The sequence below is a fragment of the Ranitomeya variabilis genome, chromosome 1 (assembly GCF_051348905.1).
Source record: "Ranitomeya variabilis isolate aRanVar5 chromosome 1, aRanVar5.hap1, whole genome shotgun sequence".
In the NCBI taxonomy this organism is placed as follows: Eukaryota; Metazoa; Chordata; class Amphibia; order Anura; family Dendrobatidae; genus Ranitomeya; species Ranitomeya variabilis.
The window spans coordinates 418,050,494-418,172,135 of record NC_135232.1 but is presented as its reverse complement, the minus strand read 5'-3'; the positions used below and the strand labels follow the sequence as shown (position 1 = coordinate 418,172,135).

The 121,642-nt window shown below is 43.7% G+C and overlaps 1 protein-coding gene across 2 annotated transcripts; it reads left to right on the top strand.

Moving 5' to 3' along the window:
- The first annotated feature begins 16,748 nt into the window (after window positions 1-16,748).
- Window positions 16,749-95,284, top strand: ZDHHC21 (zDHHC palmitoyltransferase 21). Of its 2 annotated transcripts, XR_013212291.1 has the most exons (9): window positions 16,749-17,186; window positions 54,336-54,540; window positions 56,997-57,095; window positions 57,517-57,628; window positions 78,626-78,764; window positions 81,452-81,568; window positions 91,567-91,610; window positions 92,272-93,374; window positions 93,560-95,284. XR_013212291.1 is itself a non-coding variant. In XM_077249239.1 (8 exons), the coding sequence occupies exons 2-8, from the start codon at window positions 54,387-54,389 to the stop codon at window positions 92,402-92,404; spliced, it is 798 nt and encodes a 265-aa protein (XP_077105354.1). In that variant the 5' UTR covers window positions 16,749-17,186; window positions 54,336-54,386; the 3' UTR covers window positions 92,405-93,474. The 2 variants fall into 2 exon arrangements, 1 of the variants encoding a protein (XP_077105354.1); XM_077249239.1 differs by lacking the exon at window positions 93,560-95,284 and having other exon boundaries at window positions 92,272-93,474.
- The last annotated feature ends 26,358 nt before the right edge of the window (window positions 95,285-121,642 follow it).

Sequence of the window (121,642 nt, the reverse complement as noted above, 5' to 3'; positions counted from 1 at the left end):
GGATATGCGAGCAAAGTCTGCGCACTTTTAGGAGCAGGTCTGGTAACCCCGGGTAACTTTTCAGGAAGCACTGCACCACCAGGTTTAAGGTGTTAGCCAGGCAAGGAATGTGTTTCAGTTGGGAAAGGGCTATGGCAGCCATGAAATTCCTTCCGTTATCACTCACAACCTTGCCTGCCTCAAGATGTACAGTGCCCAGCCATGACTGAGTTTCAATCAGCAAGAACTCGGACAGAACTTCCGCGGTGTGTCTGTTGTCGCCCAAACACTTCATTGCCAATACAGCCTGCTGAAGCTTGCCACTAGATGTCCCATAATGGCACACCTGGTGTGCAACAGTGGCAGCTGCGGATGGAGTGGATGTGCGACTGCGGTGTGTGGACGAGCTCTCGCTTCTGCATGAGGAGGAGGAAGAGGAGGAGGGGGGCTAACGCCTACAGCCAACTCTTTCCTTGACCGTGGACTAGGCAAAACTGTCCCAATATTGCTGTCCCCTGTGGACCCTGCATCCACCACATTCACCCAGTGTGCCGTGATGGACACGTAACGTCCCTGGCCATGCCTACTGGTCCATGCATCTGTTGTCAGGTGCACCTTTGTAGTCACAGACTGCCTGAGTGCATGGACGATGCGGTCTTTAACATGCTATTGGAGGGCTGGGATGGCTTTTCTAGAAAAGAAGTGTCGACTGGGTAGCTCGTAGCGTGGTACAGCGTAGTCCATCAGCGCTTTGAAAGCTTCGCTTTCGACTAACCGGTAGGGCATCATCTCTAATGAGATTAGTCTAGCAATGTGGGCGTTCAAACCCTGTGTACGCGGATGCGAGGATGAGTACTTCCTTTTCCTAACAAGAGTCTCATGTAGGGTGAGCTGGACTGGAGAGCTGGAGATCGTGGAACTAGCAGTGGTGCCGGTGGACATGGCAGACTGAGAGAGGGTTGGAGATGGTATTCTTGCCGGTGCCCTACATGCAGTGTTTCCTACTGCAAACCTGGTGATTCCCTGACTGCTTTGGCCTGGCGACGAAAGCTGCACAGATACTGCCGGTGGTGCGGGAAATGGTGGGTTTACAGTGAGGGAAGGGATGTAGCGTTGCTGACTAGCTTCATTGGCCGAGGGTGCTGCAACCTTTAGGGACATTTGGTAGTTATTCCAGGCTTGCAAATGCATGGTGGATAAATGTCTATGCATGCAACTTGTATTTAGACTTTTAAGATTCTGACCTCTGCTTAAGGTAGTTGAACATTTTTGACAGATGACTTTGCGCTGATCATTTGGATGTTGTTTAAAAAAATGCCAGACTGCACTCTTTCTACTATCGGATAACTTTTCTGGCTTTGCAGACTGAGCTTCTTTAACCGGATGGCCACGCTGTCCTCCAACAGGTTTTGGTTTTGCCACGCGTTTTTGGCCAGATACGGGCCCGGTAGATGGAACCTGTTGTGATGTTGATGCCTGCTGCGGCTCCTCCTCCTCCGCTTCTGAACTACTGCCGCCTGCACCCTGTTCCCCCAATGGCTGCCAATCGGGGTCAACAACTGGGTCATCTATGACCTCCTCTTCTATGTCATGTGCAACTTCGTCTGTGTCACCGTGTAAGCCGGTGGTATAGCGTTCATGACGGGGCACCATAGTCTCCGCTGGGTTTGATTCTGCCTTAGTACACTGCGAGGGCAATGTTCTTGTCTGAGTCAAAGGAACAGCATAGTAATCTGGCTGTGGCTGTGCATCTGTGCACTCCATGTCCGATTCAACTTCTAATGGGCATGGCCTGTTAACTGTTTCACTGTCTAACCCAGGAACGGTATGTGTAAAGAGCTCCATGGAGTAACCTGTTGTGTCGACTGACGCATCCTTCTCTCTTGTTCTGGGTGAAGGACACAAGGAAGCGACTTGTTCCTGACCGGGAGCATCCACTGAGGATGCACTGCTCTGACATTTGGCACTTTCCGAGGAGGAGGCGAAAGAGCTAGAGGCAGAGTGAGCAATGAAAGCCAATACTTGTTCCTCCTGCTCCGGCTTCAAAAGTGGTTTTCCTACTCCCAGAAAAGAGAGCGTTCGAGGCCCTGTGTAGGCAGACGACGTTTTTGGCTCAACAACTCGAGACTTAGGTGCTGTACTGCTTTTACCACGACCACCTGATGCTCCACCACCACTACCATCATTAACAGCTGACAATGACCGCCCACGGCCACGACCTCTTCTACTAGACTTCCTCATTGTTTGCAAAACGTAACCAAAGTAACGCTATTTGTTACTGTAAAACAACTTATAAGGTGAACTCAAACTTCTGTAGAATTTATATATACCTTTATAGGTGCCTGACACTGAAAGGAAAATCAGCCCCAATGTTACACACTCGGTTTTCTGTGCCCCAATAATTTGAGACAGATGGCACACACAGGAGCAGCACTCAAGCAGACTTGCCAATATTTATCTCCCACTAATTTTTTTTTTTTTTTGAAAAGGGAGAATTTACCCAAAAAAAACAAAAAGGCCCAGTATTACACACACACTGCTTTTCGGTGGGACACAATGAGAAACAGATGCCACACACAGGACTGGCACGGAGGCAGACTTGCCAATATTTATCTCCCACTAACTATTTTTTTTTTTGAAAAGGGAGAATTTACCCTCCCCCCAAAAAAATGGCCAAGTATCACACAGTGGTTTTTTCGGTGCCACACAATGAGAGTGAGATGCCACCCACAGCAATGGCGCGGAGGTAGACTTGCCAATATTTATCTCCCACTAACTATTTTTTTTTTTTGAAAAGGGAGAATTTACCCCCAAAAAACAAAAAGGACCAGTATTACACACACACTGCTTTTCGGTGGGACACAATGAGAGACAGAAGCCACACACAGGACTGGCACGGAGGCAGACTTGCCAAGATTTATCTCCCACTAACTATATTTTTTTTGAAAAGGGAGAATTTACCCCCCCCCAAAAAAAAGGCCCAGTATTACACACACACTGCTTTTCGGTGGGACACAATGAGAAACAGATGCCACACACAGGACTGGCACGGAGGCAGACTTGCCAATATTTATCTCCCACTATTTTTTTTTTGAAAAGGGAGAATTTACCCCCCCCCCAAAAAAAAATGGCCAAGTATCACACAGTGGTTTTTTCGGTGCCACACAATGAGAGTGAGATGCCACCCATAGCAATGGCGCGGAGGCAGACTTGCCAATATTTATCTCCCACTATTTTTTTTTTTTGAAAAGGGAGAATTTACCCCCAAAAAACAAAAAGGACCAGTATTACACACACACTGCTTTTCGGTGGGACACAATGAGAGACAGATGCCACACACAGGACTGGCACGGAGGCAGACTTGCCAAGATTTATCTCCCACTAACTATTTTTTTTTTGAAAAGGGAGAATTTACCCAAAAAAAACAAAAAGGCCCAGTATTACACACACACTGCTTTTCGGTGGGACACAATGAGAAACAGATGCCACACACAGGACTGGCACGGAGGCAGACTTGTCAATATTTATCTCCCACTAACTATTTTTTTTTTGAAAAGGGAGAATTTACCCCCCCCCCCCCCAAAAAAAAGGCCAAGTATCACACAGTGGTTTTTTCGGTGCCACACAATGAGAGTGAGATGCCACCCACAGCAATGGCGCGGAGGCAGACTTGCCAATATTTATCTCCCACTATTTTTTTTTTTGAAAAGGGAGAATTTACCCCAAAAAAACAAAAAGGACCAGTATTACACACACACTGCTTTTCGGTGGGACACAATGAGAGACAGAAGCCACACACAGGACTGGCATGGAGGCAGACTTGCCAAGATTTATCTCCCACTAACTATTTTTTTTTTGAAACGGGAGAATTTACCCCAAAAAAACAAAAAAGCCCAGTATTACACACACACTGCTTTTCGGTGGGACACAATGAGAAACAGATGCCACACACAGGACTGGCACGGAGGCAGACTTGCCAATATTTATCTCCCACTAACTATTTTTTTTTTTAAAAGGGAGAATTTACCCCCCCCCAAAAAAATGGCCAAGTATCACACAGTGGTTTTTTCGGTGCCACACAATGAGAGTGAGATGCCACCCACAGCAATGGCACGGAGGCAGACTTGCCAATATTTATCTCCCACTAACTATTTTTTTTTTTGAAAAGGGAGAATTTACCCTAAAAAAACAAAAAGGACCAGTATTACACACTGCTTTTCGGTGGGACACAATGAGAGACAGATGCCACACACAGGACTGGCACGGAGGCAGACTTGCCAATATTTATCTCCCACTAACTATTTTTTTTTTTGAAAAGGGGGAATTTACCCCCAAAAAACAAAAAGGAACAGTATTACACACTGCTTTTCGGTGGGACACAATGAGAGACAGATGCCACACACAGGACTGGCACGGAGGCAGACTTGCCAATATTTATCTCCCACTAACTATTTTTTTTTTTAAAAGTGAGAATTTACCCCCCCCAAAAAAAAAATGGCCAAGTATCACACAGTGGTTTTTTCGGTGCCACACAATGAGAGTGAGATGCCACCCACAGCAATGGCGCGGAGGCAGACTTGCCAATATTTATCTCCCACTAACTATTTTTTTTTTTTGAAAAGGGAGAATTTACCCCAAAAAAACAAAAAGGACTAGTATTACACACTGCTTTTCGGTGGGACACAATGAGAGACAGATGCCACACACAGGACTGGCACGGAGGCAGACTTGCCAATATTTATCTCCCACTAACTATTTTTTTTTTTTGAAAAGGGAGAATCTAACCCAAAAAAACAAAAAGGACCAGTATTACACACTGCTTTTCAGTGGGACACAATGAGAGACAGATGCCACACACAGGACTGGCACGGAGGCAGACTTGCCAATATTTATCTCCCGCTAACTATTTTTTTTTTTGAAAAGTGAGAATTTACCCCAAAAAAAAAAAAAAATGGCCAAGTATCACACAGTGGTTTTTTCGGTGCCACACAATGAGAGTGAGATGCCACCCACAGCAATGGCACGGAGGCAGACTTGCCAAGATTTATCTCCCACTAACTTTTTTTTTTTGAAAAGGGAGAATTTAGACAAAAAAAAAAAAAATGGCCAAGTATCACACAGTGGTTTTTTCGGTGCCACACAATGAGAGTGAGATGCCACCCACAGCAATGGCACGGAGGCAGACTTGCCAAGATTTATCTCCCTGCAGTTATCTCAGAAAAGTATGGCAGGCAGCTAGAAAAAGGACTGCTGCACACAAAAGTGTGGACAAACACACAAGATAGCTGTGCAGAAAGGAAGGAAATACAGGATTTGTGCTTTGAAAAAAGCAGTTGGTTTGCACAGCGTCGTACACACACAGGCACAGCAACACAGCTATCAGGGTCAGGGAGCCTTCTAGGGCAGCCCAATGAGCGACAGCGCTGAGGAAAAAAAAATGTAGCTTCCACTGTCCCTGCAAACAAAAGGTGGTGTTGGACAGTGGAAATCGCTACAGCACAAGCGGTTTGCAGCTTAATGTACCCTGCCTATCACTATCCCTGCTTCTGAAGAAGCGGCAGCAACCTCTCCCTACGCTCACATCAGCAGCAGTAAGATGGCGGTCGGCGGGAACGCCCCTTTATAGCCCCTGTGACGCCGCAGAAAGCAAGCCAATCACTGCAATGCCCTTCTCTAAGATGGTGGGGACTGAGATCTATGTCATCACGCTGCCCACACTCTGCGTCCACCTTCATTGGCTGAGAAATGGCGCTTTTAGCGTCATTGAAACGCGACTTTGGCGCGAAAGTCGCGTACCGCATGGCCGACCCCACACAGGGATCGGCTCGGTTTCATGAGACGCCGACTTTGCCAAAAGTCGGCGACTTATGAAAATGAACGATCCATTTCGCTCAACCCTACACAAAAGATGTTGCACAATTTGTCCTGAGTACCCCGATACCCCATATGTGGGGGTAAACCACTGTTTGGGTGCATGGCAGAGCTCGGAAGGGAAGGAGCGCCGTTTGACTTTTCAATGCAAAATTGACTGGAATTGAGATGGGATGCCATGTTGCGTTTGGAGAGCCACTGATGTGCCTAAACATTGAAACCCCCCACAAGTGACACCATTTTGTAAAGTAGACCCCCTAAGGAACATATCTAGATGTGTGGTAAGCACTTTGACACACCAAGTGCTTCACAGAAGTTTATAATGTAGAGCCGTAAAAATAAAAAATAATATTTTTTCACAAAAATGAAGTTTCACCCCCAATTTTTTATTTTCCCAAGGGTACCAGAAGAAATTGTACCCCAAAAGTTGTTGTGCAATTTGTCCTGAGTATGCTGACACCCCATATGTGGGGGTAAACCACTGTTTGGGCGCATGGCAGAGCTCGGAAGGGAAGTAGCGCCGTTTGACTTTTCAATGCAAAATTGACTGGAATTGAGATGGGACACCATGTTGCGTTTGGAGAGCCCCTGATGTGCCTAAACATTGAAACCCCTCACAAGTGACACCAGTTTGGAAAGTAGACCCCCTAAGGAACTTATCTAGATGTGTTGTGAGAGCTTTGAACCCCCAAGTGTTTCACTACAGTTTATAACGCAGAGCCGTGAAAATAAAAATTCCTTTTTTTTTCCACAAAAATTATATTTTAGCCCCCAGTTTTGTATTTTCCCAAGGGTAACAGGAGAAATTGGACCCCAAAAGTTGTTTTCCAATTTGTCCTGAGTACACGGATACCCTATATGTGGGGGGGAAACACCGTTTGGGCGCATGGCAGAGCTCGGAAGGGAAGGAGCGCCATTTGGAATGCAGACTTAGATGGATTGGTCTGCAGGCGTCACGTTGCATTTGCAGAGCCCCTGATGTACCTAAACAGTAGAAACCGCCAACAAGTGACCCCATACTGGAAACTAGACCCCCCTAGGAACTTATCTAGATGTGTTGTGAGTAGTGTTGAGCATTCCGATACTGCAAGTATCGGGTATCGGCCGATACTTGCTGTATCGGAATTTCCGATACCGAGATCCGATATTTTTGTGATATCGGGTATCGGGTATCGCAACAACATTAATGTAATAATGTGTAAAAAAGAGAATTAAAATAAAAAATATCGCTATACTCACCTGTCCGACGCAGCCGGGACCTCAGCGAGGGAACCGGCAGCGTTGTTTGTTTAAATTTCGCGCTTTTACTTGGTTACGTGAAGTCCCGGCTTGTGATTGGTCAGGGCGGCCATGTTGCCGGGACGCGGACCAATCACAGCAAGCCGTGACGAAATTACGTCACGGCTTGCTGTGATTGGTCCGCGTCCCGGCAACATGGCCGCCATTAACCAATCACAAGCCGTGACGTCACGGGAGGCTGGACATGCGCGTATTTTGAAAAGCGCGCGTGTCCAGCCTCCAGTGACGTCCCGGCAACATGGCCGCCATTAACCAATCACAAGCCGGGACGTCACGGGAGGCTGGACATGCGCGTATTTTGAAAAGCGCGCGTGTCCAGCCTCCAGTGACGTCCCGGCAACATGGCCGCCATTAACCAATCACAAGCCGGGACGTCACGGGAGGCTGGACATGCGCGTATTTTGAAAAGCGCGCGTGTCCAGCCTCCCGTGACGTCACGGCTTGTGATTGGTTAATGGCGGCCATGTTGCCGGGACGCGGACCAATCACAGCAAGCCGTGACGTAATTTCGTCACGGCTTGCTGTGATTGGTCCGCGTCCCGGCAACATGGCGCCGTGACCAATCATAAGCCGGGACGTCACTGGAGGCTGGACACGCGCGCTTTTCAAAATACGCGCATGTCCAGCCTCCCGTGACGTCACGGCTTGTGATTGGTTAATGGCGGCCATGTTGCCGGGACTCGGACCAATCACAGCAAGCCGTGACGTAATTTCGTCACGGCTTGCTGTGATTGGTCCGCGTCCCGGCAACATGGCCGCCCTGACCAATCACAAGCCGGGACCTCACGTAACCAAGTAAAAGCGCGAATTTTAAACAAACAACGCTGCCGGTTCCCTCGCTGAGGTCCCGGCTGCGTCGGACAGGTGAGTATAGCAATATTTTTTATTTTAATTCTTTCTTTTACACATTAATATGGTTCCCAGGGCCTGAAGGAGAGTTTCCTCTCCTTCAGACCCTGGGAACCATCAGGAATACCGTCCGATACCTGAGTCCCATTGACTTGTATTGGTATCGGGTATCGGTATCGGATTGGATCCGATACTTTGCCGGTATCGGCCGATACTTTCCGATACCGATACTTTCAAGTATCGGACGGTATCGCTCAACACTAGTTGTGAGAACTTTGAACCCCAAGTGTTTCACTACAGTTTATAACGCAGAGCCGTGAAAATAAAAAAATCATTTTTTTTCCACAAAAATTATTTTTTAGCATCCAGTTTTGTAGTTTCCCAAGGGTAACAGGAGAAATTGGACCCCAAAAGTTGTTGTCGAATTTGTCCTGAGTATGCTGATACCCCATATCTGGGGGGGAACCACCGTTTGGGCGCATGGCAGAGCTCGAAAGGGAAGGAGCGCCATTTTGAATGCAGACTTAGATGGATTGGTCTGCAGGCGTCACGTTGCATTTGCAGAGCCCCTGATGTACCTAAAGAGTAGAAACCCCCCACAAGTGACCCCATATTGGAAACTAGACCCCCCAAGGAACTTATCAAGATGTGTTGTGTGAACTTTGAACCCCCAAGTGTTTCACTACAGTTTATAACGCAGAGCCGTGAAAATAAAAAAATCATTTTTTCCCACAAAAATGTTTTTTTAGCCCCCCAAATTTTTATTTTCCCGAGGGTAACAAGAGAAATTGGACCCCAAAAGTTGTTGTCCAATTTGTCCTGAGTACGCTGATACCCCATATGTTGGGGTAAACCCGTTTGGGCGCACGGGAGAGCTCGGAAGGGAAGGAGCACTGTTTTACTTTTTTAATGCAGCATTGGCTGGAATTGAGATCAGACGCCAATTCGTGTTTGGAGAGCACAGATGTGCCTACACAGTGGAAACCCCCAATTATAACTGAAACCCTAACCCAAACACACCCCTAACCCTAATCCCAACCACATTCCTAACCCCAACCACACCCCTAACCCCAACACACCCCTAACCCTAATCCCAACCTTAACCACACCCCTAACTCCAACACACCCCCAACCCTAACCCTAATTTTAGCCCCAGCTCTAACTTTAGCCCCAACCTTAACTGTAGCCCTAATCCTAGCCCCAACCCTAACCCGAACCCCAACCCTAACCCCAGCCCTAACCCTAGCCCTAACCCTATCCTTAGCCCTAAACCTAGCCCTAACCCTACCCCTAACCCTAATGGGAAAATGGAAATAAATAAATTTTTTTAATTTTATTATTTTTCCCTAACTAAGGGGGTGATGAACGGGGGTTTGATTTACTTTTATAGCGGGTTTTTTACCGAAGTTTTATGATTGGCTGTCACACACTAAAAGACGCTTTTTATTGCAAATTTTATTTTTTTTGCGTCTCCACATATTGCATATTTTGGTCCACAGAGTCATGTGAGGTCTTGTTTTTTGTGGGACGAGTTGACGTTTTTATTGGTAACATTTTTGGGCACGTGACATTTTTTGATCGCTTTTTATTCTGATTTTTTTGAGGCAGAATGACCAAAAACCAGCTATTTATGAATTTCTTTTGTGGGGGGCGTTTATACCGTTCCATGTTTGGTAAAATTTATAAAGCAGTTTTATTCTTCGGGTCAGTACGATTACAGCAATACCTCATTTATATCATTTTTTTATGTTTTGGCGCTTTTATACGATAAAAACTATTTTATAGAAAAAATAATTATTTTTGCATCGCTTTATTCTGAGAACTTTAACTTTTTTATTTTTTCGCTAATGATGCTGTATGGTAGCTCGTTTTTTGCGGGACAAGATTACGTTTTCAGCGGTACCATGGTTATTTATATCCGTCTTTTTGATCATGTGTTATTTCACTTTTTGTTTGGCGGTATGATAAAGCGTTTTATGCCTCGTTTTTTTTTTTACGGTGTTCACTGAAGGGGTTAACTAGTGGGACAGTTTTATAGGTCGGGTCGTTACGGACGCGGCGATACTAAATATGTGTACTTTTATTGTTTTTTTTATTTAGATAAAGAAATGTATTTATGGGAACAATATATTTTTTTTTCTTTATTTAGGAATTATTATTTTTTTTTTTACACATCTATTTTTTTTTTACATTATCACATTGTCCCAGGGGGGACATCACTATATAGTGACAGATCGCTGATCTGACACTTTGCAGAGCACTGTGTCAGATCAGCGATCTGACGTGCGCTGCTCCAGGCTTACAGGTGCCTGCTCAGAGCAGGCGCTTGTAAGCCACCTCCCTGCAGGACCCGGAAGTAGCCCCGCGGCCATTTTGGATCCGGGGCCTGCAGGGAGGAGACGTTCGGTACAAGGTGAGCACATCGCCTTGCACCGAGTGTCTCAGGGAAGCCCGCAGGAAGCCCCCTCCCTGTGCGATGCTTCCCTATGCCCCCGGAACGCTGCGATCATGTTTGATCGCAGTGTGCCGGGGGTTAATGTGCCGGGGGTGGTCCGTGACCGCTCCTGGCACATAGTGCCGGATGTCAGCTGCGGCCGATTGCATATGACGTACTATCCCGTCACTGGGAATTAAGTCCCAGGTCACCTCGACGGGAGAGTACGTCATATGGGATTAAGGGGTAAAAATATTTTTACAATTATTTTATTTTTTTTTACTTTTTCTAACTTTTTTATTTAGTCCCACTATGGTACAATCATTTTTTGCAGGCTGATCGCTCTTATAGCATGGGGATGAAGCACCATCGCAATGCCATAGAAGCCGTCAGCTCAGCACTGACAGAGAGACTTGCTGATCATGCACTGTGCATGATCAGGAAGTTTCCTTGCTCTGGTGACACAGATGCCGTCATGACTGTCAGTGACCGCTCCTGGCACCTAGTGCCGGGTGTCAGCTGTCAGAATTAGCTGACACCCAGCGGCGATCACCAGCGCAGTGTGCGCGCGGCCAATTGCAATGACATAATATTCCATCCATGGTCACATAGGCCCAGGTCACATGGACGGAATATTACGTCTGATGTCAGAAAGGGGTTAATAAAATTTGTTTTTTGATTATCACTATTCGTAATATAAAACATTACACAGATCTCTGATTGTTCAATTTTGATAGAATTCAAATTTTCTTGTATGTGCACAAGTCTCAGCCAGTGATGGAGTGCAGCCAACAGAATAACCAGAATCTACATCACAAAAGTAGCAAAAATTACCCCACAAATGTTCTCTGGTGACCCTGGACATTCCTGTAATAATTCATATCAGCTCTGTGTTGTATATTATCATGACTGTCGGTTGCGTTCTTTTATCATAACTGTCAGTGATGCTCTGTTATGATGACGGTTGCGCTCTCTTTTCTGATGATTGTCAGGCAGCCGTCACACTAGCAGTATTTGGTCAGTATTTTACATCAGTATTTGAAAACAAAACCAGGAGTGGGTGATAAATGCAGAAGTGGTGCATTTGTTTCTATTATACTTTTCCTCTAATTGTTCCACTCCTGGTTTTGGCTTACAAATATTGATGTAAAATACTGACCAAATACTGCTAGTGTGACGGCAGCCTCAGGGGCATTCTGTCATGATGACTGTCGAATGCGTTCTGTTATGATGACTTTCGGTGGCGCTGTTATGATGACTGTCGGTTGTTCTCTTTTATGATCACTGTCAGCTGCACACTTTTATGATGACTGTCAGTTGCTCTCTGTTATGATGACTGTCAGTTGCAATCTGTTATGATGACTGTCAGTTGCGCTCTGTTATGATGACTGTCGGTTGCGCTCTGTCATGAGGACTGTCGGTTGCGCTCTGTTATGAGGAATGTCAGTTGCGCTCTGTTATGATGGTCGGTTGCGCTGTTATGAGGACTGTCTGTTGCGCTGTTATGATGACTGTCGGTTGCACTGTTATGATGACTGTCAGTTGCGCTCTGTTATGACTGTCGGTGGCACTCTGTTGTGATGATTGTCGGTTGCGCTCAGTTATGAGGACTGTTGGTTGCGCTCTGTTATGATGACTCTCAGTTGCGCTCTGTCATGAGGACTGTCGGTTGCGCTCTGTTATGAGCAATGTCGGTTGCGCTCTGTTATGAGCAATGTCGGTTGCACTCTGTTAGGACTGTCGGCTGCGCTCTGTTATGAGGACTGTCGGTTGCGCTCTGTTATGACTGTCGGTTGCGCTCTGTTATGATGACTGTCGGTTGAGTTCTGTTATAATGACTGTCGGTTGCGCTCTGTTATGAGGTCTGTTGCGCTGTTATGATGACTGTCGGTTGCACTCTGTTATGATGACTGCCAGTTGCACTCTGTTATGACTGTCAGTTGCGCTCTGTTATGACTGTCGGTGGCGCTCTGTTGTGATTGTCGGTTGCGCTGTTATGAGCACTGTCGGTTGCGCTGTTGTGATGATTGTTGGTTGCGCTGTTATGAGGACTGTCGGTTGCGCTCTGTTATGAGGACTGTCGGTTGCACTCTGTTATGATGACTGTCGGTTGCACTCTGTTATGGTGACTTTCGGTTGCGCTCTGTTATGACTGTCAGTTGCGCTGTTATGATGACTGTCGGTTGCGCTCTGTTATGATGACTGTCAGTTGCGCTGTTATGATGAGTCAGTTGCGCTGTTATGACTTTCGGTTGCACTCTGTTATGATGACTGTCGGTTGCGCTCTGTTATGACTGTTGGTTGCGCTGTTACGAGGACTTTCGGTTGCGCTGTTATGAGGACTGTCGGTTGCGCTGTTATGAGGACTGTCGGTTGCGCTGTGTTATGAGGACTGTTGCTGTGCTCTGTTATGATGACCGTCGGTGGCACTCTGTTGACATGACTGTCAGTTGTGCTATGTTATGAGGACTGTCGGTTGCGCTCTGTTATGGTGACTGTCGGTTGCACTATTATGATGGCTGTCGGTTGAGCTCTGTTATGATGACTAAACAAAAAAAGTTGTTAAACTGCACCCTTAAATGTCCAAGTCTTTAAAGACCAAGAGGCGCACGTTAAAACCAGGGAGTCCATCCCAGAGCGTGTTCCATATCCGGATAAATAAAAAAAACAGCGCCTCAAATGTAGTGAAGATTAAATCTTACATTTTATTCTGCCTCCTGTGGCAACGTTTCGGTCCAGAGACAATTCGGGGCTTGAAAAAGGTCTCTGGACCGAAACGTCGCCACAGGAGGCAGAATAAAATGTAAGATTTAATCTTCACTACATTTTGAGGCGTTTTTTTTTATTTATCTGTTATGATGACTGTCGGTTGCGCTCTGTTATGATGACTGTCGGTTGTGCTCTGTTATGAGGACTGTCGGTTGTGCTCTGTTATGACTCTCGGTTGCGCTCTGTCATGATGACTGTCGGTTGCACTCTGTTATGAGGAGTCGTTTGCGCTCTGTTATGATGACTGTCGGTTACGCTCTGTTATGAGGTCTGTCGGTTGCGCTATTATGACTGTCGGTTGCGCTCTGTTATGTTGACTGTTGGTTGCGCTCTGTTATGACTGTCGGTTGCGCTCTGTTATTATGACTGTCAGTTGCACTGTTATGATGACTGTCGGTTGTGCTGTTATGAGGACTGTCGGTTGCGCTCTGTTATGACGACTGTCGGTTGCGCTCTGTTATGATGACTGTCGGTTGCGCTCTGTTATGATGACTGTCGGTTGCGCTCTGTTATGATGCCTGTCGGTTGCGCTCTGTTATGATGACTGTCGGTTACGCTCTGTTATGATGACTGTCGGTTGCGCTCTGGTATGATCACTGTCAGTTGCGCTTTGTTATGATGACTGTGGTTGCGCTCTGTTATGATGACTGTGGGTTGCGGTCTGTTATGATGACTGTCGGTTGCGCTCTGGTATGATCACTGTCAGTTGCGCTCTGTTATGATGACTGTCAGTTGCGCTGTTATGATGACTGTCGGTTGCGCTCTGTTATGATGACTGTCGGTTGCGCTCTGTTATGATGACTGTCGGTTGCGCTCTGGTATGATCACTGTCGGTTGCGTTCTGTTATGATGACTGTCAGTTGCGCTGTTATGATGACTGTCGGTTGCGCTCTGTTACGATGACTGTCGGTTGCACTCTGTTATGACTGTCGGTTGCGCTCTGTTATGACGACTTGTCGGTTGCGCTGTTATGATTGTGGGTTGCGCTGTTATGATGACTGTGGGTTGCGCTCTGTTATGACTGTGGGTTGCAGTCTGTTATGATGACTGTCGGTTGCGCTCTGTTATGACTGTCGGTTGCGCTCTGGTATGATCACTGTCAGTTGCGCTCTGTTATGATGACTGTCGGCTGCGCTCTGTTATGACTATCGTTTGCGCTGTTATGATGACTGTCGATTGCGCTCTGGTATGATCACTGTCAGTTGTGCTCTGTTATGATGACTGTCGGTTACGCTCTGTTATGATGACTGTCGGTTGCGCTCTGTTATGATGACTGTGGGTTGCGCTCTGTTATGATGACTGTCGGTTGCGCTGTTCTTATGACTGTCAGTTGCGCTGTTATGATGACTGTCGGTTGCGCTTTGTTATGAGGACTGTCGGTTGCGCTGTTATGACTGAGTTGCGCTCTGTTAAGATGACTGTCAGTTGCGCTGTTGTGACGACTGTCGGTTGCGCTCTGTTATGATGACTGTCGGTTGCGCACTGTTGTGATGACTGTCGGTTGCGCTCTGTTATGATGACTGTCGGTTGCTCTCTGTTATGATGACTGTCGGTTGCGCTGTTATGATGACTGTCGGTGGTGCTCTGTTATGGTGACTGTCGGTTGCGCTGTTGTTATGAGGACTGTCGGTGGCACTCTGTTATGAGGACTGTCGGTGGCGCTCTGTTATGATGACTGTCGGTTGCGCTCTGTTATGATGACTGTCGGTTGCGCTCTGTTATGATGACTGTCGGTTGCGCTGTTATGATGACTGTCGGTTGTGCTCTGTTATGACGACTGTCGGTGGTGCTCTGTTATGGTGACTGTCGGTTGCGCAGTTGTTATGAGGACTGTCGGTTGCGCTGTTGTTATGAGGACTGTTGGTGGCGCTCTGTTATGAGGACTGTCGGTGGCGCTCTGTTATGATGACTGTCGGTTGCGCTGTTATGATGACTGTCGGTTGCGCTGTTATGATGACTGTCGGTTGTGCTCTGTTATGACGACTGTCGGTTGCGCAGTTGTTATGATGACTGTCGGTTGCGCTCTGTTATGAGGACTGTCGGTTGCGCTGTTATGAGGACTGTCGGTTGCGCTGTTATGATGACTGTCGGTTGTGCTCTGTTATGACGACTGTCGGTTGCGCTCTGTTATGAGGACTGTCGGTTGCGCTGTTATGATGACTGTCGGTTGTGCTCTGTTATGACAACTGTCGGTTGCGCTCTGTTATGAGGACTGTCGGTTGCGCTGTTATGATGACTGTCGGTTGTGCTCTGTTATGACGACTGTCGGTTGCGCTCTGTTATGAGGACTGTCGGTTGCGCAGTTGTTATGATGACTGTCGGTTGTGCTCTGTTATGACGACTGTCGGTTGCGCTCTGTTATGAGGACTGTCGGTTGCGCTGTTATGATGACTGTCGGTTGTGCTCTGTTATGACGACTGTCGGTTGCGCTCTGTTATGAGGACTGTCGGTTGCGCAGTTGTTATGATGACTGTCGGTTGTGCTCTGTTATGACGACTGTCGGTTGCGCTCTGTTATGACGACTGTCGGTTGCGCTCTGTTATGAGGACTGTTGGTGGCGCTCTGTTATGATGACTGTCGGTTGCGCTCTGTTATGACGACTGTCGGTTGCGCTCTGTTATGAGGACTGTCGGTTGCGCTGTTATGATGACTGTCGGTTGTGCTCTGTTATGAGGACTGTCGGTTGCGCTCTGTTATGAGGACTGTTGGTGGCGCTCTGTTATGACGACTGTCGGTTGCGCAGTTGTTATGATGACTGTCGGTTGCGCTCTGTTATGATGACTGTCGGTTGCGCTGTTATGATGACTGTCGGTTGTGCTCTGTTATGACGACTGTCGGTTGCGCAGTTGTTATGATGACTGTCGGTTGCGCTCTGTTATGATGACTGTCGGTTGCGCTCTGTTATGATGACTGTCGGTTGTGCTCTGTTATGATGACTGTCGGTTGCGCTCTGTTATGAGGACTGTCGGTTGCGCTGTTATGATGACTGTCGGTTGTGCTCTGTTATGACGACTGTCGGTTGCGCAGTTGTTATGAGGACTGTCGGTTGCGCTCTGTTATGATGACTGTCGGTTGCGCTCTGTTATGAGGACTGTCGGTTGCGCTCTGTTATGAGGACTGTCGGTTGCGCTCTGTTATGATGACTGTCGGTTGCGCTCTGTTATGATGACTGTCGGTTGTGCTCTGTTATGATGACTGTCGGTTGCGCTCTGTTATGACGACTGTCGGTTGCGCAGTTGTTATGAGGACTGTCGGTGGCGCTCTTACATCTCTCCCCGTGAAGCTCCGCCCACTTCTCACAATGTCACAGCTGCAGACGAGCGGTGACAGATGGGATAAGTGACATTTTGGTGACACTGAACAATCAGCAATGTGTGCAATTATTTACATTACAAAAAGTGACAATAAAAATGTAAGTTTTACAAATCAGGAAAAAAAAGAATTTTGCCCAAATCCATAAAATATAAAACTGTGTAAAAAAATCTTCCTGCTGTCTGACATGTGATGTCGGCGCCATTAACACCTTGAGAAATTCCATAAAAAGCCTAATAGCCAGAAGAGCGGACTAGGATGGCTCTGCATGAGGAGCTCCAGGTATCAGCTCCTATAGACGCCTCAGTGCTGAGCTGTGTAGCATTATCCGATGTAGTCTCTTCACTACTGAGCCGCCGAGAACGGAGGGGCTATGGAGGTCCTCCCAAAATACACGCAACCGCTCAGACTGTGTGTGGCGGCGTCCAGTCAGGGTGACAGTCTCCATAGTGAAGCGTGCGTCCTGAGTCCTGGAGCAGGAAGAGGAAGCCATGCTGCCTGGCCCTGCGTTGTTGTGGTCGGTGTGGGGCGGTGCACGCTGTGTGCAGCAGGAACAGGAAGCTGAGGGCGGAAGAACATACCGAGCAGCCGAGCCGGTGACTGCAGGCGGGAGCGTACAGCGGGCAGATGTGAGGCAGCCGATACACGGGGTCTCCTGGTCCCTGCTGGCTGGGTGAGTGTGCACTGTGGAGACGTGTGGGACAGCTCTGCAGGGAGGCTGCCATACTTTGCCTTGGCTTTACTCCCTGCATCGTGTAGGGCAGCTGAAGGGCTCAGGTAGCAGTGTCTTCACCCTGTATTGGTCTATTGCCCACATCCCCACACTGACTATATACAGTGGGCAACTAAAGTGTAGAGTGCAGCTCCTTGTGTAAGGTCAGTGGGTAAATGTGTCTACCTCTCTTACACTGGTGTGGCCCAAATGTGAGCTGAGGTAAAACATTGCCAGAAGCTAAGGGAGACCGTGGTTTCTTCTGTCTAGCCTCTGACACGTCCATACACAGGCACTAATGCCCTCACCCTTCCGCCAGTATACACAGGCACTAATGCCCGGCCCCTCACCCTTCCGCCAGTATACACAGGCACTAATGCCCTCACCCTTCCACCAGTATACACAGGCACTAATGCCCTCACCCTTCCCCCAGTATACACAGGCACTAATGCCCTCACCCTTCCCCCCAGTATACACAGGCACTAATGCCCTCACCCTTCCACCAGTATCACAGGCCCTAATGCCCTCACCCTTCCCCCCAGTATACACAGGCACTAATGCCCTCACCCTTCCCCCCAGTATACACAGGCACTAATGCCCTCACCCTTCCACCAGTATACACAGGCACTAATGCCCTCACCCTTCCACCAGTATGTACAGCCGTGTGTGTGTCTTATCACTCCTGTCCGCCATACTTCCTTGAGGCGGGACGGGAACCTTAGTTGACGTGTTCTAGTACTGAATTCCATTTCTCAGCTCTCGAAATGCACACCTTATGGTTGGAGAATTGGCAGCATTACTGGTCAGGATGTGACTTTCCTCACCAGGTGAGGCACACTTCCATTTATAACGGGTCGTTCCTGTCAGGCTGGGTTTACAGGAGCGTATTTCACACACTGACCACAATGCCATAGACATGAGGGTGTGAGTTTGGATCGGGATACCGTCCGCGAGACGAAGGTTGCGACCCATATACAGACCGTCAACTCACTCTTTTGAACCTGGCCTACAACTATTTCTGTAACGAGGCATGTATTACGCAGATGACTTTTGCCCATGTCGCCTTTTTAGTGGCACGTCCTTGTAATTCAGTAAAAATGTACAGTGACTCTCCATATGTTTGATTCTACAATGACGGAAAGCATGTGAAGCCTGTCAGACCAGCTCTTGCTGAAACAATGTATACCGTACAAATATACGCAGGTCGGAGCCCAAGCACTCTTGTTACCAAGCTACATGTACGTGAAAGGAAAGTGTGACATTTGATACATTGCTGAAGAGGGCAAGTATGTGTTATATAATCAGAATTAAGCTTTGTTAATAGTGCATCAGCTTCTGCTATAAGCCACAACACAGTAGCGGATCTGTTGCAAGACCGATAACCGCTCCACAGGATGGACTTCATTGTCAACCTCCCTACCAATTTCTGGTTTTGATGAGAAAAAAGGAGCTGTATGCACCCCCATTTTATCCCATCCAAATGCGGTCTATAATTTGTGACATCTAGTCGCAGGTACATTATTATTCTACTTAAAAGGACTGTCCCTTAGTGACCTGCCCAGTTTAAGACCTGCAATTACAAGCACTACAGGAAACGATGTGTCCTTGCCTAGGAGACTGACCACCGATGATAAGCTGTATGGGTATCTGGTAACTTAGGCAACAAGAAATGGACAATAAAAATCCTTCCATTGTAGACACCGGTGAGGATTTTTAACCCCTTAACGACTGCCGATACGCCTTTTAACGGCGGCAGTTAAGGGTACTTAAACCACAGCGCCGTTAATTTGAAAAAGTGAATAGCGCCCCCCAGAGTCGGATTTTTTCTGGGGTCTCGGTTACCGGGGGTAGCCGAGACCCCAGAGAACATGATTCGGGTTTTTTTTACCGACCCCCCGGGTTGCGATCGCCGGTAATTAACCGTTTACCGGCGGTTGCAAAAAAAACCAAAAACAAAAAAAAAAAACCCGCGATTTCCCATTTAATTTTTCTGTCCTCCGATTTGATCGCACATCAGAGGACAGAGAAATGGGGTCCCGATCGCTCCCGATACTCACCTGTCTCCCCTGGTGCTCCTCGTGGCTCCCGATGGGCGCCACCATCTTGTTCCGGCCCAAAAATGGCGGCCGGCACCCGGGACATCTTTGGGGTCTCAGCTGCTGGGGGTAGCCGAGACCCCAAAGAACATGATTGGGGTCGGTTTTTACCGACCCCTGTTTTGCGATCGCCGGTAATTTTTAACTGTTTACCGCAAAAAAAAAAAAAGCGATGTGTAATTCTCTGTCCTCTGATGTGATCGCACATCAGAGGACAGAGAAATAGGGGGATTCGGGGACCCTGTTATACTTACCAATTTCCCTGGGTCCTCCTGTGTCCCCTCCTGCTCGCTGGCTTCTTCATCCAGGAAGAAAAAGGCGGGCACATGCGCAGTCCGCCCGCCATGATCTGCCGGCCGGCAGCTAGAGGAGTTGGGGCTAAAATTAGGGTTAGGGTTGGGGCTAAATTTAGGGTTGGGGTTTAATTTAGGGTTAGAGTTGGGGTTAAAGTTAGGGTTGGGGCTAAATGTAGGGCTAGGGTTGGGGCTAAAGTTAGGGCTAGGGTTGCGGTTAAAGTTAGGGTTAGAGTTAGGGTTAGGGTTTGGATTAGGGTTGGCATTAGGGTTACGTTTGGGATTAGGGTTAAGGTTAGGGTTGGGGTTAGGGGTGTATTGGGATTAGGGTTAGGTTTGAGGTTAGGGTTGTGATTAGGATTAGGGGTGTGTTGGATTTAGGGTTCTGATTAGGGTTATGGTTAGGGTTGGGATTAGGGTTGCTATTGTCGTTAGGGTTGTGATTAGGATTATGGATCGGGTTGGGATTAGGGTTAGAGGTGTGTTGGGGTTAGGGTTGGAGTTAAAATTGGGGGGTTTCCACTGTTTAGGTACATCAGGGGGTCTCTAAACGCCACAGCTAATTTTGCTCCCTCCCTTCAAATGGTGCTCCCTCCCTTCTGAGCTCTGCCGTGCGTCCAAACAGTGGTTTACCCCCGCATATGGGGCATCAGCGTACTTGGGATAAATTGGACAACAACTTTTGGGGTCCAATTTCTCCTGTTACCCTTGTGAAAGTAAAAATTTGGGGGTGAAAAGACCATTTTTGTGGAAAAAATATGATTTTTTTTATTTTCATGGCTCTACATTATAAACTTCTGTGAAGCAGTTGGGGGTTCATAGTGCTCACCACACATCTAGATAAGCTCTTTGGGTGGTCTAGTTTCCAAAATGGGGTCACTTGTGGGGGGTTTCTACTGTTTAGGTACATCAGGAGCTCTGCAAATGCAACATGACGCCCGCAGACCATCCCATCAAAGTCTGCATTCCAAGCGGCGCTTCTTCCCTTCCGAGCCCCGATGAGTGCCCAAACATTGCCCCCCCCCCCCACATATGGGGTATCAGCGTACTCAGGACAAACTGGTCAACAGATTTTTTGGTCCAATGTCTCCTGTTACCCTGGAGAAAGTAAAAAATTGCAGGCTAAAAAATCATTTTTGAGGGAAAAAAAAGGATTTTTTATTTTCACGGCTCTACTTTATACATTTCTGTGAAGCACTTGGGGGTATAAAGTGCTCACCACACATCTAGATAAGTTCCTTAAGGGGTCTAGTTTCCAAAATGGGGTCACTTGTGGGGGGTTTCTACTGTTTAGGCACATCAGGGGCTCTCCAAACGCAACATGGTGTCCGATCTCAATTCCAGCCAATTCTACATTGAAAAAGTAAAACGGCACTCCTTCTCTTCCAAGCTCTGCGGTGCGCCCAAACAGTGGTTTACCCCCACATATGGGGTATCTGCGTATTCAGGAGAAATTGCACAAGAAAATTTATGGTTAAATTTCTGTTTTTACACTGGTGAAAATAAAAAAAAAAATGGTTCTGAAGTAAAATGTTTGCAAAAAAAAAGTTAAATGTTCATTTTCTCCTTCCACATTGTTTCAGTTCTTGTGAAGCACGTAAAGGGTTAATACACTTCTTGAATGTGGTTTTGAGCACCTTGAGGGGTGCAGTTTTTAGAATGGTGTCACACTTGGGTATTTTCTATCATATAGACCCCTCAAAATGACTTCAAATGTGATGTGGTCACTAAAAAAAAAAAAAACGGTGTTGTAAAAATGAGAAATTGCTGGTCAACTTTTAACCCTTGTAACTCCCTAACAAAACCAAAAAAAAATTTGTTTCCAAAATTGTGCTGATGTAAAGTAGACATGTGGAAAATGTTATTTATTAATTTTTTTTTGTGACATATCTTTCTGATTTGAGGGCATAAAAATACAAAGTTTGAAAATTGCAAAATTTTAAAATTTTTTGCCATATTTCCATTTTTTCATAAATAATCGCAAGTAATATCGAAGAAATGTTACCACTAACATGAAGTACAATATGTCACGATAAAACAGACTCAGAAGCAGCAGGATCCGTTAAAGCGTTCCAGAGTTATAAAGTGACAGTGGTCAGAATTCTAAAAATTGGCTCGGTCATTAAATGCCAAATTGGCTCTGTCACTAAGGGGTTAATAACATGAGTTTCTTTGTTTTGGTTCTTTACATTCTCTTTCTGTTTTAACTATTTATGATACTGTGAAAAACACTTTCACACATTCAAAACATCTGCCAGAAATGTAGGTCACTTATCAGGTGCGGCCAACGGTATACTCACAGATGCTGGCTGTGTTACACTGGTATCTGTCTTTAAGGGAAGTCTGTCGGCTAGCTTGAATCAGACATTGGCTGTATGATCTCAGCCAGGTATGCTTGACTCTGAAACGCTACAGCACTTTAAAACCCTCCGAGACCAAGCTGCATGGGTAACAAGTAGAGATGAGCCACCTCCCTAGTGTTCGGGTTCGGTTCGTCGAACAGGGAGATGTTTGCCGAACTGTTCGACGAACAGCGTCGAACCCCCATTGAAACCAATGGCAGGCAAACACAAACACATACAAACACATGGAAAACACATAGAAAACACCTTAAAAGGTGTCCAAAAGCTGACAAACTGCTCAGAAGACACAACAAACACATGGAAAAGTCACAACTACACATAGTCATGCGAAAAGAAAAGAGGTGGAGGAGTAAAAGGAGGAGGAGACACAGATATAGGCATGTCATGCCCTTCTAAAGTTAAGAAAGGCTGGAGTAAAAATCTAAACTCACTCTACCAACACCCAGACGTCTTGACAAAAAAAAAAAAGAAATATCTTTAGGTAGAATGGCGGCAGGTCCATTCAGAACACTTTCCTTAGAAGATGTTGTGGTACCCCCGTTGGGAGTTGTGCCAAAAAATGAACCCAATACATTCAGACAAATCCACCATTTGTCATATCCAAGGGGCAAGTCAGTAAACGACAACATCAACGCGGAACCAAGTACAGTACTATGTACTGTACCTCCTTTGACGAGGCAATCAGGTGGGTCAAGAAGTTGGGAAGGGGCACCCTAATGGCCAAAACAGACATTGAGGTGGCGTTCCGGTTACTACCTGTGCCTCCGAATACTGTCCTCCCATTGGGCTGCTTCTGTGAAGGAGCATACTACATAGATCGCTGTTTGCCCATGGGGTGCTCCATATCCTGCTCACTATTTGAGGCGTTTAGTTGCTTCCTCGAATGTGTCGTCATGGATGTTTGTAAGGCGGCACATATTATCCATTACCTCAACGACTTATGCCTGGGCCCAAAAGATTCGCCACAGTGTGATAACACGCGGTAGTCCACCTGTGAGAAGGAGAGAGCTGGAGGGAGGATGGACACCCCAGAGCCGAGGGGTTAGATTGAGAAAGAAATAAGGCGGTGTAGCTTGCTTCATGGGTGGGGTACTCTGCTGAGTAGCAGAAATTGCTACTAGGCCCAAAAGGATTTCCTTGGCCAAATGCCATTAAAAAATAGTAGTTAGGTAAACAGGCGGTGTAGCTTGCTTCATAGGTGGGGTACTCTGCTGAGTAGCACAAAATGCTATTAGGTACAAAACGATTTCCTGGGCTAGATCTGTTAAAAATTAGTAATTAGATCAACAGGCGATGTAGCTTGCTTCATGGGTGGGTTACGCTGCTGAGTAGTACTAAATTCTACTAGGCCCAAAAGGATTTCCTGGGCTAGATGCCGTTACAAAATAGTAGTTAGGTAAACAGGCGGTGTAGCTTGCTTCATGGGTGGGGTACGCTGCTGAGTTGCACCAAATTCTACTAGGCCCAAAAGGATTTCCTGGGCTAGATGCCATTACAAAATAGTAGTTAGGTAAACAGGCGGTGTAGCTTGCTTCATGGGTGGGGTACGCTGCTGAGTAGCACTAAATTCTACTAGGCCCAAAAGGATTTCCTGGGCTAGATGCTGTTACAAAATAGTAGTTAGGTAAACAGGCGGTGTAGCTTGCTTCATGGGTGAAGTACGCTGCAGAGTAGCGCCAAATTCTACTAGGCCCCAAAGGATTTCCTGGGCCAGATGCTGTTAAAAATAGTACTTAGGTAAACAGGCGGTGGGTAGCTGGGCTACTCTGCTGACTAGCAGACACTGAAGCTTTGGAGCAGACCTCTGAATCCCAGGCCATAGTATGAGTAAACAACTCCTTCTTGACCTTGGCGATATGATCCCTTCCGCATACGACTCCTCCTGTTCCTCCTCCTCCTCTTGTTCCACCACCACCTGACTCCGAACACTGTGTAAGGTGTGCTCCAGCATGTAAATCACCGGAATGGTCATGCTGATAATAGCATCGTCAGCACTAAACATCTTCGTTGCTATTTCAAAACTGTGCAGAAGGGTGCATAGGTCCCTGATCTGAGACCACTCCTGCAGCGTGATTTTCCCCACCTCTTGATCTCGGCCCAGGCTATACGTCATAACGTATTTCACCAGGGCTCGTCGGTGCTGCAACATGTGCAGAGTTGAATTCCACCGTGTGGGCACATCGCATTTCAGCCGGTGAACTGGCAGGCCCAATGACTTCTGTAGAGATGCAAGTCGTCGAGCTGCGGGATGCGAACGGCGGAAGTGAGCACACAGCGACCGTGCCCTCTGCAGAACCCCATCTAGTCCGGGATGGTGGGTTCAAAATGTGAGCCATACAAGGCACGTGTGTGACATTGCCCCGGCGAAGGGCCGCACCCAGGTTTGCAGCATTGTCGCACACGGCCTTCCCTGGCTGCAGGTTGAGTGGAGACAACCATTGATGGAACTCGGTCTCCAGAGCTGACCACAACTCCTCAGCTGTGTGACTCACATTTCCCAGACATTTCAATGTAAACACTGCCTGATGCCGTTGAGCCCTGGTGACAGCATAGTGAGGAGGTGTGCAGGATTCCTTCTGCGCAGTTACAACGCGGGTGGCATTACCAGACAGGCTTTGGGTGCAGGTGGAGGACCGAGAGGAGGTTGAGGAGGCAGAAGCAGTGGAGGAACTTCTAGATACAGAGGATCGACGAGCAACTCGTGGGGACGGCAAGACTTGGACAGCAGCCCCTTCTCCTGATGTCGCCATAGTTACCCAGTGCCCAGTCACCGACATGTAACGCCCCTGTCCATGTCTACTCGTCCAAGTGTCTGTGGTGAAATGCACCCTGTCACACACACAGTTTCTCAAAAAAGCGGTGATGTTGTGTGCGACATGCTGGTGTAGCGCAGGCACAGCTTTCTTTGAGAAGTAGTGGCGACTGGGCATCTGGTACTGGGGCACTGCGACGGACATAAGGTCTTGAAAATCCTCTGTGTCCACCAGGCGGAAAGGCAGCATTTCTGTAGCCAACAGCTTGCAGATGGAGAAATTCAACCTCTTAGCTTTTTCATGGCTAGGAGGAAATGGTCTTTTACTTGTCCACATCTGAGGGACTGAGGGCTGGCTGCCGTGCTTAGACGGAGTTGAGTAGGGTGTCCCCGGCAAACTGCTGGTCTGTGAGGAAGGTGCCGGCGGAGATGTTATGTTGCCTTGATCAAAATGTGGTGTCGATGTCGGAGAGCGCTGAACACCAGCAGGTGTTTCCACTTGCAAATGTCCTGACGACCTGCCAATCACACTGGCTGTTGCGGGTAAAGAGGTGGAAGGTCTGCTTCCAAAACCATGTGCGACTGCTGTCCCCACAGTCAGGATGAAGAGGACGCGGATGCACTTGATGGGGCAGACGGTGGTTGACCCGGCCCACTAGGCCGCATTGTGGCACAGTGAGCTTCCCACTGCAACTTATGCCTCATCCATGTGACGGTTCATGTATGAAGTACTCAAGATAGTGATTTTTTGGCCTCTACTGAGATTTTGTTGACAAATCTTACAGACAACATGAGTTGGGTCATCCTTTGCGATGTCAAAAAATGCCCAGGCTATGCAAGGCTTAGAGCCCGTGCGACCTGAAGAGCCACCACGACTTCTGGTCTGAGGCACAATTGGGGTTGAGGATGCAGTTGCTGACGTGCTTCCAGTACTCGGTCTCTGTCCAGGAAGGCGCACCGTTACCTCATCGTCAGACTCGTCACTAGCATCCTCCTCTGCTGACCTCATGGACTGGCGGACTAGGGGTTGACAGTAAGTGGGGTCTACAACCTCGTCATCATCATCCTGTGTGTTCTCACACCCGTCGTCCTCAGAGCCAACCTCTTCCTGCCCCGACCGAAAAGTCAAGTTTTCGTTCCAATCAGGTATCTCAGTCTCATCATCTTCCTCATTGTCTCCACCAACAGGAGTTACAGTTTGGGAACGAGGGTCTACATTATGCTCAGAACCTTCTTCATCTGGGCCTGGATCCGACTCACAAAGATTCTGGGCATCAGTGCAGATAATTTCCTCGTCTGGATTCACAGAAGCTCTGGAGCAGACCTCTGATTCCCAGGCTATAGTATGCGTAAACAGCTCTACAGACTCACCATGTGTGCTACCCCATGCTCAGACGGGCAGCTGGAGACTTGGGAGCTGTGAGGAAGCAAGTGCGATTGGGGTGACAACTCTGAGGACTGGAGTAGTTGTGATGTTGAAGTTGACATGGAGGAGAGCCCACTTGAACGAGCACTTGATATCCGTTCAAGCACCTGCTGTTTTTGTGCCTCATCTGGAATTTTTGGCGATGCTTGTAGCGATGGTCGTAAGAAAGTGATCATATCAGATTGTCCACGAAAAGAAGTAGACATCTTACTTTGGCTGGAAGATGGTCCTTCTTCTGCAGATGTTACTGTTGCTTTACCACCTACCCCACGGACACAACCTTTTTTTCCCTTTCCAACACGCCTATTCCCCTTTCCACCAGCAGCAGGCCTTTTGCCACTCATTTTAGTGCTTAATTGGCAACTCTGTATCTGAAGTTGTTGGCACAACAACCGATGGATGAAAACCGAGCAGAACTGAGTGGCCAAACTGTGGTACTAGGCCCAAAACTATCAACTGGATTAGATGCAGTGAAAATAGAGATACACAGGCGGTATAGTTTGTTTCACAGGCGGGCTACTCTGCTGACGTGCAGACAATGCTACTAGGCCCAAAACTATCAACTGGATTAGATGCAGTGAAAATAGATACACAGGCGGTATAGTTTGTTTCACAGGCGGGCTACTCTGCTGACGTGCAGACACTGCTACTAAACCCAAAACCCCAAAACGATTTACTGGGTTAGATGCCGTAAAAATTGAGATACACAGGCGGTGTAGCTAGCTTCACAGGCGGGCTACTCAGATGACTATCAGACAATGCTACTAGCCCAAAGGGATTGGCTGAGCTAGATTACACCAAATGCTGTGACTAACACTTGCACAGCACTGGCTCAGACCTGCCTGGCAAACAGTGCTATGAACTGCTGTAACCTACCCTGAAAAGTTATGATATTACAACTAGTCCCAACTCCTGACTCCCTAAACCTATCTCTCAGAAAATTCGCTGGCAAAAAAAGACTCTTTGACTGTATAGCGCCCACAGCAGCAGCGGTGCCGTCTAACACTAAGCTGCAGCAGTGAGGAAATGGTGATGACAGGGCAAATGGCTGGTTCTCATTGGGCAAGGAGTGACATACACAGCCAATGACACATGCCCTTGCTTGTCTGCATCACATGCACATTGCTGTGTGTGTGCGCACTGCTGATAGGCTGAGAGACTGCACCGCCCCTCTGTAAATGCGGGAAAGAAAAAAAAAATGGAGATCGGCGTTATTTCAGCACAGATATTTTCCCCGCCCACTATACACTGAAACAGTCTATTAACAATGATAAACAGCTCGAATTTGAAATTGGCGAACAGTTCGACTCGAACACCGCTCATCTCTAGTAACAAGTTGGACAGGCAGGTTGCCCGGAGGCTTCTCACTGCTCATTCCAGTGGAGTGCCACATCTTTCCCTATTCATGCACTTAGGGGAAAGAGACCTGTCACTCAAAGGCAGCGGGTGGGGATAAGCCACCGGGGAATTCGCTTGTCCAATGCTAAGTTCCCATCACTGTTAACCCCTTAAAAGCTGTCATTCTCTGGCAGTGGCATTTAAGGTGCACATGCCAACCTCCACTCACCCCCCCCCCACACCTTTCCTGCGATTATACTAGCACTAGACAATGTGAGGGTCATAGTACAGGTGATGACGGGGTTGTATGCAGTATTGGCAAAAGAATTCTATTCACTATGTCCCTGATTCACCATGACTGACGTTCAAATCTGTCTTGATGAGGGAGCGTGCTGGAGTCAAATGTTTCTGATTCATAAAGGGGTGCACGCCTCTTCATGAATCTTTAGCATATGATGAGTAGTGTGCGCCTTCTTGTGCTGGGGCAGAGATCTTCCGTCAGTTAAATTTCTGCTGTAGGGAAAGACACAGCTTGTCATGAATTGGGCCTTTTTCACACATCAGTGGTATGTGTGATGACAGGTTTCACACGTACTGGAGACACGTACACACATGTCACATGTGCACATGTCAGTGTGTTTCCAGGGACCGTGGGTCCGTGTGCTCCACATGTAGACACGTCCCATTTTTTACCGTCAGCACGGACTGCAAAACGTCCCGCACATGGAGAACACACATGGATGTCCTCCGTGTAACACACATCGGCAAAGAAGTTCTACAGTAAGAACTGTTCCTCAGTAGCTGGTGCTGAAGCTGGCTCTCATCATTCTCCCCTGTTCTGCCAGTGATCGGCGCTAGCAGAGGAGAGTTATAATAAAGTCCGAACGCTGACAGCAGATGGGGGCTTTTGGGACTCTTACTCCCATCATCCGACACCTGCTGCTGCTGATAACAGTGACAGCAGGAGCGGATGATCGAGGTATTCCACATCCACCACCTGCTATCTTATGAAATAAATGAATGAAAAACCCGACGTGGGTTCCCCCCTATTTTCTTGAACCAACCAGACAAAACTCACAGCTGGGGGCTGCAACCCTCAGGGTATGTTCCCATGGTCAGGAATGGCTCAGTATTTGCTCAGGATTTGACTCAGGTGAAATCTGCACCAAATCTGCATCTGAGGTCACTAGCAGGTCACCTGCATTTTAATGCATTTTTTACAAGCGTTTTTAAGGGTGCGTGTCCACGAGCCGGATTGTCAGCGCTTTGGACGGAGCGGAATACCTGCTCTGCCCAAAGCGCCGCCCCCTTCTGTACGTACGGTGATTCCGGATGTGTTCATTGAACACATCCGGCATCGACGCACCCTATGCATAGGACTGTGCTATTTAGCTTGCGGCAACGGAGCATCGCCGCAAGGTAAACAGACATGCTGCATTTTAAAAAGACGTGCCACATGTCCGTAAACGCAAGGGCCGCCGGATGCGTGTTCGCACGCATAGTTTAGACGGAATTTCATAAAATCCCCTCCACTATGCTGTAACATCTGGATGCTGTGGCTGTACGCAGCATTCAATCCGCAGTTAATAAGGATATAATACGGCTAGTGAATACCATACCCTAATGCGTTTTTTACATGCATTTTTTATGCGTTTTTTCCACATGCGTTTTTTTGTCACTTGAAATAAAGCTAACTGAAAGTTGGCTTCTGGGAAGGAAAAAAAGTGATTTCCTGTCTATAGATATATTGGTGTATGTTCCCGCGGTCAGTAAATTCTGTGGGTTGGACGCTGCGTACATCTGCAGCATCCAACCCACAGCATCCAGATGTTACAGCATAGTGGATGGGATTTCAAGCAGGGCTGTGGAGTCGGAGTCGTGGAGTCGGAGTTAGTTTTGGTCGGAGTCGGTAGAAATGTACTGACTCCGACTCCAGCTTTAAAAAAAAGTATTAATATTTCACAATTGAACTTTCATCTGAATTTTATAAATGTTACCCAAATATATATGTTCTATCAAACTATGAACAACAGTGATAAGCAGTTCTGCTGGAGATAGAGATATTTTTTACTTCTTGTGTGTCACTGTTCTCCACTGCCCTTATCTAATCTTATACTTGGTTAACCTCATGCTGCCCCAACCCCCCTACTTACAATGTATGAAACTGAAAGTGAAAATGTGTTGCAAATTCTTAGTAGTAAAGCTCCTCCTCTAGACTAGATGTCTAGATGCCGCCGTGATCTCCATCTGTGCACGCGTGGAATCCCGCTGCCATTTTCCTGAAGCCCCGGGCAGCAGAGCGCTCCATCTGCGCACGCGCGGCCACAGAAAGATGGCTGCGCCCACCGGTAAACGGCTGAATAGCGCAGATCGCGCTCTTTTTCATCTCCTGGGCAGTGGATATTCTCTGTTGGACATGCGCACACCACTACGCCACCAACGGAATGATGAGCCTGATCTGGGGGAGAAACAGCGCTGTCACCACGCCCATAGGACCAGACCAGCGTGAGTGACAGCAGAAAACGGCGACTTTACAAAGGTATTTCAGCAGCATAGGTGGGTAATAAACGCACACAAAAGACACTAATGTAACGCCCAGCTCTGCCCCTATTTAACGCTATTTTTAGCTCATCTTCAAAAAACAGGGTGACAGGTTCCCTTTAATGATTCAGCGCTTGGTTGAACTGAAAACCTTTCTTGTAGACATGGCTAACCCTCAACTGACGCTAAATGAAAGTCAGTGGAATCAGGTGACTGAGCTGGAAAAATTGCTAGAGCACCCATTTACAGTGACTAAAAAATTACAAGCAGAGGACTTAACTCCAGGTATTTTCTTAAAGGAGTGGAAGAACCTGATGTTTCGCCTGTCCCAAAGAGGAGGGTTAATTGCAAGTGGCATTGCTACATCAATGAAACGGAGAGAGGAGCTACTATTACAAAATAACATTTTTTTGGCAGCTGTTTATGTAGACCCAATGCATCGGATTCTTCTAGATGATCAACAGCTCACTAAAGGAAAATAAGCTCTGTTTGAAAAAGCAGTAAGGATGAAAGGGTTGCAGAACAGTCAGGAGGAACAAGAAGAATTTGGTCGTCCTGCCACATCTTCACCCTCATCAACTGATGAAGAATTTAATTTATAAAAATATTTGGATCACAAGGACCGTGCAAAGCGTTCCCACATAGAAGAAGTCATCCCCATCAAAGAACACAGCCAGTACATTTCAGCAGAATTTTTCATGTGCACTAAAAGAAATTGAGAAATTTGACCGTTCATCAAAAATAACAGTGCAACAAGCGATTCCTCTGTATCCTGACATTGTCAGAGATGTTGCCCAAGTGGTTACTGCTTTGCCACCAACCTAAGTTGGTGTAGAGAGGTTGTTCTCTGCTCTCAAAATAATTACCGTAGATCAGATTTGAGGGCATCCATGAAGGAGGATCTGACAGAGGCAATACTTTTTCTGAGAACAAATTTATAGATTTCGTCTTATTAACTGCATAACAGTGTTTATTGTATATCTACTTACAAGAGTTTAATAAAGTTCATAAAAGTTATTTGCTATGTTCTAATTGTATTCTAATAAATATAGTTTTTGCTCTAAGTGGTGTGATTACTTATATGATGGTGAGAAACTGAATAAGCACGATGTTAATATTTTACAACAGTAAATTTATTGTTACGAATTGGCCATTTATGAAGGAGTCGGAACCTGATAAAATCCAGGAGTTGGAGTTGCAACTGTGGCTTACCGACTCCACAGCCCTGATTTCAAGAAATCTCATGCCCACTATGGGTGCACGGATGCCCGCAGTTCACCCGCAGAGACAGACATGCGGTGCGTCTTTCCAGACTGCAGCATGTCAATTTATGTAATGGAGATGCTCAGTCTCCGCTGGGTAAATGACATTTTCATTAGATGCGGTAAAACCGCATTATCTTCCTAATCACATGGGTATTAAGTGTGGGAATGCAGCTTACTATGCATGTAAACTAATTTACATTATGGTGAATCTTGTGACACAGGAAGTGGAGGCCCACTCTTTAATAAATAATATATATTTAATTATATTTTTATAGTGCTTTGGAACAAAGCACTATATTGTAATCCGAACGTGGTTAACTTCTTATTATTATTAGGCTTTTTTCCGCAATTGATGCGGCCCGAACCGCTGCACGCACAGATTCCAGTGAGGCGTCATTTTTAAGCCAGCGTCCACGAGAGGTGTGCTAGTTTTTTTAAAAATCGCATTTAAAAAAAAAAAATTTCCCATAGGAAATAATGGCGAACTTTCCATTACCCCCAACTTGACCTTCCAAAGATGGCAGCTATGCAAATGTACGGTGTCCATTTTAGGACATGATCATTTATCAAAGTCAAACATCAGAATAAAGTGACTGACACCCTCTCGTCCCGTGTGTGAAAAGTAAGTGCACCCCTGTTCCCGTGGGTGAAAAGTAAGTGCGCCCCCTCCCCCCAAATCGGACCCCCGAGTGGCCCCGCCCCCCAAATCGGACCCCCGAGGGGCCCCGCCCCCCCAAATCGGACCCAGAGGGGCCCCGCCCCCCAAATCCTCAACCCTGAGGGGCTACAACTACCAAACCAGCGCCTGAGGGGCACCCAAGTGTGAAAGTCTTGCAGGGGCAGCCCGGGCACCATTCCAAAGCACTATCTGTAGTTCCTTCAGGAAATACCCATCTAGTTTAAAATGGCGTTGGGTCCCCCTATATTTGTTAACCAGCCAGAGGAAAGCAGACTACTGGGACTGGTATTTCAGGCTGGTAAGGATCCAATATCCATGAACCCTACCAGCCTGATAATACCAGGCCGCAGCAGTCTTCTTACTTTGGATGGTTAGCAAAAATAGTGGGATCCCCTCCAAAAAAAACAGCGTGGGGTCCCCCTATATTTGTTAAACCGCCAAGAAAAAGCAGACAGCTGCAGCCCGGTATTCTCAGGCTGGCGAGGCCCATAGATTTTGGCCCTCACCAGCCTAAAAATAGCAGCCCGCAGCCTCCCCACAATTGGCACATCAAAAGATGCACAAATTGTGGCACTTTACCCAGCTCTTCCCACTTGCCCTGTAGCGGTGGCAAGCAGGGTAATATTTGTGGGGTTGATGTCACCTTTGTATTGTCTGGTGACATCAAGCTTATGGCTTAGTAAAGGAGAGACATATAAGACATCTATATACATTACTAATCCTATAGTTACATGGTAAATAACGACACACACGGCCAGAATAAAGTCCTTTAATTGAAATAATGACACAGACTCCTTAAATATTCAAAATTAAACCATACTTACGGCCTCGCCTAATTTCCTGAAGCCCTCGATCTCCTGTTAAAATAAAGTAAAATAAAAAAGCAACAATATACCATACCTGTCCGCAGAGAAGGTAATCCATAATGTCCCACGACGGGTCCAGCTCTGTTACATCTGGATGTCTTTGGCTGAACAGTGGCATTATGCCACCATCCAGCCTGACATCCAGACACCGTTGAGATTGTAGATGACCACCGGAGATAACTCAGTCTCGGTGGTCACCTGCCCGACAGTTCTCACGATCAGCTGACTGTGAGAACTTGGCAAGTGACCGGAGATAACCCCGGTGGTCACGTGAACGCCAGTTCTCGCAGTTAGCTAAGCTCATCGCGAGAACTGCAGTGGATGCGAAGTTCCTGCTGTCACAAGGTAAGACATTATTTAAATTGGTTCACATGCGTAGTAAGCCGTGTTTTCGCACTTAATACGCATGTGACTATAAAGATAATGCGGTTTTACCTCATGTAATGAGTCTATGGGTAATTTACGCTGTGGAGACTGAGCGTCTCCCCAACATAAAATGACATGCTGCGGTCTGGAAAGACGCGCTGCATGTTCGTTTACACAGTGATGCCACTGGCGTCTCTGAACGCATAGTGGAGATGGGATTTCTTGAAATCCCATCCACTATGCTGTAACATCTAGCTGCTGCGGATGTACGCAGCGTCCAACCCGCAGCATATACTGACCGTGGGAGCATACACTCAGCGTCAGCAAGGTTGGTTATCAAGAATAGAGGGGTCCCCATGCAGTTTTTTAAATGATCTAAATAAATAATTAAAAACTGCGTGGGGTCCCCCATTTTTGACAACCATTGATATAGGCCCCCACAAAATAACAGCAGCCCGCAGCTGCCCAATAAAGGCACATCTATTAGATGCGCCTATTCTGGCGCTTTGCCCGGCTCTTCCCACTTGCCCTGTAGTGGTGGTAAGTGGGGTCATATTTGTGGGGTTGAGGTCACCTGTGTATTGTCAGGTGACAGCAAGACCACGGCTTAATAATGGATAGGTGTCTATAAGACACCTATAAAATACTAGTGCTATAGGTGTATGTTAATGACACATCCAGAATAAAATCCTTTATTTGAAAAAATTGCACAGACTCCTTCAATATTCTAAATAAACCCCTTTACCCCCAAGGGTAAACATATCATTCATTCCCTGAACTGAACTATCCTGCATGTCTATTGCTCCATTCCCTGACAGCAAGCGGCTTGGATGGTAAACATATCATTCATTCCCTGAACTGAACTATCCTGCTTGTCTATTGCTCCATTCCCTGACAGCAAGCGGCTTGGATGGTAAACATATCATTCATTCCCTGAACTGAACTATCCTGCATGTCTATTGCTCCATTCCCTGACAGCAAGCGGCTTGGATGGTAAACATATCATTCATTCCCTGAACTGAACTATCCTGCATGTCTATTGCTCCATTCCCTGACAGCAAGCGGCTTGGATGGTAAACATATCATTCATTCCCTGAACTGAACTATCCTGCATGTCTATTGCTCCATTCCCTGACAGCAAGCGGTTTGGATGGTATCTGATTCATTCTATCTTCGGCAATGAATCCTGCATATAGCTATATATGTTAGTCATCTTATTATGCATTTGTTTGTGTTTATAGATATTTAACTCACTTTTGCTTGTCCCTATGTAGAGAGATCACATAACTTTTTCCAAGGGGTTTATGATCCATGCAGACCTGGACATTTGTTTATCTGATCACTACATTTATTGTGTCCTGCTGTCTCAACTGAGTTAGATTGATTGGTAACAAGAGGGGGAGTATTCGGCAGTTATAACATGGCAGTTAGACAGGGCAGGAGACAGGTAAGACAATCTAAACCTAATCCCTATTCACTTGAAACAGAACAAATACACACCATATGTATCTGTATAATCTATATCCTGGCTGCTGCATTCACTCACCGCCCTTGCATAAACTCTTTAAACTCCATCCATATCGGCCCCTCTGTTCTTGCCTCTCCTATGTATAGCACTCATGCTCTGTTCACATTGCTTAACAGCGCAGATCCATTCAGTCCCACCATCCAACACAAAAGACGCTCTCACAAATCACTTAACCATCTGCTCAATCTTTCTATCCTCCTTCTCCTAGTCGCTGGAGACATCTCTCCAAACCCCGGCCCCCCATGTTATAGCCAGTCAAACCTCCCAACTGCTACACCCAGAAACCCCTCTAACCTTATTAATATTCCATGCATGCCTTCTGTCTCTTTCAATTGTGCTCTTTGGAATTCTCGCTCTGTGTGTAATAAACTCTCCTTCACCCATGATTACTTCCTTTCTAAGGCTCTTAATCTCCTGGCTCTTACTGAAACCTGGATCCAGCAGTCAGACACAACCGCTGCTGCTGCTCTCTCCTATGGTGGACTACACTTTTCTCATACCCCAAGATCAGACAACAGAGCAGGTGGAGGCCTTGGGCTGCTCCTTTCACCCAAATGTACCTTCCAAGTTATCCCCCAAGTACCCTCACTTGTATTCCCTTCTTTTGAGGTCCATGCTGTCAGACTCTACGTCCCCTTCTCCATGCGAGTGGCGGTGGTGTATCGTCCTCCTGGCCCCTCTCATCAGTTCCTGGATCACTTTGCCACCTGGCTTCCACACTTTCTCTCCTGTGACACCCCCACCCTTATCATGGGTGATTTCAACATCCCCATTGCTTCTCCCCTTTCCCCGTCTGCTTCTCACCTTTTATCTCTAACCTCCTCTTTCGGCCTCGCAGCATACTAACTCTCCAACGCATGAAGATGGAAACTCCCTTGACTTGGTCTTCTCCCGACTTTGCTCAGTGGATGATTTCACAAACACCCCTCTCCCGCTCTCTGACCACAACCTTCTTTCATTCTCTATCAAGAACTGCCATCCCGCTCAGGTCACCCCCACTTTCCACACTTATAGAAACATACAGGCCATTAACACCCAGAAACTTATGAAGAACTTGCAGTCCTCATTGGCCCCAATCTCCTCCATCTCATGTCCTGATTCTGCTCTGAACCATTACAATGAAACCCTGCTAAGTGCCCTGGATGAAGCTGCTCCTCCTATACATAGAGCAACTCGACACAGACGGCGACAACCGTGGCACACGCTGCAAACATGCTTCCTGCAGCGATGCTCCAGGTGCGCCGAACATCTGTGGAGAAAATCTAATCTACCCGAAGATTTCATCCATTATAAGTTCATGCTAAAAACATACAACTCTGCCCTTCACCTCTCCAAACAAACCTATTTCAACACCCTCATCACCTCACTGTCCAATAACCCTAAACGTCTCTTCGACACTTTCCAGTCCCTACTCAACCCAAGAGAGCAGGCCCCAACCACAGATCTCCGCGCTGACGATCTGGCCAATTACTTCAAAGAAAAAATTGACCACATTCGACAGGAAATCATCTCCCAATCTCTTCATACCAGGCACTGTCCTCCCTCCCCCACTGCATCTAGTTCACTCTCTGACTTTGAACCAGTTACTGAAGAAGAAGTAAGCAGGCTCCTTGCATCTTCTCGCCCGACCACTTGCACCAGTGACCCCATTCCGTCACATCTCCTCCAGTCCCTTTCCCCGGCTGTCACCTCTCACATAACAAAAATATTCAACCTTTCCCTCACTTCTGGTATTTTTCCCTCCTCATTTAAGCATGCCATCATACATCCATTACGTAAAAAACCCTCCCTCGACCAAAACTGTGCCGCTAATTATAGACCTGTCTCTAATCTTCCCTTCATCTCTAAACTCCTGGAATGCCTGGTCCACTCCCGTCTTACCCGCTATCTCTCAGATAACTCTCTTCTCGACCCTCTTCAATCTGGCTTCCGCTCTTTACACTCTACTGAAACTGCCCTCACTAAAGTCTCTAATGACCTACTAACAGCTAAATCTAATGTTCACTACTCCATGTTAATTCTATTGGATCTTTCCGCAGTATTCGACACTGTGGATCATCAGCTCCTCCTCACTATGCTCCACTCCATCGGCATCAAGGACACCGTTCTCTCTTGGTTCTCCTATCTCTCTGACCGATCCTTCACTGTATGTTTTGCTGGTTCCTCCTCCTCTCACCTTCCCCTTACTGTTGGGGTTCCTCAAGGATCAGTCCTAGGCCCCCTCCTCTTCTCTTTGTATACTGCCCCTATTGGACAAACAATCAGTAGATTTGGGTTCCAGTACCATCTCTATGCTGATGACACCCAATTATACACCTCTTCTCCTGCTTTCACTCCGACCTTCTTAGAAAACACCAGTGATTGTCTTACCGCTGTCTCTAACATCATGTCCTCCCTCTATCTGAAACTGAACCTGTCAAAAACTGAACTCCTCGTGTTCGCTCCCTCTACTAACCTACCTTTGCCTGACATTGCCATCTCCGTGTGCGGTTCAATCATTACTCCAAAGCAACATGCCCGCTGCCTTGGGGTCATCCTTGATTCCGAGCTTTCATTCACCCCCCACATCCGATCACTGGCTCGCTCTTCTTATCTGCATCTCAAAAACATTTCTAGAATTCGCCCTTTTCTTACTTTCGACTCTGCAAAAACTCTTACTGTTTCTCTTATTCATTCCCGTCTGGACTATTGTAACTCTCTACTAATCGGCCTCCCTCTTACCAAACTCTCCCCGCTCCAATCTGTCCTGAATGCTGCTGCCAGGATCATATTCCTCACCAACCGTTACACCGATGCCTCTACCTTGTGCCAGTCATTACACTGGCTACCCATCCACTCCAGAATCCAGTACAAAACTACTACCCTCATCCACAAAGCACTCCATGGCTCAGCACCACCCTACATCTCCTCTCTGGTCTCAGTCTACCACCCTACCCGTGCCCTCCGCTCCGCTAATGACCTCAGGTTAGCATCCTCAATAATCAGAACCTCCCACTCCCGTCTCCAAGACTTTACACGTGCTGCGCCGATTCTTTGGAATGCACTACCCAGGTTAATACGATTAATCCCCAATCCCCACAGTTTTAAGCGTGCCCTAAAAACGCATTTGTTCAGACTGGCCTACCGCCTCAAGGCATTAACCTAACTATCCCTGTGTGGCCTATTAAAAATAGAAAAAACAAAACACATAATCAGGTTCCTTGCATCGTGTTCTCATACACTTTATGCAGTTAATAGCCCTCTGTGTCTGTACTGCTACATACTTAGGCTGTTAACTGGTTCATGCAGCTTTACATGAACACCCGAGCCTTACACTATGGCTGGTCCAAATAACTAAAGCAATTGTTACCATCCACCTCTCGTGTCTCCCCTTTTCCTCATAGTTTGTAAGATTTGCGAGCAGGGCCCTCATTCCTCCTGGTATCTATTTTGAACTGTGATTTCTGTTATGCTGTAATGTCTATTGTCTGTACAAGTCCCCTCTATAAGTTGTAAAGCGCTGCGGAATATGTTGGCGCTATATAAATAAAAATTATTATTATTATTATAAGGGTGGTTTGCATGTTAATGACCGGGCCAATTTTTACAATTCTGACCACTGTCCCTTTATGAGGTAATAAATCTGGAACGCTTCCATGGATCCTGGTGGTTCTGACATTGTTTTCTTGTGACATATTGTACTTAATGATAGTGGTAAAATTTCTTTGATATGACTTGCATTTATTTGTGAAAAGAATAGAAATTTTGCGAAAATTTTGCAATTTTCCAACTTTGAATTTTCATGCCCTTAAATCACACAGATAAATCCCACAAAATACTTAATAAGTGACATTTCCCTTATGTCTATTTTACATCAGCACAATTTTGGAACAAAAATTTTTTTTGTTAGGAAGTTATAACGGTGATAAGTTGACCAGCGATTTCTCATTTTTACAACACTTTTTTTTTTTTTTTTTTTAGGGACCACATCACATTGGAAGTTACTTTGAGGGGTCTATATGATAGAAAATGCCAAAAAGTGTAACCATTCTAAAAACTGCACCCCTCAAGGTGCACAAAACCACATTCATGAAGTTTATTAACCCTTCAGGTGCTTCACAGGAATTTCTGGAATGTTTAAAAAAAAAAAAAAAACATTTAACTTTTTTTCACAAAAAATGTACTTCAGATCCAACTTTTTTATTTTACCAAGGGTAACAGGAGAGAAATTGGACCCCATAAGTTGTTGTCCAATTTGTCCTGAGTACGCTGATACCCCATATGTGGGGGTAAACCACTGTTTGGGCGCATGGCAGAGCTTGGAAGGGAAGGAGCGCTGTTTGACTTTTTCAAACTAAAATTGTCTGGATTTGAGATTGGATGCCATGTTGCGTTTGGAGAGCGCCCACAAGTGACTCCAATTTGGAAACTAAGGAACTTATCTGGATGTGTGGTGAGCACTTTGAACCCCCAAATGCTTCACAGAAGTTTATAAAGTAGAGCCGTAAAAATAAAAAATTACCGTATTTTCTGGTGTATAAGACGACTGGGCGTATAAGACGACCCCCAACTTTTCCATATAAAATATGGAATTTGGGATATGCCCGCTGTATAAGACGGGGGTCATCTTATACGCCCAGTCATCTTATACGGCGTGTGGTTCACAGGGTCTGAAGGAGAGGAGACTCTCCTTCAGGCCCTGGGATCCATATTCATGTTAAAAATAAAGAATAAAAATAAAAAATATGTATATACTCACCCCTCCGAGAAGCCTGGCTCTCACCGGTGTAAGCGTCTGCCTCCGTTCCTAAGAATTGCAGAGCATGAAGGACCCTCGATGACGTCACGGTCAGGTGACTGGCCTGTGATTGGTCCGTGACCGCTCATGTGACCAGTCACCTGACCGTGACGTCATCGAAGGTCCTTCATGCTCTGCAATTCTTAGGAACGGAGGCAGACGCTTGCAGTGGTGACAGCCAGGCTTCTCGGAGGGGTGAGTATATACATATTTTTTATTTTTATTCTTTATTTTTAACAAGAATATGGATCCCAGGGCCTGAAGGAGAGTCTCCTCTCCTTCAGACCCTGGGAACATCCAGGATCGCTCCCTGCACATGCCGTACCTGGCGTATAAGACGACCCCTGACTTTTGGGACAATTTTTAGGGGTTAAAAAGTCGTCTTATACGCCGGAAAATACGGTATATTTTTTTTCACAAAAATGATCTTTTCGCCCCCAATTTTTTATTTTCACAATGGTAACAGAAGAAATTGGACCCCAAAAGTTGTCCAATTTGTCCCAAGTATGCCGACCCCCTATATGTGGGGGTAAACCACTGTTTGGGCGCACAGTAGAGCTCGGAAGGGAAGGAGCATCGTTTGACTTTTTCAATGCAGAACTGGCTGGAATTGAGATCGGACATCATGTTGCATTTGGAGAGCCCCTGATGTGCCTAAACAGAGGAAGCCCCCAATTCTAACTCCATCCCTAACCCCAACACACCCCTAACCCTAATCCCAGCTCTATCCATAACCCTAACCACAAGCCTAACTCTAACACACCCCAACCCTAATCCCAAACCATAACCCTATCTTAAAAGGCTGCCGTCACACTAGTAGTATTTAGTCAGTATTTTAAATCAGTATCTGTAAGCCAAAACCAGGAGTGGAACAATTAGAGGAAAAGTATAACAGAAACATATGCACCACTTCTGCATTTATCACCCACTCCTTATTTTGGCTTGCAAATACTGATGTAAAATACTGACCAAATACTGCTAGTGTGACGGCACCCTTACCCTTACTTTAGCCCTAACCCTAATGGGAAAATGGAAATAAATGCATTTTTTTTATTTTATTTTTCCCTAACTGAGAGGGTGATAAAGGGGGTTTGAGTTACTATTTATAGTGGGTTTTTAGATCGGGTTTTTATGTTTGGCAGCTGTCACACGCTAAGAGACGCTTTTTATTGCAAAAATAGTTTTTGCATCACCACATTTTGAGAGCTATAATTTTTCCATATTTTGGCCCACAGAGTCATGTGAGGCTTTGTTTTTTGAGGACGAGTTGACATTTTTACTGGTACCATTTTCAGGCACATGACATTTTTTGATTGCTTTTTATTACGATTAAGGGAAGGCAGAATGAACAAAAACCAGCAATTCATGAATTTCTTTTGGGTGGGGCTTTTATACCATTCTGGGTGTGGTAAAATTGATAAAGCAGTTTTATTCTTCGGGTCAGTACGTTTACAGTAATATCTCATTTATATCATTTTTTTAATGTTTTGGCGCTTTTATACAATAAAAACGATTTTACATAAAAAATTGTTTTTGTATCGCTTTATTGTGAGAACTCTAACTTTTTTACTTTTTCGCTGATGACGCTGTATGGCAGCTCATTTTTTGTGGGACAAAGATGACATTTTCAGCGGTGCCATGTTTATTTATATCCATCTTGATCGCGTGTCATTCCACTTTTTGTTCGGCGGTATGATGATAAAGCATTGTTTTTTGCATTGTGTGTTTTTTTTTTTTGTTTTTTTTTTACGGTGCTCACTGAAGGGGTTGTTAACTAGTGGGACAGTTTTATTGGTCAGGTCGTTAGATGTGGCGATACTAAATATGTGTACTTTTATTTTTATTTTTTATTTACATAATGAAATGTATTTTTATTGGAACTATATTTATTTTTTTTCTTTATTTAGGAATTTTTTTAAAAATATTTTTACACAGTATAATATATTTTTTTAAACTTTTTTTACATTGTCCCAGGGTGGGACATCACTGTATAAAGTCAGATCCCTGATCTGCCACTTTGCACAGCACTGTATCAGATCAGCGATCTGACAGGCAGTGAAGGAGGCTTCTCAGGTCCTACTCTCAGCAGGCACTGAGAAGCCACCTCCCTGCAGGACCCTGAAGGACCTACGGCCATCTTGGATCCGGGGGTCTGCAGGCAGGGAGAGCCTCAAAACAATGTAATCAAATCGCGTTGTTCTGAGGGTCTGAAGGAAGCATGCAGGGAGCCCCCTCCCTGCACGATGCTTCCCTATGCCTCCCTAATGCTGCGATCACGTTTGTCTGCTCCTGGCACTTAGTACCGGGTGTCAGCTGTGATAATCAGCTGACACCCGGCCGAGGTCAGCCGCCCTCCCCCCATGAGCACGGCTGATCGCATGTGACGTACTATTCCGTCCATGGGAATTAGGTCCCAGGTCACATGGACGGAATAGTACATCGGATGGCAGAAAGGGGTTAAACCATACTTACTGCAACGCCTAATTCCAGCAAAGCCCTCGATCTCCTGTAATAAAAATAAGATAAAAAGGCAACAATATACCATACCTGTCCATCTTTCTGTCCCACGCCGTAATCCATGTCTGGGGGCTAAATAGTTTTCAACCTGGATGGCGCCAAGATGCGATCTTCCCGGCTGAAAACCACTGGCCAGTGAGGTGCTGAGAGCGCAGCATCATTCACCAGCGGTGACATCATCGAGGCCGGGCTGAACTGCCATGACCTCAGGACCGTGGGAAAATGTCAGTGGAAAAACCAGTACCGGAAATATCAGGACGTGTGTAACCGGCCTTAGGCCTGTTTCACACGTCAGTGGCTCCGGTACGTGTGGTGACAGTTTTCTCACGTACCGGAGACACTGACTCACGTACACACATTAAAATAAATGTTATTACTATTAGTCCATAGGGGAATAAATTGCCCAAAAAAACACTCACTTAGAATGAATCAACTATATCCATATGGGTGCAATTGCCAAGGATAATGAGTGATATAGGCTAGAGCATAGTTATTTTAAAAATAATTTTTATTATTACAAGAAAATCATGACTAAAAACCTAGTTATTAAACAGGGCTAAAAAACCTCCTAAGGGAGGGACAAGGATGCAGACACAGGTGGTAGATGTAGAGAAATATAGATATGTGCTAATTACTAATAGCATATATAACCAAATGGTGAAACATAACAATGGTGTTAACAAGTTAGGCACATGAGGATACTGCTGTTATAAAATAGCCACTATAACAAGACAAAAGTTACTGTCTAAAATATATATAGAAGAACAGCAATGTGCTCATATATGCAAAAACACTATCATGAACTGGCACTAAATATGCTGTGGAATTAGCACAAATACATAACTAATAACTAGTGCAATACAAGGGTAACAATCCTATCTAAATAGGTGGCTGAACCTACCGAAAAATAATTAGGTTTTTAGTCATGATTTTCTTGTAATAATAAAAATTATTTTTAAAATAACTATGCTCTAGCCTATATCACTCATTATCCTTGGCAATTGCACCCATATGGATATAGTTGATTAATTAAAATAAATGTGTCTCTGCACATGTCAGCGTGTTTTCACGGACCGTGTGTCCGTTTGCAAAACACGGAGACATGTCAGTGTTCGTGGGAGCGCACAGATCACACGGATCCATTAAAGTCAATGGGTCCTTGTAAACACGTACCGCACATGGACGCTGTCCGTGTGCCATCCGTGTGCGTTTTTCCTGTCATAGGGTTAAAATTGTAAAAATTGTTGCAATACACGGACACACGTACAGCACACGGACCCTAAAAACGTACTCGCGGACATCACACGGATCCCACACGGATGGCCTACGTGAGCACACGGATAACTCCGGTACCGTTTTCTCCGGTACCGGAATTATCTGGACGTGTGAGACTGGCCATAGACGAACTGTGGTATTATGGCCGTTTTGTTGGAGGTGGGAGAAACTCCTGAAAACAAGAAACGAGTTGCGGCTAAATTTAGCGACTTTTCATAGCTTGTAAACCAGAATTCTAGAGTGGAAGCTTTAGTGAATCTGGTCCTATACATTGCAAAAGATTTAAAGTTAAACGTTAAAGGTGTTCTCTTAGTCAGGAAAAAAATACATGGCTTTAATGTACTGTAGTGATTACAAAACAAGTGTGAAATGCTAATTACAATTGCTTTGGAATTTATTCATAATGACATTTCCTATTTTCTATTATTTTTGTATTCCTGGAAAACCCCTTTAATTATAAAGGTGAAATATATTGGTTATTTAGCCATTCAGAAAGGAGAAATTTGCATATACCCTGGTCACATTGGTAATGGGAAGTTCATTTTCATTTCCTCGTACTTGGTGTCACTTGAATACCTAGATTTTTGTTTCTAGATATTTAAAGGGAACCTGTCTTCATGAAACTGCATTCTAATCTGCATATAGAGCAGGAATAGCAGAGGAGATTCATATATAGTTTTCTGAGAAAAGAAACATGATCGCAGTGTTCCGGCGGTACAGGGAAACATCGCGCAGGGAGGGGGCTCCCTGCGTGCTTCCCTGAGACGGTCTATACAAGGCGATGTGTCACCTTGTACCGAGCGTCTCCTCCCTGCAGGCCCCGGATCCAAAATGGCCGCGGGGCTACTTCCGGGTCCTGCAGGGAGGTGGCTTACCAAGTGCCTGCTCAGAGCAGGCGCTGGTAAGCCAGGAGCAGGGCATGTCAGATCGCTGATCTGACTCAGTGCTCTGCAAAGTGTCAGATCAGCGATCTGTCACTATACACTGATGTCCCCCCTGGGACAACGTAAAAAAGTTTAAAAAAAATGTTTTTTAAATGTGTAAAAAAAAAAAAAAAAAAATCCTAAATAAAGAAAAAGTATATATTGTTCCCATAAATACATTTATCTAAATAAAAAAAAAACAATAGTACACATATTTAGTATCGCCGCGTCCGTAACGACCCGACCTATAAAACTGTCCCACTAGTTAACCCCTTCAGTGAACACCGCAAAAGGAAAAAAAAAAAAAAACGAGGCAAAAAACAACGCTTTATTATCACACCGCCAAACAAAAAAAAGTGGAATAACACGCTATCAAAAAGACGGATATAAATATCCATGGTACCGCTGAAAACGTCATCTTGTCCCGCAAAAAAACGAGCCGCCATACAGCATCATCAGCAAAAAAATAAAAAAGTTATAGTCCTCAGAATAAAGTGATGCAAAAATAATTTTTTCTATAAAATAGTTTTTATCGTAAAAAAGCGCCAAAACATAAAAAAATTATGTAAATGAGGTATCGCTGTAATCATACTGACCCGAAGAATAAAACTGCTTTATCCATTTTACCAAACATGGAACGGTATAAACGCCCCCCCCCCCGAAAGAAATTCATGAATAGCTGGTTTTTGGTCATTCTGCCTCACAAAAATCGGAATACAAAGCGTTCAAAAAATGTCACATGCCCAAAAATGGTATCAATAAAAACGTCAACTCGTCCCTCAAAAAACAAGACCTCAAATGACTCTGTGGACCAAAATATGGAAAAATTATAGGCCTCAAAATGTAACGCAAAAAATATTTTTTGCAATAAAAAGCGTCTTTTAGTGTGTGACAGCTGCCAATCATAAAAATCCGCTAAAAAACCCGCTATAAAAGTAAAACAAACCCCCCTTCATCACCCCCTTAGTTAGGGAAACATAAAAAAATTAAAAAAAAGTATTTATTTTCATTTTCCCATTAGGGTTAGGGCTAGGGTTAGGGCTAGGGTTGAGGCTAGGGTTAGGGTTGGGGCTAGGATTAGGGCTACAGTTAGGGTTAGGGCTGAGGCTAAAGTTAGGGTTGGGGCTAAAGTTAAGGTTAGGGCTACAGTTGGGGTTGGGGCAAAAGTTAGGGTTAGGGTTGGGGCTAATGTTAGGGTTAGGGTTGGGGCTAAAGTTAGGGTTGGGGCTAAAGTTAGGGTTGGGGCTAAAGTTAAGGTTGGGGCTAAAGTTAGGGTTAGGATTTGGATTATATTTACGGTTGGGATTAGGGTTAGGGATGTGTTTGGGATAGGGTTTCAGTTAGAATTGGGGGTTTCCACTGTTTAGGCACATCAGGGCTCTCGAAACGTGACATGGCGTCCAATCTCAATTCCAGCCAATTCTGCGTTGAAAAAGTAAAACAGTGCTCCTTCCCTTCTGAGCTCTCCCGTGCGCCAAACCAGGGGTTTACCCCAACATATGGGGTATCAGCATACTCAGGACAAATTGGACAACAACAATTGGGGTATAATTTCTCTTGTTACCCTTGGGAAAATAAAAATTTGGGGGGCTAAAAAAACATTTTTGTGGGAAAAAAATTAATTTTTATTTTCACGACTGTTATAAACTGTAGTGAAACACTTAGGGGTTCAAAGTTCTCACAACACATCTAGATAAGTTCCTTGGGGGGGTCTAGTTTTCAAAATGGTGTCACTTATGGGGGGTTTCTACTGTTTAGGTGCATCAGGGGCTCTGCAAATGCAACGTGACGCCTGCAGACCAATCCATCTAAGTCTGCATTCCCAATGGCTCTCCTTCCCTTGCGAGCTCTGCCATGTGCCCAAACGGTGGTTCCCCCCCACATATGGGGTAACGGCGTACTCAGGACAAATTGGATAACAACTTTTGGGGTCGAATTTCTCCTTTTACCCTTAAGAAAATACAAAACTGAGGGCTAAAAAATAATTTTTGTGGAAGAAAAAAAAAAAAAAGAATTTTTATTTTCATGGCTCTGCGTTATAAACTGTAGTGAATAACTTGGAGGTTCAAAGCTCTCACAACACATCTAGATAAGTTCCTTAGGGGGTCTACTTTCCAAAATGGTGTAACTTGTGGGGGGGTTTCAATGTTTAGGCACATCGGGGGCTCTCCAAACGTGACATAGCGTCCCATCTCAATTCCAGTCAATTTTGCATTGAAAAGTCAAATGGCGCTCCTTTCATTCCGAGCTCTGCCATGCGCCCAAACAGTGGTTTACCCCCACATATGGGGTATCTACGTACTCAGAACAAATGGCACAACCACTTTTGGAGTCCAATTTCTTCTCTTACCCTTGGGAAAATAAAAAATTTGGGGGGAAAAAATCATATTTGTAAAAAAATATGATTTTTTTATTTTTACGGCTCTGCATTATAAACTTCTGTCAAGCACTTGGTGGGTTAAAGTGCTCACCACACATCTAGGTAAGTTCCTTAGGGGGTCTACTTTCCAAAATGGTGTCACTTGTGGGGGGTTTCAATGTTTAGGCATATCAAGGGGCTCTCCAAACGCAACATGGCGTCCCATCTCAATTCCAGTCAATTTTGCATTGAAAAGTCAAACGGTGCTCCTTCCCTTCCGAGCTCTGCCATGCGCCCAAACAGTGGTTTACCCCACATATGGGGTATCGGCGTACTCAGAACAAATTGTACAACAACTTTTGGGGTCCATTTTCTCCTGTTACCCTTGGTAAAATAAAACAAATTGGAGCTGAAGTAAATTTTTTGTGACAAAAAAAAGCTAAATGTTCTTTTTTTTTTTTTAAACATTCCAAAAATTCCTGTAAAACACCTGAAGGGTTAATAAGCTTCTTGAATGTGGTTTTGAGCACCTTGAGGGGTGCAGTTTTTAGAATGATGTCATACTTGGTTATTTTCTATCATATAGACCCCTCAAAATGACTTCAAATGTGATGTGGTCCTTAAAAAATATTGGTGTTGTAAAAATGAGAAATTGCTGGTCAACTTTTAACCCTTATAACTCCCTAACAAAAAAAAATGTTGGTTCCAAAATTGTGCTGATGTAAAGTAGACATGTGGGAAATGTTACTTATTAAGTATTTTGTGTGACATATCTCTGTGATTTAAGGGCATAAAAACTCAAAGTTGGAAAATTGCAAAATTTTCGCCAAATTTCCGTTTTTTTCACAAATAAACGCAAGTTATATCGAAGAAATTTTACCACTATCATGAAGTACAATATGTCATGAGAAAATAATGTCAGAATCACTGGGATCCGTTGAAGCGTTCCAGAGTTATAACCTCATAAAGGGACAGTGGTCAGAATTGTAAAAATTGGCCTGGTCATTAACGTGCAAACCACCCTTGGGGCTTAAGGGGTTAAAGGGAATCTGTCAGCTTGTTTTTTTTTACTATGTAATCTAAAGACAGCAAGAGGTAAGGGTTAAAACACAGATTTCTGCAATACTTCTATTATCAAACTTCTTAGCGCAAGTATCTTATCATTGCTGTGACTAGCTGGTCCCCAGCCCTTTTCCAGCAGAGCCTTTTTCTGTGATGAACAGCTCATTGTTTATGGACATTATATATACATATATTGAGAGAGAGACTGGTGTGGGCGGGGTTAGTTTCCACAGCTCTGCTGCATTGCTAAATCTAAGGCTGGAGTCACACCAGCCTGTGGCATCTGACGCGAGATATCGCACCGCACTCGGATGATAAACGAATGTTGTGCGTTGTCACTCGCACTCATAGACTTATATGGTTGCGAGTGAGCCGAGACTCGTCTGAGTCATATTTTTTTTTTCACAAAACTTAATTTTGATCTGCTGCCCTCGATTATGTATCAACTAGATGGTGGCCCGATTCTAACGCATCGGGTATTTTAGCCCCTTCACGACCCATGACGCCTATGTGGCGTCATGGAATGATCGCGTCCCTGCAGATCGGGTGAAGGGGTTAACTCCTATTTTACCCGATCTGCAGGGAGAGGGGGAGTGGTACTTCAGCCCAGGGGGGGTGGCTTCACCCCCCCGTGGCTACGATCGCTCTGATTGGCTGTTGAAAGTGAAACTGCCAATCAGAGCGATTTGTAATATTTCACCTAAAAAACTGGTGAAATATTACAATCCAGCCATGGCCGATGCTGCAATACCATCGGCCATGGCTGGAAAACCTGAAGTGAACCCCCCCACCCCACCGATCGCCCCCCCAGTGCTCCGTTATGGGGTCCGGTTCCCTCCGTCCTGTGCTCCGCTCCCCCGTCCTCCTGCCCGCTCCCCCCCTGCTCCTATGTCACCCCCCGGTGCTCCGACGCCCCCCCCGTGCCCCGATCTCCCCCCCTTATACTTACCGAGGCTCCCGGTGTCGGTCCGTCTCCTCGCTGGGCGCCGCCATCTTCCAAAATGGCGGGCGCATGCCCAGTGCGCCCGCCGAATCGGCCGGCCGGCAGATTCATTACAAGTACATTTTGATCGCTGTGGTAGGTTCTATCACAGCGATCAAAATAAAAAAATAATAAATAAACCCCCCCCCCTTTATCACCCCCATAGGTAGGGACAATAATAAAATAAAGAAAATATTTTTTTTTCTTTTTCCACTAGGGTTAGGGTTAGAACTAGGGGTAGGGTTAGGGGTAGGGTTAGGGTTACGGGTAGGGTTAGGGGTAGGGTTATGGCATGTGCACACAGAGCGGATCGGCCGCGGATCGGCAGCGGATCGGCCGCAGATCCGCAGCGGATCAGCCGCGGATCCGCAGCGGATCGGCAGCGGATCCGCAGCGGATCGGCAGCGGATCGGCAGTGGATTGGCCGCGGATCCGCAGCGGATTGGCCGCGGATCGGCAGCGGATTGGCCGCGGATCCGCAGCGGATTGGCCGCTGCGAATTCAAAGCAGTTTTCCATCAGGTTTACAGTACCATGTACACCTAAGGAAAACCAAATCCGCTGTGCCCATGGTGCAGAAAATTCCGTGCAGAAACGCTGCATTGTATTTTCCGCAGCATGTCAATTCTTTGTGCGGATTCCGCAGCGTTTTTCCACCTGTTCCTCAATAGGAATCCGCAGGTGAAATCCGCACAAAAAAACACTGGAAATCTGCTGTAAATCCGCAGGTAAAACGCAGTGCCTTTTACCTGCAGATTTTTCAAAAATCGTGCGGAAAAATCTCACACGAATCCGCAACGTGGGCACATAGCCTTAGGGTTGGAATTAGAGTTAGGGTTGGAATTAGGGCTAGGGTTTGAAATAGGGTTAAGATTAGGCTTGTGGTTAGGGTTACGGATAGGGTTAGGGGTGTGTTGGGGTTACAGTTGTGGTTAGGGTTGGGATTAGGGTTACGGTTGGGATTAGGGTTAGGATTAGGGTTGGAATTAGGGTTACGGGTGTGTTGCGGTTAGGGTTGTGGTTAGGTGTGTGTTGGGGTTAGGGTTGTGATTAGGGTTATGGCTACAGTTGGGATTAGGATTAGGGGTGTGTTGGGGTTAGTGTTGAAGTTAGAATTGAGGGGTTTCCACTGTTTAGGCACATCAGGGGTCTCCAAACGCAACATGGCGCCACCATTGATTCCAGCCAATCTTGCGTTCAAAAAGTCAAATGGTGCTCCCGCCCTTCCAAGCCCCGACGTGCGCCCAAACAGTGGTTTACCCCCACATTTGGGGTACCAGCGTACTCAGGACAAACTGGGCAACAACTGTTGGGGTCCAATTTCTCCTGTTACCCTTGCAAAAATAAAAAATTACTTGCTAAAACATAATTTTTGAGGAAAGAACAATTATTTTTTATTTTCACGGCTCTGCGTTATAAACTTCTGTGAAGCACTTGGGGGTTGAAAGTGCTCACCACACATCTAGATAAGTTCCTTGGGGGGTCTAGTTTCCAAAATGGGGTCACTTGTGGGGTGTTTCTACTGTTTAGGCATATCAGGGGCTCTGCAAATGCAACGTGACGCCCGCAGACCATTCCATCAAAGTCTGCATTTCAAATGTCACTACTTCCCTTCCGAGCCCTGACGTGTGCCCAAACAGTGGTTTACCCCCACATATGGGGTATCAGCGTACTCACAACAAACTGGGCAACAAATATTGGGGTCCAAATTCTCCTGTTACCCTTGTGAAAATAAGAAATTGCTTGCTAAAACATCTTTTTTGAGGAAAGAAAAATGATTTTTTATTTTCACGGCTCTGCGTTGTAAACTTCTGTGAAGCACTTGGGGGTTGAACGTGCTCACCACACATCTAGATAAGTTCCTTGGGGGGTCTAGTTTCCAAAATGGGGTCACTTGTGGGGAGTTCCTACTGTTTAGGCACATCAGGGACTCTGCAAACGCAACCTGATGCCCGCAGAGCATTCCATCAAAGTCTGCATTTCAAAACGTCACTACTTCCCTTCCGAACCCCGACGTGTGCCAAAACAGTGGTTTACCCCCACATATGGGGTATCAGCGTACTCAGGAGAAACTGGACAACAACTTTTGGGGTCCAATTTCTCCTGTTACTCTTGCAAAAATAAAAAAATTCTGGGCTGAAAAAATATTTTTGAAGAAAGGAAACACATTTTTTATTTTCACGGCTCTGCGTTATAAACTTCTGTGAAGCACTTGGGGGTTCAAAGTGCTCACCACACATCTAGATTAGTTCCTTGGGAGGTCTAGTTTCCAAAATGGGGTCACTTGTGCGGGAGCTCCAATGTTTAGGCACACAGGGGCTCTCCAAACGCGACATGGTGTCCACTAATGATTGGAGCTAATTTTCCATTCAAAAAGCCAAATGGCGTGCCTTCCCTTCCGAGCCCTGCCGTGCGCCCAAACAGTGGTTTACCCCCACATATGGGGTATCATCGTACTCAGGACAAACTGGACAACAACATTTGGGGTCCAATTTCTCCTATTACCCTTGGGAAAATAAAAAATTCTGGGCTAAAAATCATTTTTGAGGAAAGAAAAATTATTTTTTTATTTTCACGGCTCTGCGTTATAAACTTCTGTGAAGCACCTGGGGGTTATAAGTGCTCACTATGCATCTAGATAAGTTCCTTGGGGGGTCTAGTTTCCAAAATGGGGTCACTTGTAGGGGAGCTCCAATGTTTAGGCACACAGGGGCTCTCCAAACGCGACATGGTGTCCGCTAATGATTGGAGCTAATTTTCCATTCAAAAAGTCAAATGGCACGCCTCCCCTTTCCGAGCCTTGCCGTGCACCCAAACAGTGGTTTACCCCCACATATGAGGTATCGGCATACTCAGGAGAAATTGCCCAACAAATTTTAGGATCCATTTTATCCTGTTGCCCATGTGAAAATGAAAGAATTGAGGCTAAAAAAAATTTTGTGTGAAAAAAAAGTACTTTTTCATTTTTGCGGATCAATTTGTGAAGCACCTGGGGGTTTAAAGTGCTCACTATGCCTCTAGATGAGTTCCTTGGGGGGTCTAGTTTCCAAAATGGGGTCACTTGTGGAGGAGCTCCAATGTTTAGGCACACAGGGGCTTTCCAAACGCGACATGGTGTCCGCTAACGATGGAGATAATTTTTCATTGAAAAAGTCAAATGGCGCTCCTTCCCTTCCGAGCCTTACCATGTGCCCAAACAGTGGTTTACCCCCACATGTGAGGTATTGGTGTACTCAGGAGAAATTGCCCAACAAAATTTAGGATCCATTTTATCCTGTTGCCCATGTGAAAATGAAAAAATTGAGGCTAAAATAATTTTTTTGTGAAAAAAAAGTACTTTTTCATTTTTACGGATCAATTTGTGAAGCACCTGGGGGTTTAAAGTGCTCACTATGCTTCTAGATAAGTTCCTTGGGGGGTCTAGTTTCCAAAATGTGGTCACTTGTAGGGGAGCTCCAATGTTTAGGCACACGGGGGCTCTCCAAACGCGACATGGTGTCCGCTAAAGATTGGAGCCAATTTTTCATTCAAAAAGTCAAATGGCGCTCCTTCCCTTCCGAGCCCTGCCGTGCGCCCAAACAGTGGTTTACCCCCACATATGAGGTATCAGCGTACTCAGTACAAATTGGACAACAACGTCCGTGGTCCAGTTTCTCCTTTTACCCTTGGGAAAATAAAAAATTGTTGCTAAAAGATCATTTTTGTGACTAAAAAGTTAAATGTTCATTTTTTCCTTCCATGTTGCTTCTGCTGCTGTGAAACACCTGAAGGGTTAATAAACTTCTTGAATGTGGTTTTGAGCACCTTGAGGGGTGCAGTTTTTAGAATGGTGTCACTTTTGGGTATTTTCAGCCATATAGAACCCTCAAACTGACTTCAAATGTGAGGTGGTCCCTAAAAAAAATGGTTTTGTAAATTTTGTTGTAAAAATGAGAAATCACTGGTCAAATTTTAACCCTTATAACTTCCTAGCAAAAAAAAAATTTGTTTCCAAAATTGTGCTGATGTAAAGTAGACATGTGGGAAATGTTATTTATTAACTATTTTGTGTCACATAACTCTCTGGTTTAACAGAATAAAAATTCAAAATGTGAAAATTGCAAAATTTTCAACATTTATGCCAAATTTCCGTTTTTTTCACAAATAAACTCAGAAATTATCGACCTAAACTAACCACTAGTTTACCACTAACATGAATCCCAATATGTCACGAAAAAACAATCTCAGAATCACTAGGATCCGTTGAAGCGTTCCTGAGTTATTACCTCATAAAGGGACACTGGTCAGAATTGCAAAAAACGGCAAGGTCATGAAGGGGTTAGAATATGTTTTGTAGTATATTGCCCAGCCCACGTAGTATATTGCCCAGCCCACTCCGTATATTGCCCAGCCCACGCCGTATATTGGCCAGCCCACACCATATATTGCCCAGCCCACGCCGTATATTGCCCAGCCCACGCAGTATATTGCCCAGCCCACGCAGTATATTGCCCAGCCAACGTAGTATATTGCCCAGCCCACGTATTTGCTATTTTGCTAGTTTTCCTCCTCTCAAATCCATGCTGGTTCACCTAACTTTAAATTCCTGGTGGGGTTACAAAATCCTTTAAGGCATGGGTGTGTAATTAATTTTCTCAAGGGCCCCGTGAAAGCATGTGACTATTATGATGAGGTTATAGAGTGACTAACTCTGCCCAATATGTTATCGCTAAATAATGAAGGGAATAAAGGGAACATGTCGTGTACAGACATGCTCTTTACCTGCAGTAATCTGAGTACATTGCTCTTAAAGGTGTGGTCCAAAACTATTTATTTTAATCTTAAATGTCTAATGTAATAATGTAATCTTTTATAATATACTTTAATTAAAAAATCCCTATCGTACCCCCACTACACTGTCTAACTGCTTTACTTTTATTTTTTGATTATGCTTAGTTTGATAACCCCCAGTGCATGCTGGGATACTCAAAAAAGACTCTATTATGGCTCTGAAGTGCCAGTAACTGCCGCAGCCTCTGCCCTCATCATGAAATGAAGCATCGTTTCAGGGACTGGGCTAGTCACTGCTCTACTGAGCATGCGTCAGTTGTCAATTCCGACATATGCTCATATTCTTTTTAATGCACAGTGACAATGCACTCCGTCACTGACTCTGATGAGAAATGACGAGCCAGCAAATATGCATTGTAAGGAGAAAAACCTGCTAAGCAGAGACTAGCCTCGCCCCTGCAAGTAACATCACTTTCTTTTTTTTTTCAAATTTCCTTTTGTGCACTTGGCTGTAGTTTTTCAGATTCAACGATCTTATATTCACTTTACAGTAGTACGTACTAGATTCTAGTAGATGGAGCACAGTATAAATCCTACTACATCAACATCTACAGATTGGCTTTTATCTACTGGTTTTGGTTACTGGAGTTCTCAAAGCCTTAGAATGTCAGAGCCCTGGGGCAGAGGACAGCCACTGTTTGACAGTGGATAAATGCACCCCTATAATTGGGTATTGGTGCTGTTGAGGAAGTTTCACACTCAGTATAGCTACTATAATGTCCAGTTCCACAATTCCCCACAGCTGGTCTCCAGTGTGTCTGGTAAGCCATTAACCTTTTCGGAACATTTTAACTAAATTTCCATAATTCACTTTTCGCCATTTTTTTGTTTCTCACAGCACACTGTGTATAATTTTAAAATTATGTTTTACAGATTGGTGCTGTGACACAGATTTTCTCCAAGAAAAAAATCATACTATGAACAATGGGGCTGCCTATACATTTTGTTGCTGACCCGCAGGGATGGTGCTGTGTTGGGATTATATTTTTCATATGGCTCTACAACACACTGTTTATTCCAAAACTCATCCTCTTCCCGCGCTTTGAAGAAGGACATGTTACTGCTGCTGCTATTTGTGGTAGGTTGCTTTTTCTATATTTTTGCCCCCTAGAACTGTAAGCTTAGTGTGAAAACACACTATATGGGCAAAATGATTGAGAAATGCCTATTAATCCTTGAATTCAGGTTTTTAACTTGGATTGATTACCACAGGTAAATAAAAAAAAAAAAAACACTATTAGTCATTCAGTCTGCCATCATAAACATTCTTTTCAAAGAGCTTGCTGAATGCAGGCATGGTACTATAGCAGAATTCCACTGTTGTTACAAGCCAGTTCGCGAAATTTCTTCCCTCCTAAAATATTCTACAATCAACTTTGACTTGGATAATGGAAAAATGGAAGCGTTTAGGAACCACATCAACTCAGCCACAGCGTAACTCAGATCTTGTAAAGGTATAAAGTGGGGTCGCATAGTGCATAAGTCACCATCGCTCTCTTGACTCCACTGCAGAGTTACAAACATTCTCTAGCGTTAAAGGGAACCTGTAACACCCCCCCCCCCAGGCGTTTGTAACTAAAAGAGCCATCTTGTGCAGCACTAATGCTGCATTCTGACAAGGTGGCTCTTTTAGTTATTATTCGTTGCACTGCAGAAATGATCGCTTTTTAAATTTGTCCCTCATACCTTCAAATCGTCCAGGGGTCAGGTCTTTCCCCCCTAATCCAGACGCACCACATCCGTCACTCTGCGGGCCGGGCGCCGCCTCCTCGGTGTTATTCAATTCTCCAGGCGCCTGCGCTGTCATATTCTGCCTTCGTCATGCGCAGTTCGCGCTGCCCGACCACTGAGATCACTTGATGTCTTGCTTACTGCACCTGCGCGCATGCGCGGCCCGAGATCCCGCCCCGCAGTCACTTATGATTTATTCACACTGCGGGGCTGGGATCTATGGGATAAAAGATAACTTGCTGATGCTGACTGCTGAGTTGCCCAGTGATCCTAAGAACAGGGCTGTGCAGCCTAGCCTTTAATGGATTGGAGGTGCACATGCTTGACTTCCGCTCAGGGTTCTAAAACCCATGTAGGCCGATCACGTGGTCGATATGGGGCCCAGTGCACTGGTACTATTGAACTGAATGATGTAACAGTGAGCTGTCTGCTCCCTGCTGTACCATTCAGACTGAACATTTGTTTCCAGGCAGCAGGTGACATTAATAACTCACATTGGGTGCCCACTTCCCAGATCTGAGCAGCGCATTGATATGAGAAGGTTTTATTTATTTGTTTTTTAATGTCTTTAATTGTTGGGGGCTATAGAGGCCATTATAGTATGTGTGGGTGGAAGGAGAGTGGCTTTAGGGGGGATCTGTGGATACTGTGTGTGGGGACATCATGCTGTGGGGCATATTATACTGTTGAGGGTCTGTGGCCGAAAAATATTTTCTGGGAGCACTGTGGCAGCACAATACTTTGCATGGGTTTGGGGGATTGATTAGGGGAATATATTGTCTATGGGGGTGCATAACACTTTACTGGGGTCATGAAAGGGGTATTGTAGTGGGTGATAACACTAAGGTGTTTCATTAAGGGCATAATTACTTGTGCATGTGTCGCAATGCATATCCCTCTCCCTGTTTTTAAATGATTTTTTTTTGCTTCAAGGTATGGAGAAAGGGGTGGAGGGTCTAGGACTTTTGCTATATGGCTATGTGATGTATGCCCCTGCTTCTGCGCCAATCAACCTTTTACGGGGCTGCTGGGGAAAGCTAAGCGCTGTACTCATGTCATTTGCAGCATCTAAAGTGTCCCCAGTGGGGTGTTAATGATGCAAGGCACATGACTAACATGTTTTTTCCATTAAAATCGACCCTGAAATTCTTATAAAAAAGCACTTTTAATAGTTTTATCTTACCTGCTCGTTTAGTCATAGGGGTGTGCTTCATTGCGTTGAGTCTGGCTTGTCCGCGCCCACCCAATTTTGATTTATGTTCCCGGAGTTGCGCTGCTCGTCACAGCACATGCGCGGATCACCGATAAACAATGTGCAAGTGCGACTCCTCCAATAGACACTGCGCAAGCGCTGCAAAACAACGCTGCTCAAGTGCGGGATTTACAGTGACATCAGCGCAACCCTGAGAACATAATTCAAATTGCGTGGTTGGGAACAACCCTGACTAATCGCAATGAAGCACATCCCCAAGACTAAACGAGCAGGTAAGATATAACTATCAAAAGTTTTTTTTGTTTTTTTTTTTATGGGAAAATGTGACACACATTACATCATTAACACCGCACTGGGGACACTTTAGATGCTACAAATTACATGATTGGTTTGTCTTTTAATATGCAAATGCAGAGCCCTGATCTTTGAATCATTGGGGGACCCGGTAGTCCAACTCTCCATGATCAGCAAGTAATCCTGTATCCTGTGGATGGCAGATAACCTGTGATTTTGGGAAAAGCCAAAATAATCATACAGTAATTTGGTAAATATATTAGTTTTGGTAATGTGTGCTATATTTTGTCTTTCAGCTTATTATGTAACTTCCATCTTTTGTGTGATTTCGCTTTTAAGAGCATCAACTGCAGATCCTGGTAAACTGCAAGATAGTCCAAAAATCCCCATTACAGGTAATGGTTGTAACAGTCATAGTTTACTACTATATTAGGCTACTTCTTAGTAATGCTTGTAACCTCCAAATATTGCCGTTATTTGATCACTGAAGTGGAGTAACTTACTCCGGCTAGCCCACATTCACTATCAGACAGGCCTGATTCACTAAGCAGTGTATGCCATTTAAGGAATCCGATAAGTGAACTCCAGCAAGCGATTTTGTGAACATCCGTGTGCGCTGCACCAGTCTTAATGAATCGTTCCTTTTGTCTCCATGTGTGAGTGGTGTGCAGCATGGACAATGGCCAATCCCAACTTTGGGATGTTTAATGGAACATGTCTGAACACCATTTAGAAGTAATCCAGGAAAAATAAACCAATAACTTCTGAATGACCGCAGTATTTGTTTTACTTTTTTATTTTTTCTACCTTGACTAGAGAAAGAATTTTGGGAGCTATGCAACAAATGTAATCTGATGAGACCAAAACGTTCTCACCACTGCAGTCGATGTGGGCACTGTGTCAGAAAGATGGATCACCACTGTCCTTGGTAAATGCCATACCATTTGTTACCCATATTTCCACTTGGTACTACTTGGATAACATTAAACGTGCATTACAAAACATTAACCCCTTGGTGACTAAGGCCCCTTTCACACATCAGTTTTTGCCATCAAGCACAATCCGTCGAATTTTGAAAAAAAACGGATCCGGCGACAGATGCCGCCGGATCTGTTTTTTTCTCATAGACTTGTATTAGCGTCGGATGGCCTCACGCTTCATCCGTCATTCACCGGATCCGTCGAAAATTGTTTGTCCGGTGGCCAGAGACAACAGACGTTGTAACATTTTTTTATGTCAGTCGCCTTCCGTAGTTTGCTAGAATTAAAGCCTGTGGCGACGGATTCCAATTTTTTAACTGAGCATGCTCTGATTTATTTATTTTTTTAGGATCCAATTAGCCGGATCAGCTAGTCAGATCCAGCGAAAAAACGGATCCGTCGCATCAGTTTTTCACAATCTGCGACGGATCTGTTTTTTTTTTTTTTTTTTTTTTTTTTTCAAAATTCGAAAGGGATTGCGACCGATGGCAAAAAACTGATGTGTGAAAGGGGCCTAAGCCAAATTTTTCAAATCTGACATGTAACTTTGTGGCAATAACTCTGGAATGTTTAAACATATGCCAGTGATTTGATAGTCTTTTTTCTTTTCATGACTCATTGTACTTTATGATAGTGTTTAATTTATTTTGATATGTTTTACGTTTATTTATGAAAATATCAGAAACATGACAATTTATAAAAAATAACGCCATTTTCAAATGTTAAATGTTTATACATATAATCCAAATAGTCATACCATACAAAATACTTAGACATAAAATAAATGTCATTTTTATCTCACATCAACACCATTTCCCAATTGTCCTTTTATTTTGTTATGATGTTAAAAGGTTTGAAAATTTAGCAGCAGTTTTTTTTGTTTTTTTTGCAGGATATTCACAAAACTTATTTGTTTACCACTATAAAATGTTGCTGATATCTGAACAGGGCACTATAGCAGGCAGACTCTCAGACTATTACTTGACCTTGGATTGCCAAGACAAACCTCATGACTATATAATCACAATATCAGGGTGCTAATGGGGTTAAAGAGGGGAGACCCCACGCTCTGTTAACCATCTAGATGCCACTGTCACTATTGACATTGGCATGTACAGTAGAGGGCTACCAACACCGACCTTGCTGATGCAGGAGAATGTCAGCCATAGTGTACGTCTGACAACTGCTGTGTTTTTGCCCACTGAGGATGCTGTTTTCTTATCTCAGGTCAGTAAAAAACTTTATGGTCATTAAGGGGTTAAAAATAACGTTGCCTCTTGTTTTAACCACTTCGTGACCACCCACTATAGATAAACGTTGGCGCTTGGCTTTGTGCAGCGCCAACTTTTATCAGTGGTCGGCGGTCTCGCAGCGCTCTGGACCCCCATGGTCCTGCAAGCACTGTGATTATGGTCCAGAGCAATAGCTCTGACTGGTGACATTGGATAAGGTCCCCATGATGTTAACCCTTTGCTATTTTTTGAGATGCCACAATCGCAGCATTTAAAAGAGGGAGAGGGCTCCGTGTCTCACCTCTCCGGTGCCCTCTGATCACGGGGGAGCCAAGGGTTGTCATGGCAAATGGAGGTCACATGATGACCTCCTAGTCTGCTAAGTATGATGGCCTGTTACTCAGCCAACATCTGAGTCTCCTTCATTACATGTGTATTGCAATGCATGAGACCAGTAATCAGACATAAAGGTTGAAGTCCCATACAAGGGCTAAGTATAAAAAAAAAAAAAAGTTCAAAATGTTTTTAACCCCCTTCCGACATGCTCCATATATATACGGTGCTGGGGAAGCTGCATCCCCATACTGTACAATCGATCAGCCTGCAAAAAATGATAGTTCCATAAAGACCAAAGTAAGAAAGTTAAAAGTGAAAAAAAATGTTTTAAAATGTAAAAATATAAAAAAATAGAAAAATCAAGATATTGTACCCATAAATATTTGTATAAAAAATATAAACAATAAAAGTACACATATTTGGTATCGCCACGTCCGGAACGACCCGCCCTATAAAATTGTCCCACTAGTTAACCCCTTTATTAAACACCATAAAAAAATAAATAAAAAGGTAAAAAGCAATGCTTCATTATCATACCCCTGAACAACAAGTGGAATAAAGCGCGAACAAAGACTAATATAAATGAACATGGTACTGCTGAAAACATCATCTTGTCCCGCAAAAAAGCAAACCCGCCATACAGCTCCATCAGTGGAAAAATAAAAAAAATGATAGCTCTTAGAATAATGCGAGAAACTCACATCAAGTCTCGGCACTGCCGCCGGCACTCGGTAATGGAACGTGCGGCTGCATAGAAATACATGTAGCCGCACGCTCCGGTCCTGAGTGCCAGTGGCAGTGCTGGGACTTGATGTGAGAGACTCTTGCGAGTCTCTCGCATTGAACTCGCAAGTGTGATTCCGGCCTAAAATAAAAAATCTGAATAGAAAGCAATCAAAAAATGTCTGTCTGAATGGTACCAATAAAAACGTCAACTCGTCGCAAAACACAAGCCCTCACAGTGGGCCAAAATATGTAAAAATTATAGCTCTCAAAATATGGAGATGCAAAAACTAGGTTTTGCAATAAAAAGCGTCTTTTACCGCTGATCAGAAGCATACCAGCCCCCAGCTGTCTGATTTAGCAAGGCTGGTTGTCAAAAATGGGGTAGGGGACCCCCACATAGTGTTTTTTTGGTTTTTTTTTACAAAAAAAAAAGGTTGGGACCCCTCTATTCTTGATAACCAAACTTGCTGAGGGTTGCAGCCCCCAGCTGTCAGTTGTCTGGCTGGTTATCAAAAATACAGGGGAACCTATGCCTTTTTTTTAAATTTATTTATAGCCCAGGCGCTTGCTGAATACTTCCATCAGCGGCTCCTTCTCTCACTGTTATTAGCGGCAGCAGGAGTAGGCTGATGGGAGCAGTAGTTCCATCAGCCCACGCCAGCAACCATAGGTAAACTTGATACCTCCGATCACAGCTGCGGGCTTTTGCTGTCATTTGACAGCATGGAAACAGCGGCTGTCTGACCGGCAGTAATGATTTTTACCACCGATCAGAGGCAGTGTTTGCTGTGCTGTCATGCACATGACATCGCGACAAACAAACGGTGTTCAGGGGGCCGAACCCAAACATTGTCACAGACTTTCCTGGTGAAGTCAGTATTCGGAGTCCGTGCCCGAACAGTAGGTGTTCGATACGGACGCCGAACTTTACTGTTCTGGTTCGCCCATCTCTACTCATGTCAGCCGAAATATGGAAAAATTATAGCTGTAAAAATATGGTGATGCAAAACCTAGTTTTTGCAATAAAAAGCGTCTGTTAGTGTGAGAGAGCAGCCAAATGTAAAAAAGCTATATATCTGGTATCACTAATCGCACCAACTCTAAGAATAAAGTCGTCTAATTGCTCATACCGCACGAGGAATTGCATAAAAAATAAAACCAATTCTTCACCTGCTGTTGATTTTTTTTATTTATTAATATTCTGCCTCCCAAAGATCGCTGTAAGGCACGGCGCACATTTATCCTGATCTCTACGCTGAGCACTTACACCGGGGTTTCCTTTTAAATCTCTGAAATTTGTGATTCAGACGGAACCCCCAGCGGAAGATTCCCTATAATAAGGCAGATGAAAGCACTGCTTATGGTACGACGTTGTCAATGTTTTTGTTTCTTGCTGCGGTTTTGGCATATTAGATTTGTCTCTTGTGCATGCTGACAAAGTTTATTGTTGAAAAAAAATTCCTTTTCTATAGAATCAGGTTTTGGCACAAAAAAACACAGCAATACCTGATGCTACGTTTTTTTCACCATCCATTCATTTCAATGGGTAAAATATGCTGAAAAGTAACATGCTCCATTGTGCAAAAAAACATGCAAAGCACAAGATCCTGATGACAAAAAATCAAGCTGTGTGCATGAGATCTCTGAAATCTCATAGGCTTTGCTGGTACTGTAAAACGCAGCTGAAAATTTGCATAAAAAAGCTGCAAAAATGTCTAATGTGAACTAAAAGCGCAGCCAACCACAGTTTTGTGCACCTCTGAAAAGGACATTGCTGAACAGAGGCTAGACGGAGTCCAGAGTAAGGGTATGTGCACACATTGCAGTTTTTACTGCGGATCCGCAGCAGTTTTCCATGCGGTGTACAGTACCATGTTAACCTATGGAAAATAAAAACCGCTGTGCACATGCTGCGGAAAAAAACGCGCAGAAACTCTGCGGTTTATTTTCCGCAGCATGTCAATTCTTTGTGCAGAATCCGCAGCGGTTTTACACCTGCTCCATATTAAAAAACCGCAGGTGTAGAACCGCAGTAGAATCCGCACAAAAACCGCGGAAAATCCACAGTAAATCCGCCATAAATCCGCAGGAAAAATGCAGCGTTTTTGCCCTGCGGATTTATCAAAATCAGTACGGAAAAATCCGCACACCAGTCCGCAGCGTGTGCACATAGCCTAATGCTGCTGCCGCATTCAGAGTAGTGATGAGCTAATGTGCTCGAATGCTATCCAAGTGTCTTTGGCACGCTCCAATAATACAGTTGAAACTACAAGTTTACATACACTATATAAAAAGACACTTATGCATGTTTTTCTCAATATCTGACATGAAATCCGAATTAAACATTTCCCGTTTTATTTCAGTTAGGATTACCATGATTATTAATATTTGCTAAATGCCAGAATGAGAGAGAGAGACAATGTTTTAAGGCATTTTTACTACTTACTGCAAAGTCAAAAGTTAACATACACTAAGATTATTATGCCTTTAACCCCTTCACCCCCGGAGCTTTTTCCGTTTTGTTTTTTTTTCGTTTTTCGCTCCCCTCTTCCCAGAGCCATAACTTTTTTATTTTTCCGTCAATATGGCCATGTGAGGGCTTATTTTTTTGCGGGACGAGATGTACTTTTGAACGATACCATTGGTTTTACCAATCCGTGTAACAGAAAACGGGAAAAAAATTCCAAGTGCGATGAAATTGCAAAAAAAGTGCAATCTCACACTTGTTTTTTGTTTGGCTTTTTTACTAGGTTCACCAAATGCTAAAACTAACCTGCCATTATGATTCCCCAGGCCATTACGAGTTCATAGACACAAAATATGTCTAGGTTCTCTTTTATCTAAGTGGTAAAAAAAAATTACAAAGTTTGCTAGAAAAAAAAAAAAATTGCGCCATTTTCCTATACCCATAGCGTCTTTTGTGATCTGTGGTCAGGTGAGGGCTTATTTTTTGCGCGCCGAGCTGGAGTTTTTAATGATACCATTTTGGTGCAGATACGTTCTTTTGATCGCCTGTTATTGCATTTTAATGCACAACTCGATCGCCTCTGCTACATAGAGGTGAAGCGCAGATCACCTCTATGTAGCAGAAATGCAGGGTTGCTTTGAACGCCGACCACAGGGTGGCGCTCAAAGCAATCGGCCATCAACAACCATAGAGGTCTCAAGGAGACCTGTGGTTGTTATGACAATGCACCGATGACCCCCGATCATGTGACGGGGGCCAGTGGTGCAAGTATTTCCGGCCGCGCGGCCAGGAGCGCTAGTTAAATGCCGCTGTCAGCACTTGACAGCGGCATTTAACTAGTTAATGGGCGCGGGCGGATCGCGATTCCGCTCGCGCTCATTGCGCGCACATGTCAGCTGTACAAAACAGCTGACATGTCTCGGCTTTGAGGTGGGCTCACCGCCGGAGCCCACCTCAAAGCGGGGGTTCTGCCATCTGACGTACTATTCCGTCAGCTGGCAGAAAGGGGTTAAACAATTCTGGACTGCCCATATGAGTGTCATGTGTTTGGAAGCTTCTGTTTTTTGGCAACATCTGAGTTAATTAGAGACACACTTGTGATGTATTTTCATGGACACCTGAAACACACTACTTCTTTGTGTAGCATCATTGTAAAGTCTAAAGAAATCAACCAAGATATCAGAAAGAGAATTGTGGACTTGTACAAGTCTGGCTCATCCTTGGGTACAATTTAAAGATGGGAATGTCCAGCCATCATATCACTTTTACCCCTTCCCGACCTTTGACGCCACGTAGGCGTCATGAAAGTCGGTGCCAATCCGACCTGTGACGCCTATGTGGCGTCATGGAATGATCGCGTCCCTGCAGATCGGGTGAAAGGGTTAACTCCAATTTCACCCGATCTGCAGGGACAGGGGGAGTGGTACTTCACCCCCCCGTAGCTACGATCGCTATGATTGGCTGTTTCACTTTCAACAGCCAATCAGAGCGATTTGTAATATTTCACCTATGAAAATGTTGAAATATTACAATCCAGCCATGGCCGATGCTGCAATATCATCGGCCATGGCTGGAAAACCTAATCTGCCCGCCACCGATCGCCTCCCCGGTCCTCCTTTCTGCCCCGTACTGTGGTCTGCTCCCCTCCGTCCTCCTGTCCACTCCCCCGTGCTTCGATCCACCCCCCCCCCCCCCCCCCCGGTACTCCGATCTCCCCCCCCCCCCCCCCCATACTTACTGAGCCTCGCGGTGTCCGTCCGTCTTCTTCATGGGCGCCGCCATCTTCCAAAATGTCTTCAGATTCGTTCCAGGTACGTTTTGATCACTGTGATAGGTTTTATCACAGTGATCAAAATAAAAAAAAAATTGTAAATGAACCCCCCCTTTATCACCCCCATAGGTAGGGACAATAATAAAAATAAAGAAAATATATATATTTTTTTTTCTTCCCCCACTAGGGTTAGGGCTAGGGTTAGGGTAAGAATTAGGGTTAGAACTAAAGTTAGGGTTAGATTAGACTATGTGCACACATGGTGCGGATTTGGCTGTGGATCCGCAGCGGATTGGCCGGTGCGGATTCGTAGCAGTTTTCCATCAGGTTTACAATACCATGTAAACCTACTGAAAACCAAATCCGCTGTGCCCATGGTGCGGAAAATAGCACGCGGAAACGCTGTGTTGTATTTTCCGCCGCATGTCAATTCTTTGTGCGGATTCCGTTTTACACCTGCTCCTCAATAGGAATCCGCAGGTGAAATCCGCACAAAAAACACTGGAAATCCGAGGTAAATGCGCAAGTAAAACGCAGTGCCTTTTACCTGCGGATTTTTCAAAAATGGTGCGGAAAAATCTCACACGAATCCGCAATGTGGGCACATAGCCTTAGGGTTAGGGTTGGAATTAGGGCTAGGGTTGGAAATAGGGTTAAGATTAGGCTTGTGGTTAGGGTTAGGGGTGTGTTGGGGTTAGGGTTGTGGTTAGGGTTGGGATTAGGGTTAGGGTTGGGATTAGGGTTAGGGGTGTGTTGGGTTAGGGTTGTGGTTAGGAGTGTGTTGGGGTTAGTGTTATATCTAGAGTTGGGATTAGGGTTTGGGGTGTGTTGGAGTTAGAATTGAGGGGCGTCCACTGTTTAGGCACATCAGGAGTCTCCAAACGCAACATGGCGCCACCATTGATTCCAGCCAATCTTGCGTTCAAAAAGTCAAATGGTGCTCCCTCCCTTCCGAGCCCCGCCGTGCGCCCAAACAGTGGTTTACCCTCACATATGGGGTACCAGCATACTCAGGACAAACTGGGCAACAATTATTGGGGTCCAATTTCTCCTGTTACCCTTGCGAAAATAAAAAATTGCTTGCTAAAACATAATTTTAGAGGAATGAAAAATTTATTTTTTATTTTCACGGCTCTGCGTTATAAACTTCTGTGAAGCACTTGGTGGTTCAAAGTGCTCACCACACATCTAGATAAGTTCATTGGGGGGGTCTAGTTTCCAAAATGGGGTCACTTGTGGGGGGGTTTCTACTCTTTAGGCACATCAGGGGCTCTGCAAATGCAACGTGACACCCGCAGACCATTCCATCAAAATCTGCATTTCAAAACGTCACTGCCTCCCTTCCGAGCCCCGACGTGTGCCCAAACAGTGGTTTACCCCCACATATGGGGTACCAGCGTACTAAGGAGAAACTGTTGCTCCTTTTACCATTGGGAAAATAAAAAAATTGTTGCTAAAAGATCATTTTTGTGACTAAAAAGTTAAATGTTCATTTTTTCCTTCCATGTTGCTTCTGCTGCTGTGAAGAACCTGAAGGGTTAATAAACTTCTTGAATGTGGTTTTGAGCACCTTGAGGGGTGCAGTTTTTAGAATGGTGTCACTTTTGGGTATTTTCAGCCATATAGAACCCTCAAACTGACTTCAAATGTGAGGTGGTCCCTAAAAAAATGGTTTTGTAAATTTTGTTGTAAAAATGAGAAATCACTGGTCAAATTTTAACCCTTATAACTTCCTAGCAAAAAAAAATTTTGTTTCCAAAATTGAGTTGATGTAAAGTAGACATGCGGGAAATGTTATTTATTAACTATTTTGTGTCACATAACACTCTGGTTTAACAGAATAAAAATTAAAAATGTGAAATTGCGAAATTTTCAAAATTTTTGCCAAATTTCCGTTTTTTTCACAAATAAACTCAGAAATTATCGACCTAAATTTACCACTAACATGAAGCCCAATATGTCACGAAAAAACTATCTCGGAATTGCTAGGATCCGTTGAAGCGTTCCTGAGTTATTACCTCATAAAGGGACACTGGTCAGAATTGCAAAAAACGGCCAGGTCATTAAGGTCAAAATAGGCTGGGTCATGAAGGGGTTAGGAAGGAGTCGGGTTCTGTGTCCCAGAGATGAATGTGCTTTGGTCTGACATGTGCATTTCAACCCCAGGACAAAACCAAAAATCCTTGTGAAGATGATAGCAGAAGCTGGTAAGATTGTGTCAATTTCTACAGTGAAACGAGTACTGTATCAACATGGGATGAAAGGCCACTCTGACATGAAGAAGCCATTACTCCAAAAGAAACACAAAAAGCCATATTAATGTTTGCAAATGCACACAGGAATAAAGACCTTAATTTTTGGAGACATGTCTTGTGGTCTGATGAAACTAAAATTGAACTTTTTGGGCATAATGACCATCGTTACGTTCGGAGGAAAGAGGGAGAAGCTTGAAGCCTAAGAACACCATCCCAGTTGTGAAACACGGGGGTGGCAGCATCATGTGGGGTTGTTTTGCTGCAGGAGGGACTGCTGCACTACACAAAATAGATGGCATCATGAGAAAAGAAGATTATGGGGCAATACTGAAAGGGAACCTGTCACCCCCCTCAGGCATTTGTAACTAAAAGAGCCACCTTGTGCAGCACTAATGCTGAATTCTGACAAGGTGGCTCTTTTAGTTCTTGTCCCTGCCAATGCTGAAATAATCGGTTTTAGAATTTGTCCCTCATACCTTGAATTTGTCGGGGGGGCAGATCTTTCCCCCCTAACACAGACTCACCACAGCCATCGGTTACTTCCTCATGTCTCCCTGGCGCCGCCTCCTCAGCGTTAGGCATTTTCCCGGCGCCTGCGCTGTAATCTTAGTCCTTGCACATGCGCACTTAGCGATGCCCGTCCACTGACATCACATGATGTCTTCCTGCTTGCGCCAGCGTTAACGTGCGGCCCGAGATCCCGCCCCGCAGTCTCTTCTGATTTATTCACTCTGCGGGGCTGGGAATCTTGGGCATGCGCAGTACTTATCTGCGGCTCTGCCTCATCTCCCTCCTCCTCTTTCCTACTGTGCAGCGACATAGGAATTGTCAGATATCGTCAGATTCCTTTGTCGCTGCACAGTAGGAAAGAGGAGGAGGGAGATGAGGGAGAGCCGCAGATAAGTACTGCGCATGCCCTAGATTCCCAGCCCCGCAGTGTGAATAAGTCATTCATTTTAAGGGCAATCGTACCGAATACTAATGAAATGTATGTAAACTTTTTACTTTGCAGTAGAAATGCCTTAAAAGATTCTCTCATTATTCTGGCATTTGGCAAATATTAATAATTATTGTAATCCTATTTTACCTAAAACGGGAAAGGTTTATTCTGATATCATGTCAGATATTGAGAAAAACATGCAGATGTGTCTTTTTATATAAAGTATGTAAACTTCTAGTTTCAACTGTATGTTTGCGTCCCTGCAGCTGCATTTCATGCATGAATTGCCTAACAGGCAGGGAAATGTTTTGACACAAAAAAAATTGGCTGTGATCTCGTGCTGTAATATCTGTATACTCTTTTGCTTCCTCCCCTGCCCAGGAGATATATGATCAGATCATGTCCCTGTACAGTCAGAAATAGCCATTACACAGTGCACACCATGGGCACATTTATAAGATTATCTCAGCCCAGGAACATTTTATTTAACCCCTTCATGTTGCGGCCCTTTTTCGTTTTTGCGTTTTCGTTTTTCACTTCCCTCCTTCCCAGAGCCATAACTTTTTTATTTTTCCGTCAATATGGTCATGTGAGGGCTTATTTTTTGCGGGACGAGTTGTACTTTTGAACGACACTATTGGTTTTACCATGTCTTTTACTAGAAAACGGGAAAAAAATTCCAAGTGCGATAAAATTGCAAAAAAAGTGCAATCCCACACTTGTTTTTTGTTTGGCTTTTTTGCTAGGTTCACTAAACGCTAAAACTAACCTGCCATTGTGATTCTCTAGGTCATTACAAGTTCATAGACACCTAACATGTCTAGGTTATTTTTTATCCAAGTGGTGAAAAAAAATTCAAAACTTTGCTTAAAAAAAAAAAAAAGTGCCATTTTCCGATACCTGAAGCGTCTCCATTTTTCGTGATCTGGGGTCGGGTGAGGGCTTACTTTTTGCGTGCCGACCAAAAAAACTTAATTCTGGCGTTTCAAATTTTTTTTTCGCTATGCTGTTTAGCGATCAGGTTAATGCTTTTTTTTTTATTGATAGATCGGGCAATTCTGAACGCGGCGATACCAAAAACGTGTAGGTTTGATTTTTTTTTTTTTATTGTTTTATTTAGGATGGGGCGAAAGGGGGGGTGATTTAAACTTTTTATATTTTTTATATTTTTTTTCATATTTTTAAAAACATTTTTTTTTTACTTGTGCCATGCTTCAATAGCCTCCATGGGAGGCTAGAAGCTGGCACCACTCGATTGGCTCAGCTACATAGCAGCGATTATGAGATCGCTGCTATGTAGCTGAATTGCAGGTGTGCTGTGAGCGCCGACCACAGGGGGGCGCTCACAGCAAGCCGGCATTAGTAACCATAGAGGTCTCAAGGACCTCTATGGTTACCATCCTGATGCATCGCCGACCCCCGATCATGTGACAGGGGTCGGCGATGACGTCAATTCCGGCCGCCCGGCCGGAAGCGCCGGTTGAATGCCGCTGTCTGCGTTTGACAGCGGCATTTAACAGGTTAATAGCAGCGGGTGAATAGCGATTTCACCCGCCGCTATTGCGCGCACATGTCAGTTGTACAAAACAGCTGACATGTCGCGACTTTGATGTGGGCTCAGCGCCGGAGCCCACATCAAAGGGGGAGACAAGACATGCGCAGTACATGTACGGCGCATGTCGTGAAAGGGTTAAACACTTCCAACTGTGGAACTGTGATCCATTGATTAAAATGAACTTTAGTTCTTGTGGAACACCCCTTTTAACCCCTTCACTCCGAAGCCTGTTTTCACCTTCCTGACAGGCCAGGTTTTTTTTTCAGTTCTGACCACTGTCACTTTATGATGTCAAACTCTGTAACGCATCAATGGATCAAACTGATTCTGAGTGTTTTTTTCTGTGACATATTGTACTTCATGATAGTGGTAAAATTTATTCAACATGACTTACGTTTATTTGTGAAAATTTTGAAAATTTTTGCATTTTTCAAACTTTTCATTTTTATGTCTTTAAATCAGAAAGTCCTGTCACACAAAATATCTAATACATAACATTTCCCACATGTCTACTTAACATCAGCACAATTTTTTAAACCTATTTTTTTGTTAGGAAAAACTTGACCAGTGATGTCTCATTTTTAGAACACAATTTATAAAACCATTTTTTTAACGACCACATCACATTTGAAGTTACTTTGAGGGGTCTGTATCACAGAAATACCGAAATGTGACACCCTTCAGGTGCTTCACAGGAATTAATGGAATGTGGAAGGAAAAAATAAACATTTAATTTTTTTTCACAAAAAGTTTCCTTTAGACACAATCTTTTTTTTACTTTCATAAGGGTAGCAGAAGAAAATGGACCATGTAATTGTTGTGCAAGTTCTCCTGAGCATGACAATACCCCATATGTGGGGAAAACCACTGTTCTGGTTCACGGCAGGGCTTGGAAGGGAAGGAGCGCCATTTGACTTTTTGAATGTAAAATTTGGCATAATTAGAGGACACCATGTCGCATTTGGAGAGCCTCTGAAGTGCCTAAACAGTGGCAACCCCCCACAAGTGACACCATTTTGGAAACTAGACCCTTCAGGGAACTTATCTAGATGTGTATTGAGCATCTTGAAACCGCAAGTGCTTCACAGAAGTTTATAACGTTGAGCCGTGAAAATGAAAGTGGAGTTCACCGATGCCCCATATGTGGTCGAAAACTACTTTTAAGGCACAGTGCAAAGCTCAGAAGGGAAGTAGCGCCATATTACAGTGCACATTTTGCTGCACTGATTTGGGGGTCACATTGGCAGAGCCCCTGAGATGGCAGAACAGCAGAACCCCTCCTCCCCCCCCATAAGTGACCTTATTTTACATACTAAACCTCTCAATGAATTCATCTAGGGGTGCAGTGATCATATTGACACCACAGGTGGGTCACCAAATTTTATACCATTGGGCAGTGAAGAAAAAATTAATTTTTACCATCAAAATTGTGTGTTAGCCCCAAACTTTACATTTTCATACTGGGAAATGGGTAAAAATGGCACCAAAATCTGTCCCACAATTTCTGCTGAATGTGGAAATCCCCCTTATGTGGCTGTACAATGCTGTTTAGCCGTATAGAGAGACTCGGGAGGGACGGAGGCTATTTGCCTCCTGGAGCTCAGATTTTCCTAGAATAGTTTGTGGACTCCATGTGCAAAGCAAATTCCTCCCTCAAGCGACCCCATTTTGGAAATTATCTACAGGTGTAGTGATTATTTTGACTCCCATGTGTGTTTTCCAGAAACAAGCAGCTGTGGATGTTGCTGAGTGAAAATTGCAAACTGCCATTGTAGTGACCACTATGTTAAAGTGAGCAGTACGTTATGCACAGCTTATGTTTCTGGAGACACGCACTCATAAATTAGGCAGGCTCTCAACACTACAGAAATGCCAAACGTGGGTGCTATATGTGGTTTAGACACACTGGGGCTTAGAAAGGAGGGGAGGGTATTTGGAATTGGGACCTCAGAATTTGCTGAATTTCTTTTGGGTGGGGTGAAGCCATTTAGGTTTCTCAGAGCCTTTGTGCTACCAGTAACATGAAAGCCCCCTATATTTCTGTTAACAGATGACAGACCTGAGTGGGGACTTGCTTTTTTTTTGTGTGGATTTGAGCCCGTGCCTTTGCGACGTCATACATATACTACTTTGCGTGAACGCAGCTCCTGCAGAGCAGTATATGTACAACGCATGTCAGGAAAGGGTGTTTTTCTCTTCCCCCCCCCCCCCCAATATTCACAAGCCAACATTTTGCTGCAGAGATTTTTGCCACAAAAAAGTGTCACTTTAGCAAGACCCTATAGGCCTGATTCATCAAGATCGTCGTTGTTTATATGCTAGAGTCAGACGATCCTGATTCATGTAGAGGCTTCATGAATCAGGAGCGTCGACAAGCAGTGTACACCTGTGCCTCGCCACAAATCCTACTCTAGGCCAAGCTGGAGTAAGATTTGTGGGTAGAAAACGCCGATGCTCGGCCTGAATTTAACAAGCGGCGGTCACCACGCCCCATCCTGTCTCAGCTTCAGCCATTTCAGCAGAGGTAGGAGAAACTGGCATAAATATACTAATAGTCGTAAAATGTAGGCATAACTCTGGCTTACGCCAAAATTTTGAGACTTTACACCACATTTCTCACGTGAAAGCTTTGATGAATCTGGCCTTATGGGTCCTATTCATTATTGCATTTGCGTCATTTTTTTTTTTTTTTCTTTGTCTAGTTTTTCGCCAACTCTGCACCTTTCTTTTTTTCTTTAAATTTGCTCCTTTTTTAAAGTCTATTTTAGGTGTTTGATTGTTTTTAAATGTTAACCATTGTAGGTGGAGTTTATCTTCTTCAGAAGTTTTCGGCTAATTTGGCTGATTTTTAAAAAGTTGCAAAATTCATGGACAGTTGTACTCAAGTGCCCATTTGCAGTGATTTTATGTACTTTTGATTTTTTTTTTCCTGCATATTTTGACATTTTACCAGAATATGCAGTTCTTTGTGGTAAACAATCACTAAAAATTTTTTTTACAAAAATGGGCATTTTCATGAACATTAAAAATGGTTAAAGAATTTGGAACAAAATAAATCAGCGAATACCACTAAACCAAATGAGTGCCAATGATGAATCTGGCCCTTTGTATACCATATTACAAAATAAGGTGGAACCCAGTTAAGGTTTTGAGATGATTCAGGGCTTTAACCCCTTAACCACCACCGAAAGGCCTTTTAATGGTGGCAGACATTCCTCACTGCAGCTTTTTAACGGCGCGGAGAAATAAGGGTATAGCGCCCCAGCATCAGAAAAATTTCCAGAAGTAGTAGTACCAGGAGTAGCTGAGATCCCGGAGAACATGACTAGGGCAGGATTTTACAGTCTCTTGTCATGTGATTGCCCTTATTCACCGAATAACTGCGATCACATAAAAAAAAGTCCAATTTAAAATCCATTTCTCTCCCCTCTGATATCACCTAACATATCAGTGAAGAGAGAAATGGGATCCGACAAGCCTCCCACGGTACCTTAGGTACTGGATCAGTGATCCCCCGGCCCAGTTCCTTCCTTCTGTGGAAATAAAATGACGGGTGCATTCACAGTGCTCCTGCCATGATCTGCCTGCCTGCACCAGGCAACCTCTGGGATTTTTCTTATTGGCTGCTGCCTTTTGATTACTGTGATTGACCCTATCACAGTGATCAAAAGCCCCCAATATTCGTAAATATGGCAGCATTTGGGCTGTTCTCTCCTTGTAGTTGTTCTGGGAGAGAATAGAGATACACTACATCCAAGTGCTTCCATGTCAAATAAAAAAAGTGACAAAGTGACCACATTTCTACGTCCGCGTCTGCAAACCCCCTTTAACCTTATTGATTACCCCTCCCCCCCTCCTCTGTCATGTCCCTTATCAGATTAGATTTTTTTTTTATTTTCCTCATTATTTTGCAGTTAGGGTTATGATTATCAGGGTTAGGCAGTAAAAAAAAATAGTAGTTTAGGGTTAGTTTTTGTTAGGCAGGCGAATAAAGCAATGGCCCACAGAACATTTAGCGCAGAGCAAGCGTACACCCATACTGCCTCTGAAGTAAAGCAATTTACAGTGAGTGACAACGACCCTTCCTCCACAAGATCCCACAGCCCGATGGTAGAGGAGTCAGTCATCACTGCTAAAGCTTTAGAGGCAGGACCAAGTACCGCAGTCCCCCCACCACTGTGGTATCATGACAGTTCATTTTCCCCTTAAATTCCCCCTTTTTTAGCAGCCCCTGGAATAAAATTAGATGTCACCAATTTTACCCCCTTAGATTTTTTCAAAATTTTCATTAACCAAGAAGTCCTACAATTGATTGCCCGCCAAACCAATTTATATGTCCCAAAAACACACTGCCTTTCATGGTTCCTGGATCCCCACAAATGTCCCCGAAATAAAAACATTTTTGGGCCTTACTCTGAACACGGGTTTGGTTGAAAAAAAGAAAAAACCTCCACACTCCGCTCCTACTGGGCAACAAAATCTGTCCACCGCACCCCTGTATTTGCAGCCGTCATGTCCCGAGCCGGTTATGAAGCCCTAATGAGATCCCTCCATTTTAATGATAATTCCCAAGCCCCCTTAAGAGCTGACCCAAACTGTGATCAGTTAAACAAATTGAGACACCTAATTTCCCTTCCTACGACATTCATTTCTTAATTCCTATACTCCAGAGCAAAATGTGGCAGTGGACGAGTCCTTGATGAATTTCAAGGGCCGTCTTTCATTCCGCCAATTCGTCCCTTCCAAGCAAGCCAAATACAGCGTCAAACTGTACAAAATGTGTGAGAGCACGTCGGGGTACACATCCATTTTACTATTATATGAAGGTAGGAACCGCCAAATCAGCCCCCCAAACTGCCTTGGCATCCCAGGCAAAATTGTCTGGGAGCTAATGACACCCTTTCTCCATCAAGGGTGCTACGTCTACACAGACAATTACTACATGAGCATCCCCCTATACAAATCCCTCCATGCTCCAAATACAGGGGCCTGTGGGACAGTCAGGAAAAACCGAGTGGGGTTTCCGTCACAGTTGGTGTCCAGACGTTTGGAGAAGGAGCGTCATTCTCACTCGCAAGTGACTAACTTCTTGCAGTGAAGTGGTATGACAGGATGTCTACTTGCTAATCACTCTGCATGTGGATACCACTGTGACGGTCAGAGACAGGGGTGCAACCAGGGACAAGCAAAAAGCAATCTACATCACAGATTACAATAAATTATCGCCCTCCTACCCACGTCTGTACACTCCAGAGTGTGGACCCCACAAAGGTTCTAGAAAAAGTCAGGTCATCTGACAATTCTAGGACTTGATTACTCACAAACTTTTTTGACCATTTATCTTAGTTTGACTGTTTTTACAACTGTCTTGCTATACAAAACTTTTGTTTCCATTTATATTGTATATTAACATGGATGATACAGGCATGATCATTTTATTGGAGCATCTCTAACAATGAGGATGTTCTGTACTTATACATTATGGGCTTTACTGCATGATTCTTGCCGAAACTCCTGTACTAGACAATGCTTTGCATTCTGTAGGGGATTGGTTGTTTTGTTCATATATCGGTTCCTACCTTGGCAGATGGGAGCTTGCTATTATGTGCCACGTCTGTTGGCATATTCATCTCTCATATAGGGATTGATGGAGCTAAATGGATGTTGTACGACCAGTCTTTGAAAGCCTCTGTCATTCTAGTCCTGCTGATGCTCTTTCATCTTTGGAACAAACTCCACTTTGCCACATAGTTGGCTGCATTTTCCTCCACATTTTGCCCTTATCTCCATTACAGTTTATTCTTCCTGCCATAATATATGCAAATGCAGGACAACTGTTTTGTTTATATATAGCATAAAGAGAGAATTGAAGCATTAAACATTAAAATATAACTTTTAATATACCTATTAAGAATAAACAAAAAGGTGTCACCTCTGAACTGAGGAGGGGGGTGTGACTCCTGGCCGAATCAGCTCAAAATATCAACCAAGGGTCAAAACCTCCCTAGGATATAAAACTGGTTCTTCCTGCAACGGCAGGAGCAGAATCCATAAAAATACAAGACCTTCTGTCATGTGATGAAATTTTGAACTCAAATAAATCTAAGCCCAGTCACCAATGCATGGCAGTATGACCCTGTTTGCATATAGACAGCGGTATACCATCTTTGGCAACAATGTGTCACCACTAGTAGTTAATGGACACATAATAGTCAAGTGTGAGAGTATAAGAAAAGGAATGTTCTCACCAAATCAGATGTATGCTTTCAGAGGGGAGTGAATCTTGTGTGCGGATGGATCATTAGAAGATTCTTGAGACGGACAATACCCTGTCTGTCCCTATGGGGCTAGAAGTAACCTATCCCCAAAACTCCCGCCCTGACAAGGGCAGTCCACAACTACTCCTGTGCTAAAGAAAAGCCCTGCACTCTCCCTTAGACGGTGCCCCAATGCGTTTCATTCAAGCCTAATCATCAGGGGATTCAAATGGCTGCAATGAGACAGAGTGAAAAATTTAAAGGGGTCTGAATACTTTCCATACCCACTGTATGACGCTTCCGGTTCCTGGAACGCACGCCAAGGCGGTTTCTGAGTTTTTGACCCTAAATGATACTGCCCCTCCTGTGAAATGACAGCGTGTCTGCACCTCTGTACCAGACACCCAACTGGAACTTCCGGTCGCTGGAGTTCACGCTGAGCAGCTTCTAGGCTATTGGAATGCAGCTAGCAAATCCATTTCCTCCTTTAACATGATAACGCCTCTGTCTCTATGCGACCGCTGGCGCTTCTGGTTGCTGGACCGCAAACCAGGTAACTGATGGGCCCTTGGTACCCAGCTGGTAACACCTCTTTTTAATATCATTACTTAAGGGCGGAAGAGCCCAAGGATGACTAATGTCTCCCAATAGTGTGCGTACCAAGCCCTATTGCACGGAGCAATCAGTGGTATGTTTAGAAAAGGAATCAAATTAAAGTAACAGGAGCGGATACAATGTGTGTCACTTGCTGTTTTGTTAGCAAGACCAAGTTTTAGATCAGCCAATTTTACCCTAAAGACCAAACGGTGTGTCCAGAACTCACATTGGAGCCATATTGGATGTACTTTTGAACACTGAAAAACTAGTGCAATAAAATTTGAGGTGTGTTCCTCAGAATGTACAAAAAAATAATGAAAGAAACCGTGCAATAAAATGCAAATTGTAAATTTTCAAACTTGTGTTGCATCAACTGCATATAAAAAATAGTGACACCAAACTACTCACTACCTTGCTGGTTAAATACATTACAGGGTGTAATTTAAAAAAATACATATATAGGGGATTTCTGTTGCTCTTGAACCACACAGGCTCTGCAAATATGTCCACCTATTTCAAATCAAGCCAAATTTGTGTCCCAAAATTCATATTATGCCCCTTCTTTTCCAGGCCCTGCCGTTTGTCCACACAGAACTTTTTGGCTACAATTGTCTCTGGCAAAATTGAGAAATTTGGGGCTACAACAAGATTTCTGTAAAAAGAAAAAAAAAAATTATATATATACTTTTCCAATATGACGATCTAATATTATCAAATTCTGTGTCGTACCCGTGGATTCAAAATGCTCAATATATGCCTGGATAAAATCCTTGACTGGTGTAGTTTTCAAAATGGGGTCAGTTGTGGCGGTTTCTGTTTTTTAGGCACATCAGGGGCTCTCCAAACATGACATGATGTCCGCTCTCAGTTCAGCCAATTGTACAATCAAAAAGTCACTTCCCTTCCGAGCTCTGCCGTGTGCCCAAAACAAGTGTTTGTTTCTTTTTCCCCTCATATGGGGTATCTGCATACTCAGGAGAAATTGCACAACAAATATTGTGGTTCATTTTCTCTTTTTAGCCTTGTTAAAATAAAAAAAATTGGTTCTGAAGTAAAATTTTTGTGAAAAAAAAGTTAAATGTTCATTTTTTTCTTCCACATTGCTTCAGTTCCTGTGAAGCACGTGAAGAGTTAATAAACTTCTTGAATGTGGTTTTGAGCACCTTGAGGGGTGCAGTTTTTACAATGATGTCACTTTTAGGTATTGGTTTTGTAAATTTTTTTTGGGAAAAATGAGAAATCGCTGGTCGACTTTTAACCCTTATAAAAAAAAAAAAAAAGTTTCAAAAATTGTGCAGATGTAAAGTAGACGTCACATATCTCTCTGATTTAAAGGGAACCTGTCACTCCCAAAATCGAAGGTGAGCTAAGGCTAGGTTCCCATTGCGTTTTAGTGTGAGCGCTAACGGACAGCGTTGCACGGCGAAATTAACGCCGTGCAACGCGTCCGTTAGCGCTCCCATTGCCGGCAATGTTAAAGCGCATTGCTAGCGCGTGTCATTTTCGGCACGCGCTAGCGATGTGCCGTTCTTTTGTAGCGCGCCTTGGACGCTGCTTGCAGCGTCCGTGGCGCGCCCGAGGTCCATTCCCCGCTCTCGCAGATCGGGGATCTGCGCTAGCGGGGACGTTTAACGCGACCCCTTAAAAGACATTGCGTTAGCACAATCCGCTAGCGCTTAGCGCTAAACGGATTGCCCTAACGCAATGGGAACCTAGCCTAAGGCCATGTTCACACTTTGCGGGTGACCTCTGCGGGTTCTCCTGCAGCGGATTTGATAAATCTGCAGGGCAAAACCGCTGCGGTTATCCCTGCAGATTTATCTCGGTTTGTTTTGCGGTTTCCGCTGCAGGTTTACTCCTATACTATTGATGCTGCATATGCAGCAATATGCAGCATCAATAGTAATGTTAAAATTAAAAAAAAAGTTTATATACTCACCCTCTGACGTCCCGATCTCCTTGGCGCTGCACCCGGCGGTCCGGTTCCAAAGATGATGTGCGAGAAGGACCCTTCGTGACGTCCCGGTCATGTGACCGCGACGTCACGGTCATGTGACCGCGTTGTCACCGCAGGTCCTGTTCGCACAGCAACTCTGACTGGCCGCGTGCAGCGCTGAGAGGTGAGTATAACATGATTTTTTATTTTAATTATTTTTTTTACACACAAATATGGTTCCCAGGGCCTGGAGGAGAGTCTCCTCTCCTCCACCCCGGGTACCATATGCACATGATCCGCTTACTTCCCGCAACGTGGGCACAGCCCCATGTGGGAAGTAAGCGGATCAATGCATTCCTATGGGTGCAGAATCGCAGCGATTCTGCACAAAGAAGTGACATGCTGCAGAATGTAAACCGCTGCGTTTCTGCGCGGTTTTTCCCGCAGCATGTGCACAGCGGTTTGCGGTTTCCATAGGTTTACATGTAAATGTAAACGCAATGGAAACTGCAGCGGACCCGCAGCGGCAAAATTGCGGCGGTTCCGCGGTAAAAACCGCAAAGTGTGAACATGGCCTAAGGCCACCGGCATCAGGGGCTTATCTACAGCATTCTGGAAAGCTGTAGATAAGCCCCGATGTATCCTGAAAGATCCGTTGAGGCGTTCTTCAGTTGTTACCTCATAAAGGGACACTGGTCAGAATTCCAAAAAATGGCCAGGTCATTAAGGTCAAAATAGGCTGGGTCATGAAGGGGTTAATCAATGGATGTGCATAAAAATTAAAATGGAGATGAAAAGGAGGTTTTGCTAAAACGATGATGAGATGATGCTTTTGTTTTTTTTCATGTTACTAATTGTTAACTTTTCCTGCAGGATAAACAATTGTGTCGGAGAAGATAACCACTGGCTGTTCCTGCAGCTTTGTTTTTATACACAGCTCCTTAGTGGCTATACTCTCATTCTGGATTTCTGCCACTACTATTACTTTTTGCCACTAAAAGCCATCAACTGGGTATGTGTTTTATTTTTAATTTCATATGTCTGAATACACTTAAAAAAAGTTTTGAAATTTAGAAAACAAGACATAAGTGTGTATAAAGGCCATTCCAAAAATCTGACAAGTCTATTAACCCCTTCACTACCTGACGATTTTTCTTTTTTTTCCCTCCCCTTGTTCTAAGAGCCATCACTATTTTTATTTTTTTTTTTATCCTTTCTGGCCATATAGCCATATGAGGCCCTTTTTTTTGCGGGACAAGTTGTACTTTTGAATGACACCATTCATTTTACCATATAATTTACTGGAAAACGGGGGGAAAAAATTTCCAAGTGCAAAAAAGTTTGATTCCAATGTTTTGCCATGTTTACTATATGTTAAAACTAACTTGGCAATAGGAGTCCGCAATTCACTAAGAGTATGCAGATACTAACCATGTATAGTGTGTTTTTTGTTTTTTAAATTTAGGTGGTGACATTTTTTTAAAAAAATTTGTGCAACTATTTTTCATTTTTGTCGCCATTTTCCAAGATTCATAAAGTTTTTATTTTTTTATTTTTCGTTATCTGGGGCGTATCTTTTGTGCCCTGAGCTTATGGTTTTATTGATACCATTTTTGGGTAGATACAATATTTTGATTTCTCCTTATTGCATTTTATTGCGATGTCTTGATGGCCCAAAAAAATAATTCTGGCAATCCCAATTTTTTTATTTCTTTTTCTCATTACGCTATTTACCGATTAGATTAATTTTATTTTATATTGTGATCTGAAACTTCTGAACACAGCGATACCAAATGTGTTTTGTTTGTTTGTTTTTTTAATGTGGCAAAAGGGGTGATTTGACTTTTTTCATTTTTTTTTTTAACTTTTTTTTACGGTGTTCAATAGTTTCCTCAGGAGACTTGAAGCTGCGATCGTCCACTCGCTCGTGCTATACGCAGCAAGGCATCAGCACTGCTATGTATACCAGAAATTGCGATCTCCTATAAGGATCGTAATGACAGGTACGGGGGTTGTCATAACAACCCATTGTCGCCCTGCGGTCACATGACAGGTATCCATGTTGGCGCATGTTAAATCCTGCTGTCAGTCATTCACAATGGGATTTAACTGGTTAAGTTGTGGGTGGAGCACCACTCCACCTATTATCGGCTATTACAGGCACTTGATGGCTGATTACGTAAGCCATCAAGTGCTGACAAAGATTTGGGCTTGGCGTGCAAGCCCACAGCATAGGCAGGGACACTGCATTTGACGTACATGTACATCAAAGGTAGTGACAGGGTTAATGGGATTGCATCAGCATAGAGTAACTGTTCAAACTAAGTACCGCCGCACGGTGTGATAAATTAGTTAAAGGGAACCTGTCACCAGTTTTTTGGCTTATAAACTATTCCCATCACTTTTTAAGATCATAAAAATGGTGTTTCTGCAACCCCTTTTATGTTCTTAGATATGCCCCTGCATACCTCAGAAAGTGTTTTCTACTTGCCCTGTACTGCATGTAAATTGCGCCATCCTGTCCGATGGGTGTTTATAAATTGTGATCAATGTCACCTCGGTCCCTTCAAACGTCACCTCTTTTAACTGCATGTACGTGGATGACGTCTCTGTCATCCACGTAGTGCTGAAGTCTCATGCCTGTACAATAGAATCACTGGCTGTTCAATAGGTCACAGTGAGACGCGCTTGCTCAGTGCTCTGATTCCATTGCGAGGGCGCAAGCCTACAGCACTACGTGGATAACGGAGAGACGTCACACACTTACATGCAGTTAAGAGTTGGCACTTGAAGGTGCTGTGGCGGCGCAGATTACAATCTGGAAATGCAATTGGACTCTGCTGCACTATTTACACCTGCTTGTTTTCCCTCAGTCTCTACCTCCTTCCTTCTACTTTGAATGTTTTGGCTTCATAGAGCCAGACAAATGTGGAGACAGATGGAAACCAAGCAGGTACATAGCTGCCTTTTATTATTTTTGGTTTGAACAGTCAGTCTTTGCTGACTGTTCCATCCTGCTATATGTGGCCACCATCCCCATCCTGCTATATGTGGCCCCCATCCACCATCCTGCTTTATGTGGCCCCCATCCACCATCCTGCTATATGTGGCCCCCATCCACCATTATTCTATATGTGGCGCCCATCGACCATTATGATATATGTGGCCCCATCCACCATCCTGGTATACGTGGCCCCCATCCACCATCCTGGTATGCGTGGCCCCCATCCACCATCCTGGTATACGTGGCCCCCATCCACCATCCTGGAATACGTGACCTCCATCCACCATCCTGTTATAGCACCCCTCATGTTTGGCTGTGGCTCTAAATCTTTATCTGTTCTATACAACGAAGCTGCACTCATGAGATTTAATCTCTATAGCTTGTCTGTAGTTCTCAGTCATACAAAGTCACATGTGAATTGTAATAAACTTTGTTTCTATTATTTTCTAAAGAAGACTAAAATGACAGTTGCCACGCCACTTGTAGCCTTTCTCCTAATGGGGAACAATTGAAGTTTCCAACATCTATTTTTGCTGCTCATTGACTACTTGGGTTTCATTGAAGTGTACTCCCAGGTAAAACCAGGACTGAATCATGAAACTAAGTGAGATAAGAAACCAACATTTCAACAGGCGTAATGCTCCCACAGCATTATTATGCATTTGCTTTAATTTCATCTTATTTGGTCCTTGCAGGATTTATTTGTATTTAGACATGAACTGGCACTTCTTCGAATATCAACGTTTATGGGCATTGTCATGTTTGGAGGAATGTGTAGTTTGTTCTACACCCAGGTTGTTGGCATACTAACGGTAAGGACCTGTGTGTTTTCTACTCTATTTTATCACATCCCTGCTTTCACGTTACTTATTTATAGTGTAAGACTAAGACTATACAGTAACATCTTTCACTACCTTTCCTTTTGACTTGGGACATCCTGAGATGAGTGACACAAGATATCCTAAAATTGGTGTATATGTACAAGATGGCAAACGTTAATAAACAAAAGTACAATTAAAAAAAAAAGAAAAATATTTTGTCTATCATTCTATTGGGTGTTATGACTGTTTTTTTAAATTTATTTCTGGAAGCAGGAAAAAAATAATGCAAAACACATATAGTTTGATACATTTGCTATTTTTTTTCCTTTTCAAATACTGCCAGTTTCCACATCTGTCTGCAATTGTGCTCCTAATTTACCGTATTTTGCAGACCATAAGATGCACCGCAAATTTTGGGAAGGAAAGTAAGAAAACATTTTTTTAACAAAAAAATTCTGGTGCATCTTATAGTCAACTTTTACGCTATCCTACAAGGTGGAGCAGGGGCCCCAAGAGGCAGGGTCGCAGCTGCAGGAAGCTGGTGGCTGGAGTGGCGAGATGCTGCGGGCCCTGGGCTGGGAGGAGGGGGTATTTGGTTGTCCAAGGTTTTGGCGGGCTCCGAGCTTTCAGAAAATGTCGGGAGTTCCCATCACTTCCCATCCTTTTCACTGCAGAGGCGGTGCATGCACACGATGAGATCTCGGGAGCCAACACCTTAATCTGCGCATGCACCATCTCCAACAGCCATTTTCCCGAAGTCCAGTGCAGTGAAAAAGATGAATGCGAGTGTTATTTTCTGAAAGTCCGGAGCCCGCTCGAGCACAATCTCCGGCCAGCACCATCACCCCACTCCTTCCTGCAGCAGCAACCATTGGACTCCGCAGCTGCCCCCCCCCCATTCCCCGGTAAGCTACATTCGGATAAGACACACCACCATTTTCCCCCAAAATTTGGAGAGGGGTGGGGGGGTGGAGTGCATTTTATAATCCGAAAAATGCAGTACTTGCTTGTTAAAGGCAAGATTATTTGTGGTAAAAAAAAAAGTGTAGAGTCTGGGTAATTCGATCATGATTTGAGTGATGATCCTTCCCCTTCTCCTCAAAAGCTGGTGTATGCAGTTTGCCTAAGCAGATTATCCACGACCCAGATAAAGTAATTAGACTTTACCCAGATACTTATATAGGATGGATTTGGAAATCCTATTTCCTAAGGTTTAAAAATGTCTCTTTTTCATCTTAATGTGACCAGATGTTTCAGCTGGGCTACATCCTTCACCCAGACTAATGTAGGGCCTAATTTTCAAGGCTTATCCTGATTTGTTATACAGGCATGTAGAGAAGGAATATATGGCACTCCTGGTGAGTGATTCAGGTGCCCAAGTACGGTTCCAACCTGTAATTCAGTAGTAGCAATAAATCTGTTTAAAAGTTTATAAATTTCTGAGTGCCAAGTTTATTGTTATACAGATAGCATTATTTTATTAACCATTAACAAACTTCAAGAGGAAAAACCTATATCTGTTTGTCTATACAGTATATTTTTTTCCTGCAAAAAATCAGGTTCAGGAATTAGGCTGTGTTTTTGTTTTGGTCGTTAAATCTATAAAATGTAAAGCTTCATTCTCTAAAATAGTATGTGTTTTAAACATCCCTTACCTCATCATAAATTGTTTAATTTAAGGTTGGAACTTCAGAGAGATTTTCGGGCACACCAATTAAAAAAAAAAAAAACAATTTGGTTTTTGATTGAATTGATTCCCAAACCCCATTTTTTAAAATTTTTACATCTTGCATATCCTGCTAATTCTCCCTCTATACCTCTAGACCACATTTCCCAAGAGACGAGTTGTATCTGTCTGACAGCTCACACACTCTGTGCTCGCCCACTCCACCAGCAAAACCCAGTCTACAGACTCCTATACTGTCTTAGACCTCCTTCACAAAAAAAAACTGTGCTGGTGAGATCCATGTCTGTGTGCCATCCGTATGTATGTATTTGACATCCGTGTGTCCGTTAGCTGTCTTCACATCAGTGTGACATCCATGTGCAGTCTGTGTGTCCGTATGACACTTACTTATCATGAACTGTACTGCTTTTCCCAGCCGTCGCCTGCTGAAGGCAGCTCTCTTTATCGTCGCTTGGTCTCCCTGAGATCAGTGCAACCAGGCCACAGTGATGGGAATTGTATTCAGGTGCAGCTATGGATCCTGTGTAAAATAAAGAATTAAATTAAAAACATTGCGTGGGCTCCCGCGCAATTTTCGTAACCAGCAGAGGGAAAGCCCACGGCTGGGAGCTGATGTTAATAATCTGAGAAAAGGGGCAATATCCCAAAAGGTTCCCAGGTGATTATCAGCTCACAGCTGTTTTCTTAGCCTTTCCTGGTAAATTTACGGGGACCTAAAAAACAAAACAAAAAAACGTAGAGTCCCCCTATAAATTCAAACCAGCAAAGGCTAAACAGACAGTGGGATGATATTAATAGCCTGGGAGGAAGCCAGATATTGCCACCCCTTCCAAGGCTACTAACATCAGCCCTCAGCCTCCCCAGAAATGGCGCATCAATAAGATGCTCCAAATCTGGCCCTTAGCCTCTCTCTTCCCACTTGCCCTGCGACGGTGGCAAGTGGGGTAATAGGGTTGGGGTTACCTTTGTATTGTCAGGTGATATCAAGCCCAGCGGTTGGTAATAGAGATGCGTCTATAACACGCCCACATTACTATCCCCATAGTATTGAAATAAACACACAGCAAACATTTAATCCTTTATTTTAAATTAAACAAAACACCTAGTTTTACACATTTAAAAATTAAAAAAGTTATACTCCCCTTATGCCTAATCCATTGAAGCCCTTGTCCCCGTAAAAAAAAACTTAAAATAAATAATAAACCACCATATCCTTCACCTTTCAGACGTGAAGATAATCCTCTGAAGCCCATGTCCCCTGTAAAAAAACAAAAATAATCATATTTCTCACTGTTCGATGTGAAGATAATCCATACTGTCCCACGCCGTAATCCATCTCTCTGATATTCAACATGAACGATGCCATGATGCGACAGTCCACGCTGAAAAGCAGGACACAATGAGCTTCTGTGAGTGAAGTTTACTGTGAGCGGCCCAATTAACTGTGGTGACCTCAATGAGATCACTGTGAGAAAATTCTCATGGTGCTAGTGGTGATCTCATTGAGGTCACCGCAGTTCATTGTCCCGGGTCACAGTGACGTTTGCCTGGAAACGCACCTTCAGTGACCTGCCGTAACCTCTTGGATGTCACCACTCGTCACTGAAGCTGCGCTCGCCACACCTCATTGTCTCATGGTTTTCAACCTGGACGGTAGCATCATTCCACTGTTCATGTTGTAAACCAGATATCTCAGAGATGGATTACGGCATGTGACAGTATGGCTTATCTTCACTTTGGACAGGTGAGCGATATGGTTGTTTATTTTTGTTTGTTTTTACAGGGGCTTCAATGGATTAGGCCTAAGGTGAGCATTATGGTTCTTTTTTTTTTTTTTTTTTTTTATTATACAGGGTCAAGGGCTTCAATGGATTAGGCGTAAGGTGAGTATAACTTTTTTTTAATAAATGTGTAAAACAAGGTGTTGCTTTTTATTTGAAATAAAGGATTTTTTTTCTTGCTGTGTGTTATTTCCAAGCTTACTATGGGGTTAATAATGGGGGTGACTTATAGACACCTCTCCATTACTAACCCCTGTGCTTGATGTCCCCTGACAATACAAAGCTGACAACCCCACAAATATTACCCTACTTGCCACCACACCAGGGCAAGTGGAAAGAGCGAGGCTAAGTGAAAGATTTGGCACATCTTATGGATGCGTCATTTCAAGGGAATCTGTCACCCCCAAAATCGAAGGTGAGCTAAGCCCACCAGCATCAGGGGCTTATCTACAGCATTCTGGAATGCTGTAGATAAGCCCCCGATGTATCCTGAAAGATGAGAAAAAGAGGTTAGATTATACTCACCCAGGGGCGGTCCCGGTACGATGGGTGTCGCAGTCCGGTCCAGGGCCTTCCATCTTCTTACGATGACGTCCTCTTCTTGTATTCACGCTCCGGCGCAGGTGTACTTTGTCTGACATGTTGAGGACAGAGCAAAGTACTGCAATGCGCAGGCGCCGGGCCTCGCTGACCTTTCCCAGTGCCTGCGCACTGCAGTACTTTGCTCTGCCCTCAACAGGGCAGACAAAGTACGCCGGAGCCGCAGCGTGAAGGCAAGAAGAGGACGTCATCGTAAGAAGATGGGAGGCCCCGGATAGGACCACGACGTCTATCGGACCGGACCGCAGCGGGAACGCCCCTGGGTGAGTATAATCTAACCTCTTTTTCTCATCTTTCAGGATACATCGAGGGCTTATCTACAGCATTCCAGAATGCTGTAGATAAGACCCTGATGCTGGTGGGCTTAGCTCAACTTCGATTTTGGGGGTGACCGGTTCCCTTTAATAGCCTGGGAACTTTATAGGGTATTGTCCCTTTTTCCAAATTATTAACATCAGTCCCCAGCTGTGGGTTTTCCTTTTCTGGTTGTGAAAATTGTTCGGCAGCCCATGCAGTTTTACCGTATATACTCAAGTATAAGCCGAGATTTTCCACCCATTTTTTTAGGCTGAAAGTGCCCCTCTCGGCTTATACTCGAGTCATTGTCCATAGGGGTGGAGCCGCATATTCATTACAGTAATAAGCGGTAATTGTGACCGCCCAATACAGGAAGAAGCTGTCAGCGACCGGAGATGCAGGGACCGCACCAGGAGCAGGTGAGTATAATGGGGAGGGGGAGCACTGCGCGATATTCACCTTTCCTCATTCCGGGCGCCGCTCCATCTTCCGCATCCTCTGCAGTGACACTCAGGTCAGAGGGCGCGATAACGTGGTTAGTGCGTGCCCTCTGCCTGAACGTTAGTGCAGAGGACGCAGAAGACACCGTGGCATCGGAACGAGGACCGGTGAGTATTGCAAGTGCCGGGGGCCTGAGTGACGAGAGGTGAGTATGTCATTTTTTTTTTTTTTAAATTGCAGCAACAGCATATGGGGCAAATATCTCTATGGAGCATCTTATGGGGCCATATTCAACGTTTGTGCAGCACTATATGGGGCAAATATCTCTATGGAGCATCTTATGGGGCCATATTCGACGTTTGTGCAGCACTATATGGGGCAAATATCTCTGGATCATCTTATGGGGCCATAATCAACATTTGTGCAGCATTATATGAGGGCAAATATCTCTGGAGCATCTTATAGGGCCATAATCAACATTTGTGCAGCATTATATGGAGCAAATGTCTCTATGGAGCATCTTATGGGACCCTTATTAACCTTTATGCAGTACTGTATGGGGAAAATGTGTCTATGGAGCATCTTATGGGGCCACTACTAACCTTTGTGCAGCATTATATGTTGAATATTTTAATATGGAGCATCTTATGGGGCCCATCATGAGCTGTATGGAGCATCTTATGGGGCCCATCATGAACTGTATGGAGCATTATATGGGGCTCCTGATTCAATATGGATATTCAAAAACACTTAACCTACTGATATCTCAATTAATTTTACTTTTATTGGTACCTATTTTTATTTTTGAAATTTACCGGTAGCTGCTGCATTTTCCACCCTAGGCTTATCTCGAGTCATTAAGTTTTCCCAGTTTTTTGTGGCAAAGTTAGGGGGGCCGGCTTATACTCGAGTATATACGGTATTAAATTTAATTCTTTATTTTACACAGAAGGTACACAGCTACTGCTGAATACAATTACCATCATTGTCTCATTGTCGTGCTGATCTCCATGAGAGCAGGAGATAATGATGTGAGCTGCCTTCAGCCGCCGGCGCCTGGGAACAGTGCGAACTGTACTGCTTCTTCCCATGCACCGATACGTGTCACACTGATAACAAATGGATGTCATCACTATGCAGCATGCATTTTGTCAGTGCTGTGCAAAAAAAAACAAACTGACTTGTCTGCGTGTTTCTCACACGTTACACAGTCCATGTGAAAAACCTGACGTGCGCACCACCTTTGAATAGAATGGGTGTCCATATTTGCAGCCCTTAAAAAATGGACCGCATTTGGACATGAAAAACGGACGTGTGAAGAAGCCCTCAAGATGGATAAATTGCTGCACCCAGTTTCTCCTTCCTAGCATTCCGTCCACTCCACCTAGTATGTGCTATCCTGACACTCTCCTGCAGTCAGCAATATTACAAATGCTGGCACTGACACCACACTGCCTCCATGTATTGCAGGGAAGCAATGAGTCAAATAATGTATTAATTTATTATGATGTAATCTAGCAGTCTGGAACAACAAGCACCAACCTCTCTGGCTAAAGTCACAAGCTTATAAGATTACTTTCTTTGTGTGTAGCCTGCAATATGCTCTCCCTTCCTGTGAAACTGGTGGAGGATCACAGGCCATTTCCACCATGAAATCGCAATTCAGAGCACACTGTAGAGCTGCTGGCTGGGCCTTTTAATTAAAGCACAAACAGGAAATCTCTGCCTTAAGTTGACTGTAGCAGGACATAAGGAGCTGGAGGTCGCATCACCACATGGAACAGCTCTGAACAAAACCGGACTTTTTCTGCAGGAAATCCGCATGCGTTTTTTGCGTGTTTTTTTTCCGGAGCTTCCCAATGCAATAAATAGCGGAAAAAGCACAAAAAATCCGCAAAATGAATGAACATGCTGCGTTTTTTACCGCAATGTGTTTTTTTCGTGGAAAAAAACGCAGCATGTGCACAAAAATTGCGGAATGCATTAAAAATGATGGGATGCTTATGTATACTTTTTTTAGCGTTTTTCAGCGAATATAACGGCCGAAAAATCCTGAACGTGTGCACGTAGCCAACAGTGCTTTAATAATCTGTCTGGAAAACCCCTTGGAAGTAAACCTGGTACTTGATTTTCTTCCTTTTCATCTGCAGCATTGTTAATCTGTTCAATAGCCTTATCAGCATTCCCCTGTATAAAGTATTTAACGTGTGAAGAAAATTACTAGGGTTGATCAAATAGCTTCGGATGTGTGCTGATCCGAATAGGTATAGCGCTTCCCGAATAGCTGCCTCTGTAACCTGGATAGTTGGAGCTGTGAGATGCTGCAGCTGAATGTGTCGCGGCTGTGTGACAATCATAACACATGCATGGAGAGCCTGTTTGTTGTGACTGTCACACAGCCACGACGCATGCAGCTGCGGGTCCGAACTGCTGATTATCAGGAGCGCTCTAGGTTACCGAGGCAGCTATTCGGTAAGCGAAATACCTATTTGGATAAGCACTTATCCGCAGCTATTCGATCAACCCTAAAAATTACCTCTTACATTGCTTATGCACCTGTAGGACCTGGCAATTACCTGATTGCCTTGTGTATGTCCAGCACAGAGATGATCTAGGTTTGCTAGGACCCAGCAGCTTTGCTGCTCTTGGTGTGGGGCACTGCAGGGGTTAGTTTCCCATGTAACCGAGGCTCTTATTTTAGTCTATGGAGTGTGTGTGTATATACTCTATTACATGTATGTGTGCAGATATATATATAAACACACACACACACACACACACACAAACACACACACAAACACACAACCCCTTAATGACCACCAATATGCCTTTTAACAGCAGCAGTTAAGGGCCTTATTCCTCAGCGCTTTTTAACAGCGCTGAGAAATAAGTGTACAGCGAAGGGAGTCAGAACATGATTCAGGTCGGTTTTTACCATACCCAGTCTTGTGATTGCCGTTATTCATCGAATAAAGACGATTGCAAAAAAGTCTGAATTTCAATTCATTTCTCTCTCCTCTGATATGATCTAGCATACCAGAGGAGAGAGAAACTGGGTACTTCTGCCATCCCCGGACCCTCCTGTTCTGTCCAGCGGTCCACCACATCATCTCCATGGAAGTAAATGGCGGGCTCATGCGCAGTGTGCCTGCCGATATCTGCCGGCCGGTGCCCGGCAACAACAGATTTTTCCTATTGGTTCATTTTGAGCACGGTTGTAGACCCTATCACAGTGCTCAAAAGAAAGAAAAATAGTAAATAAACACCCCCCCCCCCTTGTCATCCCCTTAGGTAAAAATAATAAAACATGAAAATTAGCGTTAGGGTTGTGGGATTGGGGTTAGGGTTGTGGGGTTAGGGCTGTGTTGGGGTTGGAGTTAAAATTGGGGGGTGGGGGGGGTTTCACTGTTTAGGCACATCAGGGAGTCTCCGAACGCGACATGGTGCCTGCCAAGCAAATTTTGCGTTCAAAAAGTCAAACGATGCTCCCTCCCCTCTGAGCCCTGCTATGCGCCCAAACAGTGGCTTTCCTCCACGTACGGGGTATCTGTGTACTCAAGAGAAATTGCTCAACACATTTTGTGGTATATTTTCTCTTGTTACACTTGTGAAAATAAAAAATTTGGGTCAAAAGTAAATTTTTTGTGAAAAACGTTAAATGTTAATTTTTTCCTTCCACATTGCTTTAGTTCTCGTGAAGCACCTGAAGAGTTAATAAACTTCTTGAATGTAGTTTTGAGCACCTTGAGGAATGCAGTTTTTAGAATGGTGTCACTTTTGGGTATTTTCTGTCATATTAACACCTCAAAGTTACTTCAAATATGAGGTGGTCCCTAAAAAAAATGGTTTTGTCAATTTTGTTGGAAAAATTAGAAATCTCTAGTCAACTTTTAACCCTTATAATGTCCTAACAAAAAAAAAATTGTTTCCAAAATTGTACTGATGTAAAGTAGACATGTGGGAAATGTTATTTATGAACTATTTTCTGTGACACGATTCTCTGATTTAAGGGCACAAAAATTAAGTTTGAAAATTGCCAAATTTTCATTTTTTTTTTTTCATAAACGCAAGTCATATTGAAAAAATTTTACTACTATCATGAAGTGCAATGTGTCACGAAAAACAATCTCAGAAGCAGTGGGATCCGTTGAAGCTTTCCAGAGTTATTACCACATAAAGTGACATGGTCAGAATTGAAAATATTGGCTTGGTCACAAAAGGGGGTTAAGTAAAGGCAATTTTTTTAATAACTACAAGTCCTCATATAGTTATGTTGATGGGGGGGAAAAATCAAATTTATGACTATTGAAAGGAGGAGGGAGGGAGGTTAGAGTTCCAAAATGAAAACTGTCCTAATCAAGAAGGATCCATGTAGGAAAGTGCTTTATTTTCTTTCTAGGTTTGTTGATTTTGCTGTGGATCTACTTTGTATTTTTATATCTTGTGTTTTGGCATCCCAATTGAAGTTAATGAAGAAAATCTGGAATAAATTAGCTATAGAATGTGACATTACACTAAGGCTGGTTTCACATTTGCGGTTGAGTCCGCAGCGTTTCTGACGCATACATCCACATGCGTCTTGATTTCCTATCTTTAACATTGTAGATGGAGGTGCAAGCGTTCACCCGCACTTGCTTACGCATGCGTTTTTTCGCTGTGTGCGGCGGGGCGCGGCTAACGCACCATGTTTAAATTTTTGAGTTGGCAAACTTTTGTCAAATATGCGCAGGCATGCAGATGAGTGCGTGTAAAAGAACGCATTACTGTCTATGGGAGCGCATGTGTACGCATGTCTTTGCGTACGCATGCGTTCGATGCGCTTGCGTACTTCGGACTGTGCATGTCCAGGAACTGATTTAGACATGCCCATTGAGACACGTCCTCCTGCGAATATAAAACACATGCGCATAAAAAGCACAAATGCATGTAAAACGCTGCGGGTTTTTTTGCCGTCATGCGTAAGCTGATGCGGATAAAAACGCTGCGTTATCATGCGGTTGCGGACGATACGCTGTGGTCTCAAATTCAGATGTGAACCTATCCTAATGTAAAGATCTGTTGTTCCCCAAGGAAAATACTGTGAACAGTGTGTGCATGAGATTTGCTGAAACAAGCTATTCTGTCTAGTGAACAAGCACGATCTTAATTTGTTTCCCTCTTCTTTTATTTTTTATTTTTTCTAGGATATGACTACTATAGAGAAGATGTCCACCTGTTGTGATGAAATGTATGTAACATTTATCTACAAATGTACCTATTCATGTGTAGATAATAGATTTTGCATTTTATACACTTTACATTTTATCTATTTTAATGTTTAAAAAAATATAATATCCAAACACATATTGGAAGAAAAGTGTTCAGTTTCCCAAGCAGATATCCTAATTTCACAGCACACGTGTATGTAATTTGTTCTACCTGATCATGATAGTGAGAGAAAATGATGTTTGATTTTTCAAATGACTGACATCTATTGTTTCCATTACTTTGGCATCCTTACATGGGAGGGGAAGCAACATTTTCATCTTTTTCAATTCTGTTTTTGTTCTTATGAGGGGTGTTTTCGATAAGACATAGTAGTATTTTCAAGGTTCAAAGAGGTATGAAAGGACTTGCCACTGTTCAGCTGACATGAATTCTTGTCATCCCTGGATTGTCTACAACTTCAGAAGTTGCCCTCCGTTGATTGACAATAAAGTTTCAGCCCCTGCTAGGTGGTGGTAAAACGCAGCTGCATGTCACAAAGAAAGGAAAGCTACATTTGTGATGCTAGGGAACATAATTCATCTAAGCCCTCTAATAGATCCCCAGCCAACCCTGTATTGTCTACACTGACTGAAATGCACCATGGGAATGCCGTCTTTCACTAATAATGCTGTCTTCTGTAGATCGAGAGCTCGAAAACCATGGCAGCAGACCTTCTCAGAAGTTTTTGGCACTCGCTGGAAGATCCTGTGGTTCATTCCTTTCAGGCGGAGGCGACCACTGCGAGTCTCCTACTACTTTGCCAATCATGTCTAAACAGATGGATGGTGGGCACAGATGGGTCCGCCATGCTGGAAGCAAGTTACAGGTTTTATCATAACAGTGCTATGACAGTCTTCAAGTCAATTATAATCCACCCACCAATCTTATACATCACAAAGTGCCCCAGGCTTTGTTTTAATAGTGATCTCAATGCAGTTGTGGGAACAGTACAAGATATGTATTTATGTGCTGAACATAGTATCCTTTCAAGATGTCCTTTTACCCTCAGGACACATTGAGCTCCCTCAGGCTAAGAACTAAAACCATGGATTAAGATTTCTGTCAGCCGAAAGTTTTCAGCTACTTTTTTTTTATTATTTTCTTTGCTTTTATCAGTGCACTGATGTTCTAATCATTTTTTTTAATTATTATTCTTAACAAACGAAATAGTATTTATTTTTGTATAATGTATTTTGAACCATTATTGTTTTTAATATCTTTTATTTTTCTGGACTGATTCTACATATAAAGTATAAGAAAATAGCTCTGACTGTAAGTCAATTTCCTTTTAGCTTGAACAGTCAGATTTTATAACACTCCACTATACAAAACTATTCTAATGTAAATGTTGCTACTACTTTTTCTTCGACTGATTATATGGTACTCTGTGGTGGCTGTTTCATCTAGTAATTTAGTTAGCCTTTGAGTTTACTGCCCTCTATTGAAAATGTCATAATGAATATTCACGGTGTATGTTTTTTCTTATATACTTGTGTTGTCTTTGCAAATACAGGTCTTAAAATGAAAGTGGTTCTAATTCTATCAATTCTTATTAAAGCATCTAGTACTTTCTTATATAATACAATCTCTCATACAGCAGAAAAAAAAATGTTATGAATGACTTTTAAAGCCAGTCAATCATATCAAGGAAGTCTGATCTTTCAGGGTCTGACAACTAGGATACCAAAGTACCATAATGGGCAAGTGCAAGCAATCATTGCATAAGTGGCAGTGTATGAAAGCTGTAATGAGGTGATGTGTGGGTTTTTCAGATCAGGTTCCCACTAATTAGAACTGATGCCTATGACATGTCCTATAGATGTGACATAAAGGTTTTTTGTTTACTGATGTATGAAAACTGGCCATTTATTTCATGCCATTCTTGATGAGGAGCCATGCTGGAATCAGATCTCCCTAATTTAATATGAGGCACATGCCTCTTAATATATTAGGAGCGCCTAACAAGTGGTGTGCACCTGGCTACAAATCTTACTCTAGTCAGGGACTGGAGTAAGGAGTGACGCAGCTCATCATGAATTAGTTGAGTTGTGGGGTTTTGGCGGAGCTGGGGGAAACTGCTGAGAAAATGGCAAAAGTCGAAGCTATTTACATCCGAAGTCTGGCACAATCACTTTGCTGAATCGGAGCCTTCATCTTACGGGCGTGGGGACAATTTTTACACTTTTGAAATGCACAAATATAACTTGAACAAATAAAAATAATGGGAAAAATTTGATTGCTTATAGTCAACTATTTTTGGAAAGTATCATCTGGCACCTTACAGAAGTGCAACTTAGCACTTGACAATTTGGAGTAATATTTTGTAAAAATTGCATAAAGTGTCATGTTTGGCAAAATGTCTAGCCCAGTAATCAGCAAACGTCCTATAAATGTTAAAGGTGTCACACAGAATTTGTGCATGCTCAGGACAGCATGAAGACCTCTTTCCTATACCATTAAAACTGAAAGCACCAAAAAAATCTCCAGGATCCTAATGTTCAGAAATCTTTTCAGGCACTGAATGGCCTATTGGTTAATGAGAAACAGTTTTTTTTTTTTTTTTAGTAAAGAAAGGGAATGCATCGCAGACAGTTTCTGTTAACACCTCAGCTCCTGCCTATCTACCTCATATCTATTTTTCAATGTGTCTGTCTATCTCCCTCTTCCGTGTTCTCTCCTTGTTACATCTACCTTCCACATGGTAGTCCTCTCATAGAATCAGCCTCTCTGCTGACAGTACGCTGAATGGGCAGGAACAGAGCCAGGAAACGACTGAGCATGACTGTCCACTACTGAAGATGGAAATGCACAGGAGAAATGGCAGGGGACACTTACAAATGAAAATGTAATATATTTACTAAACCACACACCATTATTCGTATTTTCATTGCAAATACCTGTTTTTCGACACCTATTGAGCTTTGAATGATACTAGCTTGAGACAACCCATTTAGGTGTCTGTTGGGTGTCATGCTTCAGTGAAGTGTCTGTAATTATTTTGTAACATCTCTCCCCACCTTCATTTACCTAATTTATGTCTATTGCATCATTTGAGGTCCTTTCTTGGAAACCTTAAGCACATACAGTTCTTGAATGGAGACATATACATCTGCAAATATATTCACTTTCAATGAGCAATTAATTGCACAGCTTTTAAATACATAACAGGGAGCACAAAAAATCATGGGTCGGTTCCCTGGAAGGTTGTTGATAGGGAGAGATGACTGTAGTAGACTGTTTATTCCTACTCTCACTTCCCCTACAAAGACACTGATCCAAGGTGTAAAACTTTCTCCTTGGTTAAGAAAATGGATTTTAAAGTTAAAGGGTTATTCCCATCTTTACCCCTTAGCGACTGAGACAATATTGACCTTAATGACCAGGCCAATTTTTACAATTCTGACCACTGTCACTTTGAGGTTATAACTCAATGGATCCCACTGATTCTGAGACTGCTTATTTGTGACATATTGTACTTCATGTTAGGCTACTTTCATGCATCAGATTTTTGCCGCCAGGCAGGATCCGGCAAATTTAAAAAAAAAAACGGATCCGTTGCAAATTGTGAAAAACTGATGCAACGGATCTGTTTTGGGTTTTTTTTGAGAGAGTGAACCAAAATGGAAAAATACCATTTCTGGGCATGTGCAGTTGAAAAAAAAAAACGGAATCCATTATAGGAAAAGCTGGACATCGCCGGATCAGACACTGTCCGGTTTTTCACCAGACACAAAAAAACGGATCCACAATTTTTGCTGGATCCGGCGAAAAACGGAAGGCCATCCGGCGCTAATAAAAGTTTATGGGAAAAAACCGGATCCGGTGGCGTCATACGCCAGATCCCTTTTTTTTTTTTAAATTCGCCGGATTGTGCCTGACGGCAAAAAACGGATGTGTGAAAGTAGCCTTAGTGGTAAAATTTCTTCAATATGATTTGCGTTTATGAAAAAAACTGAAATTTTGCAAACGTTTAGAAAATTTAGCAATTTTCAAACTTCTATTTTTTGTGTCCTTAAATCAGAGAAATATGTCACACAAAATAGTACATAACATTTCCCACAGTACAATTTTGGAAACATTTTACTTTTGGTTAGGACTTTATAAGGGTTAAAAGTAGACTAGCGATTTCTCATTTTTCCAACAAAATTTACAAATCCGTTTTTTTTTTTTTTTTGTTAGGGACCACATCACATTTGAAGTGACTTTGAGGGGTCAATATGACAAAATAACCAAAAGTGACACCATTCTAAAAGCTGCACACCTCAAAGTACTCTAAACCACATTCAAGAAGTTTATTAACCCTTCGGGTGCTTCACGAGAACTACAGCAATATGGAAGGAAAAAATTAACATTTAACTTTCTTCACAGAAAATTTACTTTAAACCCAAACTTTTTTATTTTCAGAAGAGTACACAGATATCCTATATGTGGGGGGAAATCCACTGTTTGGGTGCATGACAGGGCTCAGAAGGAAGGGAGCACAGTTTAACTTTTTGGCTGGGATCAATGGGAGCACAATGAAGACCCACTGATGTGTCTAAACAGTGGAAACCCCTGGCAAGTGACCCAATTTTGGAAACCACACCCCTCAAGGTTTTTATCCAGGGGTATTGGTGAGCATTTTGAACCCACAGGTACAACACAGAATTTGCTAACATTAGGTCATCATACTGAATATGTCATTGGTGTTGAGCGAAAGTGCTCTCTACTCCAGTTTGCATCAGGCGCTTGGGTATGCACCGAGTATCATGGGTGCTCGAGTGACTTGCTCGAATCCCTTCCCCGAAACAAAAAATTCGGGAATCCACGATTCTCCGGGCGTACCCTAGCAACTGATGTAGACTCGAGTAGCGAGCACTTTTGCTCAACACTAGCTGTCATATCGTCGTCATATATATTTTTTTTTTTTTACTTTTGAAAAAACCTAACCCCAACCCTAGCTGCAAAGAATGGAAAAAAAAATGTATTTTTATTTTTTTTCTAACTAAGGAGGGGTTTGATTTACTATTTTTTTTTGTTTTTATTTTGATCACTGTGATAGGGTCTTTCACAGTGATCAAAAGGAATAAATCGTAATTTCCTACTGTTGCCGGTTACTGCCTTCAGATCTTGGCGGGTGCACTGCGCATGCTCCGGCCATTTTCTTCCAGGAAGATGATGCGGAAGGCCGGGGGACAAAGCAGGAGGGACTCTGGGATGGCTGAGGTATTGGGGGTCCACGGGGGGCCCCATTTCTCTCTTCTCTGATATGCTAGAGCATAGAGAGGAGAGAGAAATGAATTGCAAATCGGACTTTATTTTTTTTTTTTCTGTGATCGCTGTTATTCCCTTTAATGGTCTACAAGCTTCGCCCCATAGACTCATTCAAACATTGGCAAGTCATTTTAGACTTGTTGGTAGGTAAGAAACCACACCCATTTAAGACAGTACAAATACGGTGGAGGACATCATTTAGCTGAATACATAATTTAAGAGCATACCACAATGATTATAACTTCTGATGATTGGTGTACTGATTAATCTTGTCATGGTAATCTGCTTCTAAAATATTTTGGTTTGAATCTTAGATAGCTTGACTGCTTCTACATAGCTTGTAAAATATTTAGATTAAGATTGTTTGCAAATGCAATCGAAAGGCAACATCTCTATATAAAAGCCAAATAGGAAGGTGGTGTCAGACAGCTTTGCTATAGTAATAGCAGAGACAAGACTTTTACGTTTGTCTTGGCTCCATAGTTTACATCAGAACACGATCTGTATATGCAATGTTACCTTATTGATAGCACATGGCAAAATGTATGTATGCCTAAGGAAGTTGTAAAATGTTATGTAATACAGGCTATGAATAAGACCATTTCACAGGTCTATCGCAACATTTTAGTGCATATTGTGCATATGCATTTATGCTGAGCGTTACATATTTTTGTATGTCTAAAATGACCATTAATTATCCAATAACCATATCTAATGTGTACATATACAGAGTGCATGCAGTGAGTGGCATTACAATCGGTCTACATGTATAAGAGGTGTATAAATTTAGGCTTGTACAGCGTAAAATGTGACATTGCACTGATGTCATTTTGAGTCTCTGCGGGGAGACCTTTATTGTGGGGAAAAATGGCAACTTTACTATTGGTGGCTTCTCCTGTTAAAAGCTAAAAGCTGGTTGTAAGAGAATCGGCATGTGTGACTTCTTTTGCCCTGGTTATCAGCTGTCTCTGGGGAAATTCAGGTCTAGCTATTATGTGGCATTATATTCCAGCCATTGAAATGAACAGACAACCATTTAACCCCTTCCCGACATGTGACGGAATAGTACGTCACATGTCGGGACCCCCGCTTTGATGTGCGCTCCGGCGGTGAGCGCACATCAAAGTCGCGACATGTCAGCTGTTTTTTACAGCTGACATGTGCGCGCAATAGCGGCGGGTGAAATCGCGATCACCCGCCGCTATTAACTAGTTAAATGCCGCTGTCAAGCGCAGACAGCGGCATTTAACTACCGCATCCGGCCGTGCGGCCGGATATGAGCGCATCGCCGACCCCCGTCACATGATCGGGGGTCGGCGATGCTCCTCCATTGTAACCATAGAGGTCCTTGAGACCTCTATGGTTACTGATTGCCGGTGGCTGTGAGCGCCCCCCTGTGGTCGGCGCTCACAGCACACCTGCAATTCTCCTACATAACAGCGATCTGATGATCGCTGTTATGTAGCAGAGCCGATCGGGCTGTGCCTGCTTCTAGCCTCCCATGGAGGCTATAGAAGCATGGCAAAAGTAAAAAAAAAAAGTTTTTAAAAATGTGAAAAAAATAAAAAAAATATAAAAGTTTAAATCACCCCCCTTTCGCCCCAATCAAAATAAATCAATAAAAAAAAACCCCAACCTACACATATTTGGTATCGCCGCGTTCAGAATCGCCCGATCTATCAATTAAAAAAAAGCATTAACCTGATCGCTAAATGGCGTAATGAGAAAAAAATTCGAAACGCCAGATTTACGTTTTTTTTGGTCGCCACGACATTGCATTAAAATGCAATAACGGGCGATCAAAAGAACGTATCTACACCAAAATGCTATCATTAAAAACGCCAGCTCGGCACGCAAAAAATAAGCCCTCACCTGACCCCAGATCACGAAAAATGGAGACGCTACGAGTATCGGAAAATGGCGCATTTTTGTTTTGGTTTTTTTTTGCAAAGTTTGGAATTTTTTTTCACCACTTAGGTGAAAAATAACCTAGTCATGTTAGGTGTCTATGAACTCGTAGTGACCTGGAGAATCATAATGGCAGGTCAGTTTTAGCATTTAGTGAACCTAGCAAAATAGGCAAGCAAAAAACAAGTGTGGGATTGCACTTTTTTTGCAATTTCACTGCACTTGGAATTTTTTTCCCGTTTTCTAGTACACGACATGGTAAAACCAATGATGTCGTTCAAAAGTACAACTCGTCCCGCAAAAAATAAGCCCTCACATGGCGAAATTGACGGAAAAATAAAAAAGTTATGGCTCTGGGAAGGAGGGGAGCGAAAAACGAAAACGGAAAAACGGAAAAAGCTCCGGGGGTGAAGGGGTTAATGTATTAGACAGGCTGCTTCCACCAGAAGGATAGCTGCTTTTACAGACTTGCTCTCTGTTGGCGGTCTTGAGCTTTGAGAAAACCAACTTTAAGGAATTCTCCTGGAATGTAACAAATTGCCGTCATCAAATAATTCAAATGTCAGACCCTCCTAGTCGCGTGTTAGGACAGTTGGAAGAAACATAGCTTCCGAGTCCAGCGTTGCAACTGAAAAAACCAAGACAGAAACAGAATAAACAGATACCCTGCTGCAAGTAAATAAGTAAAAGTAATAGTGCTTATAAACAACTTTGGGTACTTGGTAAACACCGTTCTTGGTTAAAAAACAAACATAAGGCCATCCCACCGGCATCAAGGTGTACCCAAATTTGGGATGGTCCTAACCTCTAGTATTAAAATCTTACCTTGCATCAACTGACGGAGTATTTGTTCATAAGCAAACATAGCGGAGCTGTAGCAGAGGTTTTGTAGTGTGAGAAGAAATTAATCTCTGCTGACTGAGCACAGAAAACTTAGGCTGGAGAATAAAAATCCTTTGTGCTCAGCCAGCCAAGAAGATTTTTTTTTACTTCTGGTGCTACAGCCCTTCTCGCTGAGTTGAGTTTTGTCTACTTGCCATACTAACTAGTGTTCTGTCATTTGATACACAGGTTTAGGGAGCTGTGTTTCTTCAGACAGCAGTCCATCTTAAGACATGACTAGGATAGCCTATCATTTCAATTACATGATGGGGGCCATTTCATTACATTCTTGAAGAACCTCTTTAATGTATTCCTTTTATTGTGTCAGTAACCAGAAGCAATGCAGACATTACAAAATGATTATTTTTATCAAGATCGTTCTACCCAGTATCTACCAGTAATTTAATAGCAAACCAACCGCTAATAAAGGTAATTCTTAGCAACTGAATTAGGCTGCTTTCACACTAGCGTCGGTACGGGGCCGTCGCGCTGCGTCGGCCCGACGTACCGACGCACACTGTGCAAAAAATGCCCAACGTGGGCAGCGGAAGCAGTCTTACGACGCTTCCGCTGCCCCATTGCAAGGTCCAGGGAGAAGGGGGCGGAGTTTCGAAAATGGCGGTCTCGACGCACAAAAAAGTTACATGTAACTTTTTTGTGGCGGCGGTGCGCCAAAACACGGCGCAACTGTCGCACGACGGTTGCGACGTGTGGCACTGCGTCGCTAATAAAAGTCTATGGAGAAAAAACGCATCCTGCAGACAACTTTGCAGGATGCGTTTTTTATCCACAACGACGCATTGCGACGCTAGTGTGAAAGTAGCCTTAGATGTGGATATTGTTGCTAAAATAAATTTCTCAGCAAGCTTCTTTCCCCTACACACTGACATTTAGTGTTAGTCTCAATAGATTACTGCTCACTAAATTTTGAGGTTACTTTAATTTTTGCAGTAACTGGGTACAATTACAAGTCGTTTAAAATACAAATTACCGGTAGTTGGAAGCTCTCCTCTAATTGTGTCCTACCTGACCTAGAGCTGCTATAAAATGAAAATATCTCCTGAAAATATACAGCTTTTTGTAAATCTCATGTGTTTGGCTATGCTTTGTGTGTAGAGTTTAACGTATATGAAATACATATATTATACAGGGTTACCTATCTATTTTATATTTTTAGCCTCACTGGTGTCATGATTGTATGGTAGGTTAATAAGTCGTGTAAGTTAATCAGTTTTGAATGCCTTAAAACAAGGAAAACTTCAATGCAGCACATACTGCATTATTTAAAGCACCATATTGTTTCATTAAAGGAGCGGATCAAGGATTTAAAATATCCTTTATCTACTCATTCTACATGAGAGCTTTTACTATCTAATCTAGGGATTTATATTCTCCCAACTGCCTCTAATCTGCCTTGTTGGTCACACTTGATGATCAAGTTGTTATGCCATAAATCGTATATTATCGCATTGTTTGCCTAAATTATGGAGCAAAATGTTCCATTGTATATATGATTGAATAACAAAGATCCTAGTTTATATCCTATTTTCTGTCATGTTTCTAATGTAAACTATATTTGCTTACTTATTAAAATTATTGAAAGAAAGAGAGAATGAGTTGTCAAAGAAGTGACTGGATCCTGATTCAGGGGAGATATCAATTTGGTAAACAGGTCATCATTAAGGCTAGCTTTAAAAAATACGGTGGGGTAATCTCTCCTATAGACATTTCTGGCATATATTCTGTAGATGTCTGATGCGGATCCTCATCTCCAGGACCTATCGCTACCTTCACGATGGGGGTCCCCTTGACCTGGTGACACAGCCGTTCTTAAGGAATGGTAGGCCAGACATAAAAGAACAAACTAGGCAAGGACAGTTTCATCATTCTCGTGGTGCTAGTGAAGAGGGGACACAGGCTATTTTTGTATATAGATTGTAAATCCTATTTCTCATTTAAAGGAAATTAATACAGAAAAATTGTTGTCCTGGTCTATAATATATGTGCCTTTTCAGTTTATCTTTAAGTATTTTTTTATATATAAATATAGCTTTGTTGCAGTGTATAGGTAATTATGATGTTTTGTATCCCTCTTGTTATTCACTCGACAAATACGGTAATTAATCTGGACATGTAGCACACTATTTACTCATAAGCTTCCATATGTGAGTATTACAAATGGCACTTCAATAACAATTGAAACAACGCTCTCAGACGTAATGAAGACCGAGTTCAGAAGAGATCCATTGAAAAATAACTAATTAAATAGAGCAAGACCAACGTTTCACAAAGGACGCTAGTGTAGCTACGTTGTTTAAGGACAATTGCCAAAATGCATAAAAAATTTTCAGAATATCACTCTTGTAGTTAAAGGCTTGATAGAAAAATATGTAGAGTTGAGCGAACTTGTTTTGATTTGGTCACCGAATCTGAATTTGCCATATTCGTGAAATATTGGTACCCTTTTCGTGTCGAATACATGTTTGATGATCGGTTCTGAACATATTCGGTAATTCCTACTCGCATTGAATCTAATGACGTTCGGCTGTGTTCGACCAATATTGCAAAAACTATATACGCTGCCGATTGTATTCGGAACAGAATCCGAACAAATTCGGTCAACTCTAAATAAGGTGCATTTTGGTGTTTAATATAGGCACTCTACACAGAAAGGGGTCACAAAATAGAGGATTTTTATATATATATAATGCAAACTAAGAAGCAATGTTTAATTCTGCAGGGATATAATTTATATCTGAGCGAAATGCTATTACGGTAAGTTCAGTTCCCCAGAGAATCAATGATAAACACAACATATCTAATATAGTAAATATGAGAAGTATTGCTGTGCTCTCATTCCCCCATATGAGAGTCCTTGAGAGGTGGTGTAAAGTATGTACCGTTAGGAATACCTGAGTAGAGTGCTGTACTTGCTGGTCCACACGTGCGTCCCCTCACTCCGTGAGTCTTGCAAATTAATCAGTTTTGAATGCCGTAAAACAAGGAACATTTCAATGAGGGGACGCAAATGTGGACCACCAACTGCAGCACTCTACTCAGGTATTCCTAACGGTATATACTTTACACCACCTCAAGGGCTTTCATATGGGGGAATGAGAATACGTCAATTCTTCTCATATTTACTATATCACATATGTTGTGTTTACCATTGATTCTGTAGGGAACTGAACTTAATAGCATTTCGCTCAGATATAAATGAGATCCCTGCTGTATCAAACATTGCTTCTTAGTTTGATATATATATATATATAATAACAGTTAAGTCCATATATGTCCATGAAATAGCCTTGGAGTCAATTGTCCAATTGCTTTTGGTCCCTTTAAAAACAGGGTGGCACATGTTAAGCTGAAACTCCTAAACCCTTCATCCAATTTTAATGTGGATACCCTCAAATGAAAGCTGAAGGTCTGAACTTCAACTGCATCTGAATTGTTTTGTTTAAAATTCATTGTGGTAATGTCTATAACCCAAATTAGAAAAATGTTGTCTATGTCCAAATACATATGGACTTAACTGTATATAATATATAAAATCCTCTATTTTTTACCCTTTTCTGTATAGAGTGCCTATATTATATACCAAAATGCACCTTATTTATCTATCAAGCCTTAAACTACAAGAGTGATATTTTGAAATATTTTTATGCATTTTTGCAATTGTCCATAAACAATGTGGCCACACTAGCATCCACAGTGAAACATTTTTGCTTTTTTAATGTCTTTTTAACTTGTTCTATATAATTAAATACCATATATACTCAAGGATAAGCCGAGATTTTCAGCCCATCATACTCACCCACTCCTCGCGCGATCGCAGCAAGTCCTCCCTGCATCACTTTGTTGTCCCAGCACAGCAGCTCTTCCTGTGCTCAGCGGTGACATGGTACCGCTCATTAAAGTAATGAGTATGGACGTGTCTCCACTCCCATAGGCGTGGAGCGCATATTCATTACTTTAATGAGCGGTACCATGTGACAGCTGAACACAGGAAGAGCTGCAAGCACCAGAGACCATCTGAGAAGCAGAAACCACGCCAGGAGGGGGTGAGTATGACGGGGGAGGGTGAGCCATGCGATATTCACCTGTCCCTGTTCCACCACCTCACTGTGTCTTCCGGGTCCTCTTGCTGTGACATTCAGGTCAGAGGGCGCGATGACGTGTTTAGTGCGTGCCCTCTGCCTGAACAGTCACTTCAGAGACCTGGAAGACACAGCGGCGCGCAACGGGGACAGGTGAATATCGCAAGGCCCGGGGGCCTGAGGCAACGGCGACTCCGGCACCTGGCCCCCATAGCGCATTGGTGTCCCCGCCTGCTCAGGACACCGGCACCTGGCCCCCAGTGACGAAAGGTGAGTGTGTAATTTTTTTTTTTTTTATCACAGCAGCAGCATATGGGGCATATTATTCTATGGAGCATCTTAAGGGGACATCAACCTTTATGGAGCATTATATGGGGCATATTTTAATATGGAGCATCTTATGGGGCCACCAACTTTTTATGGAGCATTTTATGCGGCATATTTTAATATGGAGCATCTTATGGGGTCATCAACCTTTGTGCAGCATTATATGGGGCATATTTTAATATGGAGCATCTTATGGGGGCCATCATTAACCTCTCTGCAGCATTATATGGGGCATATTTTAATATGGAGCATCTTATGGGGGTCAACATTAACCTTTGTGCAGCATTATATGGGGCATATTTTGTATGGAGCATCTTATGGGGCCCATCATGAACTGTATGGAGTACTATATGGGGCTCCAGATTCAATATGGATGTTCAAAAACATTTAACCTACTGATGTCTCAATTAATTTTACTTTTATTGGTATCTGGGTTTATTTCTGAAATTTTCCAGTAGCTGCTGCATTTCCCACCCGAGGCTTATACTCGAGTCAATAAGTTTTCTCAGTTTTTTTGTGGCAAAATTAGGGGCCTCGGCTTATACTCAGGTCGGTTTTATACTCGAGTATATACGGTAGTTATTTTTCAATGGATCTCTTCTGAACTCGATCTTCTTTAAGTCTGAGGGTGTTGTTTCACATGTAACACACTGTATATTGTATTGAGGTAATTTTTTTTTTTCCTTTTTTTGTTAATTTCCTGGTTTCCAACATTTTGTATACAATTAATTTTCTTTTATACCATTGGTTTTTTTGTATTTTTTTTCTTTTTTTTTTGTAAAACAAGAAGCCATGAGGTTACAACTTCCTTCTCCAGTTGTTTTCTGGGATTTTCTTGGCATTGCAAAATCACAATGTCTTATCCTTAATATCCACTTTAAAGATAGATTTCTGCAGTATTATTCCACAGCAATAATTTATCTGTCCAGTGTAATCGCTTGTTGCCTATAACAACTGTTCAGTTTCTTTTAATTTTCAACATCAATTTGAAAATCAAGGCATATTAATTTGTTGTACAAAACGCCCATTTCTTTCTGTTAGGTTTTGTTTAATTAGATCTGTAATTTTGTACTTCTGCTTCCAGATTTTTGATTGTTTCAGGAAAATGTATTTTTCATGTTTACAATTGATTTTTTTAAATATTTTTACTTTGCGCTGCCCAATATTATACTGTTCAAGGTCTTGCAATGTGAGGATTATGTGAATGTTTTTCTTTTTTGTAAAAATTGTGCTTTTTACATTTGACCCTTTTAATATGCGTGATGCTTAAGAAGAATAAAACAAATAATTTTATTTAAAAAACATAACAAAAATGGCATTCTTGTTTTTATTCATGTTTCAGATAGTTCGTTATGTTTACATCTCCTTCGTCACAGAATATTTATAATAGAAAAAAATAGCACAGCATACTGGACTATTTTGATTTTCCTAATCCATAAAATGACGGCTGTCAGTATGGAAACAAGCTGGACTCTTACAGTAAATGTTATTTTGTCTGTCATGTGACGGATGTGTTCCCTGCAAGAATTTAATTTTTCTTTTTGCAAAAAATAGCACAAAAAATGGAATTCTTCATTTACACAGACCCATAATCATATGACTTGTCTGATGGTGTTACTTTGTATGTGTTAAAATAAATCCTCCGCAAATGCTAGAACAAAGCTTTTATTTACCGTTCAGTCACATCCGTTCTAATTCCTCATGTGATAATCTGAAATTGTGTTAAACTAGAAGGTGAAAGGAAGTGGGGTAAGAGAATAGGTCAAAGAGTGGTTCATGTGTTTGCTTGTGACAATTCAGCAGAGAGAAAATGGAATTGAACATCTGGACACTTAGGCTGCAGTGCTGCATCTTAAATTATTTATGGACTGGTTTGTTTTGTATTCTCTCTGTACTCACTCTGTAAAATTGGATTTCATGGGAGTCGGATCAATTTCTAAGAAGACATCTACTCTTACACCCCCCGGATTTTATTGGCAAATTTGACTGCAATGGGCTTTGTTGATTACTACTCATTTTAGGTGCAGTGGGAGGTATATTTGCACAGAATACATCCGGTTAGGAAAGATAAAGAGTCTTCATAAGCTTTAGGAGGGAAGTAACAAGCGAAATGCTGTATGATTATGTTCCGGTTTATCCGATGAACACTATTATCTATAAACCGTCCACATTTGCTCCCTAATGTATTCTTATAAAAATAACACGGTCTTTTGAGATGTGGAATTGCATAAAGACTGTCAATCCCATTCCTTTCTTCTTTTAACTTTCCTCCTGTAAAGACTAGGCTTGTGCTCAGTTTACTATCGTGGTAATTCACTTAGAAAAACCATCAAAAACTATCAGTATACAGATTTTACATTCTTTATGGGGTTAAGGCATTAATGCAAGTGGCAGAGGAGTCTGCCACTTTATTATGTGGTGTCGATGCAGTATCTATAGAGCTAGCTACTTTTATAATTTCTCTGAATAGCAATAGATTCACTAGGTTCATTTTAGCCAAACGTCCATCTAAGCCACATTGAGCCACTCCAAAGAATTATATGTAGCAAAAAGCCAGATAGGAGTTTTTGGCAGAAGAAATACCGTATATACTCGAGTATAAGCCGAGATTTTCAGCCCAAATTTTTGGGCTGAAAGTGCCCCTCTCGGCTTATACTCGAGTCATGATCGGTGGTGGGGTCGGCGGGTGAGGACTGTCATATACTCACCTAGTTCCGGCGTTCCTGTCGCTCCCCCTGCCCGTCCCACGGTCTCCGGGTGCCGCAGCCTCTTCCCCTGAGCGGTCACGTGGGACCGCTCATTAGAGAAATGAATAGGCTGCTCCACCTCCCATAGGGGCGGAGCCGCCTATTCATTTCTCTAATGAAGCGGTGCCGGTGACCGCTGATAGAGGAAGAGGCTGCGGCACCGAAGACCAGCTGTCCGGGGGAAGGAGCGGGACGCCGGGAGCAGGTAAGTATGTCATATTCACCTGTCCTCGTTCCACACGCCGGGCGCCGCGCCATCTTCCCGGCGTCTCTCCGCTCTGACCGTGCAGGTCAGAGGGCGCGATGACGCATATAGTGTGCGCGCCGCCCTCTGCCTGATCAGTCAGTGCGGAGAGACGCCGGGACGGGACGTGAGGAGCTGCAAGAGAGGTGAGTATGTGTTTTTTTTTTTTTTTATTGCAGCAGCAGCAATGGCACAGATTTATGTGGAGCATCTATGGGGCAACGGTGCAGAGCACTATATGGCACAGCTATGGGGCAACGGTGCAGAGCATTATATATATGGCACAGCTATGGGGCAACGGTGCAGAGCACTATATGGCACAGCTATGGGGCAACGGTGCAGAGCACTATATGGCACAGCTATGGGGCAACGGTGCAGAGCACTATATGGCACAGCTATCTATGGGGCAACGGTGCAGAGCACTATATGGCACAGCTATCTATGGGGCAACGGTGCAGAGCACTATATGGCACAGCTATCTATGGGGCAACGGTGCAGAGCACTATATGGCACAGCTATATATGGGGCAATGGTGCAGAGCACTATATGGCAGCTATGGGGCAACGGTGCAGAGCATTATATATGGCACAGCTATCTATGGGGCAACGGTGCAGAGCATTATATATATGGCACAGCTATGGGGCAACGGTGCAGAGCATTATATATATGGCACAGCTTTATGTGGAGCATCTATGGGGCCATAATGAACGGTGCAGAGCATTATATACGGCACAGCTTTCTATGGAGCATCTATGGGGCCATAATGAACTGTGCAGAGCATTATATATGGCACAGCTTTATGTGGAACATCTATGGGGCCATAATGAATGGTATGGAGTATCTATTTTTAATTTTGAAATTCACCGGTACCTGCTGCATTTTCCACCCTAGGCTTATACTCGAGTCAATAAGTTTTCCCAGTTTTTTGTGGCAAAATTAGGGGGGTCGGCTTATACTCGGGTCGGCTTATACTCGAGTATATACGGTATACACTTTATTAACAATTATATAAAATACACAAACATGATAAAACAAAAAGGAAAACAACCAAAGACCATTACCTGAGTGACAGATGCATGAAAAGTTTATATAATGTGTCAAAATTGTAGGTCCCACTGGAGGGAAGTGCAGAAAAAATATTATAGGGAAAAAATGTATAATGGGCATGGTCTATAACATGGATATAACTATCGCTATGGATATACAGGTACCATGTCCAAAAAAATGTACACTATAATTATCATGGAGTTATATCCCTAATATTGCACTCTTACCCAAATGGAGCCAAATAGCAGTCACCAGAACAAAAGACTAGAGCCCCAAAGTGCTTTTCGCGTGTTGTTTACAGCTTCTTCGAGGGGATAGTGACCACCAATACGTCTTTTACTGATGAAAATGCAGCAGCTGTCGGCTGTACGCCTTGCTGCATCAACCTTGAATGGTGTTTTCACCAACCATTAACCTCTTAGATGTCACTGTCAATAGTGACTATGGCATCTAAATGGTTAACGGAGTATGGGGTCTCACTCTTTAACCCCATCGGCATACTGAGATTATGATTGTGTGGTCCTGATTTCTGCTTTGGCAATAAACTGCCAAATAACGGCCTTAGAGTCTGCCCTCTATAGAGGCGTATTCAAAAGTTAGCAACATTTAGGTAGTAAAAAAGCCAGATTACTTACCAGTAATGCTCTTTTAATAAGTCCACGACAGCACCCACTGCAGAGAGGGATCCGCCCCATAGGAACAGGAAACCTACAGAAAGAATAAAAGGGGGTGGTCCGCCTCTCCCCGTCAGTTGGGTTTCAGAGTACCAGGAGGACCGCCAGTATTAGGCAAAATGCTTATCATTTTATGTTTAAACTTATTTACTCTAGAAAAGGAGTAATCCAATTAGTATGTACTATATTAATCTTTAGGGAGGGAAGTGACTGGGTGCTGTCGTGGACTCATTAAAAGGGCATTACCGGTAAGTAATCCGGCTTTTTACTCTTCGCCATGACAGCACCCACTGGAGAGATTTCCAGAGACCATCACCTGGGGGGGACCACCGTGCTGAGGACAGTCCTGCCAAAGTCCAGGTCAGAAGTCGACGTGCTGTCAAGCCTATAGTGGTTATAGACGGTAGAAGGAGCCGACCATGTTGCCGCCTTACATATGTCCTCAATTGGAACGTTTCCCCTTTCGGCCCAGGAAGATGCCATAGCTCTGGTGGAATGTGCTTTAATGCCCTCCGGAGGATCTTTATTTTTCACGGAGTAAGCCAGCCGGATAGCGTCTCTAATCCACCTGGATAAGGTGCCCTTCGTGATATGAACAGAGCCCTACACTGCCTCCAACTCCTAGTTCTTTCAATGTATTGTAATACTATTCTCCTGACGTCCAGGGTATGAAACGTTTGTTCCTCAGGAGTGAAGGTGTCCCTAAAGAAAGTCGAGAGAATTATTTCTTGTGATCTATGTCCGGTTTTAAAATGAACCTATCCTGAAATGTCAGATGGAAGGGTGGATCTATAGACAGGGCCTGAATGTCGCGGACTCTCCTAGCCAATGTTAGTGCTACTAAGAAGGCTGTTTTTAGCGACAGGTGTTTTAGAGATGCTGTATCTGTAGGCTGAAATGGAGGTTCTGTTAGAGCGCCTAGGACTAGGCTTAAATCCCAAGGAGGAACCCTAGGTATGTGAACGGGGCTAATTCGTTCACAAGCTGTGATGAATCGGGACACCCATTTATTGTTTCAAACATTATGGCCATAGAGGGCACCTAGTGCAGACACGTGGACTTTTAGTGTATTTACAGAAAGACCTAACTTCCCTTTTGTAGGAATTCTAAGATGGGTCTTATCGGGACTTCTGTAGAATCGGAAGTTGTATGGAACTGAAGAAACTTCCTCCATATTTTAGCATAAATCTTTGTAGTGGACTGTTTCCTGCTGTGCAGCAGTGTATCAATTAACCCTTCTGAGAATCCTCTAGATCTTGGTATCTGCCTTTCAAATTCTAGGCCGTCAAGTGGAGGCTGTCAACTTGAGGGTGGAAGAAAGGTCCCTGAGAGAGTAGGTCTGGAATTGAGGGAAGGACCCAGGGGTCTGACACTGACATTGTAGGCACGAGAACCATGGTCTCTTGGGCAAAAATGGTGCTGTTAAAATCATCCTGGCCTCCTCGTCCGAATGACTTGTGGCAGTAGAATTATCGGAAGGAAGGCATATGCTAGATTGAATCGCCAAAGTATTTGAAGAGCGTTTAGAATGTCCGGATGGTCTGCCAAAGATAGGGAGGCAAATTTCCGTACTTGTTTGTTTTCTCTCATAGCAAAAAGGTCTGTCTGAGAATGACCCCATACTAATGCTATTTTTTGCAAGATGTAATGATTTAGGTACCATTCTCCCTGTCGTAGAGTGTATCGACTTAGGAAGTCCGCCTGTTGGTTGTTCATGTGAAGGGCAGAAAGGGATAGAAGATGTCTTCCAACCAAGTTCAAGATCTTTTCTGCGGAAGACATTAGAGCGTCTGATAGAGTACCCCCTTGTTTGTGTAGATATGCCACTGTCGTGTTGTCTGACAAAATTCTGATGTGTTTTTCTCGAAGCTGTGGAAGAAAATGATGTAATGCATGATTTACTGCATTTAGTTCTTTTAGGTTAGATGAATGTTGGATTTCTTCTTTATTCCATATCCCTTGGCAGAAACTATTTCCCATATGGGCTCCCCATCCGCGGGGACTAGCATCAGTAGTTAAAGTATGGGATGGTGTTATTACCCAAGGGACACCACCCGCCAAATGTTTACTATCTAACCACCATACTAGAGAAGCTAGGACTTCCTGAGATAAGGTTATCTTGTTTTTGAGGTGGCCAAAAAGTTGTTTCTCCTTTCAAAGGATTTGATGTTGCAGCTTCCGGGTATGGTATTGTGCCCACTGGACAGCTGGGGTACAGGAAGAAAGGGATCCTAACAAGGACATTGCTTCCCTTAGAGACATTTGTGGTTTGTCTATTGCGGCTGTCACCTTATTTTTAGTGAGCAATATCTTTACCTGAGGGAGTAGACACCTTTGGCTTGTGGAATCTACATGGAACCCTAAAAACATCTGGAGGGAATGTGGGATAAGTCTGGATTTCTTGAAGTTGATGATCCAGCCTAGAATCTTTAAAGATGAGACAGTGTAAGCTAAACGTTTAGCACACTGGACAGCCGAATTCCCGACGACTAAAAATTCATCCAGGTAAGGGACAATTAAGGTGTCTTTTTGATGAAGATAAGCCACCACCTCTAACATCACTTTGGTGAAGATCCTTGGTGCTGTAGAGAGGCCAAAGGGCATGGCCATGTACTGGAAGTGACTGATTTGGCTCTCGAATGTCACTGTGACCCTGAAGTATCTTTGGTATCTGTCATGGATAGGGAGATGGTAATATGCATCTTTTAGATCAATGCCCCCATTATGCAATTTGGGAAAAGGAGCTTAATGGAATCTGATGGATTCCATTTTAAATTTATGATTTCTAGTAAATGTATTAAGCTTTTTTAGATTAATACTAAAAAAAATTCTAAATGAACCATCGGGCTTAGGGATTAGAAATAGAGGAGAGTAAAAGCCCGTACCTTCTTGCCCCTCTGGAACTTTAACAAAGACTCTTTTGTTTAGTAGGCTTTGAATTTCTATTTCAAGGGCTTTTTGTTGTATTGGCGAGCTGAGGGATGTTATGATGGAGTCGTGGGGAATTTGGAGGAATTCTATTTTAATTCCTTCCTTAATAATATTCAAGATCCACGAACTAGCTGTTATTTTTGCCCACTGTGGGAAGAATAATTTTAGCCTACCCCCTACTGGAGTGACCGGTACTTTAGTATTTGTCTTTGCGTCGGGTAAGTCCTCTAAACATAGTACCCCTCTGTTTTTCTTCTTTTGTGGCCCATTGCGGCGTTCTTTCTCCTAGCTTCCTTTTTCTGAATGGCCTTTTAAATATTCTCCCATAGAAAGGAATTGAGTGGTCAGGGAAAGCCTTCTTTCTTTCTTTTTCCTTTTTAAGGATGTCATCTAGGGCTTTCCCAAAGAGAAACTCACCCTCACATGGGATAGCGCAGATACTTGTTTTTGACTGCATGTCCCCTTTCCAACTCTTCATCCACCCGCTGCCCGGGAACTTACATTAGGTGATGTAAGGGTATTGCGATTGCATGTAGCAGAGGCCCCAGATCCTGCCCCACAGTGTGAATACATCATAACACACTGCGGGGTGGGATCTGTGGCATCCGCTACAGGCGCGATATCCTTACATCACCTGATTTAAGTTCCCGGGCAGCACGTACGGCTCATGCCTGAGAACTGATTGCAGAGCGCAGGCGCCCGGAGGCCAGAGGGGGATGGTGGACGGCTGCGAGGCGATTGACTCGGGGTAGAAAACATACCTCCCTGACTCAATAGAGGTATGGTGGAAAATTTATAAAACTCATTTCAGCGTTCCTAGGGATAATAAACATAAGAGCCACCTTCACAGAATGCAGCCTTAGTGCTGCTGAAGGTGGCTCTTTTACTTTAATAGGCCCTGGGGGGGTGACAGGTTTCCTTTAAGTTGGTTAACGTGATGGGCCCTTGAGACAATACCGCCCCCATTCCCACCTCCAAGGCATCCACCGCCACGATAAATGGCTTAGACAGATCAGGTTGAATCAGTAGAGGAGCAGTCATAAAACATTCTTTTAAAGAAGAGAATGCCGCTGAGGGCTCATTTCCACTTGCGAGAGAATAAACGGTCCGTAATCTGGACCGAAAAAACGGATGTAACGTATGCGATTGTCATGCGAGTGCAATGCGATTTTTTTTAATCGCACCATCCGTGTTACATCCGTATGCAATCCGGTTTTTTTCTCTGCAACTATTTTTATACAGTCATTTACAGGACCATTTACAGTGTTCTATGCCACAGAATGGTAAGGTATCCGTAAAAAACGGACGGAATACGGATGGTCTGTATTCCATTCGTTTTTTTTTTCTCGCACCCATTGACTTGCATTGGCGAGTCTCGTCCGAGAATCGCAGCAATACGCAGCATGCTGCGATTTTTTTTTTCTCAGTCCGATTTCAGCTGAGAAAAAAATTGCAAATGAAAAGACACCTATTGAATAACATTGGTCCGAGTGCAATCCGTTTTTTTTATCGGATTGCACTCGTCCGTTTTCCTCGCAAGTGGAAGTGAGCCCTAAAGCTGGATCTGACCAATTTTTTATATCAGCCTCCTTGTGAGTTAAATCAGTGAGGGGTTTAACCACCTGTGAAAACCCCTTAATGAATTTTCTATAGTAATTGGCAAAACCCAAAAATCGCTAAAGACCCTTGAGATCTTTGGGTTGCACCCAATCAAGAATAGCCTGTACCTTTCCAGGGTCCATGCGAAACTCCCCCGCAGACAAAATAAACCGCAGAAAGGACAAATCTTGCACAAAAAAATGAACAGTTCTCCAGTTTAGCAAAGAGAGTTCTCCCTGAGCCTCTGGAGGACAGCACGGAGATGACCCATATGTTTCATTTTATCAGCAGAATATATAAGGATATCATCCAAATACACCACCTTGAAGCGCCCAATGAAATCCAAAAAACATGATTAATGAAATTCTGAAATACAGCTGGCGCGTTAGTCAGACCATCTTAATAGGCCAAGTTGCATTTTATCATAGGACCAGCGTCGGACTGGAGCACCTTGAGCCCACCGGAGAAAATTGTTCTTTGGGCCCACTGTGTAGCTACATAGAAATAAATACAAGACCACTGATTGTGCGGTAAAACACGCTAATATCGGGGTATAATATAAGGTAGTACACGTCTTAATTATGTAGAAGGGGTTGGTGTAGCCCCCTCATAGAATATAATACAGCCCTCATATAGTATAATCAGAACCCTGATAGAATATAATGCAGCTTCTTCATAGAATATAATGTAGCACTCATAACCCGCTCCACCATCTCCATCATTGTTCTCCCCCTCCACCCCATCATTGTCCTCATCACCACCCCCATCATTGCCCTTTCCACCACCTCCATCATTGCCTTCTCCCCCACTACCCCCATCATTATCCTTTCCACCACCTTCATCATTGCCTTCCCCACCACCCCCATCATTGCCCTTTCTATCTCCTCCATCATTGCCTTCTTCCCCACCACCCCCCATCATTGCCCTTTCCACCATCTCTGATTGTTTTCTCCCCCTCTACCACATCATTGCCAATTCCACCACCTCCATCATTGCCTCCTGCCCCACCACTCCATCGTCCTTTCCACCACCACCATTGCCTTCTCCCCCACACCGCCATCATTGCTTTCTCCCCTGCCACTCCCATCATTGCCCTCTCCATCTCCTACATCATTGCCTTCTCCCCCCACCACCCCCATCATTGCACTTCCCACCACTACCATCATTGCCTCCTCCCCCACCACCCACATCATCCTTTCCATCACCCACATTTCCCTCTCCACCACCTACTCGCACATACACATCTCTGCATGTTCTTTCGCAGACACACACACAACACCACTAACAGCTCTGTCCGTTCACCAGCAGCATCTTCGTCGCCGGCAGCTTCCTCTCCAGCACAGCCGCGCACTAAATGATGTCATCCAGCTGCGCTGCTGTGTCAGACCGGAAGCGCCCGGCAGGAAGCAGGACGGATCGCTGCAGCTCCGCTGCCATTTTCTCCTGTAGGCAGTGGAGCTGCAGGCATCGCTCCCTGCCTGCCACACTTGAGGGCAATCTGGCCAGGGGCCCCCCGGAGCTTTGATGTCAGATAAACTGGCCAGATTACCCTCAGTGTTAGCCGCCTGCAGGGGCCTCCCTCCACCACCGGGCCCCCACCAGCTGCACATGCGGTATTGTAGCCTGCGGCTAACACTGCCAGCTATTACAGTGAAATGAATATTCACTCCTCTCCATGCCCATGGGGGCATGGGGAAGAGTAAATATTCATTTTTCTTTAGCACCTGGGACAGGCTTCTGCTTCCTGTCTCCCGATGCTGTTCTGCTGGCACCGGGTGGGCCCCCCTGACTCATGGGCCCCATAGTTGCTGCATGGTGTGCTGCTATTAGCGTCATGCCACTGGCTTGGGGCCCCTGGAGCAGTGGGGGCCCTAGGCAGCTGCCAGCCCTGTATGCCAGCAGGATTCAGTGCCTGGGCCCACCGGAGAATCATCTGGTTCTCTGGTGAGCCAGTCTGACCCTGCACATTCATTGGACAGGGAATCTCTGTATTCCAAAATCTACGAGAAATAGTCAAAAACAATTATCCCCCTCCTGTGCATTCACAATTTGGCTTCCCTGTAATGCTAAATACACTTACAAGAGTTAAATATCTCAATTTAACCACAAGAGGCTCTACTTCCCGTATATGCTTTTCAGCACGTGACCATCATATGTCACAAGGGTAACACACTTTATTTGACCCAGGTTGCTGAATGATGTGTGGTACTGAGACCGTGTCACTTCTGGTCATGCGCACAGAGCGCAGACCGTACTACAGACCGTCATGAATACATGCGACCCAGAAGTGACATCCGATACGTTCTTGCATGACATACGGTACTGAGACCGTGTCAATTCCGGTCAAGTGCAGACCGTTCTACATTTGGTCACAAATGCATGCGACCTGGAAGCGCCTTCCAATACTTTCTTGCGTTCCAGCTTGGAACGCACTGGAAACAGGTGATTCATCAAACAGGAAATTGTTTAATTTTTGGAGTGTGTTTATTGAGAAAGCGGCCATACAAATGGATGCGATCTTCGGAGAACACATACACATCAATCAGCATCAGATGCAACATGGGATATCGGGCCTCCTGAAGAGTCAGCATGGCAAAACGCGTTGAGGCAGAGGCAATGATCTGGTGGCATACCATTATGGATGAGTACCAATCTGATTATTCTATATATTTGCTGAATGACTGTATATCCCCCCAAAATTGGGATCAATATTTGGAATGCATTTTCTTTGCTGACTTTTCATTTATCAGTCCAATTATTTATCTAGTATAAATTTGGTGCAGTTACTCATACCTTACATGAGATTTATGTGTCCTAACAAAATGCTAGTGCTAGTTGGTTGCATTACTATAGACGGGGACACACTGGTAGATACAGGGGATGTCAGGACCCCTTAGGGTCAGCTGCCAAAGAGCGGGGGCGCCACAATGCTTCCCTTAAGGTGCCAACATCCGCTGGTAGGCAGGAGTTAAGCACAGGAGCAGCACAGGGCTAATAGTTACCCACATACAATTCTCCATGGTCTTAATATTTTATGTTTGTGATTTGTGTTGTGTGTTTTCAGGCCATTGTATGCCATAATGTAGCATATTTAAAGGTGTTTAATTGAAGGTTATAATTTTAGTACACTAGGTCCTTATATGATTTAGGATGTAAGAATAGCCTCCAGAGTTGCTTTTTTGATTTGAACTGCCTTCTACCCTGATAAATATTTTGCATGAGGATACTCCAAAGGTTCTCAATAGGGTCGAGGTCAGGGGAGGATGGTGGTCACACCATGAGTTTCTCTCCTTTTATGCCCATAGCATCAAACTTAGGGTGGTTTCACACTTGCGTTTTTGTCTGCAGCGTTTTTTGAACAAAAAACGCATGCGTTTTTTTCCCTATATTTAACATTGAAAACGCATGCGTTTTTTTGTACGCGTTTGGTCGCGTTTTCAATCGCATGCGTTTTTTTACTGCATGCGTTCATTTTCAGAAATGCAACTTGTAGTATTTTTGAGAGGCGTTTTTTTGACACATAAAAACGCATGCGTTTATTCGCGGCAAAAAAATGCATTGCTGTCTATGTAAACGCATGCGTTTTTAAGCACATGCGTTTACTTGCGTTAAAAACGCATGCGTTTTTATAGAAAAACACAAGAAAACGCAAGAAAAAACAAGAAAACCCTAACCCTGACAAGCCACCCCCCACCATCAAGGTGATAAAGGGATCCAAACCCTAACCCTACCCCTAACCCTATATGACAGTCAATACTCTACGAGTTTATATTTTTAGTACTCTATAGCAATACCGTATATCTTGGGGTGTCCACATTGAACAAAGCTTTTTATTAGAAGAATGTCCTGGTCACCAGGTCAACATAATAGCCAATTCCTATGGATCCCTAGGGTTAGGGGTAGGGTTAGGGGTAGGGTTAGGGTTAGGGTTTGGATCCCTTTATCACCTTGATGGTGGGGGGTGGCTTGTCAGGGTTAGGGTAAAGCCCCCGTCTCACTAAGCGAGATCGCTAGCGAGATCGCTGCTGAGTCACAAGTTTTGTGACGCAACAGCGACCTCAGTAGCGATCTCGCTATGTGTGACACGTAGCAGCGACCAGGCCCCTGCTGTGAGATCGCTGGTCGTGTCGGAATGGCCTGGACCTTTTTTTGATCGTTGAGGTCCCGCTGGGTAGCACACATCGCTGTGTTTGACACCTTACCAACGACCTCGTTGACGACTCAGACACTGAATCGTCATAATAGCTCCCATGTGACATCGTTGTACAGGTCGCTACAGGTCGCTGGTGAGATGTCAAACAGTGAGATCGCAGCTGCGATCGTTGGAGATCTCACTGTTTGACATCTCACCAGCGACCACATAGCGACGCAGCAACGATCCCTGACAGGTCGTATTGTTGTCGGGATTGCTTTAGCGTCGCTAAGTGAGACGGGGCCTTTAGGTTCCCTTTATCACCTTGATGGTGGGGGGTGGCTTGTCAGGGTTAGGGTTAGGGTTAGGGTTTGGATCCCTTTATCACCTTGATGGTGGGGGGTGGCTTATCAGCGACCTGGTGACCAGGACATTCTAATAAAAAGCTACCCCTAACCCTAGGGATCCTCACCCTAACCCTATCCATAACCCTAGCTATTTCTATTTATAGTGGGTGTTCTAGTTGATTTTGATGATTGGCAGCTGTCACACACTTCTCAGCATGCGTTTAAAAAACGCAAACACATGAAAAAACGCATGTAAACGCGTGTAAACGCTGTGTTTTTTGGACGCATGCGTTTAACGCATGCGTCAAAAAAACGCAGCGTTTACATGCGTTTTTTCACCATGCGTTTTTTTTTAAAAAAACGCATGCGTTTAGAATCGCAAGTGTGAAACCAGCCTTAGAGGTATTTTTACAGCATGAGATGGGCATTCTCATGCATAAAGATAATTTTGTTGTGGATGGCATGGTTCTTCTTTTTGTACCATAGAAGAAAGTGGTCAGTCAGAAACTCTATGTACTTTGCGGAGGTCATTTTACATCATCAGGGACCCTACGGGTATGTGCACACGCTGCGGATTTTGCTGCGGATCCGCAGCGTTTCCGATGCATTTACAGTACCATGTAATGCTATGGGAAATGAAATCCGCAGTGCACATGCTGCTGAAAAAAACGCGCGGAAACGCAGCGGTTTATTTTCCGCAGCATGTCAATTCTTTGTGCGGAATCCGCAGCGGTTTTTCACCTGCTCCAATCGGAAACTGCAGGTGAAAAACCGCAGTGGAAACCGCAATAAAAACCGCGATAAATCCGCAGTAAAAACCGCAGTGGTTTTGCACTGCGGATTTATCAAAAACGCTGCGGAAAATTCCGCAATGAAATCCGCAGCGTGTGCACATGGCCTACAGTGGCCTACCAGCTCTCCCCATGATTCCCTCCCAAAACATGATTGTTGGGATATGGTGACCATCCATCTGGACCATCCAGGGTTGCATGGTACTCATCAGTTAAGACGACAAATTTGTCTTTACCTACACTGACAAGCAAAATGGTAACAATGTTTTGAACTTTTGACTTCCAGGCTCCATATCTCACCATCCAATACTGCTTTGAAAGTGAGAATACCATCATTTTATAGACAATCATCTTGGCTATCTCATACATAAATTACATGCAAGGAAGAATATCAGGGCACCAATTTCTGAAGCCTTTTTTTAGTGTCTGAATCACCCACATAGCTATTTCACATCATCATGCACAGAACTTTTCAGGGTGGTACAAGATCCATAACATATAGTAAGCTTTCAGGGTATGTGCACATGTTGCAGATTTGTCTGCAGAATTGTCTGCACAGAATCTGCATCTCTTGGCAGAAAACACATAAAAATCTGCACGTTTTTGATGCGTTTTTTGTGCGGATTTTCATGTATTTTTTTTCATGCAGATTTGTCTGTGTTTTTGTAACCTAAATAAAGATCTAAAAAAAATAAAGAATTGTGATGTCATTTCTTGTCCAAAATCTTATTTTACATACTCCATTGAAAAATAATGTTTACACACACAAGACAGACAGATAGATGATAGATAGATCTATAGATAGATCTATAGATAGATAATAGATGATAAATAATAGATAGATGATAGATAGATAATAGAAATAGATAGATAGATCTATAGATAAATAGATAATAGATAGTTCTATAGATAGATAATAGATCTATAGATAGATATATTGATAATAGATAGATCTAGAGATAGTAGATAGATCTATAGATAGACAATAGATAGGCTTGAGAAAGGGTTTTGGAAGCCAAAATGTTGCACCATGCCATGTGGGCCCAATAAAGTCCTTATATTTTTGCTAAAACCTGGAGTGCTGCCTTCCATTTTTATGGTCTCTAGATAATAGATAGATGATCAATAGATAATACCAAGGCCGATGTTTAGTAATGAACCTAATAAAATGGTACATAAATAGTTAAATAAAGACACACACACACACACAAAATCTGCACGCAATCTTTAATTTAAAAAAAAAATATGGCGTGGGCTCCAGCGCAATTTTCTGCGCCAGAGAGGGAAATCCGATGGCTGGGGGCTGATTTTTCTAGCCTGGGAAGGGGTTAATACCCATGGAGCTTCCCAGACTATGAATATATTCCCGCAGTGTATATTTCGCCTTTACTGGCTATTAAAACAGGGGACCCACCCAACAAAAATTGACATGGATTTGGCCCCCCCGGGTACAAATACCAACCCCTAGCTGCCCCAGAAATGACGCATCTGTAAGATGCGCCAATTACGGCACTTAGCCTCTCTCTTCCCACTTCCCTGTAGCAGTGGCATATGGGGTAATAAGGGGCAAATGTCACCTTTGATTGTAAGGTGGCATTAAGCCCGGTTAGTAATGGAGAGGTGTCAATAAGACACCTATGCATTACTAATCCTATAGTAGTGAAAGAGTTAAATAAAGACAAATCCAGAAAAAAGTATTTTAATATTCTTAATTTCACCATAATTACAACCACGCCTAATTCCCCGAAGCCGTCGATCACCTGCAAAAAATAAAAAATAATAAACCAACAGTATACTCCCTGGTCCGATGCAGTCCAATTAATGTGTCCCACGATGATCTCCCCTATCTTCAGCTGAAGTCTAAGAGCGCCGTTTGTGCTCGAAACGCATCCAGCGACTACATGGTAGCTACCATCCAAATGATGTAATTTTTCACTTGTCAGCAGTTTTCCAAATTTTAACCCCTCTGTGACCTTAGACGTACTATCCCGTCGAGGTGACCTGGGCCTATCTGACCCTCGACGGGCTAGTACGTCATAGCCGATCGGCCGCGCTCACGGGGGGAGCGCGGCCGATCGCGGCCGGGTGTCAGCTGCATATCGCAGCTGACATCAGCCACTATGTGCCAGGAGCGGTCACGGACCGCCCCCGGCACATTAACCCCTGGCACACCGTGATCAAACATGATCGCGGTGTACCGGCGGTATAGGGAAGCATCGCGCAGGGAGGGGGCTCCCTGCGGGCTTCCCTGAGACCCCCGGAGCAACGCGATGTGATCGCGTTGCTCCGAGGGTCTCCTACCTCCCTCCTCGCCGCAGGTCCCGGATCCAAGATGGCCGCGGCATCCGGGTCCTGCAGGGAGGGAGGTGGCTTACCGAGTGCCTGCTCAGAGCAGGCGCTGGTAAGCCTGCAGCCCTGCACAGCAGATCGTCGATCTGACAGAGTGCTGTGCACACTGTCAGATCAATGATCTGTAATGTCCCCCCCTGGGACAAAGTAAAAAAGTTTTAAAAAAATTCCCCACATGTGTGTAAAAAAAAAATAAAAAAAAATATCCTAAATAAAGAAAAAAATATATATATATTATTCCCATAAATACATTTCTTTAGCTAAATAAAATAAAAAAAACAATAAAAGTACACATATTTAGTATCGCCGCGTCTGTAACGACCCAACCTATAAAACTGCCCCACTAGTTAACCCCTTCAGTAAACACCGTAAAAAAAATAAAAAAAAAGGAGGCAAAAAACAACGCTTTATTATCATACCGCCGAGCAAAAAGTGGAATAACACGCGATCAAAAAGACTGATATAAATAACCATGGTACCGCTGAAAACGTCATCTTGTCCCGCAAAAAACGAGCCGCCACACAGCATCATCAGCAAAAAAATAAAAGTTATAGTCCTGAGAATAAAGCGATACCAAAATAGTTATTTTTTCTATAAAATAGTTTTTATCGTATAAAAGCGCCAAAACATAAAAAAAAGATATAAATGAGATATCGCTGTAATCGTACTGACCCGACGAAT

Bases quoted from the DNA above. Each gene is read 5' to 3' on its own strand.
- ZDHHC21 (XM_077249239.1), top strand. From the start codon at position 54,387: ATGGGGCTGCCTATACATTTTGTTGCTGACCCGCAGGGATGGTGCTGT. The intron at 54,541-56,996 runs GTAGGTTGCTTT...TTTGTCTTTCAG, and splicing joins TACTGCTGCTGCTATTTGTG to CTTATTATGTAACTTCCATC. The intron at 57,629-78,625 runs GTAAATGCCATA...CTTTTCCTGCAG, and splicing joins ATGGATCACCACTGTCCTTG to GATAAACAATTGTGTCGGAG.